The sequence below is a fragment of the Doryrhamphus excisus genome, chromosome 19 (assembly GCF_030265055.1).
Source record: "Doryrhamphus excisus isolate RoL2022-K1 chromosome 19, RoL_Dexc_1.0, whole genome shotgun sequence".
NCBI classification, from domain to species: Eukaryota; Metazoa; Chordata; class Actinopteri; order Syngnathiformes; family Syngnathidae; genus Doryrhamphus; species Doryrhamphus excisus.
This window is the reverse complement of record NC_080484.1, coordinates 16356890-16501068: the sequence shown is the minus strand read 5'-3', so window position 1 is coordinate 16501068 and position 144179 is coordinate 16356890. Positions and strand designations below refer to the sequence as shown.

Sequence of the window (144179 nt, the reverse complement as noted above, 5' to 3'; positions counted from 1 at the left end):
GTTCCTGACGCTGAGGAACGTTGATCACATGCAAAAGTGAAGCCGAGTCCTGGTATTCCTATCTGGGAAGCCGCGTGGAGGACACAGCAGTGCTTTGTGGCTGTGCTTTTATCCTCTTTTAAACTGTTTAAATGCTGACTCACTAGCCTGTGGGAACATCACACGCGTCACAGAGCCCTCTGTGCTTGTCAGGAAGCTCCGGGAGACGTCTTTGTCGGTGTCAGTGAACTCACCGTGCAGACAGTCGCCCGATCCTGTGAGGCTCTGAGGCTGGGCCACCTCCAAACCCAGAAGAGACGGAGAAGACGAGGGCGACGAGGACGACGAGCCGGGCGGAGACGAGGGCGGCAGGCACTGGGAGCTCTGGTTGGGCACGGCCGACTGGGAGCTCTGGGAGGGGATCTGGGCCGAACTGGAGCTGTTGTTGTTGTGCATGTTGCCCATTCCGTTTTCGGTCAGGAACTCCTCCAAGTCCATGTACTGCAGCTGGAAAAGGCCCCCGTCGGCCGCCACGGTGCGATCCCACAAGAGAGGCCCCAGGAACTGGTTGAAATTCCCGCTTCCGCTAGCACCGTTGCAGCCCCCGCTGCCGTTTATTCCGGCTGCGTTCCTCATGGGGCACACCCCCAAGGAATCCTCATCCAGGTCCATAGCTCGCTCCTTGTCTGATCAAAAGAAGGGGACACAACTCTTAGTAAAAATGACACGCGTTTCTCAACTCCTATTTCCACACATCTCCAAACATCTCAGCCAACGGTGCCTCTGCTGGTTGCAGCCAGTACTGCAGCATCCATCAGCCTCAGTATGGAATGGAATGGCCTTTATTAGCGGCCACGCAAAACCACACCCTTGTCAAACTTTCTACACCACCTGAAAAAGTATTCTGCTTTGCAAGGACCGCCCCTTCTTTGCTAGCTGGGTTTAGCTTCCAGCGCCTTTCTCCAAAGGAAAATGCCACTTGGCTTTCTTTCATCTGGTATTCCTGCCTACCAGCAAAGCTGTAGATGATTGTGGAAGAGCTAACCCCAAACGGACCCTGTTTTCTGGAAATTTATTGTCACACATTTTCTGGAAAATTGGCCATATTATCGGGAAATTTATTGTCACACTTTCTGGAAAATGGCCCAATTTTTGGGGAAATGTAATGCCCTTATTTTCTGGAAAATGGCCCCATTTTTTGGAAATTGAATGCCCCTTCTTTTCTGGAAAATTGCCCATATTTTTTGGGAAATGTAATGCCCTTATTTTCTGGAAAATTGCCCCATTTTTTGGAAATTGAATGCCCCTTATTTTCTGGAAAATTGCCCATATTTTCTGGAAAATTGCCCATATTTTCTGGAAATGTATTGTCCCTTATTTTCTGGAAAATGTCCCCTATTTTCTGGAAATGTAATGTCCCTTATTTTCTGGAAAATGCCCCCTATTTTCTGGAAATGTATTGTCCCTTATTTTCTGGAAAACGTCCCCTATTTTCTGGAAATGTAATGTCCCTTATTTTCTGGAAAATGTCCCCACGTTTTCTGGAAATTTAATGTCCCTTATTTTCTGGAAAATGCCCCCTATTTTCTGGAAATGTATTGTCCCTTATTTTCGGGAAAATGTCCCCTGTTTTCTGGAAATTGAATGTCCCTTATTTTCTGGAAAATGCCCCCTATTTTCTGGAAATGTATTGTCCCTTATTTTCGGGAAAATGTCCCCTGTTTTCTGGAAATTGAATGTCCCTTATTTTCTGGAAAATGCCCCCTATTTTCTGGAAATGTATTGTCCCTTATTTTCTGGAAAACGTCCCCTATTTTCTGGAAATGTAATGTCCCTTATTTTCTGGAAAATGTCCCCCGTTTTCTGGAAATTTAATGTCCCTTATTTTCTGGAAAATGCCCCCTATTTTCTGGAAATGTATTGTCCCTTATTTTCTGGAAAACGTCCCCTATTTTCTGGAAATGTAATGTCCCTTATTTTCTGGAAAATGTCCCCCGTTTTCTGGAAATTTAATGTCCCTTATTTTCTGGAAAATGTCCCCAATTTTCTGGAAATCTGATGTCCCTTATTTTCTGAAAAATGTCTCCTATTTTCTGGAAATTTAAAGTCCTTCACTTTCTGGAAAATGCCCTGTTTTCTGAAAATTTAATGTCCCTTACTTTCTGGAAAATTACCCCTATTTTCTAGAAATGGAATATCCCTTATTTTCTGGAAATGTAATGTCCTTCGCTTTCTGAGAAATGCCCCCTGTTTTCTGAATAATTAATGTCACTTATTTTCACGAAAACGTCCCTTATTTTCTAGAATTGTAAAGTCTGCTATTTTCTGGAAAATTCACCTAATATTTTATAAAATGCCCCCTATTTTTTGGAAACGTAACGTCCCTCATTTTCTGGAGAATGCCCCCTATTTTCTTGCAATTTAATGTCACTTATTTCGTGGAAAATATGCCTTATATTTTGAAAAATGTCCCGCATTTTCTGGAAAATTAATATATGCCTTGTTTTCCGGAAAATATGGCTTATATTCTGAAAAATGTCCCTTATTTTCTGGAAAATAGTATGTATATTATGGAAAATGGCATATTATTTTCTGGAAAATGTAATGTCCCTCATTTTCTGGAAAAAAAAAAGGCCCTTATTTTGAAATGCACAGGATGACAGGTGTGATCCTGAAGCGGATGGAAAGCTGGCGATGATAGCTTAGTCCCGAGTGTTTCCATGAGAAAGAGAAAAAAAAAAGACGTCTCTCGCTCACAGATGGAGCAGATGGCGAGTGAGTTGCAGAATTAGCAGAACCAGAACCCATGAATGTGTGCTAGCATCTGACATACATAACGTGCTAATAATAATAATAATAATACAATACAATGTGTTTGCATTGTCTGATTGCAGAGGGATTATAATCCAAGGTCGGGGTCACGGGGGGGTCACGGCTCATGATGTGTGATTGGTTGTGTGTCGCTGTGATTATCATTTCATGCACGCTCACATCGGCCCACCTTTGATATCACAGGGGCTCCTCAGCCTCTGGTCCCCCTTCATGGGGTGCTGCAGGAGGGACTTGAGCCCCGCCATGGAGCCGAGGTGCCCCCCTGTGAGAGTGCCGGCGGGCTGGGTGCAAGTTCCAAACTGGGGGCTGGCGCCGGCAGGCAAGTCCGGGGTGGGAAGCTGCTGGGTGAGCTGCCTGGACATCCTGGACCACACGGTGGGGGTGAGACACCTGTAGGGTGGGGGTGGGGGCGGTTTGGCCAATAAGAGTTCGGATGACTGTGCATGGGGGGGGGGGAGAAGGGGGGGGGGTGTTTATAGTGCTGCCAGTGTACATGTTATACAGTATTACAGCGTATAGAGTAAAAAAGTACACCATTACCTTTATGCGATGACAAGTAGGCGCCCTTTATTTCCTAGCTTCCAAGTATTCCATTGCACTCCTCCGTGGGAGGAAAAACTAAGCAAAAAAAAAAAGAGAGCGAGAAATAAAAATGCGCCAAAAAGGGCGAGGAAAAAGTAGAATGTTATCCACAGGAAATTGAGGCCAAATAAAAAGAGACGAATAAAAGAAAAGCTTCGGCGTTAGCTTCGGTGGTAGAAATGATAAGTTGATGTTTCTTCTCTGCTGTGCTCGAGCTGACTTGTCCGTGGCGGGGAAGGTGGGAGGAGGGACGGCGTGGAGTGGGCGGGGTCGTTTCTTCCTTCTTCTCTGGCTGGACTTTTTTTTTTTTTTTTTTTGCTCATTTGCATCCGCGTGTGTGCGCGTGAATGCGCGTGTGTCCAGCCGTGTCCTCTCCTCTAGGAAGCTCAGATGGAACGGACACGGGTGGCTCAAGCGACGTCACACGGGCACAGGAGCGGAGAGAAGAGAAACGGGGCGGGGTTAAGCCCAGCACTGCGTGGTATTATTTATGAGACACGCCCACTCTCGTGCCACACCTCGAGGGGGGGGAGAAGGCTGTCACTTGTCCTCTTGTTTGTTTACAGTGCAGCAATAACACGGGCTTTCTTTTAACCTTCACAAAGCCATTTTTCATGCCCACCTCCTTTTATAGTTGGCTGACACTGTAAAGGGAGTTCCCTGTTAAAGCAAAAGAAAACGTGAGTCCGGTGGATTTTTTTTCCCAGGGAACTTGAACGCACCAACACGTTGCCTCCCGGTGTACAATAGGCGCCCCAGCCTCACGTGTACCGAGCACGCAGCCAAGCCGAGCCGAGCCTCGTCTGCTCGGAGGCTCTCGCGCCCATTGGCCGGAGAGCAGCAGCGGCGAGCGCCCATTGGACAGAAGTAGGTCGGCGAGGCCCGCCCACTCGGATTTCCTCCGTGCATGCTAGTGCCGCGTGAGAGCAGAGCTGGAAACAGGAGGGAAAAAAAAAAAAAAAAAGCCGAGCACATGCAAAACAGCGCGCCCGCCACAGGAATCCAACTTCTCAGAGACGGATGTGCTCAAGTGGAGGAGTAAACACTTTGACAGGCTTGGAGCCACTTGGCGGGGAATCATTTACAGTATGCGCACGCACGTGACTTGCTACTTCCATGCAAGATAACTACATTTCATTATCGAACGACACTTTTAGATATATATCATGTTATTTGGCAGTATTTGCCTTTTGCCCGTTCTTCTGTTTTGACTTTCTCTAAACTGTGCAAACATTGTGTGTACTTATAGCAGTAATGGACATACACTGTACTACAGTATGTGAGGAGGTTATAAAACACAATATATAGCACATAGGCAGGATTTGTCTCTACATGAGAAGTGGGCTGTATACTCACCAAATATGAGAGGGAATGAAATAGCTGAAAGAGATGGTGTATGTGTATAACAATAATAAAAGAATAAAGGAAAAAACAAAAATGAGATTATTTCCGACAAAAGCAAATGTAATCACGGAAGGGCAAGTCACCTTGTCATCAATGTCTATTTGTAGTTTTACATCCATCCATGCATCTTCTAGCCGATATCACCATACCCCATATTACTATACCTGATATCAGCATACTCTATATCACTATACTTGATATCATCCTACCCAATATCACCCGACCCGATATCCCTATGCCCAATGTCACTATACCTGATATCACTATACCCAATATCACCATATCAGACATCACCATACTCAATATCCCCATACTTCCAATATCACTATACCCAATATCACCATATCAGACATCACCATACCCATACTTCCAATATCACTATACCCAATATCACCATACCCAATATCACCATGTCAGACATCACCATACCCAATATCAATATGCCCATACTTCCAATATTATACCCAATATCACTACACCCAACATCACCATACCCCATATCACCCTATACAATATCACTATACCAAATATCACTATATTACACTTCCAATATCACTATACCAAATATCACTATACTACACTTCCAATATCACTATACCAAATATCACTATACTACACTTCCAATATCACTATACCAAATATCATTATACCACACTTCCAATATCATTATACCTAATATCACGATACCAAATATCATTATACCTAATATAACTATACCTAATATCACCATACCCAATATCACTATACCAAACTATCATTACCACACTTCCAATATCACTACAGCCAACACCACCATACCCCATATCACCATGTACAATATCACTATACCAAATATCACTATACCACACTTCCAATATCATTATACCAATATCACTATACCTAATATCACTATACCCAATATCATTATACCATGCTTCCAATATCATTATACCCAATATCACTATACCTAATATCACAATACAAAATATCACTATACCTAATATCACTATACCAAACATCACTATACCTAATATCACGATACCAAATATCATTATACGTACCTAATATAACTATACCTAATATCACCATACCCAATATCACTATACCTAATATCACGATACCAAATATCATTATACCTAATATAACTATACCTAATATCACCATACCCAATATCACTACCCAAACTATCATTACCACACTTCCAATATCACTACAGCCAACATCACCATACCTGATATCACCATACCCCATATCACCATGTACAATATCACTATACCAAATATCATTATACCCAATATCATTATACCACGCTTCCAATATCATTATACCAATATCATTATACCACACTTCCAATATCATTATACCAATATCACTATACCTAATATCACTATACCACACTACCAATATGTGATACCAATATCACTATACCTAATATCACTATACCCAATATCATTTTCCATGCTTTCAATATCATTATACCCAATATCACGATACCAAATATCACGATACCAAATATCATTATACCCAATATCACTCTACCTACTATCACTAGCCCAAATATCACGATACCACGCTTCCAATATCCCCTATACCCAACATCACCATACTCAAAATTGTAATTTTATGAGACCGAAGTCCAAATATGAAGCAAAACGTTTGTCATAATAAACTAAGGTTATTAGGAGGAAAACTGTCACTATGGTGGCATAAAATTTAAATATTAAAGAAAAAAAATGAAAACATTTTTACTACTAGTACTAATACTGTATTATGGGATACAAAAATAAATCAAACTGTCATTTTTGGAAAATTGGGTTGATCATGGTAATAAAGTCCAAATATGATGGGAATAAAGTCGGAATATTATAACAAGAAGTTGAAATGTTTGGAAAATTAAAAAAAAAAAAAACATCAGAAATGGGAAAAGTACTTTTACAAGATCAAAAGTCAAAATAGTAAGCAACAACTTAATAGAATAAACTTGTAATATTATGAGGACAAATGCCATTTTAGTTGCAGTATTAAAGAATGACATTATTCATCCATAGTCCTAACACTGTATTAATGTCCAAATATACTATTATTTTCATAATATTATGTATGTCAAAGACTAAGTAGAAATATTCGGAGCATCATTCCACACATTTTATCCTGCCTAGAATATGAACCGTGGACATAAAAAGGGTAAAAAAAGGTATTTCTCTCAAAAGACAAACTCACCGCTCGGCGGCGCTGTTTTTAAAATGCCCACGGCAGCTTCTATTGGTGGCGATGAGGCTCACGTGATCACTGCTGCTCCTGCCTTCTCGGTCCCTTCCCGAGAGCGCTAACACAAACACCAGACCGGTCCTACTCCAGTCTGGCCCTCTGTGACCGGATCACGTGTGCTTTACTGCCACCTGGTGGAGCTGGAACAACACAGCATCACTCCATTCCTCTCATATAAACCCCAAGTGTTGGGGGAACCTGTGGTGTTCTTACGCATTTTAATGCATCCATCCGTTTGAGATAGGATGTGGGTGGCCGCAGCCAATGGCAAGCTGTCCCCGGCTCAGACGGCAACACTCCATTATTACTGCATAATACTTAGCTAGCCTACAGAGAGAGAGGAAAAAAAACACCATTTGCAAACAAATAATAGCTTTTTTCATTTGATTGGATAAAATGAGCGTGGTGCAAAACTGCAGCACCTGAAGTCACATTTAAAAAAAAAAAAATCCAAAAAACTCCAAGAAGGTTTTCTATCCATGCTGTGAGCATGTACTAACAGGTACATTGGTGATAACATGTCATACTTGTAGTATTCTGGGAACTTCCTGGGTGGCATCGAAGTCACGTACGGTAGAACGCCCCGAGTGGTCTTAGTGGCCGGACTTTTCTAAAGACGAGAAAGGATGTCGTCGTGTTCAAAACGCACCCCCCCGACATGATCAAGAAAGGAAAAACCAAAAGTATTACACTCAAGGTTTATTCATTTCAAATATAATCAACTACTGGCTTTCAGTAAATAAAGTGATAAAAATCTACTAAAAGTATATTTTTTTTCTTTAGAAGAAAAAAAAAAGCAAGGTGTGATATGTGAGGAAATGAAGGTGTTTCTTTAGAAGAAAAGAAAGGGTTATGATTGCAAGTCGGCACACACCAAGAAGGTTGGGGGGGGGGGGGGACGGGGGCTGAGAGGGTTAGGTAGATAAATACACGGAAGAGTCCAATAGGTCCTTGTCATCAAACACAACGTGGAGCACTGTAGAAATCATCACTGCTAAAAAAAGAGCATAGAAAGAAGATGAGCGAGAGCGTCGTGTTCTACAGTCGATCTCTTGGTACAAAAAGCTAAGAAAAAATGTGAACGAAAATGACGTGAACGTTAAAAGCAAGGCTTCGTTTTTGGCAGGAGAGACCCTTTCTACTAAATTTTACCATCCACGTTTGTATCTATTAAAAAGGTGATTATAATCACTAGGGAATATACTCTGAAATCAAGTAGACGCTACAAAAAGGTCTGGGATATACTCAAAGAAGCCGTCACATGTCAATCACCTCGGCAAAAAAAAAAAAAAATGGTGGAGCAGAGAACAAACATGCACCGACAACAAATGTCTTAGTCCCAAAGTCCCTACTCCTAAGAAAAGCACTTTACATACAGTATGAAAAGTCCTCGGGGGGGGGGGGGGGGGGGCGCTACATGAACAAGACAAAGTACACAGCAGAGACACACGTTATCATACAGCAAGAGACGCTATGGGCGGGGGCAAGGGGGTCGGGGGTCGGGGGTGCAGCTAACATTGTCATCTAAAACCAAGCGTAGTGTCAATGCACTTAAGGGTTAGTCATCCTATGGAAAACAGTCGCTCCGATCTTTCAAACACATTCCAAATCTGGAAGAATTGCAGGTGATTTTCACATGATGTTCTACAGTAGTCGTTACCACACTCGGCAGATTCCGTTTTTTTTTCTTCTCTTCGCCATCCTACGCCGGCGTCCTCAGTATCTATACGATCCCAGCAGGTGGTACGTGACGTCGCTGTGACCGTCTCGGGTCTGTCTCTCTCCCGGCCTCTTGAACGGCTTCACGCTCTTGGCGTCGCCCTGCCGCGCCGCCTTGGCCACGTGGCGGCAGGACCCCTTGTGCCTTTGGAGGAGCGCGGCGTTCCAGAAGCGGGCCGGGCAGCGGCGGCAGGAGAAGGTGCCTCTGGCGCGGTGAGTGGCCCGATGGACGAAAGCGGCCATGGGCCTGTGAGAGCGCTTCCCGCAGACGCTGCACTGGAGTCGCTCCAGCCTGGTGGTGGCCTTTTGCGGGTGTCTGACCGCCAAGTGGACTAGCAGTCCCGCTTTGCGGGAGAACACTGAATTGGGACATATGGGACAGCCAAAACGCTTGACGGGAACCTTTAGGCAAGACAGGATCTGAACCTTCACTCCCCCAGTGTTGACAAGCTTATACCCGCCGCCACTGGATCCTTCTCCCCGTCTAATTGTCAAGCGAAGAGAGCCTTGCTTTCTGTTCAAGTGCCCCCCTCTCACCGTACAACTGATCTTTCTCTTCTTGCGGCTGCCTAAGTCTTGGGACTCGTACTTATTTCCCCTCCAATCTCTCCTAGCAGACTTTTTTTTTTTCTTCTTGTGCCGTCTGATTTCGTGGTGTGTCAACTGGTTGCCGCAGTCAAGGTGCTGGTGGGGCTGGGCGCCTGGCTGATGATGAGGATGATGGTGGGGGTGATGAAGATGATGATGCAGATGGTGATGTTCGGTGGAGGGCAGTTCCGTGAGGGGCTGGAACGGGGCGGTGGTGTGAAGCGTACGGCTGCGGGATCCGGCCGGATATATGTGCTCTCCTTTCACCCCGGCTGGGGAGTGCGGGTGGTGAGGGGGCATGATGGTGGAGTTGGGGGGCAGGGGCTGCGAGTAAGAGGGGGCGCTGGACGATGAGGAATGGGCCGTCGTGGCGTCATAGAAGAGGGGGGAGTAGCCGGCCGGCGCCTGCGGGGGTGCTTGCGGGTGGCTATGAGTGACCACATTTAGACTCGGAGGGCCGTGGCCTTCGGTGGAGGGGGCCATCTGCAGGAGAGCGTTGGTGGCGGCCTCGCTCTCCGACGCCGACTGGTTAACGTCGCCGCCTCCCCGGTTGTCTCCGGCCCCGCTGCTGCCCTCTTGAGGGTTTGCCGGTTCCGTGCGGGTGATCCCGTGCTGGGAATGCCGGTGTCGGGTCAGGCTGTTTGCGTAAGCAAAGGCTTTCCCGCACACGTCGCAGCAGAAATGCTTTTCGCCGCCGCCTTCGTGAACCGTCTGGTGATGAGCGGTCAAGTGGAAGTGATGGCGGAAGGACTTCCAGCATATGGCGCAGGTGTACAGGCGAGGCGGCGGCTGAGAGTGTGGCGGAGGCTGGGTCTGCGGCGGGGGGTGGGCGTCTTGAGGCTTGACGTCTTGCGGGTAAGAGTAATAGGAGGAGGTGCTCGGTACTTGGTTCTGGCTCCCGTCTTGGGTGACGCTGCACTGAGGGTTTGGATTAAAGCTGTTGAGGTTCTCGGGAGCTGGTGTCGTGGGCACCTCTTCCATCTCCCCTTTCTGGTGGAGCTTGCTGTGCCTCCTGAGGCTCTGGGAGTAACCAAACTCCTTGCCACAGATGCTGCACTTGTAATTCTTTGCCCCGGAGTGGACCGTTTGATGCTTGCTAAGGTGGAAAGCCTCTCGGAAATATTTCCCGCAAACGGTGCAGTGGTGAGGCTTTTCGCCAGTGTGGATGCGATCGTGCCTGCGGAGGGTTTCGCGACGTGCGAAACCCTTGCCGCAGACGCTACAGAGGTGAGTGCGGGGGAGCCCGCTGGTTCCCATCCGGGGAGTGTACTGCCTACGTTTAGCGGGCTGCCCGTCGGCCGCTGGATCTTTCTTGGCTCGGGGTTTGCGGGGACGTTTGGGCTTAGCGGCGGGATTCTGTGGATTGCCGCTCAAAGGCTCCTGATTCCCGCCACCTCTGAAATTTTTATCCATGCCGGAGGTCGACGGCGAACCAAGAGGGCCGGGCCCCAGACCGAGACCACCGAGTAGACCTCCTATGATGTCTCCCCTATCATCTCTATTGCCACTGGCGGCCGTGATGGCAGAGATTGCGTTATTGACGGAGCTAGTGACATCGTCCTCCGAGTCATCCAGGAGAGAAGAGAGGGGCAGGTGGGGCTGTTGCTGAGGGTGGTGGTGCTGGCTGTGGCTCTGTGAATGCGGATGCAGTGTTGGGGCCAGGGGTGCCTTTCTCAGAGCCGGGCCGGCCATCCCGCTCCCGCAGGGGGAGGCGCCAGAGTAGCATGGAGATGGGTTACCTTGAGAACGGTGGTCTTCATGGTAGCCTGTGTAACGATTCCGAGAGTAGTCAGTGGGGTATTTACCATCTGTTCTGTCCCTGTCATTTGAATTCCCTCCCCTTCCAGACTGAAACAGACCATCACATCCTAAACCCGATTTTGGCTCTCCTTCCCCAACAATGATTACACCATCCTCTTCCTCAGTTTTCCCATAAATCACCCCCCTATTGCTCGGATAAGTTCCCCCTCCTCCGTTACCTCCTCCTCCTCCACTCCCTCCCCCAACTCTGTCCTCACCATCGCTTCCTGTCTTGCTGCCTCGTGGTTTAGGTCCCCTACCTGGCTTGCCGCAGGTGCCTGAGGCAGCGTGGTTGAGTAGAGAGGTGCTCTCGCGGAAGGCACGACCACAGGCAGGACATCGGAATGGCTTTTCCTCATGTATCTTCTCATGCCGTGTCAGTGACTCTCTACGATTAAAAGCCCGAGAGCAGGTGGAGCAGCCATAGGGGCGGGCTGAAGAATGTAAGACACCGTGTTGCAGGAGGTGTCCTTTTTTCTTAAAGCCTTTGCCACATTCGGGGCAATGGAATATTTTGTCTGGGCTAGGGCAACAAGTGGACGAGGGCTGAGGAGTATCTTGGGTCGAATGGGGGAGGGAGGGGTCTGACTGACTTTTAATGTGAACAGGATTGGGGCCAGTAGAGGCGGTTTTGCTAGTGCCAGCTGCCGTCGGCTCATGCATACGCATATGCCTGCGAAGGCTGGAAAGGTGAGGGAAGCTCTTGCCACACTCGCCGCAGCTATAAATTGGCTCGGAATCAGAATCGGCGGCGTTATGTTGCATCGAGCTGGGGTTATCGGATTTGGAAAGGTGAGAATCGTTAGCGACGAGTACTGAGGCAGCAGAGGAAGAGGGAGCGGCGGAGGAGGAGGAGGAGGAAGAAACTACTGATGAGGATGAAGATGAAGAGGCAAGAAGGGATGACGGGTCCCCCCCCATATTGGCTAAGCCGACCCCGGTTCCGATTAAAGCCGGGGGCTGGCCGTGACTAAGTGCTGCCGTGTTGCCGGCAGCGCTGGGATTACCGCTGTGGCCGTTACTCGTGCTATCGGATTTTCTTTGGGGCAAATAACCAGCCATCGCTTTCTTCCTCCTACTGCTACTACCACCACCACCACCACCAGATCCACCGCCTGCACCTTCCGCTTTCCCATCATCCTTTGACAAGGATAAATGAAGTGGCAAGGGGAGCGGCAAACCTGCTTCCTGCTGCATCAGAGTAGCTATTTGATTTGACGAGAGGACAGGGATACCCTGAAAGTCAAAACCGCCCAGCGAGGAGGGCTGGGAGCCGGGGTGGAGCGGGTGGTGAGGATGAGAATGAGAGTGAGGATGAGACAGGGTGTGAGGCGGAAGCTGTTGCTGCTGGGGCGGCGGTGGCGGCTGCTGCGGCGGCGGCGGCGCCTGCTGCGCCTGAGCGTGGCTATGCGAGTGAGAGGAATGCAGCGCGGGAGGCGGAGCGAGGCTAGCGCTGGGCTCCCCGCCCGACTGACCTAGACCGAGCCCCAAGTGGTTATGGCTACCCTGCTGAACGAGAAACTGCTCTAAGCTAGCATTAGCAGGCACCCCGGAAAGGAAATACTGGTTAGCAGCTAGCATGCAGCTAAACTGTTGGTGAAGGCTCCGTGCATCAGACTGGGCCCCAACTAGCTGGTGTCCCAATGAGCTGACTGCACTGCTACTAGGGGGGTTGTTAGAGGTGGCCACGGAGGTTGAAGGGGAAGGGGAAGACGAGGAGGGGCCAGATGATGCTTGGGGGACAGACAGGCCGGGATGCAGAGGAGGTGGGGGTGGAGGTGCTGATGTTACTAATCCTCCTAATCCCCCAGCACTCGCGCTACTGCTACTCCCCCCGGCAAAGTGCTCAAAGCGGCCTACACCTGGGTGTAACTGCTCCTGTGCTAGTGCTGCCTCAGACGGGTGGAAAGAGCGCAGGAACTGTGGGTAGCCTGAGGAATGGCTCGAGGAGCTGCTGCTGCTGCTCATCTTGCTGGACTTTGAACGAGAGCTCTGAGATGAGGAAGGCTGTTGTTGTAAAGGTGGGGGAGGAGGGGCACTCATCTTGGCAAAAATGGAGGCAGAATCAGAAAAGGCGTTACCTCTTGACCCCTGCAGGGGTCCCAAGCCAAGTCCAGACAGAAGGGCTCCAGACGACTCGGCTTGCTGCTGCTGCTGCTGCTGCAGTTGATGCTGGTGGAGTTGCACTTGCTGCTGATGCTGTAGTTGCCGGTCTAGACCGAGACCTTTGAACTGGTGGGCCTGGTGCCCACTTAACATCTCTATAATGTCCAAATTGTATTTTCCAAATTGGAACATTTCCCACTCAAATGCACATGGGGGGCGGGGGGTGCAGGGCCAAACCTCCAGTGCTCGAAGCAGCAAGAAGACTCCCGACACAGACTGGTCAAATGTCAACTCGAGAGGCTAAAAAAGAGGATTTTGTGCAAATGTTTTGATGTCACGGCAAGCTAAAAAAAAAAACAAAAAACAACGGAACTGGGATCGATGATACCCTCGTTCTCGATCTTCCACTGCTCACAATTTACTCCCAAAAGCAGTAGGGCAGCTGGGAAGCTCAAAAGTGTTGTTGTTTTTTTTTTTTTTTTAAAAAGTGTCTTTGGATATCTTCAGCTAAATTGAAAAATGGCTTACAATAACGTCTACAGCAAAACAGTTCAATTGACTTCCTCTTGTTTCCTTTGCCAGTTACCGCATTGACATTTCCCTTCATCTAAGTGAGATTCCTCGTCTGTGTTCAGCCAAGAAGACCCTGAAGCTGAAAGACAAGACAAAAGTTAAGAAAAATAAATGTCATAGAGGGAAGGCACATTGCTGACTGATTTGACGGCAGAACTTATTCATCTTTTGCTCACCTTGAACGGGCGTAAGCTCGCATATTCTCCACCCTATGCATCGCCGTGGGGCGTTTACTCAACCACAGAAAACCTCTACGAGGGGCGAGGCATCGACAGGGACTTATCAAATTGCGTCTTTTTTTTTTTTTTTTTTTTTTTAAACTGGACTCAAATATATAGTAATCCCTCGTTTATGGCGGTTAACTGGTTCCAGACCCTCCAAGTACCATTCCATGTGAAACTCATTGGACAATAATACCACGGTATCAAAATTCTTCTCATCACCTACAAAGCCCTCCACGATCTGACCCCCCCATATCTCACAGACCTCCTCCATCCACATAATCCCCCGCGTCCCCCTTCGCTCCTCAGACACAGTCTCAAGTTCTTGTTTTTTTTAAATGCATAAGATTAGACACATGCAATACAGTAAATAAGTAAATGTCACAAAAAAAAGTGGGCTAATAAATTGACACACAAAGACTGCGGATTTCAGAAAGTAACAGATGAAATCTCTACACTCTACAACAGGGGTGGGCAAACTACGGCCCGGGGGCCACATGCGGCCCACCAAGCGTTTGAATCCGGCCCGCCAGTTGCTTTCTAACTTTTAACATACGTACATGCTGGCAACATGACTTGCAAGTCGGATGTCTTATTCAGTAAAAAAAATATTAATAAAAATAAAAAAATAAAAATGTAAAATTAGTTTGTAGTTTGATGTGGTCTGATGTTTAAAATGCTCCAAAAAAGGATATATGGAACATATTTAAAACATATATCTAATAGTCTGACACTTTTACAGATAAAATTATACAAATAGGTAAATAAAGAAATATATAATATCATATATTAAATATAATATAATTGATATATATAATATAATTAATAATAATCATATAATTATAATATATATAGATTAAATATAATATAATAAATCAAATTTGACAAATAATTCAAGGTGGACTGTTAAAATTATAAGCATATAAATATATACAAATAGAATATGTACAAATAAATAAAATATATAAATAATGAATATATAAAAATATAAAGATAATAAATATATTATATAATATAATTAATATATATATTATATATGATAAATAAATACAATTAGACAAATAATTCAAGGTGGACTGTTAGAATTATAAGCGTAAAATAGTGTGTGTTATAAAAAAATATATTCTGCCCCCCCCCGCACAGTTTTGTTAACTCAATGCGGCCCACGAGTCCAAAAGTTTGCCCACCCCTGCTCTACAAGAAGCAATGAAGTCTGTAAAATTAAATAATTAAAAATAAAAAATCACAAAATTTTTAACTATAATGATGAAAATGGTAATATTAATGATGATTATAATGATGGTAATAATGATAAAGATTATAACAATAATGATAATAATAATAATAATATTACAATGAAAATAATAACAGGGGAAACAAGACAGTGGCATGAACATGATTATATCCTGCAAAAAGGGGTAGGCATTTATAAGCTTTTGCTTCAGCCTACTCCTTTTGGGCTAGTTGAATATTTATATATATAGTTGAATACAAATGTAAATAATGGAAAGTTATATTTTGATTGATGTAAGAAATGCACTGTAATGATTCACATATTTGCCCAAATAAAGGGAGAAAAAAAAAAAAAAAAAAAAAAAAAACCTCCTGGCACTCCCCTGTAAGACCAAGCTCCGAACCTGGGGAGACAGAGCCTTCTCCATCGCTGCCCCCACTCTCTGGAACTCTTGGCCCCACTCACTCCGTGCTTGCCCTGACCTTCCCACCTTCAAAAAACAACTCAAAACCCACCTCTTTAAATCTGGTTTTTAATGTCTAACCTTCTATATCTGACTGCTGTGCCCCGCCCCCGCTTTTTTTAACTGTGTACTAACCAATGAATGTTGTATTTTGGTGTGTCTTTTATTCTGTTTACTTGCTCTATTCAACTTCATTCTTTTGTAAAGTGTCTTTGAGTATCTTGAAAAGCGCTATACAAATAAAATGTATTATTATTATTATTGCAGCTCTAAAATGTGTTATAAATATTTGTTTTTTATATTTTTGGACTAATAATGTCCATATTCCACTACCAATCATTGATTTATTAAGATTGAGATTACTTGGTTGTTTTTCAGCAAGACTTTCTCTTAACGCGCTCAGTGACAGCTTTACAGATGCCACATTTGTTGCAGTAATAACCTCTACTGCGATGCTGAGGTACTTAAAGTCGGTAGATCTCTAGTGGCGCCAACTGACAATAAAGCGTCCAACTGGGGTGCCGTTATCGACCGGCGTATGGGAATCTCTCATCACGTGAGGAAACTAAACGTGATAAATGAGGCATAGAAGGTGATAAAATATCACAATATACTAGGTGGTCCTCGGGTTATGAAGTTCGATTCCTCCACTGAGATGTGAGTTTTCGTAGAAGTCGCTACTTGTAACTTTGCATATCAGGTTCTACATGAATGCGATCCAGACTTCCTTATATGGGCTGCAGTAAGTTAACGCGGACCTACGTATCCGGACGTTTTGGGAGTGTGACCAATCACAGTGGAGTGGGCATACTGTAATATGAGGTCGGAAGCAGGAAGTCCGTGGAAACGATGCAGAAAAAGGGGGCAGAATCCGGACGATCGAGAAAGCTTTCCGTGCGGGTTATTGTGTGTCGCTGCTCTACGAGTCCACAACTCAATACAAAGCGCCCAAAATGAGCATAAGAGGTCCCCAAGAAGGACCAAAAGATAGGCCACTCTTATCTGTGAGCTAAGCGATAAGTGTCCTTCCTCGGTGTGGCCGAGCGAGTACATCCTGTATTCTTCCATCCTGCACGAGGTGGTGTTCTGTTGCGCTAAAACCGCTCGTAGAAATGATGGAATCACCAGTCTGGGATCACGTTCAGGTAACAACATGACACAAAAGTAAAGTATTTTCTAATGGCAGCTCTGGCTTTAGGAAACAAAGACTTTTTTCGACTTTTTCTGTCTGATTCAGACCAAACAGAGAGATGGAATCTTTAAAAAAAAAAACAACAAAAGACCACTTCACCACACCGCTAGTACTTTGTTGCTTTCTGGCTTTTATAAAAGCTTGCCGTCTCGGAGGCATGGACTTAATGAGTGACAGACAGCACTCTTCATCAACCTTCTTAATGCAGGGGTGGGAGTGAAATAAGCTTTGCTTCTTCCTACTTCACTTTGGACATAGTACCAATATACGTATGATGTATTCCACAAATAAATTCATTAAATACTGTTTGTTTCCCTCCATAATTAATCCATACTTGATTCATTATAAAAACCACCAGGAATCTAGAAAAGTCCAGTCCAGGTATTCCAATTTGGGAAGGAAAATTAACAGGGTGATTCCATCGTCCGTCCGTCCGTCCCCGAATTTAGTGATTCTATTCTTTTCCCCTCTGATGTCTTATGTTACCGGGTGGGTTTTGACCCATGTATTAAATCAGCTATAAAATACACTAAAAACAATAAGTTACCATCAAATTTGCTTCTCATGTCTTGGTTACCCTTCTTAGGCTTCCTCATCCATGAAAATGTTGCTTTTAATACTTTCGATGTGGGCATGGAGGCCTTTTTTTGTCACTATACCCCTCCATTTCTATTTCCAAAAATGGTCAAATGAACCTCAAAAGAACCTTTTGTTACCTGGCTATTACTGAGGGATATAGAAACATATCTCTTAAATCAATTACTTTGATTTATTTTCTCATTTTAGTATTAATCACTAAAGAAACATCTAAGGTGTTGGGGTCAATTTTGACCCATATATATTAATTTCAAGAAAATGTAGAAAAAGTTATTGTTTTCAGCAACAGAACTTTAATATAAACTGAAATCAAAAAGCAGAACAGGTCCACATCTTGGTTCGCTCTACTTCTTGACATTCTTTCCATGATCCAAATTGTTGTTTCCATAATCCAAATTGATCTTTCCATGATCCAAATTGTAAATGTGAAATCGGCCAATCAAATGAGTGAATTCCCCTCACACGTCTGGACATTGTTTTTCTGCTGGTATATTGGAAAAACGGTCAAAATGAGAATCCCCTGAAGCTTCCGTGATGAGAAGAGGAGCTGGTTGTCATTGTGTTGGCTAATTGGACACTTATGATCTCAGTTGTGGCTCAAAATATTGCTTTATAGCAGGGGTGCTCATTAAGTCGATCGCGAGCTACCGGTCGATCGCGGCGTGACATTAAAAAAATATCATCCCAGCATCAATGCCGTCACTTGATTGACATACAGGGCAGCCATTCAGATGACAACTGAATGTTGCCCTTCGGGCGACCAATCAAATCAAACAACGTCTCTAAGTGCAGCAGAACTTACGATGTCAGCCTATCATCCATCCCCGTTACTTGATTGACATACAGGACAACCAGTCAGATGACAACTGAATTTTGACCTTTAGGTCACCGCTCATGCGTAAACAACGATGCAAAGTGCTAAGCTAGTCGGCGAATTGCGTCAGATTTTAAAGCCCTCGCTAAAGTTTATGGTCACTAAAATGAGTGAAGGAGCTGGACCAAGTAAAAAGGCAAAAACTGGACCAAGTAAAAAGGCAAAAAAACATATCACTTCCATACGGATATGGAATATTATACGGATATTATGATACGGATATTATCCATGACTGATAAACATTTGGAAGTGTGCTTGAGGCTGGCTATCAGCAGCTACTGTCCGGACTATGCATCCCTGGCTGGTTCAATTCAGTGCAAGTCATCAAAGTAAACTCAGGTAATTACAAAAAATGTTAATAGTTAATTATGTGTGTTTTGCAATATTGGCTCATTTGGTTATGTAAGGTACATCAACATACATTGTACGTACAAATAATCCTCAATACATTTGAAAATAAATAGATGTTTTGCATTTTTGTAGTGGGTAGATCATTTTGACTCGGTCATTTTAAAAGTAGCTCGCATGCTGAAAAAGTGTGAGCACCCCTGGTTTATAGTCATATTATTATAACCGGGTCCAAACCGACCCTAACAATACAGTGGTCATAATTTCAACCAGACCATTTTAAAATGTAGTAAAAATTATTTTTGGGGGTTTTATTTTTGTTTAAATAGAGTTTCCTGACAAAGTCAAAAATCCTTGATGCAATAAACAAATGTTATGTGATTCTTTTTATGCATTAAAATGTAAAACGGGTCATACCGACCCTAACACAAGAGGAAGGTTAAAATGTTAGTTTTGAGCCGTGTGTGTGGTCTGTTTATTTTTATTTTTTCCCACCAAATGAAACAACTAAATGTGCATCCTGCGAGACTGGTGATTCCATCATTTGTAGTTGTCCAGCGATTTTCGGGCTTACGGACCACAATTACATTTTTCAATGAGTTTATGGACCCACGTTCCACAAAACGGTGGAAAACAGAACGCCGTAAACCAACGACCACCTGTACTGTACATGGAACGTGGTGGTTGACCTTTGACAGCAGCGTGTGGGGTAAAAATAATACATATCCACGTTGATATACTACTACTTTGTTGGCCACCTCATTGGATTAGTACTCGTATTGAACATTTCATATTTTAAAACAACTTACCCAGAGGTGGTTCTGTTGGATTGAGGCACAAAGACAATGGATGCATGAATGCCTCACGTTCATTAGTAAGATCTGACATCAGTGTCGCCGCAACAAGGAAAGGGTACTCTACGCTCTGTATTTCTCAAAATGAACCAGCAACAACGCAGCTTCAATTCTCTTCATAGACAACCTTTCACTGCTTTTATAGTTTTAACACTGGATGGTGTTAGTGGGCAGAAATGACAAACGAGGATTCATTATTCCATTAGGAAGATTAGATGGGAGCAGCGTCGTCACGCTGCTCAGCTTTTACCTTTTACTGTTGGAGCGCTTCTTTACCGAAGCAACTAATAAACAGGTTAAATGGAAGCCCTGAAAACAATCACTCACTTAAATTTAAATGCCCAAAATATACAGTGGTGCCTCGGTTAACATCCGCCCCGGTTAGCATGTGTTTTGGTTAACAGTCATAATTTTTTTTTGTTGTTGTAAAAATCAGGCCTTGCTTCTTCGCTAAACTCGGTAAAAGTGATGTTAAATGACGAGTTGTCCAGTCATTGGTTTGGTAAGTATTATTACCGTCGACACAAAGTGTTTTGTGTTAACATTTTTGGGGGGTCTGTAACGGATTAATTAGATTAACACTCTTTGCGAAAATCCTCTGGAACAGATTAATGATGTTACACTAAGCACCACTGCACAGTGTATATATGTACAGTGGTACCTCGGTTAACATCCGCTCAGGTTAACTTGTTGTTTTGGTTAACATTCCAAACTTTTGCAAAATTTTTGTCTTGATTTGCGTTCGCCCGCTTGGTTGGCGTTCAAAATGGGTGTGGTTTATTTACCCCATTTTTAGAGCAACAGTATATATATGTACAGTGGTACCTTGGTTAACATCCGCTCAGGTTAACATCCCAAACTTTTGCTAAATTTTTGCCTTGATTTGCGTTCGCCCGCTTGGTTGGCGTTCAAAATGGGTGTGGTTTATTTACGCCATTTTTAGCGAAACAGTGTATATATGTACAGTGGTACCTCGGTTAACATCCGCTCAGGTTAACTTGTTGTTTTGGTTAACATCCCAAACATTTGCTAAATTTTTGCCTTGATTTGCGTTCGCCCGTTTGGTTGGCGTTAAAAATGGGTGTGGTTTATTTACGCCATTTTTAGAGCAACAGTGTATATATGTACAGTGGTACCTCGGTTAACATCCGCTCAGGCTAACATCCCAAACTTTTGCTAAATTTTTGCCTTGATTTGCGTTCGCCCGCTTGGTTGGCATTCAAAATAGGTGTGGGTTATTTACGCCATTTTTAGAGCAACAGCAGTGGTACCTCGGTTAACATCCGCTCAGGTTAACTTGTTGTTTTGGTTAACATCCTAAACTTTTGCTAAATGTTTGCCTTGATTTGCGTTCGCCCGCTTGGTTGGCGTTAAAAATGGGTGTGGTTTATTTACGCCATTTTTAGAGTAACAGTGTATATATGTACAGTGGTACCTCGGTTAACATCCGCTCAGGTTAACATCCCAAACTTTTGCTAAATTTTTGCCTTGATTTGCGTTCGCCCGCTTGGTTGGCGTTCAAAATGGGTGTGGTTTATTTACGCCATTTTTAGAGTAACAGTGTATATATGTACAGTGGTACCTCGGTTAACATCCGCTCAGGTTAACTCGTTGTTTTGGTTAACATCCCAAACTTTTGTGAAATTTTTGCCTTGATTTGCGTTCGCCCGCTTGGTTGGCGTTCAAAATGGGTGTGGCTTATTTACGCCATTTTTAGAGCAACAGTGTATATATCTACAGTGGTACCTCGGTTGACATCCGCTCAGGTTAACTCGTTGTTTTGGTTAACATCCTAAACTTTTGCTAAATGTTTGCCTTGATTTGCGTTCGCCCGCTTGGTTGGCGTTCAAAATGGGTGTGGTTTATTTACACCATTTTTAGAGTAACAGTGTATATATGTACAGTGGTACCTCGGTTAACATCCGCTCAGGTTAACATCCCAAACTTTTGCTAAATGTTTGCCTTGATTTGCGTTCGCCCGCTTGGTTGGCATTCAAAATAGGTGTGGGTTATTTACGCCATTTTTAGAGCAACAGCAGTGGTACCTCGGTTAACATCCGCTCAGGTTAACTTGTTGTTTTGGTTAACATCCCAAACTTTTTGCTAAATTTTCGCCTTGATTTGCGTTCACCCGCTTGGTTGGCGTTCAAAATGGGTGTGGCTTGTTTACGCCATTTTTAGAGCAACAGTGTATATATGTACAGTGGTACCTCGGTTAACATCCGCTCAGGTTAACTTGTTGTTTTGGTTAACATCCCAAACTTTTGTGAAATTTTTGCCTTGATTTGCGTTCGCCCGCTTGGTTGCCGTTCAAAATGGGTGTGTTTTTTTTACGCCATTTTTAGAGAAACAGTGTATATATGTACAGTGGTACCTCGGTTAACATCCGCTCAGGTTAACTCGTTGTTTTGGTTAACATCCCAAACTTTTGTGAAATTTTTGCCTTGATTTGCGTTCGCCCGCTTGGTTGGCGTTCAAAATGGGTGTGGTTTATTTACGCCATTTTTACGCCATGTGTTTACATTATTTTGTGCATGTGAAACTATAAAATGTGTTGAACGTGAACATGCTTGGGTGTCTGGAACAGATGAACTGGATTTTCATGATTTTCTATGGGAAAACTAGCTTGGTTTTGAGTCGGACCCCCTGGGACTTGATGACATGAATGATGTTTACCAAGGCATCAGTGTATGTGCAGCAGATAATGGAAATATCAGTTATACTATGGATGCTCCACACGGCGCAATCAGTAACAGGACGTTTGCTTGCATCAGTGCATATTTGCAAAGTGTTGCATAAATGCTGCATCCACACAATGCAAAGTCACTTTTAATGAGACCCTGCATATTCCACTTCTCAATACGAAAAGCCAATTTGGCTGCACTCCAATCACCCACTTTAGTAGTAGTTTTTTGTTTCTTTGTTTTGTTTTTTTTGCTCACCTCTTCCATTCTTACCATTTCCTCCAATCGATCCGTTTGAGCTTTTGCAGAATCCCCGACAGGCGACCGAGAAAGACACTTTATAGCACTGAGGACCGATTCTCATTGTCATGGAAAGCACCAATAAAATCTAGAATGAGAGGCAGAGAAAGACGGGCACATATTAGACGACTAGCATCGCCCTGGCTGTACAGTGTAAACATTAGCGGCGCCTTAAACACACGCAACTAAACAACGCAGGAGCTTCAATTCGGATAAAGCAACAATTAAAAGAAAATGAAGGGGGAAAAAGTAGTGGACGGGCGTATTTGTTACTGTACCATCCTCACAAAAAGCACCATCATTTAGACGCGCTCGATGGAGTGTGGCTAATTTCGCATCGTCTGACATGCTAGCATTAGCCATCAGCTCAAACCTCCACATAAAACACTTTGCATGCTATAGCTAGGATGCTACGCTAGCTTTGCACTCACAAGTCAATTATTTGTCAAAAAAAATAAGTTTACCTTAGCTCTGAGAGCGTCTGAGCACAGTCGCGGGCGGATGAGGCCTGTCACGCCTTCTTCTGGAGAGCTAGCTATTAGCCACAAGCTAAGTAGCTACCGCTCGCTTCCATTGCTGCGTGCTGTTTTCCAGTGGTTAGCCGGAGCCATTTTCACCGCCGCTCGTTGAGGCTCTTGGGCTAAAGCGCGTCCGCCGCTCCCCTCCGCACCGTCAAATAAACACCGTCGGATACCGCCGTCGTCCTCCCTCATACCAATTCAAGCACGACGGAGAAAGAAGATGATTTAGCAAAACAGTTACCCGGCGGAAAATGTTGGCAATGATGGTGGGCGCTAATAAATTTGGGGTAAAAAAAAAAAAAGTGAGTGACGTGTGCTCCCCAAACATCGGTTCTTTCCGGCCCTTGTAACGTTTCCGGGTAGCAGCAGCGATGCTAACGGTCACTTGACTGCTATTGTACCACAGCAGGGCTTTTTATTCTTGTATTATTCATGTACTTCACTTACTAAATCTATAAATTAAAAAAAAACTTACTACTATAATATTTTTGTGATGGGAAAAAAAAACAAACCTGTCCCCTTGGGATGTGGAATACTTTCACATTGTGTCAGGCAATCTACAAGGAATACTTGTATTATAATAATTGTAATATAGTAGACATAACAAAAGAAAATAAGACCAAAAAAATCTGTTTATCACCATCTAAATACACTTTTTCACACGATTAGAGCCCTCTAGACATGAAATAACACCCCTATAGTCACCTTTACATCTTTATTACCCAATATAGTAGACATAACAAAAGAAAATAAGACATAGAAAACCTGTTTACCACCTTCTAAATACAACTTTCCACATGATTAGAGCCCTCTAGCCATGAAATAACACCCCTATAGTCACGTTTACGTCCTTATTACCGAATATAATACATTGTGTCAGGCAATCTACAAGGAATACTAATAAAACTATAAGTATACTAGAAATGTGGGTTTCCTTTGGAGATGTTATATCAATGTAAGAAAAAATGAAAAATATAAATAATGTACATTTGGGACTGCTTTAAAGGCAACATGTTGGTGAAAATGTGGTTTGAATGTGATGTAGCGTCCGGTATTCACACTGTCGTCATCTCTTGATGGCAAAGGCAAAAAAGCTTTCTCTCTTTGAACAAGGTGGGATTGTTGTGCTGCATTAGTAAGGCCTCTGGTATTTCAGATTTCTCGTAAACATCCTGAAGCTCATGGAAGTAAAAAGTCAATTCAAAAAATGTCCCCATTAGCTGTCCCTCAAGACACGGGACCATCCTGGGCCCAAATGAAGGTTGGTACTGGTGCCGAGTGCAGTCCAGTACCCATCAGACATTATCTGCTAGAGAAGAAACATCTTCATCTTGTTTAGAGCCTTCTAGACATGAAATAACACCCCTATAGTCACCTTTACACTCCTATTACCCAATATAGTAGACATAACAAAAGAAAATAAGACAAAGAAAATCTGTTTACCACCATCAAAATCCACTTTTTCACATGATTAGAGCCCTCTCGACATGAAATAACACCCCTATAGTCACCTTTACATCTTTATTACCCAATATAGTAGACATAACAAAAGAAAATAAGACATAGAAAACCTGTCTACCACCTTCTAAATACACTTTTAACATGATTAGAGCCATCTAGACATGAAATAACACCCCTATAGTCACCTTTACGTTCTTATTACCCAATATAGTACATATAATAAAAGAAATAAGACATAGAAACACTGTTTACCACCTTCTAAATACACCTTTTCACATGTTTAGAGCCTTCTAGACATGAAATAACACCCCTATAGCCACCTTTACACTCCTATTACCCAATATAGTAGACATAACAAAAGAAAATAAGACAAAGAAAATCTGTTTACCACCATCAAAATCCACTTTTTCACATGATTAGAGCCCTCTAGACATGAAATAACACCCCTATAGTCACCTTTACATCCTTATTACCCAATATAGTAGACATAACAAAAGAAAATAAGACATAGAAAACCTGTCTACCACCTTCTAAATACACTTTTTAACATAGTTAGAGCCCTTTAGATATGAGATAACACCCCTATAGTCACCTTTACGTCCTTATTACCCAATATAGTAGATATAAGACATAGAAACAATGTTTACCACTTTCTAAATACACCTTTTCACGTGTTTAGAGCCTTCTAGACATGAAATAACACCCCTATAGTCACCTTTACACTCCTATTACCTAATATAGTAGACATAAAAAAAGAAAATAAGACAAAAAAAATCTGTTTATCACCATCTAAATACACTTTTTCACACGATTAGAGCCCTCTAGACATGAAATAACACCCCTATAGTCACTTTACATCTTTATTACCCAATATAGTAGACATAACAAAAGAAAATAAGACATAGAAAACCTGTTTACCACCTTCTAAATACACCTTTCCACATGATTAGAGCCCACTCACATGAAATAACACCCCTATAGTCACCTTTACATCCTTATTACTCAATATAGTAGACATAACAAAAGAAAATAATACATAGAAACACTGTTTACCACCTTCTAAATACACCTTTTCACATGTTTAGAGCCCTCTATACATGAAATAACACCCCTATAGTCACCTTTATGTCCTTATTACCCAATATAGTAGACATAACAAAAGAAAATAATACATAGAAACACTGTTTACCACCTTCTAAATACACCTTTTCACATGTTTAGAGCCCTCTAGACATGACATAACACCCCTATAGTCACCTTTACATCTTTATTACCCAATATAGTAAACATAACAAAAGAAAATAAGACATAGAAAACCTGTCTACCACCTTCTAAATACACTTTTTAGACAAACAACCATTCACACTCACATTCATACCTAAGGACAATTTGGAGCCGCTAATTAACCTAGCATGTTTTTGGAATGTGGGAGGAAACCGGAGTACCCGGAGAAAACCCACGCATGCACGGGGAGAACATGCAAACTCCACACAGAGATGGCGGGGAGGGTGGGATTGAACTCGGGTCTCCGAGCTGTGAGTTCTGCACGCTAACCACTCGCCCACCGCGCAGCCAGTACAATGGTTCTACAATGTAAATATTTACTCTGAGACATTGTGTTTGCGGTAGAATAACGGGTTTGATATTTATTCCCAACACAACCTGGTGAAAAGGGATGTGGAATGTTCAGTTGTCCAATCATTTGGGATGATTTTTGTATCATCTTCTGTATGTAAAAGTATCCTTCTTGTCTACAAAAAGTGTTTTGTGTTCATATTTTTATGTGACTATAATTGTTTCTCATCTCCCGGCCTGGATTTTTTATTCATTCAATCATTTTAATCACACAGATGTGAATCATTCCGGCTCCTATCGCTCTGAATTTTGAAGCGTATTCATCACTTGTGAGTTAGACGGAGAGTGATAATGATGAAGACACCATGGATCACACCAAGTGAAACTCTAATTTCATAATCATGAATGTAGATCATCAGCCAAATATCAGTGTGCATCTATTAACAACTGCTGCTCCCTTCTCAGCCGGAAAGAACACCTTCTCAATACACTTTAAAAAAAAAAAAAAATCATTTTTAGAGCTCTCTAGACATGAAATAACACCCCTATTGTCAAAATAAGACAGAAAATAAGACATAACATGTTATATACTATATAAAAATATACTTTATATTTAATATATTGATAGAAAATATGTATTTACTGTAATATAAAACACATACACGTAAAGAAGGTGGTAGCAGGTGGTAGACAGGTTTTCTATGTCTTATTTTCTTTTGTTATGTCTACTATATTGGGTAATAAGGATGTAAACGTGACTATAGGGGTGTTATTACATGTCTAGGGGCTCTAATCAAGTGAAAATGTGTATTTAGAAGGTGGTAAACAGTGTTTCTATGTCTTATTTTCTTTTATTATATCTATTATATTGGGTAATAAGGTTGTAAAGGTAACTATAGGGGTGTTATCTCATATCTAAAGGGCTCTAACTATGTTAAAAAGTGTGTTTAGAAGGTGGTAGACAGGTTTTCTATGTCTTATTTTCTTTTATTATACCTACTATATTGGGTAATAAGGACGTAAAGGTGACTATAGGGGTGTTATTTCATGTCCAGAAGGCTCTAAACACGTGAAAGGGTGTATTTAGAAGGTGGTAAACAGGTTTTCTATGTCTTATTTTCTTTTGTTCTGTCTACTATATTGGTAATAAGGATGTAAAGGTGACTATAGGGGTGTTATTTCATGTCTAGAGGGCTCTAAACATGTGAAAAGGTGTATTTAGAAGGTGGTAAACAGTGTTTCTATGTATTATTTTCTTTTGTTATGTCTACTATATTGGGTAATAAGGACATAAAGGTGACTATAGGGGTGTTATTTCATGTCTAGAGGGCTCTAATCATGTTAAAAGTGTATTTAGAAGGTGGTAGTCAGGTTTTCTATGTCTTATTTTCTTTTATTATACCTACTATATTGGGTAATAAGGACGTAAATGTGACTATAGGGGTGTTATTTCATGTCTAGAGGGCTCTAAACATGTGAAAAGGTGTATTTAGAAGGTGGTAAACAGTGTTTCTATGTATTATTTTCTTTTGTTATGTCTACTATATTGGGTAATAAGGATGTAAAGGTGACTATAGGGGTGTTATTTCATGTTTAGAGGGCTCTAATCATGTGGAAAGGTGTATTTGGAAGGTGGTAAACAGGTTTTGTATGTCTTATTTTCTTTTGTTATGTCTACTATATTGGGTAGTAAGGATGTAAAGGTGACTGTAGGGGTGTTATTTCATGTCTAGAGGGCTCTAATCATGTGGAAAGGTATATTTAGAAGGTGGTAAACAGGTTTATTCCTAAATAAGAAATCCTACTTTGCAGACATGTACTTACCACGGTGGGATGTGTTAGCAGTGAAAGGTGGTCAAGTCCACTACACTGCATCCAAATCCAAAGATGTGTTGCACCTGATAGGACAATGCAAAGTCGCCTACATGCCACTTCATTCGGGTCCCATCAATCTCTTGACAATAAGAGAAGAGAATGTTTGCTATTGTTTGATATGAGCCTTTGCGAGCGCACACGGTGTGATATAAGCTTGTGGAGTTCTTTCTCCTTTTCATTTCAGATGTGGAAAGTTCCCCCTCCCACAGGTGTTGCTGTATAACCTTGGCGTGTTGATGCTTATACAACGTCTCACAGACGCTGACCCACTTTCCATTCTGGATGCTAAACCTTTTATCCAAAAACATCCTTCTCTTTTGCTTTACCGTAGCCACGTGGTATTATGGCATTATGATTATGGCTGGATGTCCTATGTTCAGGATGTCCTACAAGTTGTTTCTCCTTTCCTCTGAGTAAGCCTTGTCAGTTCATGCTACCCGATCATGACCAGATAGAACAGCTAGCGTCCTATCTATCTCACGACCAGATAGAACAGCTAGCGTCCTATCTATATCACGACCAGATAGAACAGCTAGCATCCTATCTATCTCATGACCAGATAGAACAGCTAGCATCCTATCTATCTCATGACCAGATAGAACAGCTAGCATCCTATCTATCTCATGACCAGATAGAACAGCTAGCATCCTATCTATCTCATGACCAGGTAGAACAGCTAGCATGCTATCTATTTAACGACCAGATAGAACAGCTAGAATACTATCTATCTCATGACCGGATAGAACAGCTAGCATCCTATTGATCTCATGACCAGGTAGAACAGCTAGCATGCTATCTATTTAACGACCAGATAGAACAGCTAGAATACTATCTATCTCATGACCGGATAGAACAGCTAGCATCCTATTGATCTCATGACCAGATAGAACAGCTAGCATCCTATTGATCTCATGACCGGATAGAACAGCTAGCGTCCTATTTATCTCATGACCAGATGGAACAGCTAGCGTCCTATCTAGCTCATGACCAGGTAGAACAGCTAGCATCCTATTGATCTCATGACCAGATAGAACAGCTAGCATCCTATCTATCTCATGACCGGATAGAACAGCTAGCGTACTATCTATCTAACGACCAGGTAGAACAGCTAGCATGCTATCTATCTAATGACCGGATAGAACAGCTAGCATCCTATCGATCTCATGACCAGATAGAACAGCTAGCATCCTATTGATCTCATGACCGGATAGAACAGCTAGCATCCTATCGATCTCATGACCAGATAGAACAGCTAGCATACTACCTATCTCATGACCGGATAGAACAGCTAGCATCCTATTGATCTCATGACCAGGTAGAACAGCTAGCATACTATCTATCTCATGACCAGCTAGAACAGTTAGCATACTATCTATCTCATGACCAGATAGAACAGCTAGCATCCTATCTATCTAACGACCAGATAGAACAGCTAGCGTCCTATCCATCTCATGACCGGATAGAACAGCTAGCATACTATCTAACTCATGACCAGATAGAACAGCTAGCATCCTATTGATCTCATGACCGGATAGAACAGCTAGCATCCTATCTCTCTAACGACCAGATAGAACAGCTAGCATACTATCTAACTCATGACCGGATAGAACAGCTAGCGTCCTATCTATGTCATGACCGGATAGAACAGCTAGCGTCCTATCTAGCTCATGACCAGGTAGAACAGCTAGCATACTATCTATCTCATGACCAGATAGAACAGCTAGCATCCTATTGATCTCATGACCAGATAGAACAGCTAGCGTTCTATCTAGCTCATGACCAGGTAGAACAGCTAGCATGCTATTGATCTCATGACCGGATAGAACAGCTAGCATACTACCTATCTCATGACCGGATAGAACAGCTAGCATCCTATCCATCTCATGACCTGATAGAACAGCTAGCGTCCTATCTACCTCACGACCAGATAGAACAGCTAGCATCCTATCCATCTCATGACCTGATAGAACAGCTAGCGTCCTATCTACCTCACGACCAGATAGAACAGCTAGCGTCCTATCTATCTCATGACCTGATAGAACAGCTAGCGTACTATCTATCTCACGACCGGATAGAACAGCTAGCGTCCTATCTAGCTCATGACCAGGTAGAACAGCTAGCATACTATCAATCTCAATAGGTTGATTAGGTAGATTAGCTAGCGTCCTATCTGGTCATGAGCTAGATAGGATGCTAGCTGTTCTATCTAGCTCATGACCAGGTAGAACAGCTAGCATCCTATTGATCTCATGACCAGATAGAACAGCTAGCATCCTATTGATCTCATGACCAGATAGAACAGCTAGCATACTATCTAACTCATGACCGGATAGAACAGCTAGCATCCCATTGATCTCATGACCGGATAGAAAAGCTAGCATACTACCTATCTCATGACCGGATAGAACAGCTAGCATCCTATCCATCTCATGACCAGATAGAACAGCTAGCGTCCTATCTTTCTCATGACCAGATAGAACAGCTAGCGTCCTATGTCTCTCATGACCAGGTAGAACAGCTAGCGTCCTATCGATCTCATGACCAGGTAGAACAGCTAGCATGCTATCTATCTAATGACCGGATAGAACAGCTAGCGTCCTATCTAGCTCATGACCAGGTAGAACAGCTGGCATCCTATTGATCTCATGACCGGATAGAACAGCTAGCATACTATCAATCTCACTACCAGGTAGATTAGCTAGCGTCCTATCTGGTCATGAGATAGATAGGATGCTAGCTGTTCTATCTAGCTCATGACCAGATAGGACGCTAGCTAATCTACCTGGTAGTGAGATTGATAGTACGCTAGCTGTTCTATCTAGATAGAACAGCTAGCATCCTATCTATCTCATGACCAGATAGGACGCTAGCTGTTCTATCTGGTCGTGAGGTAGATAGGACGCTAGCTGTTCTATCTGGTCGTGAGGTAGATAGGACGCTAGCTGTTCTATCAGGTCATGAGATGGATAGGATGCTAGCTGTTCTATCCGGTCATGAGATAGGTAGTATGCTAGCTGTTCTATCCGGTCATGAGATCAATAGGATGCTAGCTGTTCTACCTGGTCATGATAGATAGGATGCTAGCTGTTCTATCTAGCTCATGACCAAATAGAACAGCTAGCATCCTATCTATCTCATGACCAGATAGAACAGCTAGCGTCCTATCTATCTCATGACCAGATAGGACAGCTAGCGTCCTTGCTCATATCATCATTGCTCAGGTGGGGTCGTCGTGTTGTTCCATGACAACCAAGCGATGAATAAAATAAAAGAAAAAAGCCATAAAACATTTTTCCCAGCATCTTTATTTTACAAATTGTGTGTCAGTGGTTGTCGTATCCAAGGGGATGATGGATGCTTTGAAGAATAATAACAATAAAAAGCTCATTTGGAAAGTTAGAATCATGAAAATAAATTCTTTTTAGGCGACTGGACACCATCACCGTCCTTCCCGTGTGACTTTTCTTTCACATTTCAAACTTCCACGGCAGCTTTCGTTTCTCGATGAAATATTCTTCCTCTTCCGATTCCCTTGCGGTCGTAGCGGTGGGAAAAAAAAGTGTGGGGATTTTGGCACTGTACATTTCATCTTCAACACAAGATATCACTGCAAATGTTTATTTTTTTTTGTTTGATTGTACTAGCTATACAAAATACATTACTCACACAAATCAAGCATTTATAAAAGTGTCATCACGACTTGGGATGGATATGGCTTGTGGGAGTTTACAGACTTTGCTACAGCAGACCTTTTGTGGCTAAAATAACCCGATATCACTCGCTGTAATAGATCCTTTTTTTTTTTTTTTTTACGTGACGTCACACGACTTCCTGTTCGGATGACGAAAGGCCAACGTTGCCGCTGCGAAAGTCACCTCGGTGTCCTTTCATTTATTTCTGTTGTGCGAGGTGGCCTGTTTATCATGAATAACCGGCACGAGGAGCAATCGCAATGATTATATGACTCGGCGATGCTACGCATGTGCAAACCTACGACGTTGTGGGTAGTAAACATGTATTTCTATGTCTTTTTGTTCTGCTGTTATCATGAATAACTGGCAGGAGGAGCAATCGCAATGATTATATGACTCGGTGATGCTACGCATGTGCAACCCTACGACTTTGTGGGTAGTAAACATGTATTTTTATGTCTTTTTGTCGTGCAAGTTGGATGTTATCATGAATAACTGGCAGGAGGAGCAATCGCAATGATTATATGACTCGGCGATGCTACGCATGTGCAAACCTACAACTTTGTGGGTAGTAAACATGTATTTCTATGTCTTTTTGTTCTGCTGTTATCATTAATAACTGGCAGGAGGAGCAATCGCAATGATTATATGACTCGGCGATGCTACGCATGCTCAAACCTACGACTTTGTGGGTAGTAAACATGTATTTTTATGTCTTTTTGTTGTGCAAGATGGATGTTATCATGAATAACTGGCAGGAGGAGCAATCGCAATGATTATATGACTCGGCGATGCCACGCATGTGCAAACCTTCGACTTTGTGGGTAGTAAACATGTATTTCTATGTCTTTTTGTTCTGCTGTTATCATGAATAACTGGCAGGAGGAGCAATCGCAATGATTATATGACTCGGCGATGCTACGCATGTGCAAACCTGCGACTTTGTGGGTAGTAAACACGTGTTTTTATGTCTTTTTGTTGTGCAAGGTGGATGTTATCATGAATAACTGGCAGGAGGAGCAATCGCAATGATTATATGACTCGGCGATGCTACGCATGTGCAAACCTACAACTTTGTGGGTAGTAAACATGTATTTCTATGTCTTTTTGTTCTGCTGTTATCATGAATAACTGGCAGGAGGAGCAATCGCAATGATTATATGACTCGGCGATGCTACGCATGTGCAAACCTACGACTTTGTGGGTAGTAAACATGTATTTTTATGTCTTTTTGTCGTGCAAGATGGATGTTATCATGAATAACTGGCAGGAGGAGCAATCGCAATGATTATATGACTCGGCGATGCCACGCATGTGCAAACCTACGACTTTGTGGGTAGTAAACATGTATTTCTATGTCTTTTTGTTCTGCTGTTATCATGAATAACTGGCAGGAGGAGCAATCGCAATGATTATATGACTCGGCGATGCCACGCATGTGCAAACCTACGACTTTGTGGGTAGTAAACATGTATTTTTATGTCTTTTTGTCGTGCAAGGTGGATGTTATCATGAATAACTGGCAGGAGGAGCAATCGCAATGATTATATGACTCGGCGATGCTATGCATGTGCAAACCTACGACTTTGTGGGTAGTAAACATGTATTTCTATGTCTTTTTGTTCTGCTGTTATCATGAATAACTGGCAGGAGGAGCAATCGCAATGATTATATGACTCGGCGATGCTACGCATGTGCAAACCTGCGACTTTGTGGGTAGTAAACATGTATTTTTATGTCTTTTTGTCGTGCAAGGTGGATGTTATCATGAATAACTGGCAGGAGGAGCAATCGCAATGATTATATGACTCGGCGATGCTACGCATGTGCAAACCTACGACTTTGTGGGTAGTAAACATATATTTCTATGTCTTTTTGTTCTGCTGTTATCATGAATAACTGGCAGGAGGAGCAATCGCAATGATTATATGACTCGGCGATGCTACGCATGTGCAAACCTGCGACTTTGTGGGTAGTAAACATGTATTTTTATGTCTTTTTGTTGTGCAAGTTGGCTGTTATCATGAATAACTGGCAGGAGGAGCAATCGCAATGATTATATGACTCGGCGATGCCACGCATGTGCAAACGTACGACTTTTTGGCTAATAAGCATATATTTCCATGTCTTTTTGTCGCGCTGTCATCATGAATAACTGGCAGGAGGAGCAATCGCAATGATTACATGACTCAGCGATGCTACGCATGTGCAAACCTACGACTTTGTGGGTAGTAAACATGTATTTTTATGTCTTTTTGTTGTGCAAGTTGGCTGTTATCATGAATAACTGGCAGGAGGAGCAATCGCAATGATTATATGACTCGGCGATGCCACGCATGTGCAAACCTACGACTTTGTGGGTAGTAAACATGTATTTTTATGTCTTTTTGTTGTGCAAGTTGGCTGTTATCATGAATAACTGGCAGGAGGAGCAATCGCAATGATTATATGACTCGGCGATGCCACGCATGTGCAAACCTACGACTTTTTGGCTAATAAGCATATATTTCTATGTCTTTTTGTCGCGCTGTTATCATGAATAACTGGCAGGAGGAGCAATCGCACGAGACTAAGCGCACATAGCAGTTCGGAAGTGGTGTGACATCACGGTAAAAAATGGCGGCGGGTGCAGCAGAGCATGTCAAATGTGCCCCGTAAACATGGTTGAATAAGACACGTCTGTTTAGTCATTCACGGGATTTGAACAATGGACTTTCCACCGGTTGAGAAAACTCACCCCCCCCCCCAAAAAAAAACCTCCTTGTATGGCACATACAGCTTTTTTTTTTTTTTTTTTTTTTTTTAAACTTTTTTTGTTTTTACTTCAGTGTAAACCCAAGCAAGACCCCATAAGGCCCATGTCTATATGGTCTATATGGTCTATATGGTCTATATAGGCACAGTACATACAGCTAGAAACAACACGGTACGTGTAGAGAAATGCTTCTTCGGTAGCTGCGATGGAGCCGCGCATGCATCAAATAGAAAACGAATCCATAAAAATAATGAGGATATCCAAAAAAAACAAAAAAAAAAAAAAAAACAATAAACACTAAAAACCCCACCAAGTAAAAAGAACATCACAGCATAAGATAATCATTGATAATAACCATAACAAGTAGAATAATCATCAATAATAAGACTCCATCATAGTGAGAACACGTACATTTAGCACTGCGTAGTACAGGAAGTGTACTTTTCTTCTCAAAATCGACAAATCAGAGGGGCTGTCGTTTTTGTAGCACGTGACAATATCAACACCAAATCAAGAGATATGCTAATCAATCATATGCTTATATGGAGCACGCATATCACATACTACATAGCCCTTAGTATTGACAAGCTTTGCTAGTGTTATTGATTATTATTATTATTATTATTTGTCTGTGGCTGAAGTGCGTTATGATACAGCAGGATGTTCGGGAAAGGGCTTCCTGTATAAAAGCCCGAAAAGGTGATTGTCAGACAAGCGTCGTCTTTGTATCGGGGTAAAAATGGCTTTGAAGGGGGGGGGGGATAAGGGATGGGGGGGGGGGGTCGGTGCAACCTTGTGCTATGTTTCCAAACAACATTTACACAACGTTGATACAACGTTGAATAAACATTCATGACGTTGCACTTTTTTTTTTCGTCCGACGTGGGGGGGCGTCCGAATGTCAAATACGGAAGATCATCAAACGCAGCGTTTGCGATTGCGCAACGTCACGACCTCATTCAAGCGCGTATCAACGTTGTTTCAATAAAAGCAAGCGCTTAAGTAGAATCATGGCTCTTGGTTTGTTTGCTCCCAAAACATGACTTCCTGGGAGACTTCCTGGTTCTCTTCCCGGCCGCTGGCTAAGGTCACATGGGGCGAACGAGGCAACGGGGGCATCAGACTGGTAGGCGCCGCCGCGTCCTTTTTTTTTTCCTGCCGCAAAGTCCGACAAAGTCCCGCAGTTCAGACGGATTCCGTCTTTGCCGCTCACCCACGAGCGCCGTCTGGGTAATGAAAGAAAATGTCCGTAGGCGAGGGCTGGCGGGCGACCGGTCGGTCTGTCGGTCTGCGAGACCGTATCCCACGTGGTCCTGTTCTCTGGGCTCCATCTCCATATCTCTTATCTAACAGGACTCCTGAGTGCTTCCTCTTTCTCCGCTGTACATGTCCTGCTTTCTTCCAGCCTACCACTCTGTGCAGGTAATGGCACTGCTGTGTATTGATATACTGTATACAGTACATCAGATACTGTATAGATATATATATATGTATATATATATATATGGCAAAAAGGGACGTATAAAATATGGCTGATGTATGCTATCACACACAAGTGGTGGTATTAGTTAGACGACACTAATTAGAACAGCCTAAACACGACTCTATCAAACGCTATTTCTAGTAGCTGTCAATCAAAACGCTCACACCGTTACCTCGTTTTTGCTCCCCGTCCTGATCCCCTGACTGCCGCCCCCGCCGCCGCCCCCGGACCCTCCGCCGCCGCCGCCCCCTCCCGGAATGAAGTGCAGCTGCTCGATGGTGTTCTGCCGCTTGGTCGCAAAAGCCATCCTCCTGGCGCTGTGGCCCCCCAGTGTGCCGGTGCCCATGACGACGCCCGCCCCGGGCCCCTCACCGCCGCCCCAGCCCACGCCCCCGCCCATGTGGCCGCCCGCACCCGTGTTTCTTTCCTGCTCCCTGCCGGACGTCGGGTGAGAGTTCATCTTGATCATGTGGTGGCGGTCCAGAGACGGGGTGGCGCACACATTCTGCTGGGACTGGGCCTTCTGCTGGCGGGGCAAAGTGGGGACGCCGCCTCCGCTCGTGTGGGCATATGGATCCACTACCCCCATACCGCCCATCCTCTCCTCCAAGTGGTCCGGGGACATGAGCAAGCGCTCCTGCCGGTCTTGCCTATCCTGCCTGTCTTGCCTGTCTTGCCTGTCTTGCCTGTCTTGCCGGTCCTGGGTCTTGCGGGTGAGGGTCTGAGTGTTAGAGTTCTTACCGGAGGCAGCCATGGCTTTGTAGTACTGGTGCTGCTGGTTCTTGGACATGCGGGACAGGGTGCCAGTGTTGCCGGGGACATCGCCCATGTTGAGGAGCTGGTCGGTGGACTTCACCTTGCGTGGTTTGGAGAGGGTATCGTAGTTGGGGTTGTACTGGTGCTCCGGGGGGTCCAGGGGGTACGGATTGGGGGTGGGCGAGGCCGGCATGCCGGAGGGCGGCGGCGGAATCCAAGGTCGGACCGCGTGCCTGGGCAGCGTGCCCCGACCGCCGAGGGTGTAGTCCCCGCCCCAGGGGAGGTGGTGCTGGGAGGACTGGAGGGCCGGCTGGGCCGTGTGGGGGCGGCGCTTGGTGGTGCAGTACCCGGACGAGTACTCGTCTAGACCTTTTTCTGAAAACACATTGGACTCAATATCCGCCGCCTCGTTTCCAAAAGCTTTAAAACTTTATTTGTCGTTACGACTTCGTAATCGTATTTCCTGTGTTTTCGCCGGCGCTTGTACTCACCGAGGCGCTTGAGGGACGAGTATCTGTTGAGTTCGGGCTTGGTGGCGCTCTCGTAGGAGGGGGGCAGCTGAGCCAAGTTGTGCAGGGAGTGGTGGAAGGCGGGCTGGGATTTGGTGTTGTTGTGTTTGCTGGACAGCAGGGTGCCCCCCGCCGCCAGCTGAGCGTTGTTCATGCGGGGGGTGCGTTCTGCGAGGGAGGACGAGTGTTAGATTTCATTTGCACCCCTTTGCTGTTATCGTAAAGTGTTACAGTTTCTTTTTTAACAAGTTACCCGCAAAGCATGCTGGGCACTCCAATAGTCAGACATACGTATTGCTTGTCGTGTTATAGGATGAATGTGTTTCCTTCTTGGCTAAGCCGGCAGGAAGTAGTGTCTGCTGGCAGGAAGTAAAAAGCTAGCAATGTAGACTGAGCGCTGTGTGATGGCCCGTTAGCCAATTAGACTGATGGATCGTTTTTTTTTTTCCATTCAGCGACTTTTAAACCTTGTTGTAAAAATACTATTAATGCTCATGCTAATCATTAGCATGAAGTAGTACTTCCACAGGCATGAAGTAGGACTCACCAATAGTCGCAGTGTGTTTAGGGCTGCTTCCTGACGAGTGGATGAAATTGTGCTGTAGATTGCCCACTGGAATGAAAACAAAAGAAAAGCTAAGCTAATGAGCTGACAATGTTTAGATGTCATCCAATCAACGAGTGCACTTTGTCAAGTACACTCAACTCCTTCTCATCGCCTTTTTTTTTTTTACCAACAGGCCGAGCAGGCATGGAGATGATGAATGGAATACTCACATCTGTTGTCCTTGCTGGGAAGTCCCGGAGCGTAGAGGTTTTTGGGAGGTCTCCCCAGCGTCCCCTGTCCGTCCCCCACCGCCAGAGCCACGCTGTTGTTCCTCTCGTCCTGCTGGACCGGACTGGACTGATGGCGCAGCATGTCCACCAGGGCTCTTTTGAAAGCCAATCCAAGAACAAGGGGGGGGGGGGCAATGATTAGCAAATAGAAAACAGAAGAAGAAGGTGAAGGAACGACTTTCATAACTCCATAACTACTTGATTCATGAGTTCCTCAGTAACTACTCCACTCATGAGTTCCTCAGTAACTACTCTATCCATGAGTTCCTCAGTAACTACTCTATATATGAGTTCCTCAGTAACTACTCTATCCATGAGTTCCTCAGTAACTACTCTATTAATGAGTTCCTCAGTAACTACTCTATCCATGAGTTCCTCAGTAACTACTCTATTAATGAGTTCCTCAGTAACTACTCCACTCATGAGTTCCTCAGTAACAACTCCGCTCATAAGTTCCTCAGTAACTACTCTAGTCATGAGTTCTTCAGTAACTACTCTAGTCAGGAGTTCCTCAGTAACTACTCTAGTAATGAGTTCTTCAGTAACTACTCTGGTCATAAGTTCTTCAGTAACTACTCAAGTCATGAGTTCCTCAGTAACTACTCTAGTCATGAGTTCCTCAGTAACTACTCTAGTAATGAGTTCTTCTGTAACTACTCCGGTCATAAGTTCTTCAGTAACTACTCAAGTCATGAGTTCCTCAGTAACTACTCTAGTCACGAGTTCCTCAGTAACTACTCTAGTCATGAGTTCCTCAGTAACTACTCTAGTCATGAGTTCCTCAGTAACTACTCTATAATGAGTTCTTCAGTAACTACTCTGGTCATAAGTTCTTTAGTAACTACTCTAGTAATGAGTTCCTCAGTAACTACTCTAGTCATGAGTTCCTCAGTAACTACTCTAGTCATGAGTTCCTCAGTAACTACCCTATCCATGAGTTCCTCAGTAACTACTCTATGAGTTCTTCAGTAACTACTCTATCCATGAGTTCCTCAGTAACTACTCTAGTCATGAGTTCCTCAGTAACTACTCTATCCATGAGTTCCTCAGTAACTACTCTATGAGTTCTTCAGTAACTACTCTATCCATGAGTTCCTCAGTAACTACTCTAGTAATGAGTTCTTCAGTAACTACTCCGGTCATAAGTTCTTTAGTAACTACTCTAGTAATGAGTTCCTCAGTAACTACTCTAGTCACGAGTCATGAGTTCCTCAGTAACTACTCTATCCATGAGTTCCTCAGTAACTACTCTAGTCATGAGTTCCTCAGTAACTACCCTATCCATGAGTTCCTCAGTAACTACTCTATGAGTTCTTCAGTAACTACTCTATCCATGAGTTCCTCAGTAACTACTCTAGTAATGAGTTCTTCAGTAACTACTCCGGTCATAAGTTCTTTAGTAACTACTCTAGTAATGAGTTCCTCAGTAACTACTCTAGTCACGAGTCATGAGTTCCTCAGTAACTACTCTATCCATGAGTTCCTCAGTAACTACTCTAGTCATGAGTTCCTCAGTAACTACCCTATCCATGAGTTCCTCAGTAACTACTCTAGTAATGAGTTCTTCAGTAACTACTCCGGTCATAAGTTCTTTAGTAACTACTCTAGTAATGAGTTCCTCAGTAACTACTCTAGTCACGAGTCATGAGTTCCTCAGTAACTACTCTATCCATGAGTTCCTCAGTAACTACTCTAGTCATGAGTTCCTCAGTAACTACCCTATCCATGAGTTCCTCAGTAACTACTCTATGAGTTCTTCAGTAACTACTCTATCCATGAGTTCCTCAGTAACTACTCTAGTAATGAGTTCTTCAGTAACTACTCCGGTCATAAGTTCTTTAGTAACTACTCTAGTAATGAGTTCCTCAGTAACTACTCTAGTCACGAGTCATGAGTTCCTCAGTAACTACTCTAGTCATGAGTTCCTCAGTAACTAGTGTATGTGTAGCTTCATGTTGAAGGGAATATGTAACCAGTGTTGACAGACATTTTCATGCGTGTACATTTGTTGGGATTGTTTAGAAATGTTAGCCTGGACATCACCGCCATCCAACCAGGACGAAAAGGCTTCGCTACACATCTTAAGACAATTCAATTATGCTGAATATGCAAAGCTAGCATGACGGAGTGTCATGCCGTAGCTGCCCTAGAAGATGACTAAGGGAATGACTGAGGGGAAGAAGAATGTGGGCCACCCTGGAGGCCTGAAAACCTCATTTCCTCACACGGGTCTTCGCAGGAAGTGACAAACACGACAAGGAAGGACGTTCCGTCAAAGCTCACCTGGGCATGTTGAGGTCACGTTGGTGGGCCTCCTGCTGCACCTTGTTGAAGACCACCTTGATGGCCACGGCCACGGCCACCATGAAGATCACCACGCCTCCGATCACGAAGCCTGTGTTGTGGCTCTGCTGCCTCAGGGGGTCCACGTCCGGGTCGGAGCCCAGGTCCTCTTCTATCACCAAAGCGTTGGACTCGGTCTTGGCCCACTCGGGGGAGTCGTAGTTCCTGCAGCTCTCCTGCTCCAGCTGGCGGCTGCGGTCGGGGCAGCAGAAGCGGTAATGACAGGTCCCGCAGCAGTAGATGAAGGTGTCCTTGGAGCAGTTGAAGGCGCTGTCGAACTGTCCCATCACGTCGTAGTAACCCAGACACACGTCCATCCACACGTCCATGAGACGTGGCGCCACCTGGGCGGCGCCCAGCGGGGGTGCCAGCGCTTCGGCGGAAGTCACGTTCTTAGGGAACATGACTTGCGCCGCCGGTTTGGGCGGCGCCTCCAGGACGCCCTCCGCGACTCTCTGCGGGGTTTTGGGCCTGCTCCTGAGGGAGGCCAGACGGGGGCTGCTCTGAGGGGTGGTGACCTGAGCGGTGGCGGCGGTGAGGAGGGAGAGGAGGGTGAGGATTCGGAGATTGGCGGCGGGCATCATTTTGACATGACTAAAAGGGCGGAGCCTTGTTGTTGTTGTGACGGGTCTTCACCTTCTTCTGTGCAACCAGGATTTGATCTTATGGCTTTCGAGGAGCGTAACGCACGTCTACATGATACACGGAAATGCTAGTTCTTTTTTTTTTTTTTTGTCCACCGGATGGCGCTGTGTTGTCCCACTCAAAGCATGCAGCAAAACCGTTTCTTTTGGCCGAGGTTGGACTCGAGTGGACGACTTTTACATTCTGAGGGCGGCACTTTGACGTGTGAGATGTTCCTCAAGGGGAAGACTCCAAGCAGGCACTGGTCCGCATGCCAACGAAAACATGGCGCGTGTTATTGTTCTGAAGTGACGTGATTAGCTGCGTGGCGGCCCGGCGGCGGGCTGGAAGTGCGACGGGCTGCCAAGCGGTGGTGGGGGGGTGATATAACGAGGGAGGCTTTTTAAGTGAAAATTAGGAGTAACGGCTCCCCCCCCGCACGTTGCGTGCTCCGTTTCCCAAAATGTGACATTTGAAGCAGGATCTGGAATGAATAGGACTTTTTCTTTGAGGACGTGTCGGACTGAGAAGATCTGTCGCTGCCTGGCAATGAAAAAAAAAAAAAAAAAAAATTATTATTAATAATTACAGATATCCAGAATGTATAAATGAGCTCGGAACTGTCCCGTGTTCTGTCTGACATGTAGAAGAAGAGTCGGCTGCAACGGAAAACAAAGACACCACCTGATTAGAAACCGTTAAGACAGTTTCGTTTTTGTGTTCAGATGACGTTTAACGTACACATAACGATAACGACATCATGGAAATGATGGAAATGATGAGATACGATACAAACGGTGCTGCTTTCTTCGCATATACCGACAGATAAATATGATACGATATGATGTGATATGATAGGCTAGAGCAGGGGTGGGCAAACTTTTTGACTCATGGGCCGCGTTGAGTTAACAAAATTGTGCGGGGGGCCAGAACATATATTTAACACACACACACACACTATTTTACACTCTAATTTTATTTTATATGATTAAGATATATGTCTTTATTCGTCCCTCAGTGGGGAAATTTGTAAAAGTGTCATACTATCAGCTATATGTTCTCATTTCCCTCAAACGACAAAATGTAATTTTATTTTTTATTTTTTTTACTGAATAAGACATCATGTTAAAAGTTGAAATACTCTGAAAGTAACTGGCGGGCCGAATTCAAACGCTTGGTGGGCCGCATGTGGCCCCCGGGCCGTAGTTTGCCCACCCCTGGGCTAGAGTCTTTGGGTGTAGGAGGGCAGTGATAGTCACCTGCCACTCAAACGGCTCTTCTGTCGGGGAGATGATGCTGTGAATTGACTCGCTTATGTCATAATTTTTCCACTTTTTATGGCAGAATTATGACTCACGATTCGGACTTACCATTGGCATGTTTTTTTTTTTCGCGGCAGAAATGAAAGAATTTGGGAAATTTTATGTTTATTTATATTTTTCTGTGTATTCTAAAGATATAAAAACAGATAAAACGGCAACACATGACACGCACCTATTTCCATTGTTGTTATTATTCTTACGAACATTGTTACGCCTAAGAACTACGTTACTGGCGTAGTGACACCTCGCCGCAGGCAAAATCATTACGAAATCAATGCACCCAGGAAGGAAGTTCCCAAAATACTACAAGCGTAACATATTACTACATGCTCACAGAATTTATTTTGTCAATCGTTAGGATTTCCGGCTCGGCCTTCCTTCAATGCAGCATCGTTGCTGTGCGACACACAGAAGTGGACCTGGTAGAAACGCCATGTTGATGTTGATTGGTGGTCAGTTGCTGGAAACGTCTTTATTAATAAGCATGTGAGGCATATTGAAAGCTGCATTGGGGGTGGGGGGGTGAGGGGGGGGTGGCAGTGGACAATGGCAATCGAAGAGAGAGTGGGAGGGTTCTGGAGCGGAACCTAATCTAATCATTGCAACACTCGCTTTTATTGCAAATGTTGATCCCAAATCGGAGGAGAACGTAAACATGAAGCTAGCAGGAAGGTTGGGGGTGCTGGAGCCTATCCCAGCTGTCTTGGGGAGAGAGGCGGGGTACACCCTGGACTGGTGGCCAGCCAATCACAGGGCACATATAGACAAACAACCATTCACACTCACATGTATGAATGTAGTAGTATGGTGTAGTATAGTATAATGCAGTATGGTGTAGTGCGGCGCATTATGATGCAGTATAGTGCAGTATGGTATGTGGTGCAGTATAGTATGGTGCAGTATGGTGTAGCATAGTGCAGTATGGTTTAGCATAGTGCAGTATGGTTTAGCATAGTGCAGTATGGTGAAGTATGGTGCAGCACAGTGCAGTATGGTGAAGTATAGTGTTGTATGGTGTAGTATCGTGTTGTATGGTGTAGTATAGTGTCATATAGTGCAGTATGGTGTAGTATAGTGTAGTAAAGTGCAGGACAGGATGGTGTAGTATGGTGAAGTATGGTGTAGCATAGTGCAGTATGGTGAAGTATGGTGTAGCATAGTGCAGTATGGTTTAGCATAGTGCAGTATGGTGTAGCATAGTGCAGTATGGTGAAGTATAGTGCAGCATAGTGAAGTATAGTGCAGCACAGTGCAGTATGGTGAAGTATAGTGCAGCATAGTGAAGTATAGTGTAGCACAGTGCAGTATGGTGAAGTATAGTGCAGTATGGTGAAGTATAGTGCAGCATAGTGAAGTATAGTGCAGCACAGTGCAGTATGGTGAAGTATAGTGCAGCATAGTGAAGTATAGCGTAGCACAGTGCAGTATGGTGAAGTATAGTGCAGTATGGTGAAGTATAGTGTAGCATAGTGAAGTATAGTGCAGTACAGCACAGTGCATTATGGTGAAGTATAGTGTAGCATAGTGAAGTATAGTGCAGTACAGCACAGTGCAGTATGGTGAAGTATAGTGCAGCATAGTGAAGTATAGTGCAGCACAGCACAGTGCAGTATGGTGAAGTATAGTGCAGTATGGTGAAGTATAGTGCAGCACAGTGCAGTATGGTGAAGTATAGTGTAGTATGGTGAAGTATAGTGCAGCATAGTGAAGTATAGCGCAGCATAGTGAAGTATAGTGCAGCACAGTGCAGTATGGTGAAGTATAGTGCAGCATAGTGAAGTATAGTGCAGTATGGTGAAGTATAGTGCAGCATAGTGAAGTATAGTGCAGCATAGTGAAGTATAGTGCAGCATAGTGAAGTATAGTGCAGTATGGTGAAGTATAGTGTAGCATAGTGAAGTATAGTGCAGCATAGTGAAGTATAGCGCAGCACAGTGCAGTATGGTGAAGTATAGTGCAGCATGGTGAAGTATAGTGCAGCATAGTGAAGTATAGTGCAGCATAGTGAAGTATAGCACAGCACAGTGCAGTATGGTGAAGTATAGCGTATTGAAGAAGCAGAGAGGAGCGTGAGTGGGAGGGTGGCGTGTGTGGGTGGTCCAAGTAGATTTCTCCCAGCACTTTAGCAATGCATGCACATCCAAGCCCGTTCCCCCACAGCCAGCATGCATAGCCCGTATTAGCCCCCATGGCCCCCATAGCCCCCATAGCCCCCATGCATGCTGGCCAAATAACGTAGAAGAAGGCAAAGTGGGGCCATTTTCTGTCCTGTGGTTCGAAGCCGTCCTCTTTCTTTTCTCCGTTGCTCGGCTGCGTGGGTTGAGGCGGCTAACTCTCAGAATAGAACTGCAGAGCTCGTCTATGCACAACGAGGACGGCAACTCGCCATTTGCCTCATATCAATGAGTGATCAACTAACCCCCCACCCCCACCCCCAGCCCCCCCGGGAGGTGCATGAATGGGGATGGGGTGACGGTGGCCCGCGTGCACGGTGAACGTCGGAGTGCTTTTTATGGTGCGCGTGCATGGCAACAGGTGGGAGTGTTGGCGGGTGCACGAGAAGCAGTTTGGCGTTTGATGCTGATGAGTATTTTTCCGAGCTCGTCCGGGGAAATGACTCGCATGATGCTGACAGTGCGTGGGTGGAACCTCGCCGGTGCGCGCGCGTCTGCTTCACATCATTAAAAAAAAAAAAAAAAAAGAAAACACCACCACCATCATCATCATCATCATCATCATCATCAACAACAACATGTAATCATAAAGTCCACGGAACAAAGATGGCAAAGTGACGCTGCAAACATGTTGGACCATTCAGGAGAAGAAGAAGAAGAAGAAATGCGGCGTGTCTTACCTGATGTGAGGTCGGATGCTGGACTCAACCTGTTGTTGATCCGGATCGGATCCAGATGGCGTTCAGGATGGAAAGCCTTTTATTAGGATTGACAAAAGTGTCGCCGGCTTCCATCGTCCTCGTGCTCGCGGCTCTTCATAATCCACCGACACGACCAGCAGAGAGAGAGAGAGAGAGAGAGAGAGAGAGAGAGAGAGAGAGAGAGATGTAGGGGAGGGGGCGTGAGGGGAGATGGCGGGGGGGTCGGCGGCACCAGACGAGATGTTCTGAGATGTTCTCACACCATTCAGGAACATTCCCAACGCAGGAGGAACCCCATTCAACTCCTCACACGTGCGCTGCTGATTGATGATGATGAGGATGATGATGATGAGGATGATGATGATTGTGATGAGATCCGTCTCCAGCCTTCCTCATCATCACTCCAGCTCCACAAGTGTGATTGGCGGGAAAGAAAGAAGCCTCGGGATGCGAGTGAGCGGGGGGAAAAAGGAGAGATGAAGAAGATGAGGAAGAGGAGGAGGGCTACATAGAGACATGGTTGCCATGGCAACAGTGTCATTATGTTGCTAGCAATTATGAAAGCCATGAAACCAGAAAGGGGGGGGGGGGTGGAGTGAAAAGAGGAATGTTTGTCACCATGAATGATGATGAATGCATGCAAGAGTGGGACATCCAAAGCGGAACACAAACCAAATCCTCACCTCTTATATAGACAATCTTTGGCTAGCATTTTAACACCGGGTCCTCTGCCAGATATACAGGATCTTTGACTACTCGGTATTGCAGTATAGCTGCAATATAGCTGCTTTTACAGTAGGCCCTTAGAAAACAGCAGTGTTCCTGTCATATAGAAGATCTTTGACGAGCAGTTTTACAGTAGCATCTAAAAACAATAGTGTTCCTGTCATATAGAAGATCTTTGACGAGCAGTTTTACAGTAGCATCTAAAAACAATAGTGTTCCTGTCATTTTGAGGATCTTTGACTAGCAGTTTTACAGTAGCATCTAAAAACAATAGTGTTCCTGTCATATAGAAGATCTTTGACGAGCAGTTTTACAGTAGCATCTAAAAACAATAGTGTTCCTGTCATATAGAAGATCTTTGACTAGCAGTTTTACAGTAGAATCTAAAAACAATAGTGTTCCTATACAGGAATATATAGTCAAAGATCTTCTATATATAGAAGATCTTTGACGAGCAGTTTTACAGTAGCATCTAAAAACAACAGTGTTCCTGTCATTTTGAGGATCTTTGACTAGCAGTTTTACAGTAGCATCTAAAAACAATAGTGTTCCTGTCATATAGAAGATCTTTGACTAGCAGTTTTACAGTAGCATCTAAAAACAATAGTGTTCCTGTCATATAGAAGATCTTTGACTAGCAGTTTTACAGTAGCATCTAAAAACAATAGTGTTCCTGTCATATAGAAGATCTTTGACTAGCAGTTTTACAGTAGCATCTAAAAATAATAGTGTTCCTGTCATATAGAAGATCTTTGACGAGCAGTTTTACAGTAGCATCTAAAAACAATAGTGTTCCTGTCATATAGAAGATCTTTGACTAGCAGTTTTACAGTAGCATCTAAAAACAATAGTGTTCCTGTCATTTTGAGGATCTTTGACTAGCAGTTTTACAGTAGCATCTAAAAACAATAGTGTTCCTGTCATATAGAAGATCTTTGACTAGCAGTTTTACAGTAGCATCTAAAAACAATAGTGTTCCTGTCATTTTGAGGATCTTTGACTAGCAGTTTTACAGTAGGTGCTTAAAAATAGCAAAGTGTTCCTGTCACGTAGAGAATCTTTGGCTAGCATTTGTATAGTAGAATATAAAAACAATAGTGTTCCTTTCATATAGAAGATCTTTGACTAGCAGTTTTACAGTAGCATCTAAAAACAATAGTGTTCCTGTCATATAGAAGATCTTTGACTAGCAGTTTTACAGTAGCATCTAAAAACAATAGTGTTCCTGTCATATAGAAGATCTTTGACTTGCAGTTTTACAGTAGGTGCTTTAAAATAGCAAAGTGTTCCTCTCACGTAAAGGATCTTTGACTAGCAGTTTTACAGTAGGTGATTAAAAATAGCAAAGTGTTCCTGTCACGTTGAGGATCTTTGACTAGCAGTTTTACAGTAGGTGCTTAAAAATAGCAAAGTGTTCCTGTCACGTTGAGGATCTTTGACTAGCAGTTTTACAGTAGGTGCTTAAAAATAGCAAAGTGTTCCTGTCACGTAGAGGATCTTTGACTAGCAGTTTTACAGGAGGTGTAGCTCCACCCACGTCTGACACTGATGTTCAGGAAGCTGACAAACATGGAGTACTTGTACAGCACCACTAGGTGGCTTTTTTTTGGGGTGGGGGGGGGGGGGGGGGGTTGAGTTGCTGTGTGAGCATGTGCAGCTCTATGGTTATCAGTACATTGTATGACACTGGTGGCACCAGGACACGCTAAAGGAAAGGAAAACAAAGTATGTGTTGGCCAGGGGCCCCTGATGTACGTATGGAAGGGTTCCCGGACCTCAGGGCCCACATAGTAGGTCTGGATGCGTGTCATCATCACGTGTATGAAAGCCTGGGTGGTTCGAGTCTGACGGTACTGGCTAGTACTGGCTAGTACTGGCTGGAGAAGAAGAGATGAGCTCAGTGGAAGCAAAAGCCATGCATCTTTGTTTTCAGGTGTGTTGTAATGATGGATGTGTATTCCCTGTGTATAGAACTGGATAATTACCTGCCATTCCCACACAGGTGGGCGAGGAGGCCGTCATTACGTGCTCTCCGGGGCGTACTTTTCATCACCGCTCTGCTGGGCTGGATGCAATTAGTGGCTCGGTCCATCCGAGGCAGAGCAGGAGATGCACCGCAAACAACACTGGACAGGATATCAAACACACCTGCACATTTCTCCTGAATCAATCACAAAAAATCAGCAAAACCAATGTGGTTATTATGAATAAGAGGCAGGAAGAGGGTTCACTCTGTGCATTGCTGCCAGCACCTTTCTTCCGTAGAACAACGGCATGAACAGAGTGAGCACTTTGTTACACGTACATAGATCTTCCTCATATCCTGACTGTGTGGCCAACATGCTAACCACTCGATTCATCAGCTATTTAAAGAAATTTGCCACACTTCCTCAAGTTTTACAGTAGCATCTAAAAACAATAGTGTTCCTGTCATATAGAAGATCTTTGACTAGCAGTTTTACAGTAGCATCTAAAAACAATAGTGTTCCTGTCATATAGAAGATCTTTGACTAGCAGTTTTACAGTAGCATCTAAAAACAATAGTGTTCCTGTCATATAGAAGATCTTTGAGGAGCAGTTTTACAGCAGCATCTAAAAACAATAGTGTTCCTGTCATATAGAAGATCTTTGACGAGCAGTTTTACAGTAGCATCTAAAAACAATAGTGTTCCTGTCATATAGAAGATCTTTGACTAGCAGTTTTACAGTAGCATCTAAAAACAATAGTGTTCCTGTCATATAGAAGATCTTTGACTAGCAGTTTTACAGTAGCATCTAAAAACAATAGTGTTCCTGTCATTTTGAGGATCTTTGACTAGCAGTTTTACAGTAGCATCTAAAAACAATAGTGTTCCTGTCATATAGAAGATCTTTGACTAGCAGTTTTACAGTAGCATCTAAAAACAATAGTGTTCCTGTCATATAGAAGATCTTTGAGGAGCAGTTTTACAGTAGCATCTAAAAACAATAGTGTTCCTGTCATATAGAAGATCTTTGACTAGTAGTTTTACAGTAGCATCTAAAAACAATAGTGTTCCTGTCATATAGAGGATCTTTGACTAGCAGTTTTACAGTAGCATCTAAAAACAATAGTGTTCCTGTCATATAGAAGATCTTTGACTAGCAGTTTTACAGTAGCATCTAAAAACAATAGTGTTCCTGTCATATAGAAGATCTTTGACTAGCAGTTTTACAGTAGCATCTAAAAACAATAGTGTTCCTGTCATATAGAAGATCTTTGACTAGCAGTTTTACAGTAGCATCTAAAAACAATAGTGTTCCTGTCATATAGAAGATCTTTGACGAGCAGTTTTACAGTAGCATCTAAAAACAATAGTGTTCCTGTCATATAGAAGATCTTTGACGAGCAGTTTTACAGTAGCATCTAAAAACAATAGTGTTCCTGTCATTTTGAGGATCTTTGACTAGCAGTTTTACAGTAGCATCTAAAAACAATAGTGTTCCTGTCCTATAGAAGATCTTTGACTAGCAGTTTTACAGTAGCATCTAAAAACAAGTGTTCCTGTCATATAGAAGATCTTTGACTAGCAGTTTTACAGTAGCATCTAAAAACAATAGTGTTCCTGTCATATAGAAGATCTTTGACTAGTAGTTTTACAGTAGCATCTAAAAACAATAGTGTTCCTGTCATATAGAGGATCTTTGACTAGCAGTTTTACAGTAGCATCTAAAAACAATAGTGTTCCTGTCATATAGAAGATCTTTGACGAGCAGTTTTACAGTAGCATCTAAAAACAATAGTGTTCCTGTCATTTTGAGGATCTTTGACGAGCAGTTTTATAGTAGCATCTAAAAACAATAGTGTTCCTGTCATATAGAAGATCTTTGACTAGCAGTTTTACAGTAGCATCTAAAAACAATAGTGTTCCTGTCATTTTGAGGATCTTTGACTAGCAGTTTTACAGTAGCATCTAAAAACAATAGTGTTCCTGTCCTATAGAAGATCTTTGACTTGCAGTTTTACAGTAGCATCTAAAAACAATAGTGTTCCTGTCCTATAGAAGATCTTTGACGAGCAGTTTTACAGTAGCATCTAAAAACAATAGTGTTCCTGTCATATAGAAGATCTTTGACTAGCAGTTTTACAGTAGCATCTAAAAACAATAGTGTTCCTGTCATTTTGAGGATCTTTGACTAGCAGTTTTACAGTAGCATCTAAAAACAATAGTGTTCCTGTCATATAGAAGATCTTTGACTAGCAGTTTTATAGTATAAGGACGTCCGCTCCTCTGTGACATCACAAAGATGTAGTTTGACCACGCCTTATGAAACGGAGCGTTTTGAGCCTTCCCAAACTTTTTCCAGGGCCCACTTCCAAATATGCAAATCTCATTATCTGAAACCTTGGCATCGTTTAAGAGGAGAATACGACAAAAAGGTCAGCTCATCATTTTTCTTTTTATTCTGACTTTACCTTGGACAAGTCAAACGCTACGGTACAAAGTGGACAGTCTGCTTGCTTGCTTGAAAAGAGGAAAAACAAAAAAGGAAATTTGATATCTGTATTTACACTCTTGCACACACACACACACACACACACACACACACACACACACACACACGCACGCGCACGCACAGGGAGAGAAAATGTTGCCGCGGCATTAAAGTCGCTTCAGTGCACGCTTTTTATCGGCTTTCTTTTTGGCTGCCACGTTACTGCTGGAGGAGCTGCTACTGACGGTGGCGCCGTTCCCCAGAGCGGCCGGCACGGTGGGCGTGGCAGCTCCCGCTCTCTTGGCCAGGTCGCCGGCGTGCTTCTTGGGCTGGGGGCCGTCTTGGTGGTCCTGGGCGGCCGCCGAGGAACCGCCGGGCCCCGCCGACATGGCGTGAATCTCTGTGAGCAGACGTGCGCGGGCCTCGTATTCGGCGTAGTCCTCCAGGAGCAGGCGCCCCGCCTCCTCGTTGAGCGCCGACTCCGGGTTGGGGTGGATGAGAAGACACTTGATGGTCTGCCAGGGGAACATTGCACCTCATTACCAATTACACTTTTTTTCTTTCATTTTATTTCTACAATGTGCTAAGCCACATGCAGGGAATGACCCCCGGGCCGCACCTTGGACACCCCTGCTAGACAACAACACTCTCCTACAGCAAAAAGTAAACAGCAGACCATTCTGCCAAAGCCAACAATGGTTTTATGCATCTACTCCAAAAACATGAGTCAAAGATCCTCTATGGGAGATGAACTCTGCTTTTTTTTTTAAGCATCTCTTCCAAAAACACTAGTCAAAGATCCTCTATGGGCCAGGAAGTCTGCTGTTTTTATGCATCTCTTCCAAAAACACTAGTCAAAGATCGTCTATGGGAGATGAACTCTGCTTTTTTTTTTAAGCATCTCTTCCAAAAACACTAGTCAAAGATCCTCTATGGGCCAGGAAGTCTGCAGTTTTTATGCATCTCTTCCAAAAACACTAGTCAAAGATCGTCTATGGGAGATGAACTCTGCTTTTTTTTTTAAGCATCTCTTCCAAAAACACTAGTCAAAGATCCTCTATGGGCCAGGAAGTCTGCAGTTTTTATGCATCTCTTCCAAAAACACTAGTCAAAGATCCTCTATGGGAGATGAACTCTGCTTTTTTTTAAAGCATCTCTTCCAAAAACACTAGTCAAAGATCCTCTATGAGCCAGGAAGTCTGCTGTTTTTATGCATCTCTTCCAAAACCACTAGTCAAAGATCCTCTATGGGAGAGCAACTCTGCTGTTTTTATGCATCTCTTCGAAAAACACTAGTCAAAGATCCTCTATGGGAGAGGAATTCTGCTTTTTTTAAGCATCTCTTCCAAAAACACTAGTCAAAGATCATCTATGAGCCAGGAAGTCTGCAGTTTTTATGCATCTCTTCCAAAAACACTAGTCATAGATCCTCTATGGGAGAGGAACTCTGCTTTTTTTAAGCATCTCTTCCAAAAACACTAGTCAAAGATCCTCTATGAGCCAGGAAGTCTGCTGTTTTTATGCATCTCTTCCAAAAACACTAATCAAAGATCCTCTATGGAGGAGGAACTCTGCTGTTTTTATGCATCTCTTCGAAAAACACTAGTCAAAGATCATCTATGGGCCAGGAAGTCTGCAGTTTTTATGCATCTCTTCCAAAAACACTAGTCAAAGATCATCTATGGGAGAGGAACTCTGCTGTTTTTATACATATCTTCCAGAAACACCAGTCAAAGATCATCTATGGACCAGGAAGTCTGCAGTTTTTATGCATCTCTTCCAAAAACACTAGTCAAAGATCCTCTATGGGAGAAGAACTCTGCTTTTTTTAAGCATCTCTTCCAGAAACACTAGTCAAAGATCGTCTATGTGCCAGGAAGTCTGCAGTTTTTATGTATCTCTTCCAAAAACACTAGTCAAAGATCCTCTATGGGAGATGAACTCTGCTTTTTTAAGCATCTCTTCCAAAAACACTAGTCAAAGATCCTCTAAGGGCCAGGAAGTCTGCTTGTTTTTAAGCATCTCTTCCAAAAACACTAGTCAAAGATCCTCTATGGGAGATGAACTCTGCTTTTTTTAAGCATCTCTTCCAAAAACACTAGTCAAAGATCATCTATGGGAGATGAACTCTGCTTTTTTTAAGCATCTCTTCCAAAAACACTAGTCAAAGATCATCTATGGGAGAGGAACTCTGCTTTTTTAAGCATCTCTTCCCAAAACACTAGTCAAAGATCATCTATGGGAGAGGAACTCTGCTTTTTTTTAAGCATCTCTTCCAAAAACACTAGTCAAAGATCCTCTATGGGAGATGAACTCTGCTTTTTTTAAGCATCTCTTCCAAAAACACTAGTCAAAGATCCTCTATGGGAGATGAACTCTGCTTTTTTTAAGCATCTCTTCCAAAAACACTAGTCAAAGATCATCTATGGGAGATGAACTCTGCTTTTTTAAGCATCTCTTCCCAAAACACTAGTCAAAGATCATCTATGGGCTGCCATTTGTCCAGGACGTACCACAATAATGCCAATCAAAGATGTTCTACGTGACAGGGGTGCTCTACTATTTTTCAAAACCTACCACAAAAATGCCTGTCAAAGATTGCGTATTTTGACAGGATCCTGTATTTGTGGTTTTGATGTATCTAAAGTCCTTGTCAAAGATCCTGTACAATGTAAGCGTGCGGAGTAGGATAAATGTGTACATGTTGGCAGGTCAGGTAGCAAAAGACGAAGGCTCACTCTTACCAACAAGACGTGTCTGAGGCCGAGCTCTGCCTTCCAGTCTTTCTTCAGGACGTTGACACAGATCTCGCCTTTGTGGCCGACGTTGGGGTGGAAAATCTTGGTCAGGAAGTAACCCTTTGGCGGAATGGCGGGGAAGTCCTTACCCAGGACCAGCCGCATTCGGAAAACGCCGCCGGCAAACGGAGTTCCCTCTGCCAAGCATCAACAATTCATCATATGAAGCATCCGCAATCCTTATGTCAGATAGCAACACACACATGCGACACGTTGTTATTATTATTGTTATGAACACCGTTACGCCCTAGATCTACGTTACTAGCATAGTGACACCTAGCCACAGGCTAGTGACTAGCTTCAGCACACACTGGCTCCCAATGCATCAGGATGCTAGCTAAAGGTAACGCTACACATGGTCTACATTTTTGTAGCGTTGCTTTCGACTGCACAACTGCACATTGCGAGTCAATGGCGGCGTTCTGTGATGAAAATGTGGCTATCGTGTCGGGGTACATGCTAACCTTCTCGCAGGAAGTGGTTAGAGAAGACGGTTGCCGTGTGCTCCTCAACTTTTAAGTTATAGGCTACTGTGCAGCAGCTAAGAAAAAAAAAAACAAAAGCTAAGCTAGTCCGCTTCTTAACACACCGCACAGGAACCTGCTCTGGGTGCGGCTACGTTCACGCGCCTCTTGCCCTTTAGTGTCAAAACTAGCAACTTTTTCTGGTCTTATTGGCTAAACTGACACGGAAGCACGTATTGCTTCTCTCAACCAGCAGCGGGTAAGGGCACGTTGGACTGGGGTTGTGGCTTACCCGGGCCCTCGATGGCTGTGTGCAGTTCCGTAATGTCGTCATCACTGGGGTAGATCTTGATGCCCTCTGGTGGGTCTGCCACTAAAGCTGAAACCTCTTTGTAGACCAAGCGAAGAACATGAGGGGGCAGATTCTCCACATTGGAGTTCTGACGTGGGGGACAAGTTCACAGACGGTTTGACTTTTAAGAGAGTGTTGCAATTTTACAAAAAAAAAAAAAAATTTTCAAATTAGCATGTTTCGGAGCATGTGCCCGAATACAGTGCACCTTGCAACACTTTGCTTCTTCTCACAGTAGTGATGTGCTAGTACAGGGGTCGGGAACCTTTTTGGCTAAGAGAGCCATGAAGGCCAGATATTTAAAATGTGTATCTATGCGAGCCATATACATTTTACATTTAAACATTGAATGCAATAAAATGTGTGCATTTTTATGTAAGACCAACAGTTTTAGATATAATGGGCTCTAATTACGTAGACAAGGCACACTACCCCACGCCAAGGGGGTGTGGCCAGCACACTTTCGTGAGAGCAGTGTCTAATAATAAATCAAATACTTGTTGCCATTAATGCAACTTCTGCTGCTGCATAGTTTTGCACCGTACTCCGTATATTTCATTCTTTTGGCCATCTTTGCCAGAAGGCTTGGTTCTGCAGCTTTAGCTATTTGACTAAAGGAGGAAATTTTATATTTACATCTTAATGACCGAGGTAGACTACCGCATTACCCAGTAATAATCGAGTTTTGGTGTTTGACCTGGAAAATATCATCAAGAAAGATAGATATGGTCGGCCGTATTGCAGTAGAAAATAAATGGACGGATTAAAATGCATAAGAAAGTTGTTGATTTTGAATATTATTTTTAACAGTCATTTCTGTGATGGTTTACTTTAAAATGTTAGCAAAAATGCATTTTTATTGTGGTAAGAAATGCTTGAGAGCCAGATACAGTCATCAAAAGAGCCCTACCTGGCTCCCGAGCCATAGGTTCCCTACCTCTGTGCTAGTAGTCATGTCATTAGGACAACCCAATACCTTCCGGGCCTTATTAGCTCCAGGTGTGCACAAACTACACTTCAATCGAAATTGTGCATCTCAAATTAAAATTTTAACTTTTTGCATGAAATAGGGTGATTTTTGTCATTTTTACATGACACAATTATGGCTCTCAAAATAAAGAATTAATGTAAAATTTCTATTGCTTTCTCTGTGAAACCACTCAATGGAAAGCAAATACAGGCAAATGGAGCAAAAGCGAATCATGACATTAAGTTTGTGTTAATACAAAAGTATTTGTAAGTACATCTTCAATGCAATGAAGTAAGTGATCGTTTTAGCAGCAACAGCGACGACGGTGGTAATAGTTATTTTTGAGTTGAATACTTCATCGCACACAAATGGCTGCAATGTTAGAAGCTCGCTTTTAAAATGCACAAAGATTGTTTGTTTTTACCCCCCAAAAAATACAAACTAAGTAAGAAAAGTCAAGTAAAGTAATAATAGATTGGGGTTTTAATTTGACGTCACTTAAGGTCGCGCTAGCTCTATTCAAATCAGTAGCCGAAGCTATTTTTTCTGATCAATATCAACACTTAACTAAATAACTACATTACAATTACATCATTTATGATCGTTAATTGACAACAATGAGGCAAAAAAACCCGACGCTTGGCGACGGCTAAACACAGAAACAAGCTAATCGCTTGACTAGCTAGCAACCGATGACATCCGCCTTACCATCTTCAGAACGTCTTCTTCTCGGGAACTGGGTTTTAGATTATGCGATGAAATTTGTCGTTTATGTGTGGTTAAAATATATGTGTAGGGATAAATATATCTTTGGAGGGAACTTCCTCAGCTCTTTTCTTCTCTTTTCCTTGACACAGGAACAAAAATATGTTGTTCGGTCAACCCACCATTAGGGTCCAATCCGCTCATTGTCAACGTAATGCGTCGTTTGAATTTAGCCAATCACGATAGAAGCTCACGTTACGTCATCAACTGGAGCCCAAACAGCCACTCGGCTCGGTTTATTTTGCCTGATGGGTACTAGCGCTTCTCGGCTATTGGTCAGTTTGAAAAAGTGGTGTCCACGAATAAGCCTGGACAAAAAAAATAAATAACATTAAAAAATAACTTGTATACGAAACACAAATCAAAGATCGTAAGGGAGAAAATATCGTGAATATACAATGCATTATACATTTATGCCAAAAAGTAAACAGTACAAGAAAGTTAATCAATGAAAAACTGCCTCAACTCGTTCCTATTTTTTTAAATTTAATTGACTTTACAGCTATTCAATTTCCCCATTAAAAATACTCGACTTCAAACCACTATCTCTTTTAAGCACTAGAGGACGCTCCAAGACAGCATCCAAATCTGTCGAAAGCGCAACTCACCAAAATGATAACGCGCGTAACCGTTCCTATAATATTATTAAAGTTACTAGTTGATTGCTTCGCGTTTTTCAAGAAAAATATACAATAAGGTAACATTTTTTTCAGTGTCCGTTGGAATTGTTTCCAAATAGGCAAACCAACAACAACAAAGGAGCACTTCCGGTTTCTGGATGTAGCTGTCAAGCTCATCACCCTTGTTTTGGACGACAATCGCTGCATCAGCAGCCCGTATGTTGCTCTCAAATAACAAATAAGGGCAACGCAAGCCATTAACCGCCCGCCGTTTCTCGAGAGTGATCGGTGAAGCGGTTCCAGACGTTGTTATTGCTAGCTAGCGGATCGTAGTCGCGTTTTGTTTTTGTTTTTTTTTTGCTCTAGCCAGCTAGCTCTAGCTAAGCTATGCGCTGATGTTTGTCTCGCAAACAGCGCAGTTGACGTCTGTGTGAGCTGCTGCTTTTGACGCAAACTTTAGGATGAGCGACGGAGAGGCGGTATTCCATGAGAAGCAACGCTTGGAGTTGTGCGCCATCCACACGCTCAACAACGTGCTGCAGGAGCGGGTGTTCACCAAGGAGACGGCGGATGACATCTGCAAACGGTAGGGGGCGACACACGCGTCATAGCAACACACCATACACAACACTTTGATGGTCGCCGGGTGTACAGTATGTACAATATTGGTTCTACATACACGAGCTCTGTAAGCACTTTGTTTGGCAGACCGACTCAATGCTATTTTCCAAATGGTTCCACAGTCCGGATTTGGCCCCCGGGCCTTACTTTGGCACCTTGGAGGATTTTTTTGGTGCATTGCTTTCAACACCTTTGTTCCATAGAACAACGGCATGAACGGAGTGAGCCCTTCTGTCAATCATACAGTCTCTCTATGTGGATGGGTGGAGGTGGCAAAGTGTATTTTTCACTGTGCTTTTCTTAAAAATAATGTTAGAATCCCATTGCGTCTCATTCTTGTAGACCCAATCTCGTGTATCGTCTTGTGACGCCCCTATTCGCGAGAACAGCACAAAGCGCCCCAAAGTATAATTACACTGGTGCCTTGGTTAAAGTCCGACTCAAACCAAAACAGACTCTTAACCAAAGCACATTTTATGTTTTACAGTAGCATCTAAAAACAATAGTGTTCCTGTCATTTTGAGGATCTTTGACGAGCAGTTTTACAGTAGCATCTAAAAACAATAGTGTTCCTGTCATATAGAAGATCTTTGACAAGCAGTTTTACAGTAGCATCTAAAAACAATAGTGTTCCTGTCATTTTGAGGATCTTTGACGAGCAGTTTTACAGTAGCATCTAAAAACAATAGTGTTCCTGTCATATAGAAGATCTTTGACTAGCAGTTTTACAGTAGCATCTAAAAACAATAGTGTTCCTGTCATATAGAAGATCTTTGACTAGCAGTTTTACAGTAGCATCTAAAAACAATAGTGTTCCTGTCATATAGAAGATCTTTGACTAGCAGTTTTACAGTAGCATCTAAAAACAATAGTGTTCCTGTCATATAGAAGATCTTTGACTAGCAGTTTTACAGTAGCATCTAAAAACAATAGTGTTCCTGTCATATAGAAGATCTTTGACTAGCAGTTTTACAGTAGCATCTAAAAACAATAGTGTTCCTGTCATTTTGAGGATCTTTGACTAGCAGTTTTACAGTAGCATCTAAAAACAATAGTGTTCCTGTCATATAGAAGATCTTTGACTAGCAGTTTTACAGTAGCATCTAAAAACAATAGTGTTCCTGTCATATAGAAGATCTTTGACTAGCAGTTTTACAGTAGCATCTAAAAACAATAGTGTTCCTGTCATTTTGAGGATCTTTGACTAGCAGTTTTACAGTAGCATCTAAAAACAATAGTGTTCCTGTCATTTTGAGGATCTTTGACGAGCAGTTTTACAGTAGCATCTAAAAACAATAGTGTTCCTGTCATATAGAAGATCTTTGACTAGCAGTTTTACAGTAGCATCTAAAAACAATAGTGTTCCTGTCTTATAGAAGATCTTTGAGGAGCAGTTTTACAGTAGCATCTAAAAACAATACAAAGCCATGCGTCACATGACCATGGACGAGATTGGCGCCATGACACGGAGGTGAGATTGTAACGTTGCTTTCAAGGGAAGTACAATGCAAAAATTCGCCAGCTCCGAATCCGGTTCTACAAGGACCACGAATTGGCAAATACTTCCTAAACATCCTCCTCTTGTCTTCCTCTCGTGTAGGCTGGCTCCTCAGTGTTTGGTGAACCCTCACAGGTCCATGCTGGGCACCGGGAACTATGACGTCAACGTCATCATGGCCGCCCTACACAGCAGGGAGCTGGCGGCCGTGTGGTGGGACAAACGCAGGTAGGAGGCCACCATAGTGGGACCTCCGGGCTAAATCATCATCTTTGACATTAAAAAAAGAGCACAACGCTCCTGTCACGTAGACAATCTTTGGCTAGTGTATTTATGCGGTGGATAGTTAAAAACGTCAGGATGCTCCTGTCACGTAGACAATCTTTGGCTAGTGTATTTATGCGGTGGATAGTTAAAAACGTCAGGATGCTCCTGTCACGTAGACAATCTTTGGCTAGTGTATATATGCGGTGGATAGTTAAAAACGTCAGGATGCTCCTGTCACGTGGACAATCTTTGGCTAGTGTATTTATGCGGTGGATAGTTAAAAACGTCAGGCTGCTCCTGTCACGTAGACAATCTTTGGCTAGTGTATATATGCGGTGGATAGTTAAAAACGTCAGGCTGCTCCTGTCACGTAGACAATCTTTGGCTAGTGTATTCATGAGGTGGATAGTTAAAAACGTCAGGGTGCTCCTGTCATGTAGACAATCTTTGGCTAGTGTATATATGCAGTGGATAGTTAAACGTCAGGATGCTCCTGTCATGTAGACAATCTTTGGCTAGTGTATTCATGCGGTGGATAGTTAAAAACGTCAGGATGCTCCTGTCACGTAGACAATCTTTGGCTAGTGTATTTATGCGGTGGATAGTTAAAAACGTCAGGATGCTCCTGTCACGTAGACAATCTTTGGCTAGTGTATTTATGCGGTGGATAGTTAAGAACGTCAGGATGCTCCTGTCACGTAGACAATCTTTGGCTAGTGTATTCATGCGGTGGATAGTTAAAAACGTCAGGCTGCTCCTGTCACGTAGACAATCTTTGGCTAGTGTATTCATGCGGTAGATAGTTAAAAACGTCAGGGTGCTCCTGTCATGTAGACAATCTTTGGCTAGTGTATATATGCAGTGGATAGTTAAACGTCAGGATGCTCCTGTCACGTAGACAATCTTTGGCTAGTGTATTTATGCGGTGGGTAGTTAAAAACGGCAGGATGCTCCTGTCACGTAGACAATCTTTGGCTAGTGTATTTATGCGGTGGATAGTTAAAAAGGTCAGGATGCTCCTGTCATGTAGACAATCTTTGGCTAGTGTATATATGCGGTGGATAGTTAAAAACGTCAGGATGCTCCTGTCACGTGGACAATCTTTGGCTAGTGTATTCATGCGGTGGATAGTTAAAAACGTCAGGATGCTCCTGTCACGTAGACAATCTTTGGCTAGTGTATATATGCGGTGGATAGTTAAAAACGTCAGGATGCTCCTGTCACATAGACAATCTTTGGCTAGTGTATTTATGCGGTGGATAGTTAAAAACGTCAGGATGCTCCTGTCACGTAGACAATCTTTGGCTAGTGTATTTATGCGGTGGGTAGTTAAAAACGGCAGGATGCTCCTGTCACGTAGACAATCTTTGGCTAGTGTATTTATGCGGTGGATAGTTAAAAAGGTCAGGATGCTCCTGTCATGTAGACAATCTTTGGCTAGTGTATATATGCGGTGGATAGTTAAAAACGTCAGGATGCTCCTGTCATGTAGACAATCTTTGGCTAGTGTATATATGCGGTGGATAGTTAAAAACGTCAGGATGCTCCTGTCACGTGGACAATCTTTGGCTAGTGTATTCATGCGGTGGATAGTTAAAAACGGCAGGATGCTCCTGTCACGTAGACAATCTTTGGCTAGTGTATTTATGCGGTGGATAGTTAAAAACGTCAGGATGCTCCTGTCACGTAGACAATCTTTGGCTAGTGTATTTATGTGGTGGATAGTTAAAAACGTCAGGATGCTCCTGTCACGTAGACAATCTTTGGCTAGTGTATTTATGTGGTGGATAGTTAAAAACGTCAGGATGCTCCTGTCACGTAGACAATCTTTGGCTAGTGTATTTATGCGGTGGCTAGTTAAAAACGTCAGGATGCTCCTGTCACGTAGACAATCTTTGGCTAGTGTATTTATGCGGTGGATAGTTAAAAACGTCAGGATGCTCCTGTCACGTAGACAATCTTTGGCTAGTGTATATATGCAGTGGATAGTTAAACGTCAGGATGCTCCTGTGTTGTAGACAATCTTTGGCTAGTGTATTCATGCGGTGGATAGTTAAAAACGTCAGGATGCTCCTGTCACGTAGACAATCTTTGGCTAGTGTATTTATGCGGTGGGTAGTTAAAAACGGCAGGATGCTCCTGTCACGTAGACAATCTTTGGCTAGTGTATTTATGCGGTGGATAGTTAAAAAGGTCAGGATGCTCCTGTCACGTAGACAATCTTTGGCTAGTGTATATATGCGGTGGATAGTTAAAAACGTCAGGATGCTCCTGTCACGTAGACAATCTTTGGCTAGTGTATTTATGCGGTGGATAGTTAAAAACGTCAGGATGCTCCTGTCACGTAGACAATCTTTGGCTAGTGTATTTATGCGGTGGATAGTTAAGAACGTCAGGATGCTCCTGTCACGTAGACAATCTTTGGCTAGTGTATATATGCGGTGGATAGTTAAAAACGTCAGGATGTTCCTGTCACGTGGACAATCTTTGGCTAGTGTATTTATGCGGTGGATAGTTAAAAACGGCAGGATGCTCCTGTCACGTAGACAATCTTTGGCTAGTGTATTTATGCGGTGGATAGTTAAAAACGTCAGGAGGCTCCTGTCACATAGAGGATCTTTGACTGGCGTATTTCTGACCTCCAGGGCGGTTGAGAGCATTTGCATCTCCAAGGTCCAGGGCTTCATCCTGAACGTTCCTTCTCGCGTCTCGCTGGGCATCGTGTCGCTGCCTCTGCGGCGGCGGCACTGGCTGGCCGTCCGCCAAGTCAACGGGCAGTACTACAACCTGGACTCCAAGCTGAAGAACCCCGTGTGCCTGGGTGGGGAAGCGGAACTACGGTAAGCTGGGGGGCCACGGGAATGTCACACGGGTCACATGACGCCAACTTCCTCCCGCCGTCTCCCTCAGCGCTTTCCTCAGCGAGCAGCTCTCTCAGGACGTGGCCGAGATGCTCCTGGTGGTGCGGCGGGACGTGGAAGAGGACGGCTCCTGGCTGAACCCCCCCACCCCCCCTCCCCCCACCAGTAACGGAGCAAACGGTACGGCGTGAGAGAAACGGCAAAAACTAAATCTAAAGTCTTCAGGGAGCACAAAGTGACATGAACACGTCACCGGAGTCCAAAGAGAAGAGAAGACGGGATGGTCGCCGCCTTGGGAGGGGTTAGGAGTCCTTTCCTGTTTCTACGCTACCTGCTAACCTTCTATGCACCACACTTGTATTTGCTAACACTGGCTGGACGCGTGTGCGATGGTTGGATTATCACAGTCTTTGCACGTTTAAACTGATTTCCTGGACGCGTTTCACCAGATTAGGGCCAACTGTGAGTCACGGACGGTTTTGTTTTCATCAAAAAAAGAGTGCAGTACTCGGCTGCAACCAACGGAGGCGCTGTCGGTGCTGGCTCAACCAGTTTGCAGCACTAGAAATGGAAACAGGAGTTCAGAACGTTTTTTTTTTTTAAGATAAAATTGAAGGAAAAATGGTTAGGACGGAATGTGAAAGATAAATAGTACATTTGAATATATAATATTATTGTTGTTAATTATTATTAATATTATGAATAATATAATAAAAATAAAATAATAACAATAGTGGATTGGTAGATGTTTGCACCAAAGAGAATCTAATCGACCCCATGTATAATCACTTAGAAATACTTCTAAATACTTGATAATACAGGTCAATACTCCACCATTACTACTTTTTTTTTTTAAAGATAAAATTTAAGGAAAAATGTTTAAGAAATGTAGACGTTCTATTTGTGGAACCTTGCCACGGAATGTGAAAGAATAAATAGTACATTTGAATATATAATATTATTGTTGTTAATAATTATTATTAATATTATGAATAATATAATAAAAATAAAATAATAATAATAGTGGATTGGTAGATGTTTGCACCAAAGATAATCTAATCGACCCCATGTATAATCACTTGTAAATACTTCTAAATACTTGATAATACAGGTCAATACTCCACCATTACTACTTTTTTTTTTTAAGATAAAATTTAAGGAAAAATGTTTAGGAAATGTAGACGTTCTATTTGTGGAACCTTGCCATGGAATGTGAAAGAATAAATAATACATTTGCAATATAATAATATTATTATTATTATTGTTAATAATAATTATTAATATGTATAATAATAATAATAATGGATTGGTGGATGTTTGCACCAAAGAGAATCTAATTGACCCCGAGTCTAATCACTTCTAAATACTAAATACAGGTCAATACTCCACCATTACTACTTTTATTGCAAATATTGATCCAAAATGAGAGGAAAAGGCCCACATCAAGCTAGTTTGGAGAGGGCTGTACTGTACTATGATATATATATATATATATATATATATATATATATATATATATATATATATATATATATATATATATATATATATATATATATATATATATATATATATATATATATATATATATATATATATATATATATATATATATATATATATATATATCAAGTTGGCTCAAGTTGGCTATTTTGGGAACCTACCAACATGATAAACGGGGGAACAGTTGCAGTGCATTCTGACCACAGCCGGCAGGGGGCGCCACCCAATGTGAGCACTTGTGGCTGAAACGCTAAGGAAACATGCAAAGACTGTGATTGGACGGTTGGGCGCGTACTGTTGTGTCTGCTAGGGATGGGCATTCATCACGGGCATTGGGGTGCACTACTCGCTACAGCCAGCTGAGGCGCTGTTGCACGTAGTTGACTGAGCTCCAGCCATGACAGTGTTTTACTTTGCTAAGTAAAACACTGTCATGGAAACAGGAGTTCAGAACATGAATGATCCGTGTATGAAATGAAGTCCCTATCCATCTATGCATATCCAAGAACTTGTGATTTATGTGAAAGATGTTTATATTAAACATTTTCTTCAGTTTGAGATGGAGTGACTGTCAAAGACGCTGAAGTTATGACTTATTTTTTTATTCATATTAGACTCTGGAGTGTAAAAGGATGCCATTGAAAAGGAGCATTGAGAGTACAAACTCAGTGAACAAGGTGAGCTGGGAAGGATGGGGAGGGATTCAATGAAATCCAACATATACACAAAAACATTGCAAAGCCAATGCTATACACGTACATTGGTTCTTTAGTCGTTATTGCTAGTTACGGTAAGGCCAGGGCCGCACCGTTAGCAAGTCGTATTGCTATGTACCTGCCTTCGCATGGGAGATATAGTCCTCCTTTTGGGTTCTCTATTGGATCAGTACCAGTGCTTTTGCATCCATAGTTGGCTTCCACGTGTTGGCACGCTAAAAACTGTCTTGGAGTCAAAGACTACCCGAGACAACCACAACTCAACACTCTTAGATTCAGGACTGGACTGTTTGGGTTGTCTTAGGTAGTCTTTTGACTGGAAGACTGTTGAGTTGTGGTTGTCTCGGGTAGTCTTGGACTCTCAGACTGTTGTCTGAGTAGTCTTGGTAGTAGTAGTCGGGTAGTCTTGGACTCTCAGACTGTTGAGTTGTCTTAGAGTCCAAGACCACAACTCAACTTAGTTGTCTAGGGTAGTCTTAGACTGTCGAGTTGTCTTAGGGTCCACAAGACTACCATAAAGACTACAGTCTTCAATCATAGACTGTTGAGTTGTCTTGGAGTCTAAGTCTACCCTAGACAACCACAACTCAACACTCTTAGATTCAGGACTGGACTGTTTGGGTTGTCTTAGGTAGTCTTTTGACTGGAAGACTGTTGAGTTGTGGTTGTCTCGGGTAGTCTTGGACTCTCAGACTGTTGAGTTGTCTTAGAGTCCAAGACCACAACTCAACTTAGTTGTCTAGGGTAGTCTTAGACCGTCGAGTTGTCTTAGGGTCCACAAGACTACCAAAAAGACAACCTACAACAGCCCAGTCTTCAATCATAGACTGTTGAGTTGTCTTAGAGTCTAAGTCTACCCTAGACAACCACAACTCAACACTCTTAGATTCAGGACTGGACTGTTTGGGTTGTCTTAGGTAGTCTTTTGACTGGAAGACTGTTGAGTTGTGGTTGTCTCGGGTAGTCTTGGACTCTCAGACTGTTTGAGTTGTCTTAGAGTCCAAGACCACAACTCAACTTAGTTGTCTAGGGTAGTCTTAGACCGTCGAGTTGTCTTAGGGTCCACAAGACTACCAAAAAGACAACCTACAACAGCCCAGTCTTCAATCATAGACTGTTGAGTTGTCTTAGAGTCTAAGTCTACCCTAGACAACCACATCTCAACACTCTTAGATTCAGGACTGGACTGTTTGGGTTGTCTTAGGTAGTCTTTTGACTGGAAGACTGTTGAGTTATGGTCGTCTGGGGTAGTCTTGGACTCTCAGACTGTTGAGTTGTCTTAGAGTCTAAGACTACCCTTGACAAATAAGACTGATGAGTTGACACAACTACCCTAGACAAATAAGACTGGTGAGTTGTGGTTGTCTAGGGCAGTCTTAGACTCTAAGACAATTCAACAGTCTAAGACTACTCTAGACAACCACAACTCAACAATCTTACGGTCTAAAGACTTCCTAAGACAACCCAGTCTTAGACTGTAGGACTGTTGAGTTGTGGTTCTCTCGGGTAGTCTTTTGACTGTCCTCAAGTCCAAGACAACCCTAGACTCTAAGACAAATCAACAGTCTTAGAGTCTAAGACGACATAATAAACCCAAACTGTCCAGTCTTAGAGTCTCAGACCACAGTCCGGTCTGAAAAGTATAAGACTACCCAAGCACAGTCCGGTTGCTATGGAGTCAATGCCCTGAGAACATATGACTTCCATGTCTTCTCTTATTGGTCGGCGGGGGGGGGGCAACACAGAGTAAACAGGAGGGATTCTGTCTATTTTAGCATTTTTGCTAAGTTAAAAAGCACCAAATGAAGACTAGCAGCTAAAACATGATGCTATTTAATCGTCAGCCATTGGGGCCCTCCGCATCCTTTTACTGCACAAACGTTTTTGTAATTTATTTTTATTTACGTTTTTACAGAAGGAACCTTGGTTAGCGTCATTAACTCTCACCGAAACGACTTGAAACATTCAAGTTTAGTTTGACCTGCTTTGAAGACAGGAGTGGAAACAGGAAGGAAGTGGTCGGTGATCCCGCTACCAATCACGTCCAAGTAAACTTAAATGTTGATGTATTCTTCCGTTCATCATTTCTATGCATTTCACATTGTTTATGCATGGAATGCTATCTTCATAATAACGTATGTTGGCGTTCATGGTTTAGAGTCAACCACCGAGGACATCAGACAGGCGACTCCTTAATAAATGCTAACACGGAAGGACATTTGGTGATGAAAATACACTGATAAATACATGTAGGATAATGATAATAAATGTAAAATAAAAAGACAACATTAAATTTCATTAAAAACCAAATAATAATACTTAAAAAATACACAAATGGTGTAGATAAAATACATGAAGAAATGAGTTGGACTCAATTTTCTACGTTAAACTAAAAACACGCCAACCAGATCGTACGCGAATCAGGGTGTATGCTAACCAGGGCGTACACTAACCAAGGTTCCACTGCATGTCATTTAGGCAACTTTTTTACAGCGTCGTGCATGAATGTTCCTTTTTCTAAGGTTGAATTGAACATAACGCATTTGTAAATAAAGTTGATGTGAGAATCAGCGCCATTGTTTAGAGAGATTTACTTCAACGCCATATTATTGTCGCCGCCTACATTTTACCTGCGGGCGGTACCATACATGAAATACTCTTGCGTCACACTCCCATTACCCAGCAAGCATTGCAACACTAGCACAACAATACACAGCTACACACGGTAACCCGCACAGAAAGCTTTCTAGATCTTCCAGATTCTGCACCTCTTTCCCAGTTTTCCATGGCGTCTGTTTAATTTATTCTTCCATGTACGCCCACCCCAGCTGTGATTGGTCACACTTCAAATGACTTCCGGGTACGTAGCCCCGCCTTTACTAATTGATTTCAATGCATGAAACGATATAATTTGTTGTGGCTGTTGTTTGCAGGGCGTGAAGACATAAAAATGCATAGGCTAAAAAGTATAAATAAAGAAAAACACTTTATATTCAATATAGTTCTACATTTTCATTAGGACAATACATCACTGTAAACGGTTAACAGTTTCAGGAGGTGATGTCTGTTTTTCTTTTGAAAACAAGGTCAGTCTTTCATGTGCACTTTTCACTGAAAAAATAAACTTTGAACTCGTTCCAAAATGGTGAACTATTTATATTTATACTTTGAAGTAGTCCCTGACAAATATTAACTCGAACAACACAGTTTAATACTCACATTTTGAGGCGGGGGATGAAACGTGTCGCTAAGCTTCGTCTCTTTGTTTTACTTCCGTCATTAATGTGCACATGCGTAGTAACACGGAAACGACAAGTGAAGGAGGTATAGTATAATGATATCATAATAGATTATAGATGTTGATGTACTTCTAAGTACGCGAATTAAGACAAAACTGCAATTTCTACTTTAAATTGAAGGGGGAAAAAAAAACAAGAATTCGTTTTTATGAGACCTTTGGCTAGAAAATGATCGTCCGACGCTAGGTGAAGATACTTCCCGTTTACGTTCCCGCGCCCACCACCGACCAATAAGAGAAGCAAACCGTGTCACGTGGCTCGTGAGTCATTCAGGTACGCCTGGAATGTTGTGTGAAAGCACAAGGATGGACAAACATACTACGGCTGTTAAAGCGCCGCTAAACACGCTCTGGTAGCACTCAGTTAGGATTTTCTTTTTCTTTTTTTTAAGAGAAATTATTATTATTCATATATAGACAGTGAGATATACATAATACCCTAAGGGAATACACACAAACCACCTATAAAAAGTAATCATAAAAAAATCATATATACCAAGTGGGGGAACTGCATAACAATTGACAGAAAAAAATGTGCTTTGTTGCTACGTGCCAGTGTGTTTTCTACAACAATTTCATATTTATAATATATATATTTATATGTATATATAAAAGTTTGAAATAAAAATTGTGATACATTGAAGAATATAAAACTACAATAGCATTCTCCACTTGCCTCAGCACTGTTCACAGTTTACACAAACAAGGGGAGGGTTTGCTTTCAAACATCCACAGTCCTTCTGGAACCCGCTTTTTTGACATATAAGTGCTTCTAATCGTCATTTTTAATAACAATAATACTCAAGTGACGCACACTAAAGCATTCTTTTTCCTCCTCCATCTCTTTCCTCGCTGGCTTTCAAAGTGTCCATTCATATGAAAACTAAACATATATTTTCTTCTATACATTTCCCTAAGAAAAAGAAAGAAAACCAATAGTTATCAACGTGAATAGAGGTTCCTGGAATGGGCGGGATTGGGGTGTGATTGGCTTCCCCCGTAACCAGTCAGCATGCTGGGAGAGTACTGCACGGGAAAGAAGAGAGAAGAAGACCAAAGGTCACCGTTTGATGATATCCTCTCATGCCAAGTCATCATCTGGAGCAGTCAGTGTACAGCTTGCGTGCTTTCACTAGCCAGTCGGGGTGGTAAATGGTCGTTGGCGTGCAGCGTCATGGTCTGCCCACGCATGAATGCTGCTGACAGCTGCGGTTCGTTGAGTGGAAACGCGAATCCCTCAACACCTGACGCCTTTTTAGCGTCAGGCTTTTAGGGTCACCTCATACCGGTCCACAAATATGCATATGTAAGCACATTTGACATGAATCAAAGTATTGTAGTATTGTACACTGGCCATCAGGTGTCAGTCATGTTACTGGGATGCACAAGCACCAGACTGGATGGACAGAACTGGCTTTGCTGCACAATCATCCTGACACGGGATATTATTTCTCTTATTATGTCTACTATATTGGGTAATAGGAGTGTAAAACTGACTATAGGGGTGTTATCTCATGTCTGGAGGGCTCTAATATAACATTTTGTGCATTTAGAAGGTGGTAAGCTGGTTTTTGGTGTCTTATTTTCTCTTATGTCTACTATATTGGGTAATAGGAGTGTAAAGGTGACTATAGGGGTGTTATTTTATGCCTAGATGTCTCTAATCTTGTTTAAAAGTGTACTGAGAAGGTGGTAAACAGGTTATCTATGTCTTATCTGTCTTATTTTTGTCTTATTATGTCTACTATATTGGGTAATAGGAGTGTAAAGGTGACTATAGGGGTGTTATTTTATGTCTAGATGTCTCTAATCTTGTTTAAAAGTGTACTGAGAAGGTGGTAAACAGGTTATCTAAGTCTTATCTGTCTTATTTTTGTCTTATTATGTCTACTATTTTGGGTAATAGGAGTGTAAAGGTGACTATAGGGGTGTTATTTTATGCCTAGATGGCTCTAATCATGTTTAAAAGTGTACTGAGAAGGTGGTAAACAGGTTATCTATGTCTTATCTGTCTTATTTTTGTCTTATTATGTCTACTATATTGGGTAATAGGAGTGTAAAGGTGACTATAGGGGTGTTATTGTATGTCTAGATGTCTCTAATCTTGTTTAAAAGTGTACTGAGAAGGTGGTAAACAGGTTATCTAAGTCTTATCTGTCTTATTTTTGTCTTATTATGTCTACTATTTTGGGTAATAGGAGTGTAAAGGTGACTATAGGGGTGTTATTTTATGCCTAGATGGCTCTAATCATGTTTAAAAGTGTATTGAGAAGGTGGTAAACAGGTTATCTATGTCTTATCTGTCTTATTTTTGTCTTATTATGTCTACTATTTTGGGTAATAGGAGTGTAAAGGTGACTATAGGGGTGTTATTTTATGCCTAGATGGCTCTAATCATGTTTAAAAGTGTATTGAGAAGGTGGTAAACAGGTTATCTATGTCTTATCTGTCTTATTTTTGTCTTATTATGTCTACTATATTGGGTAATAGGAGTTTAAAGGTGACTATAGGGATGTTATTTTATGTCTAGATGGCTCTAATCATGTTTAAAAGTGTACTGAGAAGGTGGTAAACAGGTTATCTGTGTCTTATCTGTCTTATTTTTGTCTTATTATGTCTACTATATTGGGTAATAGGAGTGTAAAGGTGACTATAGGGATGTTATTTTATGCCTAGATGGCTCTAATCATGTTTAAAAGTGTATTGAGAAGGTGGTAAACAGGTTATCTATGTCTTATCTGTCTTATTTTTGTCTTATTATGTCTACTATATTGGGTAATAGGAGTGTAAAGGTGACTATAGGGGTGTTATTTTATGTCTAGATGTCTCTAATCTTGTTTAAAAGTGTACTGAGAAGGTGGTAAACAGGTTATCTAAGTCTTATCTGTCTTATTTTTGTCTTATTATGTCTACTATTTTGGGTAATAGGAGTGTAAAGGTGACTATAGGGGTGTTATTTTATGCCTAGATGGCTCTAATCATGTTTAAAAGTGTATTGAGAAGGTGGTAAACAGGTTATCTATGTCTTATCTGTCTTATTTTTGTCTTATTATGTCTACTATATTGGGTAATAGGAGTGTAAAGGTGACTATAGGGATGTTATTTTATGCCTAGATGGCTCTAATCATGTTTAAAAGTGTATTGAGAAGGTGGTAAACAGGTTATGTATGTCTTATCTGTCTTATTTTTGTCTTATTATGTCTACTAAATTGGGTAATAGGAGTGTAAAGGTGACTATAGGGATGTTATTTTATGCCTAGATGGCTCTATTCATGTTTAAAAGTGTATTGAGAAGGTGGTAAACACGTTAACTATGTATTATCTGTCTTATTTTCTCTTATTGTGTCTACTATATTGGGCAATAGGAGTGTAAAGGTGACTATAGGGGTGTTATTCCATGACTAGAGGGCTCTAGGGCTCTCTCAGAAGGTGATGAACAGATTTTCCATGCCATGAGTGCACAATGCTGACTAGTGTAAACTTCCTTACCACAGTCGTGTGTGGAGCCAAAGAAGCGGTACAAATGAGAGCTTCATGTACTGCCATGCAAGCTACACACTGACTGCTTTAATGTGTATCTACGTACTGTCAGAAAATGGCAGCCGAAATGCTGCAAAACAAGTATAAGAAATGACTTGAAGTCAGCACATGAATGAGTTAAGTGTATTTGAACGTGTGATTCTTTCATTTTCTACCCATTAGGAGGAGTGCCCACTACTGGTTATGGAATGATAATATGGCTGTGATGGCGTCACAAGTACAAAGGAACTCACAGAGGGGGGTGGGGACTGCCTGTCAGTCAAGGGGAGGCTCTCATAGCCAGGGTTGCCATTGGAGGAAACGTTTGGAGTCCTGCGTAGAGATAGAGAGAGACAGAAGGAGGGGAAAGAGGAGGGATGGAGGATGAAGAAGGGTGAGACACATGGAGACATGGTGACGGTGGTGAAGGAGTCCAGGACAGGTAAAAAAGGGAAGGAGGAGAATAAGCGATTAGAGATAAAGCAGTCTCTCAGGGCCACTCCATACTGAAGGTGTACGCCGTCTGCATGCATTTAAGCATAACGGACCCCACTAAGCTTTGAAAGCACGCCCCACTTACGCCCACTTGTCTTAGGGCCACTCTATTAGGCACACCTGCACAAGCCAATGACATCCCATGCCAGAGATAAACACAGTACAAGTCAGAGACAAATTGTTCACCGCCTCTAAATGCAGTTTAACAGGATTGGAGCCCGCCGGACATGAAATAACACCCCTATAGTCACCTTTACACTCCTATTACTCAATATGGTAGACATAAGAGAAAATAAGTCATAAAAAACGGTTCACCACCTTCTAAATACAGCTTTTGACATAATTAGAGCCTTCTACACATGAAATAACACCCCTATAATCACATTTATACTCCTGTTACCCAATATAGTAGACATAAGAGAAAATAAGACAAAAACCTGCTTACCACCTTCTAAATGCTCTAAATGTTATCATATTAGAGCCCTCCAGACATGAGATAACACCCCTATAGTCAGTTTTACACTCCTATTACCCAATATAGTAGACATATTAAGAGAAAATAAGACAAAAAAACTGTTTGCCACCTTCTAAATAAACTACTTGACATCATTAGAGCCCACTAGATCCGAAATAACACCCCTATAGTCACCTTTACACTCATATTACCCAATATAGTAGACATAATAAGAGAAAATAAGACATAAAAAACCTTTTGCCACCTTCCAAATAAACTACTTGACATCATTAGAGCCCACTAGATCCAAAATAACACCCCTATAGTCACCTTTACACTCCTATTACCCAATATAGTAGACATAATAAGAGAAAATAAGACATAAAAAACCTGTTTGGCACCTTCTAAATCAACTACTTGACATAATTAGAGCTCACTAGATCTGAAATAACACCCCTATAGTCACCTTTACACTCCTATTACCCGATATAGTAGACATAATAAGAGAAAATAAGACATAAAAACTGTTTGCCACCTTCTAAATGAACTACTTGACATCATTAGAGCCCACTAGATCCGAAATAACACCCCTATAGTCACCTTTACACTCCTATTACCCAATATAGTAGACATAATAAGAGAAAATAAGACATAAAAAACCTGTTTGGCACCTTCTAAATCAACTACTTGACATAATTAGAGCTCACTAGATCTGAAATAACACCCCTATAGTCACCTTTACACTCCTATTACCCGATATAGTAGACATAATAAGAGAAAATAAGACATAAAAACTGTTTGCCACCTTCTAAATGAACTACTTGACGTCATTAGAGCCCACTAGATCCGAAATAACACCCCTATAGTCACCTTTACACTCCTATTACCCGATATAGTAGACGTAATAAGAGAAAATAAGACATAAAAAACTGTTTGCCACCTTCCAAATAAACTACTTGACATCATTAGAGCCCACTAGATCCGAAATAACACCCCTATAGTCAACTTTACACTCCTATTACCCAATATAGTAGACATAATAAGAGAAAATAAGACATAAAAAACTGTTTGCCACCTTCTAAATAAACTACTTGACATCATTAGAGCCCACTAGATCCGAAATAACACCCCTATAGTCACCTTTACACTCCTATTACCCGATATAGTAGACATAATAAGAGAAAATAAGACATAAAAAATGTTTGCCACCTTCTAAATAAACTACTTGACATAATTAGAGCCCACTAGATCCGAAATAACACCCCTATAGTCACCTTTACACTCCTATTACCCAATATAGTAGACATAATAAGAGAAAATAAGACATAAAAACTGTTTGCCACCTTCCAAATAAACTACTTGACATCATTAGAGCCCACTAGATCCGAAATAACACCCCTATAGTCACCTTTTTACTCCTATTACCCGATATAGTAGACATAATAAGAGAAAATAAGACATAAAACCTGTTTGCCACCTTCTAAATAAACCACTTGACATCATTAGAGCCCACTAGATCTGAAATAACACCCCTATAGTCACCTTTTTACTCCTATTACCCGATATAGTAGACATAATAAGAGAAAATAAGACATAAAACCTGTTTGCCACCTTCTAAATAAACTACTTGACATCATTAGAGCCCACTAGATATGAAATAACACCCCTATAGTCACCTTTACACTCCTATTACCCAATATAGTAGACATAATAAGAGAAAATAAGACATAAAAAACAGTTTGCCACCTTCCAAATAAACTACTTGACATCATTTGAGCCCACTAGATCCGAAATAACACCCCTATAGTCACCTTTACACTCCTATTACCCAATATAGTAGACATAATAAGAGAAAATAAGACATAAAAACTGTTTGCCACCTTCTAAATAAACTACTTGACATCATTAGAGCCCACTAGATCCGAAATAACACCCCTATAGTCACCTTGACACTCCTATTACCCAATATAGTAGACATAATAAGAGAAAATAAGACATAAAAAACTGTTTGCCACCTTCTCAATAAACTACTTGACATCATTTGAGCCCACTAGATCCGAAATAACACCCCTATAGTCACCTTTACACTCCTATTACCCAATATAGTAGACATAATAAGAGAAAATAAGACATAAAAAACTGTTTGCCACCTTCCAAATAAACTACTTGACATCATTTGAGCCCACTAGATCCGAAATAACACCCCTATAGTCACCTTGACACTCCTATTACCCAATATAGTAGACATAATAAGAGAAAATAAGACATAAAAAACCTGTTTGGCACCTTCTAAATCAACTACTTGACATAATTAGAGCTCACTAGATCTGAAATAACACCCCTATAGTCACCTTTACACTCCTATTACCCAATATAGTAGACATAATAAGAGAAAATAAGACATAAAAAACTGTTTGCCACCTTCCAAATAAACTACTTGACATCATTAGAGCCCACTAGATCCGAAATAACACCCCTATAGTCACCTTGACACTCCTATTACCCAATATAGTAGACATAATAAGAGAAAATAAGACATAAAAAACTGTTTGCCACCTTCCAAATAAACTACTTGACATCATTAGAGCCCACTAGATCCGAAATAACACCCCTATAGTCACCTTTTTACTCCTATTACCCGATATAGTAGACATAATAAGAGAAAATAAGACATAAAACCTGTTTGCCACCTTCTAAATAAACTACTTGACATCATTAGAGCCCACTAGATCTGAAATAACACCCCTATAGTCACCTTTTTACTCCTATTACCCGATATAGTAGACATAATAAGAGAAAATAAGACATAAAACCTGTTTGCCACCTTCTAAATAAACTACTTGACATCATTAGAGCCCACTAGATATGAAATAACACCCCTATAGTCACCTTTTTACTCCTATTACCCGATATAGTAGACATAATAAGAGAAAATAAGACATAAAACCTGTTTGCCACCTTCTAAATAAACTACTTGACATCATTAGAGCCCACTAGATATGAAATAACACCCCTATAGTCACCTTTACACTCCTATTACCCAATATAGTAGACATAATAAGAGAAAATAAGACATAAAAAACTAATTGCCACCTTCCAAATAAACTACTTGACATCATTTGAGCCCACTAGATCCGAAATAACACCCCTATAGTCAACTTTACGCTCCTATTACCCAATATAGTAGACATAATAAGAGAAAATAAGACATAAAAAACTGTTTGCCACCTTCCAAATAAACTACTTGACATCATTAGAGCCCACTAGATCCGAAATAACACCCCTATAGTCAACTTTACACTCCTATTACCCGATATAGTAATATAATAAGAGAAAATAAGACATAAAAAAACTATTTAGCACCTTCCAATTACATGTTTTGACATAATTAGAGCCCTCTAATTATTATAATTTGATATGAAAAGATAAAAAAATAAGACACATTACAAAATATGATTGTGGCTGTTCTCATTGGATGGCACAGCTGTACCTAATGTTGTGGCCTGTGGGTACGATGCTTCCTATCAGGCTTGGAAACGTCAGCGGAACCACAGCAAAGATGTCAGACGTGAGAAAAGAGGAAGAGAAGGTGATGGAAAAGTGATGCGAAGGAGACGGAGGAGGGAGGGAGGCAGGGAGGGAGGGAGGGAGGGAGGGAAGGAGGGAAATATTTGAACGAGAGCAGCCTGCCTCGTTAATCCACGCCACAATAAGCACGGCGGTGGTCTTACTACGTTCCCGGACAGGACATTTGTGTGCAAAAAAAGGGGCCTGCGTGGTCTGTCCTGGAACACTCAGACAGACGGGATGGACAGACAGACAGACAGACAGACAGACAGACAGACAGACAGGCCTCTGTACTTCCCTCTGTCTACACTGTCGTCCATGTCAACCTGTCTGTGTGTCTGTCTGGGGATATGTCAGCTAATATGCTAACGCTAGGCAACACTGACTAGGCTGTCCTTTGCTCATCACTAGCTCACCCTCCGTCGACATCATCACTACCTGTCCTCAACGTCATTACAGCGGGTACGCCTAGTACATCAGGGGTGTCCAACGTGCAGCCCCGAGGCCACTTTTGCCCGGTCGCTGCTTTTTTTTGGCCTGCAGCACATTCGGAAATAGCATTGAACAAAACAACAAAACAAAAAACGGAAAAAAAGCAAGCAGTGATTTTTTAAAAGTTATAATATGATGCAAAACAAAGTAAACAATGAATAAACTTGTTGTTTTTGCTAAATTAGGTTAATAAGTCAAAAATATAAAGTAAAGCCGTAATATTACCACAAAAACATTTACAAGAAGACAGTTTAAACAATATGAATTTTTTTTAAAAAACAGCAGAAATGGGGAAAAAACCTGTAGTTTCATGATAATAAAGTCAAATATTATGAGAAAATTCATATTCTAATGAGCAAAAAAAATCAACATTTTACTAGAATAAACTCCTAATATTACAAAGACAAATTATATTATAATAGTCGTAAAAAAAAAAGTGGGAAACAAAACAAAATAAATCATTTCTGGAAAATAATATTATGGGAATAAAGTCTAAATAATATAGGAATCAAGTGTAAATATCATGGGAATAAAGTCATGATATTATGGGAATAAAGTCAAACAATTATGGGAATAAAGTCATAATATGGGAATAAAGTTATGATATTATGGGAATAAAGTCATGATTGTATGAGAATAAACTCATAATATTATGGCAATAAAGTCATGATGATATGGGAATAAAGTCATGATGATATGGGAATAAAGTCTATTATTGGAATAAAGTCATAATATTATGGGAATAAAGTTATAATATTATGGCAATAAAGTCATGATAATATGGGAATAAATCTATGATTGGAATAAAGTCGTAATATTATGGAAATAAAGTAATGATATTATGGGAATAAAGTCATAAAATTATGGGAATAAACTCATAAAATTATGTGAATAAAGTCATGATAATATGGTAATAAAATCTAAATATTATGAGAATAAAGCCTAAATATTATGAGAATAAAGTCATAATATTATGGCAATAAAGTCATGATAATATGGGAATAAAGTCTAATATTGGAAAAAAGTCATGATATTATGGGAATAAAGTTATGATATTATAGGAATAAAGTCATGATAGTATGAGAATAAACTCATACAATTATGGGAATAAAGTCATGATATTGTGAGAATAAAGCCTAAAAATTATGGGAATAAAGTTATAATATTATGGCAATAAAGTCATGATAATATGGGAATAAATCTATGATTGGAATAAAGTCGTAATATTATGAAAATAAAGTAATGATATTATGGGAATAAAGTCATAAAATTATGTGAATAAACTCATAAAATTATGGGAATAAAGTCATGATAATATGGTAATAAAATCTAAATATTATGAGAATAAAGCCTAAATATTATGAGAATAAAGCCTAAATATTATGAGAATAAATTCATAATATTATGAGAATAAAGCCTAAATATTATGAGAATAAAGTCATAATATTATGGGAATAAAGTCATGATATTATGAGAATAAAGCCTAAAAATTATGGGAATAAAGTTATAATATTATGGCAATAAAGTCATGATAATATGGGAATAAATCTATGATTGGAATAAAGTCGTAATATTATGAAAATAAAGTAATGATATTATGGGAATAAAGTCATAAAATTATGTGAATAAACTCATAAAATTATGGGAATAAAGTCATGATAATATGGTAATAAAATCTAAATATTATGAGAATAAAGCCTAAATATTATGAGAATAAAGTCATAATATTATGGGAATAAAGTCATGATATTATGGGAATAAAGTCATAAAATTATGTGAATAAACTCAAAATTATGGGAATAAAGTCATGATAATATGGTAATAAAATCTAAATATTATGAGAATAAAGCCTAAATATTATGAGAATAAAGTCACAATATTATGGGAATAAAGTCATAATATTATGAGAATAAAGCCTAAATATTATGAGAATAAAGTCATAATATTATGGGAATAAAGTCATAATATTGTGCAAAGAAACATAAGTATTCCAAGAAGAAAGTATAAATATAGTGAGACGAGACGTACTGTATGTATATAGAGTACAGTAAGTCGTTAGCATATGTAGCACATATGTATCTTTCCAAAATATGAAAGCGTCGCTCTGCGGCCCCACTGATGACATCACGTTCGGACACCCCTGCCCCACAGCCAGAATGAATAAAGATATGAATATGCACGTAGGAATGTTTTGATGGTGAAATGCGGCATGATGTGTGTAACGTGCTGAGAAGTCGCTAATGTTGTGTTAGCATGACGTAGCCTAGCGCGGCCTGCGGTCTAGTACCCTGGACTCAGGGTCTCCACTCCTGCGACACCCCCGACAGTCCATCTGTCTGTCTGTCTGTCTGCGTGTCCGTGTGTCTGTGTTACTCACGGGAGGGGCGGCGCGCTAGAAAAGGGGGGTGTCCACCTGGCCCCCGGGTAATTATAGAAGGGGGCCACGGCCCCGCGCTGAGAAGACCCCGAGGCCGTCTGTCTACGTGCCTGATGGGAGGTGAAGGGGTCCTCACTCTCGCTGTCCGAGTCTTCGTACTCTTCCGAATCGCTGATGTGGCCCCCATGGAAGAGAGACAGAGATGTGTGTGAGGATGGGGGCGGGACAACATGTATGTACAAGTACATGCGTGTTCTGTACATGCAACATTAATACACGGGTCGCAACATGACGCGCAATTCATGAGCATGTCTGAAAAAAAAAACATTGAGTTGCCGTTGGCACGTGACCGCTCCAGGGTGTACGCCGCCTCTCACCCCAAAGTCAGCTGGGATAGGCTCCAGCATACCCCGACCACCATGTTTGTATTTATATGTTTGTATAAAAATGAAAATGGCCGATGAATGCGTGTGATGTGTGAAGCTGACCTGGGGAAGCTCCTCCAGGCGCCGGGCAAGGAGCAGAGGATGGCAGTGAAGGCCAGAGCGGAGAGGAAGGAGTAAAGGGAGAGGTAGAGCAGTCCCTCCATGCCGTCGTAGCAGAGGCCTTTCAGGGAGTCCATGTAGTCCTGCGGCAGGAAGACGTTGAGATGTCGAGAGGAGAAGAAAGGTGTGCGCCGAACGCCGCCTTACCTTGTTGAGACCTCGGCAGTTGAGAAGCGCCACCAGCTGATGGAAGTTGCCCTCCGTGCTGTTGAGTATCTGTTGGACGTCCCTGAGTGATTTCTGCGAGGAGAAGAAGAAGAAGAGCAGGAAGTCCGTATACCGATACCGTACAAACGCGTGTTGTCGAGGATGACCTCCACGCACCTCGGCTTTGGGGAACTGTGTGAGAGCGTTGCGTTCCAGACTGGACAGGTGAGTGTGGATGTTGGACAGCGCCCTCTGGGACTGGGTGAGAAGCTGAAGACAAAAAAGTCAGAAGGGATTCACTCGATGCTCCGCACGCCGCAACCGCTATTGCCATGACCGCGTATGGTATGCCGCTTGTCGCTAAGACTTCGAAATCATCATGGATGATTCACAATGCTGCCATCATGTGCTTCCTCTTGCCTTAGCCATATTAGGAAGGAATAGTCAAGACTATGCATGGCATGCTGCTTCTTGTTAATATTATGGGAATAAAGTCATGATATTATGGGAATAAAGTCATGATATTATGGGAATAAAGTCATAAAATTATGTGAATAAACTCATAAAATTATGGGAATAAAGTCATGATAATATGGTAATAAAATCTAAATATTATGAGAATAAAGCCTAAATATTATGAGAATAAAGTCATAATATTATGGGAATAAAGTCATGATATTATGGGAATAAAGTCATAAAATTATGTGAATAAACTCATAAAATTATGGGAATAAAGTCATGATAATATGGTAATAAAATCTAAATATTATGAGAATAAAGCCTAAATATTATGAGAATAAAGTCATAATATTATGGGAATAAAGTCATGATATTATGGGAATAAAGTCATAAAATTATGTGAATAAACTCATAAAATTATGGGAATAAAGTCATGATAATATGGTAATAAAATCTAAATATTATGAGAATAAAGCCTAAATATTATGAGAATAAAGTCATAATATTATGGGAATAAAGTCATGATATTATGGGAATAAAGTCATGATAATATGGGAATAAAGTCTATTATTGGAATAAAGTCATGATATTATGGGAATAAAGTTATGATATTATGTGAATAAAGTCATAATATTATGGGAATAAAGTTATGATATTATAGGAATAAAGTCATGATAGTATGAGAATAAACTCATACAATTATGGGAATAAAGTCATGATATTGTGAGAATAAAGCCTAAAAATTATGGCAATAAAGTCATGATAATATGGGAATAAAGTCGTGATATTATGGGAATAAAGTCATAAAATTATGTGAATAAACTCATAAAATTATGGGAATAAAGTCATGATAATATGGTAATAAAATCTAAATATTATGAGAATAAAGCCTAAATATTATGAGAATAAAGTCATAATATTATGGCAATAAAGTCATGATAATATGGGAATAAAGTCATAAAATTATGTGAATAAACTCATAAAATTATGGGAATAAAGTCATGATAATATGGTAATAAAATCTAAATATTATGAGAATAAAGCCTAAATATTATGAGAATAAAGTCATAATATTATGGGAATAAAGTCATGATATTATGGGAATAAAGTCATGATAATATGGGAATAAAGTCTATTATTGGAATAAAGTCATGATATTATGGGAATAAAGTCATAATATTATGGGAATAAAGTTATGATATTATGTGAATAAAGTCATAATATTATGGGAATAAAGTTATGATATTATAGGAATAAAGTCATGATAGTATGAGAATAAACTCATACAATTATGGGAATAAAGTCATGATATTGTGAGAATAAAGCCTAAAAATTATGGCAATAAAGTCATGATAATATGGGAATAAAGTCATGATATTATGGGAATAAAGTCATAAAATTATGTGAATAAACTCATAAAATTATGGGAATAAAGTCATGATAATATGGTAATAAAATCTAAATATTATGAGAATAAAGCCTAAATATTATGAGAATAAAGTCATAATATTATGGGAATAAAGTCATGATATTATGGGAATAAAGTCATAAAATTATGTGAATAAACTCATAAAATTATGGGAATAAAGTCATGATAATATGGTAATAAAATCTAAATATTATGAGAATAAAGCCTAAATATTATGAGAATAAAGTCATAATATTATGGGAATAAAGTCATGATATTATGGGAATAAAGTCATGATAATATGGGAATAAAGTCTATTATTGGAATAAAGTCATGATATTATGGGAATAAAGTTATGATATTATGTGAATAAAGTCATAATATTATGGGAATAAAGTTATGATATTATAGGAATAAAGTCATGATAGTATGAGAATAAACTCATACAATTATGGGAATAAAGTCATGATATTGTGAGAATAAAGCCTAAAAATTATGGGAATGAAGTTATAATACTATGGCAATAAAGTCATGATAATATGGGAATAAATCTATGATTGGAATAAAGTCGTAGTATTATGGAAATAAAGTCATGATATTATATGATTACATGATAGACTATATATTTTACACGTAACAGTCCACCTGGTATTATTGTATCTGTAAAATTGTCATGCAATCTGCTATTATTATTTATTATTTTATATTTATATTTAAATATTTTAAAAATAATAAAATATTATAATAATTACAATAAAATTAAAATAATAATTATTATATTATTATTATGTAAAATATGCAAATGTAACAATAATATTATATATAATTAATATAATAATTAGCATTAATATAATAATTATAATAATCATAATGTTATAATAATAATTATAATAATCTAATAATCTAATAATAATAATAATAATAATTATTATTATTATTATTATTATTAATAATAATAATAATAATAATAATAATAATAATAATAATAATAATAATAATAATAATAATAATAATAATAATAATAATAATAATAATAATAATAATAATAATAATAATAATAATAATAATAATAATTATTATTATTATTATTATTATTATTATTATTATTATTATTATTATTATTATTATAGGCGGCACGGTGGTCTAGGGGTTAGCGCGCTGACCTCACAGCTAGGAGACCAGGGTTCAATCCCACCCTCGGGCATCTCTGTGTGGAGTTTGCATGTTCTCCCCGTGCATGCGTGGGTTTTCTCCGGGTACTCCGGTTTCCTCCCACATTCCAAAAACATGCTAGGTTAATTGGCGACTCCAAATTTTCCATAGGTATGAATGTGAGTGTGAATGGTTGTTTGTCTATATGTGCCCTGTGATTGGCTGGCGACCAGTCCAGGGTGTACCCCGCCTTACGCCCGAAGACAGCTGGGATAGGCTCCAGCACCCCCGCGACCCTCGTGAGGAAAAAGCGGTAGAAAATGAATGAATGAATGAAATATGCTAGCATCACAAGTCAAAGACGACTGTGCCGGAATAGTAGCAACATGTGTGCATGGTATGCTGCTCTTTGGTTGCCCAAATACAAGCGTACGCCAGACGGAGAAGTCATGTGATGTGACGTTTACCTGCTGGAACGGACTATTCATGCGTAGGCTGCAGGTCAGGTAATAATCCAGCACATCTGTGTGAGCGGCAGACAAAGGAGGAAGTGATTGGGATGGTCCGGCGTGGCTACGCAGAGCTCAGCCGGCACAGCGACAATGCCAAGCGTACCTGAGCTGGTTCCGCTGTTGAAGTTAGTGGAGTTGAGCACAAACATGTTTGGATCAGAGCAGAAGTCGCTGAGAGCCTGGCCGAGCAGCCGACGAGAGGCGGAGGAAACAGCGAGACAACGAGAAAGAGAAAAGCACAGGAGGACGGCATGTGAGAAAGGTTAGTTCGTACAGTCGCATAGTCCACTCTACTGCTGTGGTGGGAGGGCTGCACGGTGGACGAGTGGTTAGCGCGCAGACCTCACAGCTAGGAGACCCGAGTTCAATCCCACCCTCGGCCTGTGTTTGCCACCTTCTAAATAAACTACTTGACATCATTAGAGCCCACTAGATCCGAAATAACACCCCTATAGTCACCTTTTTACTCCTATTACCCGATATAGTAGACATAATAAGAGAAAATAAGACATAAAAACTGTTTGCCACCTTCTAAATGAACTACTTGACATCATTAGAGCCCACTAGATCTGAAATAACACCCCTATAGTCACCTTTACACTCCTATTACCCGATATAGTAGACATAATAAGAGAAAATAAGACATAAAAAACCTGTTTGCCACCTTCTAAATAAACTACTTGACATCATTAGAGCCCACTAGATCCGAAATAACACCCCTATAGTCACCTTTTTACTCCTATTACCCGATATAGTAGACATAATAAGAGAAAATAAGACATAAAAACTGTTTGCCACCTTCTAAATGAACTACTTGACATCATTAGAGCCCACTAGATCTGAAATAACACCCCTATAGTCACCTTTACACTCCTATTACCCGATATAGTAGACATAATAAGAGAAAATAAGACATAAAAAACCTGTTTGCCACCTTCTAAATAAACTACTTGACATCTTTAGAGCCCACTAGATCCAAAATAACACCCCTATAGTCACCTTTACACTCCTATTACCCGATATAGTAGACATAATAAGAGAAAATAAGACATAAAAAACTGTTTGCCACCTTCTAAATAAACTACTTGACATCATTAGAGCCCACTAGATCTGAAATAACACCCCTATAGTCACCTTTACACTCCTATTACCCAATATAGTAGACATAATAAGAGAAAATAAGACATAAAAAACCTGTTTGGCACCTTCTAAATCAACTACTTGACATCATTAGAGCCCACTAGATCCAAAATAACACCCCTATAGTCACCTTTACACTCCTATTACCCGATATAGTAGACATAATAAGAGAAAATAAGACATAAAAAACTGTTTGCCACCTTCTAAATAAACTACTTGACATCATTAGAGCCCACTAGATCTGAAATAACACCCCTATAGTCAACTTTACACTCCTATTACCCAATATAGTAGACATAATAAGAGAAAATAAGACATAAAAAACTGTTTGCCACCTTCCAAATAAACTCTCTGTGTGGAGTTTGCATGTTCTCCCCGTGCATGCGTGGGTTTTTTTTAGTAGCTAGTGGGTTTTTTTTTAGTTTGCCCTATCATATACAATTTGTCAGAGATTTTTTTTGTAATTTTTTTTTAAAAAAAATCAATGAAAAAAAATCAATAAAAAATATCAAATTATTTAGGGGGGGCTTAAGAACATTTTAAAATAGGCCTAATGACGCCACTGGCTCTTAGAAGTAAAAAAAAATCATGCTAGTAGTAGGCTAGTATTAGCTTGGCTTGCTTATTAGCCTGCTTTTGCCCTATTATGAAAAAATTGTCAGAATTTTTTTGTTAAAAAAAATCAATAATTTTTTTTTTAAAAATCAATAAAAAATATCAAATTATTTAGAGGGACTTAAGAACATTTTAAAAATAGTAGTATTAGCGCGCTTATTGGCTTGCTTATTAGCCTGCTTTTGCCCTATTATAAAAAAAAATTCAGATTTTTTTGTTAAAAAAATCTATAATTTTTTTTTTAAATCAATAAAAAATATCAAATTATTTAGAGGGGCTTAAGAACATTTTAAAATAGGCCTAATGACGCCACTGGCCCTTAGAAGTAAAAAAAATCATGCTAGTAGTAGGCTAGTATTAGCCTGCTTATTGGCTTGCTTATTAGCCTGCTTTTGCTCTATTATAAAATATAATTTTGTTAAAAAAATTAATTAATATATATTTTTTTAAAAATCAATAAAAAAATATCAAATTATTTAGAGGGACTTAAGGACATTTTAAAATAGGCCTAATGACGCCACTGGCTCTTAGAAGTAAAAAAAAATCATGCTAGTAGTAGGCTAGTATTAGCTTGGCTTGCTTATTAGCCTGCTTTTGCCCTATTATGAAAAAATTGTCAGAATTTTTTTGTTAAAAAAAATCAATAATTTTTTTTTTTAAAAATCAATAAAAAATATCAAATTATTTAGAGGGACTTAAGAACATTTTAAAAATAGTAGTATTAGCGCGCTTATTGGCTTGCTTATTAGCCTGCTTTTGCCCTATTATAAAAAAAAAATCAGATTTTTTTGTTAAAAAAATCTATAATTTTTTTTTTAAATCAATAAAAAATATCAAATTATTTAGAGGGGCTTAAGAACATTTTAAAATAGGCCTAATGACGCCACTGGCCCTTAGAAGTAAAAAAAATCATGCTAGTAGTAGGCTAGTATTAGCCTGCTTATTGGCTTGCTTATTAGCCTGCTTTTGCTCTATTATAAAATATAATTTTGTTAAAAAAATTAATTAATATATATTTTTTTAAAAATCAATAAAAAAATATCAAATTATTTAGAGGGACTTAAGGACATTTTAAAATAGGCCTAATGACGCCACTGGCTCTTAGAAGTAAAAAAAAATCATGCTAGTAGTAGGCTAGTATTAGCTTGGCTTGCTTATTAGCCTGCTTTTGCCCTATTATGAAAAAATTGTCAGAATTTTTTTGTTAAAAAAAATCAATAATTTTTTTTTTTAAATCAATAAAAAATATCAAATTATTTAGAGGGACGTAAGAACATTTTAAAAATAGTAGTATTAGCGCGCTTATTGGCTTGCTTATTAGCCTGCTTTTGCCCTATTATAAAAAAAAATTCAGATTTTTTTGTTAAAAAAATCTATAATTTTTTTTTAAATCAATAAAAAATATCAAATTATTTAGAGGGGCTTAAGAACATTTTAAAATAGGCCTAATGACGCCACTGGCTCTTAGAAGTAAAAAAAAATCATGCTAGTAGTAGGCTAGTATTAGCCTGCTTATTGGCTTGCTTATTAGCCTGCTTTTGCTCTATTATAAAAAATTTGTCAGATTTTTTTTGTTAAAAAAAATTTACATTTTTTTTTTTTAAATCAATAAAAAAATATCAAATTATTTAGGGGGAACTTAAGAACATTTTAAAATAGGCCTAATGACGCCACTGGTCCTTAGAAGTAAAAAAAAAAAAAAAACATGCTAGGTTAATTAGCGACTCCAAATTGTCCATAGGGATCAATGTGAGTGTGAATGGTTGTTTGTCTATATGTGCCCTGTGATTGGCTGGCCACCAGTCCAGGGTGTACAGCGCCTCTTGCCCCAAGACAGCTGGGATAGGCTCCAGCACCCCCCGCGACCCCAAATGAATGAATGAATGCTGTGGGGGGGGGGGGGTTTCATCCATTCGTTTTCTATGCCGCTTATCCTTACAGTGTATATTGTTAGTGGATGCACCCACCAGAAGAGGGAGCCCCACTCTGATGGGGAAGAGTGGCCAGCGAGGACAGAAAGAAGGGGGGTAGGCACAGCTAGCCCTTTGTTTCCTCGTCACTAACCAGGGACAGAGCGTCTCTGTGTGGACTAAGTGGCCTTTTTGGGACGTCTCCCACCAGCTCGGCGTGACACACAATGGGCAGCAGAGCAGAAAAACAGCGACTATTTAGCCTCTTTAGACATTCTTCATGCGGGGAAGGCTCCCTTGGTTGCTAATAAGTGTCAAAGGACTTGTGGGTTCCTACAGATTTGTGAGTTCCACTCTCCGCTCCAAGAACATGCTGATGCTTCGCAGCCGCTCCTCCTCCTCCTTTCCGCCATCTTTGTATCCTCCCCCCACACATATCCATCCTCGCTCCTGCACTTCATCTTCCATCTTCTCGTCTCCAAGCCAAACGCCCCCACACACATTGCAAACACGCTCATGCACACGCTCATTGAATTTTTAATCTCTGCCCCATTTTCCTGCCTTTTTGGGCGTCTGCCACGGCTGCAGCGTTCCCTAGGAGCTTGCACGGTACGGAGCAGCTCCCGAGTCTGGGCTAAAGGCCGCTGTGCTGAGTCCACTCACCACGACGGTGCCGGTCTCCAGGCCCAGCGAGCCCCAGCTCAGGAAGAGAGCCAGCCAGGCCAGCACTGTCATCCTGCGTGGAACGGCATAAAGACATCAGGGGGGCTAGCGTGGTCGGGGCATGAAGACGCCGTGCGTGTGTTTACGTACAGGATAAGCAGCCATCGCGCTTGCTTGGCCAGTCCGAGCAGGATGAAGAGACACACGATGAGGTCAAGCAGCAGCAGCAAGACGTATGACAGCCACCTGAAAGCATCGCAAGGACAAATATGGGCGGTATTGGGATGTCCTATGGTTCTATACGAGTGTTTGGGCGGTATTGGGATGTCCTATGGTTCTATACGAGTGTTTGGGCGGTATTGGGATGTCCTATGGTTCTATACGAGTGTTTGGGCGGTATTGGGATGTCCTATGGTTCTATACGAGTGTTTGGGCGGTATTGGGTTGTCCTATGGTTCTATACGAGTGTTTGGGCGGTATTGGGATGTCCTATGGTTCTATACGAGTGTTTGGGCGGTATTGGGATGTCCTATGGTTCTATACGAGTGTTTGGGCGGTATTGGGATGTCCTATGGTTCTATACGAGTGTTTGGGCGGTATTGGGATGTCCTATGGTTCTATACGAGTGTTTGGGCGGTATTGGGATGTCCTATGGTTCTATACGAGTGTTTGGGCGGTATTGGGATGTCCTATGGTTCTATACGAGTGTTTGGGCGGTATTGGGATGTCCTATGGTTCTATACGAGTGTTTGGGCGGTATTGGCATGTCCTATGGTTCTATACGAGTGTTTGGGCGGTATTGGGATGTCCTATGGTTCTATACGAGTGTTTGGGCGGTATTGGGATGTCCTATGGTTCTATACGAGTGTTTGGGCGGTATTGGGATGTCCTATGGTTCTATACGAGTGTTTGGGCGGTATTGGGATGTCCTATGGTTCTATACGAGTGTTTGGGCGGTATTGGGATGTCCTATGGTTCTATACGAGTGTTTGGGCGGTATTGGGTTGTCCTATGGTTCTATACGAGTGTTTGGGCGGTATTGGGATGTCCTATGGTTCTATACGAGTGTTTGGGCGGTATTGGGATGTCCTATGGTTCTATACGAGTGTTTGGGCGGTATTGGGATGTCCTATGGTTCTATACGAGTGTTTGGGCGGTATTGGGATGTCCTATGGTTCTATACGAGTGTTTGGGCGGTATTGGGATGTCCTATGGTTCTATACGAGTGTTTGGGCGGTATTGGGATGTCCTATGGTTCTATACGAGTGTTTGGGCGGTATTGGGATGTCCTATGGTTCTATACGAGTGTTTGGGCGGTATTGGCATGTCCTATGGTTCTATACGAGTGTTTGGGCGGTATTGGGTTGTCCTATGGTTCTATACAAGTGTTTGGGCGGTATTGGGATGTCCTATGGTTCTATACGAGTGTTTGGGCGGTATTGGGATGTCCTATGGTTCTATACGAGTGTTTGGGCGGTATTGGGATGTCCTATGGTTCTATACGAGTGTTTGGGCGGTTTTGGGATGTCCTATGGTTCTATACAAGTGTTTGGGCGATATTGGGATGTCCTATGGTTCTATACGAGTGTTTGGGCGGTATTGGGATGTCCTATGGTTCCATACGAGTGTTTGGGCGGTATTGGGATGTCCTATGGTTCTATACGAGTGTTTGGGCGGTATTGGGATGTCCTATGGTTCTATACGAGTGTTTGGGCGGTATTGGGATGTCCTATGGTTCTATATAAGTGTTTGGGCGGTATTGGGATGTCCTATGGTTCTATATAAGTGTTTGGGCGGTATTGGGATGTCCTATGGTTCTATACGAGTGTTTGGGCGGTATTGGGATGTCCTATGGTTCTATACGAGTGTTTGGGCGGTATTGGGATGTCCTATGGTTCTATACGAGTGTTTGGGCGGTATTGGGTTGTCCTATGGTTCTATACGAGTGTTTGGGCGGTATTGGGTTGTCCTATGGTTCTATACGAGTGTTTGGGCGGTATTGGGATGTCCTATGGTTCTATACAAGTGTTTGGGCGGTATTGGGATGTCCTATGGTTCTATACGAGTGTTTGGGCGGTATTGGGATGTTGTATGGTTCTATACGAGTGTTTGGGCGGTATTGGGTTGTCCTATGGTTCTATACGAGTGTTTGGGCGGTATTGGGATGTCCTATGGTTCTATACGAGTGTTTGGGCGGTATTGGGATGTCCTATGGTTCTATACGAGTGTTTGGGCGGTATTGGGATGTCCTATGGTTCTATACGAGTGTTTGGGCGGTATTGGGATGTCCTATGGTTCTATACGAGTGTTTGGGCGGTATTGGGATGTCCTATGGTTCTATACGAGTGTTTGGGCGGTATTGGGATGTCCTATGGTTCTATACGAGTGTTTGGGCGATATTGGGATGTCCTATGGTTCTATACGAGTGTTTGGGCGGTATTGGGATGTCCTATGGTTCTATACAAGTGTTTGGGCGGTATTGGGATGTCCTATGGTTCTATACAAGTGTTTGGGCGGTATTGGGTTGTCCTATGGTTCTATACGAGTGTTTGGGCGGTATTGGCATGTCCTATGGTTCTATACGAGTGTTTGGGCGGTATTGGGACGTCCTATGGTTCTATACGAGTGTTTGGGCGGTATTGGGACGTCCTATGGTTCTATACGAGTGTTTGGGCGGTATTGGGATGTCCTATGGTTCTATACGAGTGTTTGGGCGGTATTGGGATGTCCTATGGTTCTATACGAGTGTTTGGGCGGTATTGGGATGTCCTATGGTTCTATACGAGTGTTTGGGCGGTATTGGGATGTCCTATGGTTCTATACGAGTGTTTGGGCGGTATTGGGATGTCCTATGGTTCTATACGAGTGTTTGGGCGGTATTGGGATGTCCTATGGTTCTATACGAGTGTTTGGGCGGTATTGGGATGTCCTATGGTTCTATACGAGTGTTTGGGCGGTATTGGGATGTCCTATGGTTCTATACGAGTGTTTGGGCGGTATTGGGACGTCCTATGGTTCTATACGAGTGTTTGGGCGGTATTGGGATGTCCTATGGTTCTATACGAGTGTTTGGGCGATATTGGGATGTCCTATGGTTCTATACGAGTGTTTGGGCGGTATTGGGATGTCCTATGGTTCTATACAAGTGTTTGGGCGGTATTGGGATGTCCTATGGTTCTATACAAGTGTTTGGGCGGTATTGGGTTGTCCTATGGTTCTATACGAGTGTTTGGGCGGTATTGGCATGTCCTATGGTTCTATACGAGTGTTTGGGCGGTATTGGGACGTCCTATGGTTCTATACGAGTGTTTGGGCGGTATTGGGATGTCCTATGGTTCTATACGAGTGTTTGGGCGGTATTGGGATGTCCTATGGTTCTATACGAGTGTTTGGGCGGTATTGGGATGTCCTATGGTTCTATACGAGTGTTTGGGCGGTATTGGGATGTCCTATGGTTCTATACGAGTGTTTGGGCGGTATTGGCATGTCCTATGGTTCTATACGAGTGTTTGGGCGGTATTGGGATGTCCTATGGTTCTATACGAGTGTTTGGGCGGTATTGGGATGTCCTATGGTTCTATACGAGTGTTTGGGCGGTATTGGGATGTCCTATGGTTCTATACAAGTGTTTGGGCGGTATTGGGATGTCCTATGGTTCTATACGAGTGTTTGGGCGGTATTGGGATGTCGTATGGTTCTATTCCTGAAAGCATCGCAAGGACAAATATTTGCCTTGAAGCCTCACGGGACTCATGCGGATGCACAACTAGCACAACTAGCCTTCCTGCCGTGCGCTTAGAAAACGATTGTGATGCAATCCACGCGTATGAAATGAAAATCTATTCAGTAGAATGATATCAATATGTTCGGCTCACCTGTAGTCCTCGTTCACCATCAGCGTATTGGCCGCCCAGCCGGGAGAGAAGGGCCCGGGCAGCAATCCGCCCGAGGGCGTCACGGTGGGGGCCACGGAGGGCGGCACGGGGGTGAGCGGGATGATGGAGGCCCCGCTGATGCCGCTGTCGTTGGCCGGCCCCGCGTCCAAGCCCGTCCGAGCCAGGGAGACGGAGGAGAGGAGGCTGATCACGTTGTCCGATAACCTGCGGCAGTTGCGTGTGGAAACCAGGAAGGGTTTGCTGCCCGTGAACATCTCCTCCATCGTGCTCAGGGGGCCCGAGATGGAAAGCTGCAGGCCGTTGATTGTGTCGGAGATCTGGAGAGGGAAAAAGGACGCGGGCTTTGCTACACATCTTAAAATAAAGCATGCTGTAGCTAGCATGGCTATGCTACCCGGTAAAACCTTCCTTCCCAATAGACTCATATGACTTAGATCACACACCGTAGCCATGAGTAGCATGACGTGGGAGCTTTCATGCATTTCCTCCACCTCATGCACACGCATGCTTGAAGTGGTGATCACTCCTCATGAAACATTCAGCGTTCTTTCTCTTTGCTCACTCGCACGCAATCACCTTTTATACTGTACGTACTGTACGCTAGGCTTCAGCGCAGTCTAGTATAAAAACCTTAAGCCATATAAGCCGTTTGTAATGGGAGGTCAGCTTAAACCTTCACCAAAGTCCAATGCCTGAAGATGTAGTCACCCATGCCATTCCAGCTGCATACGCTACATGCAGTAAATAGTTTTATTTTGGTGACACAGACATGGGGCTAACAGCGCTCTTATATTGAAGGCTGGAAGTGCGTCCTGTATGTGGACCACACTAGCATGCTAAACGACCACACTAGCGTGCTAAACGACCACACTGGCGTGCTAAACGACCACACTAGTACGCTAAACGACCACACCACCATGCTAAATGACCACACTCGCGTGCTAAACGACCACACTAGCGTGCTAAACAACCACACTAGCGTGCCAAACAATCACACTAGCATGCTAAACAACCACACTAGTACGCTAAACAACCACACTACCATGCTAAAATGACCACACTGCCATGCTAAACGACCACACTAGCGTGCTAAACGCACACTGCCATGCTAAATGACCACACTAGCGTGCTAAACAACCACACTAGCGTGCTAAACAACCACACTAGTACGCTAAACAACCACACTACCATGCTAAAATGACCACACTGCCATGCTAAATGACCACACTCGCGTGCTAAACGACCACACTAGCGTGCTAAACAACCACACTAGCGTGCCAAACAATCACACTAGCGTGCTAAACAACCACACTAGTACGCTAAACAACCACACTACCATGCTAAAATGACCACACTGCCATGCTAAACGACCACACTAGCGTGCTAAACGCACACTGCCATGCTAAATGACCACACTAGCGTGCTAAACAACCACACTAGCGTGCTAAACAACCACACTAGTACGCTAAACAACCACACTACCATGCTAAAATGACCACACAGCCATGCTAAATGACCACACTCGCGTGCTAAACGACCACACTAGCATGCTAAACAACCACACTAGCGTGTTAAACGACCACACTAGCGTGCTAAACAACCACACTAGTACGCTAAACAACCACACTACCATGCTAAAATGACCACACAGCCATGCTAAATGACCACACTCGCGTGCTAAACGACCACACTAGCATGCTAAACAACCACACTAGCGTGTTAAACGACCACACTAGCGTGCTAAACAACCACACTAGTACGCTAAACAACCACACTACCATGCTAAAATGACCACACTGCCATGCTAAATGACCACACTCGCGTGCTAAACGACCACACTAGCATGCTAAACAACCACACTAGCGTGTTAAACGACCACACTAGCGTGCTAAACAACCACACTAGTACGCTAAACAACCACACTACCATGCTAAAATGACCACACAGCCATGCTAAATGACCACACTCGCGTGCTAAACGACCACACTAACATGCTAAATGACCACACTCGCATGCTAAACGACCACACTAGCATGCTAAACAACCACACTAGTACGCTAAACAACCACACTACCATGCTAAAATGACCACACTGCCATGCTAAATGACCACACTCGCGTGCTAAACGACCACACTAGCATGCAAAATGAACACATGAACATATTAAATGAACACATGAACATGCTAAATGAACACATGAACATGCTAAATGAACACATGAACATGCTAAATGAACACATCAGCATGCGAAGCAACCACACCGGTGTGCTACACCACCACACTAGCATGCTAAAACACCGCAGTAGCATAAACGACCACAGTAGCGTGCTAAACAACCACACTACCATGCTAAAATGACCGCTAATAATGACCACTCGCATGCTAAATGAACACACTAGTGTACTAAACAACCACACTAGCATGCGAAGCAACCACACCGGTGTGCTAAACTATGGTTCTATACAAGTGTTTGGGCGGTATTGGGATGTCCTATGGTTCTATACGAGTGTTTGGGCGGTATTGGGATGTCCTATGGTTCTATACAAGTGTTTGGGCGGTATTGGGATGTCCTATGGTTTCTATACGAGTGTTTGGGCGGTATTGGGATGTCCTATGGTTCTATACGAGTGTTTGGGCGGTATTGGGATGTCCTATGGTTCTATACAAGTGTTTGGGCGGTATTGGGATGTCCTATGGTTCTATACGAGTGTTTGGGCGGTATTGGGATGTCCTATGGTTCTATACGAGTGTTTGGGCGGTATTGGGATGTCCTATGGTTCTATACGAGTGTTTGGGCGGTATTGGGATGTCCTATGGTTCTATACGAGTGTTTGGGCGGTATTGGGATGTCCTATGGTTCTATACGAGTGTTTGGGCGGTATTGGGATGTCCTATGGTTCTATACGAGTGTTTGGGCGGTATTGGGATGTCCTATGGTTCTATACGAGTGTTTGGGCGGTATTGGGATGTCCTATGGTTCTATACAAGTGTTTGGGCGGTATTGGGATGTCCTATGGTTCTATACGAGTGTTTGGGCGGTATTGGGATGTCCTATGGTTCTATACAAGTGTTTGGGCGGTATTGGGATGTCCTATGGTTCTATACGAGTGTTCGGGCGGTATTGGGATGTCCTATGGTTCTATACGAGTGTTCGGGCGGTATTGGGATGTCCTATGGTTCTATACGAGTCTTTGGGCGGTATTGGGATGTCCTATGGTTCTATACGAGTCTTTGGGCGGTATTGGGATGTCCTATGGTTCTATACGAGTGTTTGGGCGGTATTGGGATGTCCTATGGTTCTATACGAGTGTTTGGGCGGTATTGGGTTGTCCTATGGTTCTATACGAGTGTTTGGGCGGTATTGGGTTGTCCTATGGTTCTATACAAGTGTTTGGGCGGTATTGGGTTGTCCTATGGTTCTATACGAGTGTTTGGGCGGTATTGGGATGTCCTATGGTTCTATACGAGTGTTTGGGCGGTATTGGGATGTCCTATGGTTCTATACAAGTGTTTGGGCGGTATTGGGATGTCCTATGGTTCTATACGAGTGTTTGGGCGGTATTGGGTTGTCCTATGGTTCTATATAAGTGTTTGGGCGGTATTGGGTTGTCCTATGGTTCTATACGAGTGTTTGGGCGGTATTGGGTTGTCCTATGGTTCTATACAAGTGTTTGGGCGGTATTGGGATGTCCTATGGTTCTATACGAGTGTTTGGGCGGTATTGGGATGTCCTATGGTTCTATACAAGTGTTTGGGCGGTATTGGGATGTCCTATGGTTCTATACGAGTGTTTGGGCGGTATTGGGATGTCCTATGGTTCTATACAAGTGTTTGGGCGGTATTGGGATGTCCTATGGTTCTATACGAGTGTTTGGGCGGTATTGGGATGTCCTATGGTTCTATACAAGTGTTTGGGCGGTATTGGGATGTCCTATGGTTCTATACAAGTGTTTGGGCGGTATTGGGATGTCGTATGGTTCTATACAAGTGTTTGAGCTCTTATGCTAACAGCGTGCTTTGGAAGGAGGACAATTAGCGGCGTGACACACTAACCGCTGTCTGACCGTGTGGGGGGTGGGGGGGGGGAATCAATCAGGGAGACATTTGTATGCAATTTGTCTTTCTCACACACACACACACACACACACACACACACACACAAACACACACACACAAACACACACACTGTGTGACAAAGAGTGTCCAGCTGGGCGGAGCTTGTGCATGACATTTGGCTAGCGGAGGGAGAGCAGCACTCACCAGCAGATCGATGGAAGCTAGCGTATAATTGGCGGTGAGAAGAGACGAGGTCAACTGATACATCCCATCATTAGCCTCGCTGTTGCCATAGAAACCGATGCCTATGGCAACGCTGCAAAAGAGGAGAGAAAAAGGGGCATGAGTGGCGGCGTTGCGATGAGTGAGGCGTGTCAGTGCGTGCTGAAGAAAGGAGAAGTATAAGAAGGGTTTTCCATCGATACGCGGGGTGCTAATGTTAGCCGTTAGCATCAACTAGCGTACCATTCCACATTCCCCTTCAAGCCGGGACCAGATGTTCAGCAAATCCCCTCCAAGCAGGCAGCAATGGTACGACCCAATCTCCTATACAACTATCTGACCCACATTACGAAGCGAGGGCGGGGACGGGGGCGGGGGGTGGGGGCAGGGGGGTTGGGGGCATGTGCTTTTTGCTTTGCAAGCTGCCAAATGTGAACACGCTGATTCAAATCAGGTTTTTTTTTATCATATTTTCTGACATCCTCATCTCGATATATATATTACTTCACTCCATAGATGACCTTGTACGTCCTTGTACTTTTTCCTTTTGGTTTTCCGGATGGTTTTCCCTCCATATGGATAAATCCCACACCCCTGTAAGTCTTTTGGGGAATTTGGCGATGTCAAAGTAGCTCAGAGGGGGTGTGGATGGTGTACTCTAGCTAGCTAGCTAGCTAGTAAAACATAACGTCCGTGTCATTGAATGTAAACATAGCCCATATGTTTACTCTGGCGCCAACCACTTCCTGCTTTTTTAGAAATAGCAAAAATGACACGGCGACTATCACATGCCGATTATCATCCTGTCTGCTCATTGGTCCATCAATTCAATTCAACTCCCGCTGATCCCCATGTCGCCCCCCCCCCCCCGCCCCCCGAGTGGCACCCGTTCTTTTGTTCGGTGTCGCCCCTGCAAATGTCTCCTCCACACGATCTGATATAATTTATCCTGAATTTCATTTATCTGTCAAATAAGTCATCTTCATCGATATTCAATATTTCACCCCCGTTTGATTTATTGAATAATATATTTATTATTTTATTTATTGGCTGATTTTTTTTCCCATCCAATATATTATTATTATTATTATTATTATTGCCATATCCCATTGCTTTAATGTTGTTGTTTGATGCTTTTGTATTACATATTTACTGTATTGATATTTGTAATTTTATATAACGTTGTTCTTATTTTCAGCACTCCCCTCTCCCATCAAAGTTATTTTGCTCTTTGTTCAGGCTGCATTTGGAAATAAGAATTTGTTCTTAAATTGCTTGCCTGGGTAAATAAAGGTAAAATATAAAATAAAATATAGAATAAATTACATACAAATTTAAACTATAATACTTTTTTACTGTATATATGATATAAATAAATATATACTTATTTTAAAGTAAAAATTTACATACAATAAAATTAATATATATATTAAAAAAATTTGAATTAGACTGTAAATATATATTTTTAAAAGTTAAAAAGTCTAAAATAAAATTAATATATTAAATTATTTTAAATTTTGGGGAAAAATGTGTAATATTTGTATTTGCATAAGATGAGGCAATACGTGAGATTGAGTGCAACAACTCTTAACAACTTTTCTGCACCTTGTGTGTATGCTAGCGGCCCCGCCTCCACCCACCCAGACAAAAAGACTGAGAAAAGGGCTTATTATGTCCATGCCGTTGTTCTATGGAAGAAAGGTGCGAATGAGTGAACCCGCTTCCTGCCTATTGGGAGACCACTTCGTTTCCATTCATATTATTATATCATATTATTACTTCTCATCGTCGAAGGAAATCTTATCACGTTTTAATAATAATCCCCAATATAAAAGTTAAAAATCAGGATAAAAAACGGAAGAAACAAAATAGGAATACAGCCTCATGTAAAGAGAATAACAAGTGTGTAAAATGCTCCACAAGGGGGAGACAAGGAGCACGTGGCGTGTACAGATGATGACATCATCCCAGCGCCAGTACATCATGTACTGTCATGTCTGGCATCAACTCACACCTTCGTATGTCAGGGGAATGTACTGTATACTGTATACTGTATACTGTATATACTGTATATGGGCCAAGCCTCTAATATACAGTATTGTCATTGTATTGTATATACTTTAGTATAATAGTATTGCATTCAAGACGTTTGGACGCCTCTGCATTAAGAAAAAGGACCAGTAAAAAAAAAAAAGGCGCAGATGACTTTGGTGCTAGCATTTTTGACGGGGGGGGGGGGGGGGGGGGGTTATGTAGTATTTTACACGTAACAGTCCATTTTTACACCTATATTTTTACACATATTTTACATGTAAAAGTGTCATGCAATCTGCTATATGTGCACTTTGAAATCATTTATTTGATGTAAAGTGTGTTTCTCAATGTATTATTATTATTATTATTGTTATTTTTATTAGAATTATTATTATTATTAGTTATAGTAGTGTTATTATATTATTATTATTTTATTTTGTTATAATAATAATATTACTACCATTATTATATTAATATTATTAACAACAATATTAATATAATAGTAGTATTATTATCATTATTTGTATTACTATTATTGTGCTTGTGCTCCTTTTTCCAGGAGTATTTTGTAATATTACTACCATTATTATATTAATAGTATTAACAACAATATTAATATAATAGTAGTATTATTATCATGATTGACAACATTATTTTGTTATTATTATTATTATTATTATTATTATTATTATTATTATTATTATTATTATTATTATTATTATTATTAGTTATATTAATGTTATTATATTATTATTATTTTGTTATAATAATAATATTACTACCATTATTATATTAATATTATTAACAACAATATTAATATAATAGTAGTATTATTATCATTATTTGTATTACTATTATTGTGCTTGTGCTCCTTTTTCCAGGAGTATTTTGTAATATTACTACCATTATTATATTAATATTATTAACAACAATATTAATATAATAGTAGTATTATTATCATGATTGACAACATTATTTTGTTGTTATTATTATTATTATTAGTTATATTAATGTTATTATATTATTATTATTATTTTGTTATAATAATAATATTACTACCATTATTATATTAATATTATTAACAACAATATTAATATAATAGTAGTATTATTATCATTATTTGTATTACTATTATTGTGCTTGTGCTCCTTTTTCCAGGAGTATTTTGTAATATTACTACCATTATTATATTAATATTATTAACAACAATATTAATATAATAGTAGTATTATCATTATTGACAACATTATTATTATTATTATTATTATTATTATTATTATTATTATTATTATTATTATTATTATTATTATTATTATTATTATTATTATTATTATTATTATTATTATTATTATTATGTGTCCGTTATGTCCATGTATCCTTTCATTTTTAATATTATGCAGCGCTCGCGCCTCTGGATTGACTTTTATTTCCAAAGTGCCCACAAGGCATGCTGGGTACCCCATGGCTATAATATTGTGAGTTAATAATACTACGTTATTTCTAATCACTGCATGCTTCCATGGAGCTCAGGACATATGAGAAATGTATTTTTAATTCCTAGACGGTGCACATGCGTCAATAACTTCTCTGGTCTTTAGCGCTAACTAGCTAAATGTTATCATAGGAATATGGATGGAGCTATTTTTTGGGGGGGTTTGTATGCATCGGAACGCCGCTCCAAATTCCAGTGCGGCACGCATTATTTTCCTTTTACATTTGCTCATCAACAAGTGGTCAGGATAGACTTGCAGTTGGAGCGCGCCTCCACAAGTCCCCTGTCTGTGCACCGCTGTGGAGGCCTGCAGCCCAACTCGCTCATTTGTTGGCTTTGGGTTTGCCAATTATGAGCGCCTGTGTTGCCATGGTAACGGTGTTGAAAAAAGGACCTCACCAGCAAAGCGTGACGGCCGCCACGGCCACCCACGTGACGCAGCAGATCCCTCGCCCCTTCTTCCCGCCGTAGCCGTGACCCGTGCTGCCGTCTTCGTCCTCCTCCTCCTCCTCGGCTCCCTCGCCGCGGTCGCCACGGTGACAGCAGCAGTAGTGGATAAGGAAGGACAGAACCACCAGGAGGGAGATCACCAGGGCCATGGCCGACACGCTGGACAGGACCAGCAGCGTCTGGGGTGCCAAACAACACGCGTTCATTTCGTCTCCGTCAGTTGTACCGCTTGTATTACCCATTCCACTATAGGGGTGTTATTTCATGTCTAGAGGGCTCTAATTATGTCAAAAATATATTTAGAAGGTGGTAAACGGGTTTTACATGTCTTATTTTCTCTTAATATGTCTACTATATTGGGTAATAGTAGCGTAAACGTGACTATAGGGGTGTTATTTCATTTCTATAGGGCTCTAGGTCTGTTAAAATATATTTAGAAGGTGGTAAACAGGTTTTCTATATCTTATTTTCTCTTATTATGTCTTCTATATTGGGTAATAGTAGCGTAAATGTAACTATAGGGGTGTTATTTCATGTCTAGAGGGCTCTAATTATGTTAAACATATATTTAGAAGGTGGTAAACAGGTTTTCTATGTCTTATTTTCTCAATATGTCTACTACACTGGGTAATATGTGTGTTAATGTGACTATAGGGGTGTTATTTCATGTCTAGAGGGCTCTAATTATGTCAAAAATATATTTAGAAGGTGGTAAACAGGTTTTACATGTCTTATTTTCTCCTAATATGTCTACTATATTGGGTAATAGTAGCGTAAACGTGACTATAGGGGTGTTATTTCATGTCTAGAGGGCTCTAATCATGTTAAAAATATATTTAGAAGGTGGTAAACTTTCTATGTCTTATTTTCTCAATATGTCTACTATACTGGGTAATATGTGTGTCAATGTGACTATAGGGGTGTTATTTCATGTCTGGAGGGCTCTAATGTTTAAAAGTGTATTTAGAAGGTGGTAAACAGGTTTTACATGTCTTATTTTCTCTTAATATGTCTACTATATTGGGTAATAGTAGCGTACACGTGACTATAGGGGTGTTATTTCATGTCTATAGGGCTCTAATCATGTTAAAAATATATTTAGAAGGTGGTAAACAGGTTTTACATGTCTTATTTTCTCTTAATATGTCTACTATATTAGGTAATAGTAGCGTAAACGTGACTATAGGGGTGTTATTTCATGTCTAGAGGGCTCTAATTATGTTAAAAATATATTTAGTATATATTTATATGTGTGTCAATGTGACTATAGGGGTGTTATTTCATGTCTAGGGGGCTCTAATGTTTAAAAGTGTATTTAGAAGGTGGTAAACAGGTTTTATATGTCTTATTTTCTCTTATTATGTCTACTATATTGGGTAATAGTAGCGTAAACGTGACTATAGGGGTGTTATTTCATGTCTAGAGGGCTCTAATTATGTTAAAAATACATTTAGAAGGTGGTAAACAGGTTTTCTGTGTCTTATTTTCTCAATATGTCTACTATACTGGGTAATATGTGTGTCATTGTGACTGTAGGGGTGTTATTTCATGTCTAGAGGGCTCTAATTATGTTAGGTAAAGGTGGTAAGGTGGTAAACAGGTTTTCTATATCTTATGTTCTCTTATTATGTCTACTATATTGGGTAATAGTGTAAAGGTCACTGTAGGGGTGTTATTTCATGTCTAGAGGGCTCTAATCATACATAAAATTTATTACTTTAGTAGAATTACTGATGTATTGGAAACCTATGACAAATTATTGATATAAATACTATTTTTATAGCGATAAAACTATACTATAAAAACAAAATGAGTCCTATAATGAATCAGGTTATTGATATATTGCAAAACGATGAGTGGGGATTCATGACATGAAAGCCGTGTCCGAGAATGCAAAGGTCAGTCAGATTTTCTTTTACCGAGTCTTACTTGTGATACCATTAAGCCGTATCAGCAGATATCGTGAAGCCATATCAGGCATTTGATGAGGCCGTGTGTCATAAAGTCAGCGTTACTGAAATGCATTTTTCCGCTGCACATTATCCCTCATCATCCATCTGGCCGTCTGTCATTTCTTTCTATCTATCCACAGCGCCCGATCTCTATGAATAAACGTGTGACCTACTTAAATACATTCACTGCCGCTGGCTGGCTGGCTGGCTTGGCTGCATGACTGGATGGATGACTGTGAGCCCCCCCCCCCCCCACCCCCAACCCCGGACCGCTCCTCAGCAACCTCCTGGCATGACTCAATCCCTCTCTGCCTTGTCTTTTGTGTCTCTGTGCCGGATCACTTCCTTTCTATTTGTAATTTTGTGCACAAAGTAGGAACAGGCTGCAAGAACAGGTGCAACTGCCGTAAGTCACATACTAGAGGAGCACTGAAAAAAAATCTTCTGAAGTTACCTGCTGGTACTCCCAGCTGTCGGGGGCAAAGACGTTGTCCCTCATCTGCATGGTGAGGTCCAACCGGGGGAGGGCGTGACACATTCTCACCCACAGCGAAGGCGTATAGCTGGGCACCGTCGCCATGGCAGCCATTTTCTACTGCCCCTGCTCCCCTCCTCCACCCTGGGGAGAGAGAGACAGAGAAAGCATAAGTGAGGTAGAACGCCACAGATGAAGGTCCTCCTGAGGGCCGTGGTGACAACAAGGTCAGCGACTCCACATGACTGAAGTGAGAAAATGTCAAGGTCGAAATGTCGTCGTTTGAGAAAAGTAACTCCACAAGGGGGCCCAAGTGTGGCCCCAGGCCCCAACACATTCGAAAATTCATTTGACTGGAATAAAGTCAAAACTGGGAAAATAATATTTTCCTATATAATTATATATTTATTAATTATATAATTAAATATATATAATATTTTCTATATAAAAATATATTTAGAAGGTGGTTAACAGGTTTTCTATATCTTATTTTCTCAATATGTCCACTATACTGGGTAATATGTGTGTGTCATTGTGACTATAGGGTTGTTATTTCATGTCTAGAGGGCTCTAATTCTGTTAAAAATATATTTAGAAGGTGGTAAACAGGTTTTCTATATCTTATTTTCTCTTATTATGTCTACTATATTGGGTAATAGTAGCGTAAACATGACTATAGGGGTGTTATTTCATTTCTATAGGGCTCTAGGTCTGTTAAAATATATTTAGAAGATGGTAAACAGGTTTTCTATATCTTATTTTCTCTTATTATGTCTTCTATATTGGGTAATAGTAGCGTAAATGTAACTATAGGGGTGTTATCCCATGTCTAGAGGGCTCTAATCATGTTAAAAATATATTTAGAAGGTGGTAAACTTAAAAAATAAACTAAATTAAAAAAATAAATAAACTCTAACTAATATCAAAGGAAAAAAAATGCAAAAGTCATAATTTTATGAGAATTTTTTTTATTTTACAAGAATAAAGTTGAAATATGAAAAAAAAGAAAAAACTCATTTTATGAGAAACAGAAAATATATTTTTGGAAAATGACGATGAATTTGAGAATGAGAATTTGAATTGGGAAAAGGTTATATGATTGAAAATATGACAATGAAGTCATAATATTAAAATAAAAATGTCTAAAATAGAAAAAAACAGCAAAAATAAAAACACATGCAAAGACGTCTACTGTAACAAGGAAGATCTTAATATTTTACACCTTCGCTTTATCATTCAAAATGATGCTCAAGCTGTTTTGTGGTTGAATCCAACCTATTAGTCCCAAATATGCATACTATATTAATGCTAACTGATACATATTTTCTCAAATGGAAGCATTTAGAACTTCTAAATGAAGCCAAAGAGGCGTACAGAAGAAGCATTGAAAGAGGCTGCGTCGTCCTAAAAAATGGCCACTAGGTGTCGGTGTCACTAATTTACTACTGTGATGTTGTGCTGAGACACACAAGCACCAGACTCGACGGATGGAACAACAGGCTTTCACTGCAGCGTCGGAGGATCTCACGACAGACACAATCATCTCTCGAGCTAAAAACTCAACTCTCAACCACTGACATCACTTCCTGTCACTTACAACTGTGAAGGCAGAGCATAAAGGTAACTATAGGGGTGTTGTTTCCTGACTAGAGGGCTCTAATCATGTTAAAAATATATTTAGAAGGTGGTAAACAGGTTTTACATGTCTTATTTTCTCTTAATATGTCTACTATAATTAGGTAATAGTAGCGTAAACGTGACTATAGGGGTGTTATTTCATGTCTAGAGGGCTCTAATTATGTTAAAAATATATTTAGTATATATTCATATGTGTGTCAATGTGACTATAGGGGTGTTATTTCATGTCTAGGGGGCTCTAATGTTTAAAAGTGTATTTAGAAGGTGGTAAACAGGTTTTATATGTCTTATTTTCTCTTATTATGTCTACTATATTGAGTAATAGTAGCGTAAACGTGACTATAGGGGTGTTATTTCATGTCTAGAGGGCTCTAATTATGTTAAAAATACATTTAGAAAGTGGTAAACAGGTTTTCTATGTCTTATTTTCTCAATATGTCTACTACACTGGGTAATATGTGTGTCAATGTGACTATAGGGGTGTTATTTCATGTCTAGAGGGCTCTAATTATGTCAAAAATATATTTAGAAGGTGGTAAACAGGTTTTACATGTCTTATTTTCTCTTAATATGTCTACTATATTGGGTAATAGTAGCGTAAACGTGACTAGTGTGTATTTAGAAGGTGAGAATTGGTTTTATATGTCTTACTTTTTTTTTTATTATGTCGACAATATCGGGTTATAGGAGTGTAGAGGTGAATATAGGGGTGTTATTTCATGTCTAAAGAGCTCTACAGTAAAATATTCAATTTCTAAATAAGGACTCCTACTTCTCGAAATGGACCTATGAGGGTCGTGTGTGGAACCAATTAAGTGTGATAAAGGAGGGATTGGTGTATATCATTTCTTAGTGTTGGTTTGAAAAATGGCGTATATCAAATCGGCCTCTGTATGCTTTGACTTTTCAGCAGAATGGAAAAATGTCTCCACCCTGATCGATGGTGAAAAATGTTATGAACTCCCGCTTCCGTGTCTTACTGTGCAGAAGAATGTAATCACATATTTGCATTGCAATAAGCCCCTCTACCTTACTTACATTATTATTATTTATTTTAATTATTTTAATTATTTGGGCAATTTACTGTTCACGCTGCACGCTACATTATGTTGTTCATATTTGGTGTCTATTTATTCTCCACATTATTATTATTATTTATTATTACTTATCTTCTTTTGTGTCTGTTATTATATGGGAGCCAGGCAACGACATTTCGTTGGCAATTTCACTACTGTGTTTTTGTGCAATGACAATAAAGGGAGTCTATCTATCTATCTATTCCAGTTAAGACTGACTCAGCAGCGCCCCTGCTGTTTGCATCCAAGCGGTGCGCTCCATTTTGCCCATCAATCAATATTGAGTTTGACAGCATAAAGTGAACGGTTGCCATGGGCATCCGTAGACATGACGGATGCTCCAATACGGTATGTGTCCCTACGGCCCCCGCCGTCACCATCTCGCTTGTCTGCTGCACCCCCCCAAAAGGCAGACTTATTGGTTGGAAAAAAATTGGGGGGAAATCCAAATGTAGGACACTCGGTACGGGTGATGATGAAGGTAATGTTAAGCTGCAGGAGAGTAAGAATGGAGTGTCTGGATGCTATGTGGAGCAGCAGGCTCTTTGAAAGGGTCGAAAGAGCCTACCAATAAGGACAAGAAGACTATTTCATGCAACAAAAGCATGCTAGCAAGCCCAAAGATGTTGTTGTGACGGTGTACTGTTTCGGAGGGGAGAAAGTAGGGTAAATACAAAAGGCAAATCCGGTTAGCCAAAGAATCCAATGAGTGAGTTGCAGGGGGATAAGAGGGGGGGGGGGGGTGGTTATAAACACAGCCTGGTCGGCGTCTGATACGAGCGTCACCGTGTATAAAGACGCACATTTCAGCACAGCGAGCTTTTATTTGTGTTTTAGCACAAGCGTTATTTATTCAACACCACAGTCGACGAGCAGCGCTCGGCCGTGCCGTTCACCGCCCCGCAGTCTTCCATTGTGTTGAAAAAGCAACGGCAGACACTTTCCTCATTCACGCTCAATGATGGGCCCCGAGATGATTTTTTAAAAGCTCCGCTCGCAGTGCCGGACCGGACGAGGTCGCCTCTAAGCACATTTCAATAAGCTTCTCCGCTTAATGGTTCCGCCACTCCCAACTGTCACAAATCAAATTGCTGCCAACGCTCCATTTCGCTTATTAAAATGCATCCCGGCACGTGTTGTCGCGCTCAACTTTCAGCAGACAACAGCAGGCTTGTCCTTATCGTGTTTATCATGGAACGCTTCCAGCGCATGGGATTTGATGCGTTTTTGAAGGAAGAAAAGAAAATGACATAAAATGCTACTATGCTAATATTAGCATACTAGCACATGCTAATGCTAGGTGTTTATATAGGTTTGTATTCATGAAAACAGCTAAAAATTTTACTATGCTAATGTTAAGATGTTAGCAATGCTAACATTAGCATGGTAAACTTAGCATGACTGATGAAAATGGGTAAAATGCTAATGTTAGCATGCTAACATTAGCATGCTAGCACTAATATACCAACATCTCCCATGATAGCATGCTAACATTAGCATGCTAGCACTAATATACCAACATCTCCCATGATAGCACTAAGTGTTTATATAGCTTTCTATTCATGAAAAGCGCTATAATGTTACTATGCTAATGTTGGGATGTTAGAAATGTTAATGTTAAGGTGTCTGTCAATATTAACACTAACGAGAATAGATGTTAGCATGTTTACACTTAGCATCATAGCATCAAGTTTTTCCACAGGCTTCTACTTGTAAGTACAGCTAAAAAGTTAATGTGCTCACATCATCATGCTAACATCCTAACATTAGCATGCAACAATTGTAAGTATCTGCATATGTTAATATGCAGATGTTACGTTAAAAATGGCAGAATATAGTACTATACTAATGTTAACAATGCTAGCAATGCTAACATTAGCATGGTAAACTTAGCATGACTGATAAAAATGGGTAAAAATGCTATAATGCTAATGTTAGCATGCTAACACTAATATACCAACATCTCCCATGATAGCACTAAGTGTTTATATAGCTTTCTATTCATGAAAAGCGCTATAATGTTACTATGCTAATGTTGGGATGTTAGAAATGTTAATGTTAAGGTGTCTGTCAATATTAACACTAACGAGAATAGATGTTAGCATGTTTACACTTAGCATCATAGCATCAAGTTTTTCCACAGGCTTCTACTTGTAAGTACAGCTAAAAAGTTAATGTGCTCACATCATCATGCTAACATCCTAACATTAGCATGCAACAATTGTAAGTATCTGCATATGTTAATATGCAGATAATACGTTAAAAGTGGCAGAATATAGTACTATACTAATGTTAGCAATGCTAGCAATGCTAACATTAGCATGGTAAACTTAGCATGACTGATAAAAATGGGTAAAAATGCTATAATGCTAATGTTAGCATGCTAAGATTAGCATGCCCGCACTAATATACCAACATCTCCCATGATAGCACTAAGTATTTATATAGCTTTCTATTCATGAAAAGCGCTATAATGTCACTATGCTAATGTTGGGATGTTAGAAATGTTAATGTTAAGGTGTCTGTCAATATTAACACTAACGAGAATAGATGTTAGCATGTTAACATTTAGCATCATAGCATCAAGTTTTTCCACAGGCTTCTACTTGTAAGAACAGCTAAAAAGTTAATATGCATACATCATCATGCTAACATCCTAACATTAGCATGCAACAATTGTAAGTATCTGCATATGTCAATATGCAGATAATACGTTAAAAATGGCAGAATATAGTACTATACTAATGTTAGCAATGCTAGCAATGCTAACATTAGCATGGTAAACTTAGCATGACTGATGAAAATGGGTAAAAATGCTATAATGCTAATGTTAGCGTGCTAACATTAGCATGCTAGCACTAATATACCAACATCTCCCATGATAGCACTAAGTGTTTATATAGCTTTCTATTCATGAAAAGCGCTATAATGTTACTATGCTAATGTTGGGATGTTAGAAATGTTAATGTTAAGGTGTCTGTCAGTATTAACACTAACGAGAATAGATGTTAGCATGTTAACATTTAGCATCATAGCATCAAGTTTTTCCACAGGCTTCTACTTGTAAGTACAGCTAAAAAGTTAATGTGCTCACATCATCATGCTAACATCCTAACATTAGCATGCAACAATTGTAAGTATCTGCATATGTTAATATGCAGATAATACGTTAAAAGTGGCAGAATATAGTACTATACTAATGTTAGCAATGCTAGCAATGCTAACATTAGCATGGTAAACTTAGCATGACTGATAAAAATGGGTAAAAATGCTATAATGCTAATGTTAGCATGCTAAGATTAGCATGCCCGCACTAATATACCAACATCTCCCATGATAGCACTAAGTATTTATATAGCTTTCTATTCATGAAAAGCGCTATAATGTCACTATGCTAATGTTGGGATGTTAGAAATGTTAATGTTAAGGTGTCTGTCAATATTAACACTAACGAGAATAGATGTTAGCATGTTAACATTTAGCATCATAGCATCAAGTTTTTCCACAGGCTTCTACTTGTAAGAACAGCTAAAAAGTTAATATGCATACATCATCATGCTAACATCCTAACATTAGCATGCAACAATTGTAAGTATCTGCATATGTCAATATGCAGATAATACGTTAAAAATGGCAGAATATAGTACTATACTAATGTTAGCAATGCTAGCAATGCTAACATTAGCATGGTAAACTTAGCATGACTGATGAAAATGGGTAAAAATGCTATAATGCTAATGTTAGCGTGCTAACATTAGCATGCTAGCACTAATATACCAACATCTCCCATGATAGCACTAAGTGTTTATATAGCTTTCTATTCATGAAAAGCGCTATAATGTTACTATGCTAATGTTGGGATGTTAGAAATGTTAATGTAAACATGGCAAACCAAAGTGTTTACAATATACAATATAATATACAATATACAATATTAACACTAACAAGAATAGATGTTAGCATGTTAACTCTTAGCATCATAGCATTAGGTTTTTCCACAGGCTTCTACTTGTAAGAACAGCTAAAAAGTTAATATGCTTACATCATCATGCTAACAATCTAACATTAGCATGCAACAATTGTAAGTATCTGCATATGTCAATACGCAGATAATACGTTAAAAATGGCAGAACATAGTACTATGCTAATGTTAGCAATGCTAGCATTAGCATGTAAAACCTAGCATGATAGTGTCTGCCAATGTTAACATGAATGAAAATGGTTAAAAATGCTAATTACTTGGCTACTTTCAGGAAATTTCGATTAGCAACAGCCATCGTTTACCATATCCCAAACCCATTCATGTTACTCCCATGAAGATATTATTGCAATTACTTGAGTATCAAGGTACCAACTTGAGTATCAGGATGCATATGCAATCGTCTACCAGAGATAGCCGCGCTTCTGTCAGACTAGCCCAGGGCAGCTGTGACTACAGATGTAGCTTACCACCACCAGTGGTAATAATAGTGGTGATAATGGATGTTGACGTTGAAATTGTATGCATACGCGGGAAGGAGCAGCATATCAGGCGGTGGACTGGAGCCTATCCCAGCTGTCTTGGGGCGAGAGGCGGGGTACATCCTGGACTGGTGGCCAGCACCAGCCAATCACAGGGCACATATAGACAAACAACCATTCACACTCACATTCATACCTATGGACAATTTGGAGTGGCTAATTAACCTAGCATGTTTTTTTTTTTTTTACTTCTAAGAGCCAGTGGTGTCATTAGGCCTATTTTAAAATATTCTTAAGCCCCCCCTAAATAATTTGATATTTTTTATTGATTTTTTTTTCATTGATTTTTTTTTATTTTTACAAAAAAAATGTCTGACAAATTGTACATAATAGGGCAAAAGCAGGCTAATACTAGCCTACTACTACTAGTAGTATACTAATAATCATTCATTCATTTTCTACCGCTTTTCCTCACAAGGGTCGCAGGGGTGCTGGAGCCTATCCCAGCTGTCTTGGGGCGAGAGGCGGGGTACACCCTGGACTGGTGGCCAGCACCGGCCAATCACAGGGCACATATAGACAAACAACCATTCACACTCACATTCATACCTATGGACAATTTGGAGTGGCTAATTAACCTAGCATGTTTTTGGAATGTTGGAGGAAACCGGAGTACCCGTAGAAAACCCACGCATGCACGGCCGAGGTTGGAATTGAATCCTGGTCTCCTAGCTGTGAGGTCTGCGCGCTAACCACTCGAGCGCCGTGCAGCCCCCCTATATAGAAGTCATTATGCAAAAAAAAAAAAAAAAAAAAAAACAGGAAGGGGATCACCTGTTTGCGGCGTTCAAGGATGGTAGAAGTTATTGGGACAACGTAACGAGGCTGTGACGGACGGGAGGTTGCATAAGTGGGTTGAAGTAAACGTGATTCGGAGTGTGGACGGAGAATTAGTGGCATGAGAGACTCCATGATGTCTGCATGTACAGAGGGTGGGATGGGAGGAAAGCCATTTTGTGAGGCGGCTAATGAGGACGTCGGTACGCAACATGGAAATCTGTCTCAACCTTTTTACATATTTCTATATGTGCAGCAACGCGGCCTCGGTATTTGCAGATATTTCCTAACCGTAATCACCCTGGCAGAATGAATGCACGTCGCCTATGTGGCATCCCAGTTCCTGCATTCATCTGCGTGACGAGCGTCCACTTGTGACAGCCTTGCTCCAAAGTGAGTGCAGCTGAGCGAAGGTAAGTGAGTGCAGTCGCCAAGTGTGCAAATCACTGCGAGTTGACCCGCGCAGTATAAAAAAAAAAATTAAAAAAAACACCAGTGCGGCATTGAACACCCACATTAGCCACAATGGATGAAAATGCTAGACGTGTGCGTGCGTCTTACCTCTGATGCTCTGATGCCTTGGACGGCTTCTCGTCGCCTTCCGCCTCTGCTGGTGAAGTATTTACCCGCTCAAAGACGTATACCGCCGGCAATCAGTGCCCGGTGCTCTTGCAAAAACATCCTGCTGAGAAAGAAAAGCTCAGGAACGTGCCCGGAATAAGTCAATGAGGGGGGGGCGGGGGGCGGGATGGAAAAAGAAAAGAAGTAAATAACTGTATGCTGCTCTGGTGATGGTGATGGTGTGTTGATGGATGGGAGAGGAGCTCTCACTGAGGGTGAGTGAGAAAGAGAGCAATAGAGAGAGAGAGAGAGAGAGCGGGGGGGGGGGTGGGGGGGTGGATTAAGATTGAAGAGAGAACACCCCTCGGGGACTCTTTATCGTTTCATTGTCGCTATTCCGTATCTTGATGTTGCCCAATGATAATTCATCTGTTGTGACCCCCCCGCCACCGAATTTCTCATTCCACCCCCACCCCCACCCACAGAAAACTCCAAGCACATTACACACGCTTTAAAAATACACTCACATTGGAAGCTACTGGCACAAAAAAAAAAGGTTGGGGGGTAATAAAGGATGTTGGGAACAAAATTCCCAAGGATGCTGAAAGATGGAGTGAACAATGAAGGGTGGGGGGGGGTGCAAGGCTATGTCGGGGAAAGCAGTTAGGAGTGGAGGCTACACAAGAGGAACAAGTGATGAGGTGTTGTGCATCGTCGGAGAAAAGGGGGGCAGAAGCGAACAAGCAAAAAAAAAAAAAAAAAAAAAAAAAGGGGAGGGGGCGCTCTGGTTTTCTGTGTCACTAAGAGAGTGGGGGAAGGGCGGCAGCGAGATAATGCGAGCGAGGGAGCAAACAGAAGCAAACCCACTGACTCACACACAGCCTCTTATGTATGATACACCATGCCAAGCCGTGCCATGCCGTAGCACGCCATGCTACATGTCAGAGCACGCCATGCCATGCTACACCATGTCAGAGGACGCCACGCCATGCCATAGAATGCCAAGCTATGGCATGCCTTGCCATAGCTTGGCATCCTATGGTATGTCACCCCATGCCGTAAACATACCACGCCACACCATAGCGTGCCATGCCAGGCCACGCCATGTCACCCCATGCCGTAAACATACCACGCCACACCATAGCATGTCATGCCAGGCCACGCCATGTCACCCCATGCCATAGAACGGCATGCCGTAAGCACACCACGCCATGCCATAGCATGCCGTGCCACGCCATGTTACCCCATGCCACAAGCACACCACGCCACACCATAGCGTGCCATGCCATGGAATGCCATGTCACCCCATGCCAGGCCATGTCACGCCATGTCACCCCATGCCGTGCCATGCCACACCATGTCACCCCATGCCGTGCCATGCCGTGCCACACCATGTCACCCCATGCCGTGCCACACCATGTCACCCCATGCCACAAGCACACCATGCCACACCATAGAATGCCATGCCATGGAATGCCATGTCATCCCATGCCATGCCACGCCATGCCACCCCATGCCGTGCCATGTCACCCCATGCCACAAGCTCACCACGCCACACCATAGAGTGCCATGCCATGCCATGTCACCCCATGCCATGCCATGCCACGCCATGTCACCCCATGCCGTGCCATGCCGTGCCACACCATGTCACCCCATGCCACAAGCACACCACGCCACACCATAGAATGCCATGCCATGAATGCCATGTCACCCCATGCCATCCCATGCCATGCCACGCCATGTCACCCCATGCCGTGCCATGCCACGCCATGTCACCCCATGCCACAAGCACACCACGCCACACCATAGCGTGCCATGCCATGGCATGCCATGTCACCCCATGCTGTGCCAGCCCATGCCATGGCACGCCATGTCACCCCATGCCGTAAGCACGCCACACCATAGCACGCCATGCCAAACCATACCATAGCACACTATGCCACGCCATGCCGTAAGCACACCACACCACACCATAGCACGCCATGCCATGGCACGCCATGCCACACCATAGCACGCCATGCCATGGCACGCCATGCCGCACCATACCATAGCGCACTATGCCACCCCATGCCGTTCCACGCCGCACGACACAACGGCATAGCACGCCAAGCCATAGCACGCCATGCCCCAGATTCGGCATCCAACACATATGCCTGTATGTTAAAAGCGGACATTTTAAAAAGACAACTCGCCGTTTATTATCAACTCCTATTCAGTTGATCAACTTCTATAAAGTTAGCGGCACAAACCGCAACTCTTCCTATGCACTCTGTAGCCTGACCAACCACAGCGGAGTGGGCGTGTCTGGAGGCGGTCCGTGGGTTGACTACATTAAATCATTGTTTTGGCTTTGTCTTTGTTTTAATATCATGCTTTTTACGGCAACGACAAAATCCAAATAAATACAGCTGAATAGGTGCAGATTCTGGAAGAACTAGAATGCGTTCTGTGCTGGTTATTGTGTGTCGCTGCTCTATAGGAGTCTACAACTCAATACAAAGGGACGGAAAATTAGCATAATAAGTGAATGTCTCTTGTTTACACACACATACACACACACACACATAACACAAACATACTTGGAAACAGGCACCAAAAACAATGTATTTCATCTTCTCACATGGTTAACATGAGAACTTTATTCATCCCACACAATTGTGATAATTCACATCAGCCATACAGCGCAAAAATAGTGCCTTTAACTAAAAGTCAATTAAATCTTCCCATGAATCAAGACACAGGAAACACAAATGTATTCTTATATAAAATTAAAATATGCGAATCATATAGGAGTCTCGTTTAGGAGTATTGTTACTTCACAAGAGTGCTTCCTAAATATTTGGATAGGCAAGAAGTTTTCCTTTTAATGCAGACCTACCGACATTAATTTGGTAGGGGAATTAATAGTACTGGCAGCCAAGTGGTTAGCACGCAGGAGACCTGAGTTCAATTCCACACTCGGCCATCTCTGTGTGGAGTTTGCATTTCTCCCCGTGCATCACTCCCTTCATCTGTTTTTTCCCGCGGTCCGACCGGTGTCACGACAAAAACTGTACCCGCTCGGATAAATCATGGGGTACAGTTTCTGTCATTCATTTTCTACCGCTTTTTCCTCACAAGGGTCGCGGGGGGTGCTGGAGCCTATCCCAGCTGTCTTCGGGCGTAAGGCGGGGTACACCCTGGACTGGTCGCCAGCCAATCACAGGGCACATATAGACAAACAACCATTCACACTCACATTCATACCTATGGACAATTTGGAGTGGCCAATTAACCTAGCATGTTTTTGGAATGTGGGAGAAAACCCAAACATGCAAACTCCACACAGAGATGCCCGAGGGTGGAATTGAACCCTGGTCTCCTAGCTGTGAGGTCTGTGCGCTAACCCCTAGACCACCGTGCCGCCCATCTAATAATAATAATGATTATTATTATTATTATTATGTGCTTGTGTCCCTTTTTTCAGGAGCATTTTGTAAACAACAGACCATGTCAAAAAACGAAATTGATACAACCATCAAAAGGTTGGCTCAGGCCATGATGCCAGGTTGTATGTTGACTTTAAATTAAATACTTTGGAAAAGATTGGGCGGGCCGTATTCAAACACTTGGCGGGCTGGATGTGGCCCCCGGGCCGTAGTTTGCCCACCCCTGGCCTAGAAGGTTTATGTAATGGCATAGAAGAGCTATCAGAGGGTGCGGTGTTGATATGATTATGAAATGTAAATACGATTAGACAACTGTCATGATGCAGTGCAGCTGTCAATAATAATAATCATAATAACGATTGTCTTTGTCAAGGTATGGCATTGAGTGTAAGGTACAGAAATAGTATCGAGTATTATCTAAGAGTTACCGTGCACACCGTCTCATAAAAGCCATCCACCCCTGGCCCCCCCATGACACAAAGGTGCAAGGTGTTTACAGGCAAGCGACCAAAATTGAAACCTTTCCCCACCTTCATGTCTCCCACATCACTGAAGATCCTTTCTCCGTCCTTGTCCTTGACCTTGGCCAGGGTGAGATGGTAGCGGGGGTTGTAGGAGTCTCTGTGGAGCCATCCTCTCCTCCTGTAGGCTTCCTGCAGGCCGCTGTTGAGCTGCTGGAGACGAAGCTGAGGCTGCGGGCTCAGGTACATCACCCTGCCGTTGAAATGCTTCAGCTTCACCGGAAACGCCACCGCCACCGGCGGGTTGCGATCCAGGCGCACAAACTCGCGGAGAATCTCCTCGGCAGCCGCCACCTCGGCTGGGCCGGCCAGCACCAGGAGGCAGAGGGTGACGTGCAGGCTGGACGAGGTCTGCCAGTGAGGCGCGGAGGACGGGAGAAGAGCGGTGATCTCCTCCTGGAGCTGCTGGAAACAGCTGAGGATGGCAGGCGTGTTGGCCCTGAAGGTGATGAAGTGCGTGGGTTTCTTCTTTGGGGGGCGACCGCCATGGTTCTCTGATCCTTGACCGAGAGGTACTGATGGAGTCTGTGTCGTAAAAAATGAAAAACGATCAAATATAAACTGTACTCAACAGTAAACCTTGGGGGCGTCTGTACACTCAAAGGCAGAGAGTACCAAACATCTCTCATGGATGTTAAGCCACGAATTGGCTGCATGGCAAGCGATGCGTGGATCAATAATGAAATATCCATACTTCCAATAGCAGCTCTTCATGCTCTAAAGTCAATATTCAAATCTTGCCAACGGTGTTCAAGAATGAGTGACAAAGTTGAAGCCGCGCCCGGGCTGGAGACTTCCAACAAGACAAAATGAGCCTAAACACTGCTCCAATTCTACGAAGGCATTCATGCAGAGGAACAAGTACAACGCTCTGGAATGGCCATCTCAGTCCCCGGACCTAAATATTATTGGCTGTCCATGCTGGGAAAGCATCAAACTGACTGAACTGGAGATGTTTAGGAAAGAACAATGGTCCAAAATACATTCAACCACAATCCAGACCCTCATTGGAAGCATTTATTTCTGCAAAAGGACGATTTACTTAAACATCAATGTCACTTTTTTGTGGTACCGTAATGGGAATAACGGCGTTGAAATAAACGGCGTTACGATCGCCGTTACTTTAGTAAGTAACGCCGTTACGTTACTTAACTAATTACTCTTACTGTCAGCATAACACCGTTACCATTTTTGACATCCCGTTACTGAAGCCGACTAAAAATATATCACCGACTTCATAACTAATCTGCAACGCAGTGATGGATGGATGGATGATAGATGGATGGATGGATGATAGATGGATGGATGGATGATAGTTGGATGGATGATAGATGGATGGATGGATGGATGATAGATGGATGGATGGATGGATGATAGATGGATGATAGATGGATGGATGATAGATGGATGGATGATAGATGGATGGATGATAGATGGATGGATGGATGATAGATGGATGGATGGATGATAGATGGATGGATGGTGATAGATGGATGATAGATGGATGGATGATAGATGGATGGATGGATGATAGATGGATGATAGATGGATGGATGGTAGATGGATGATAGATGGATGGATGATAGATGGATGGATGATAGATGGATGGATGGATGGATGATAGATGGATGGATGATAGATGGATAGATGGATAGATGGATGGATGATAGATGGATGGATGGATGATAGATGGATGATAAATGGATGGATGGATGATGATAGATGGATGGATGATAAATGGATGGATGGATGGATGGATGATAGATGGATGGATGAATGGATAGATGATAGATGGATGGATGGATGGATGATAGATGGATGGATGAATGGATAGATGATAGATGGATGGATGGATGGATGATAGATGGATGGATGGATGATAGATGGATGGATGGATGAATGGATGGATGGATGGATGATAGATGGATGGATGGATGGATGGATGGATGATAGATGGATGGATGATAGATGGATGGATGGATGATAGATGGATGGATGGATGAATGGATGATAGATGGATGGATAGATAGATTTCCTTTATTGTCATTAACATTAACCCAATAACACAGCAGTGAACTTGCCAACGAAATGTCGTTGCCTGGCTCCCGTATAATAAGAAATAATAATAAATAATAATAATGTGGTGAATAAATAGATGACATCAAATATGAACAACAAAGTACAGCGTAAACACTAGGAGAGTGTGAGAGTGTTGCAGAGTGACAAGGGAGGGGGTGAGATAAGCACATAAGCAATGGGGATTGGCTAATGTTTAGTAAGAGTGCGTCTTCGGCCAATCAGAGACCTTGGGTGGGCGGGTGTTTAGATCGCATCCAAAGTGTTGGGTAGTTGATACAGCGTAGCGAGAGATGGCTATGGTGAAAATGTACAGGGGCAAGTAATTAGTTACTTTTACTGGTAATTAGTTACTTTTGTAGTGGAGTAACTCAGTTAGTAACTTTGGAGAAGTAACTAGTAACTATGACTACTTACCGAATCATAGTAAAAGAGTCAGACGGCTGTGTTTATCACACCAGAGGCCAGGATGAACACGAATTATTAGTAAACAATAGAAGGGGAGTGGTTCTGTTCTTACCGAAGTGTCCTGGCTTTCAAAACCTTCTTCCCCTTCAGCGGTTCTCTCTTCCTGTACGAGTCGTTCTTCTTTAACTGCCGAGGCTGTCAGACTAAAATGAGGAAAAAGAAAAGAAGATGGAGGCGCTCATGATACAACACCATCCTTGACCTCTTGACCCCTGGCAGCAGACGCCGTTCTTACATGTCCGCACAAACATTTGCTCCTCAAGCTAATCCTTTTCACGGAGTGACATGAAGTTGGCAGCCCAAGCAGGGAATGTGGGATGCGGGTAGATAGATTCTGATCTATTTCCAGGAAAACAAACCTATTTGCTGCCTCCTCCGCAACACATGGCCGTCCCAGGGATGCTTGTGCTGAGTCAGAGGTGTGAGTGTTGTCCTCCAGATGTGCGCTGTCAGTGGTGGTACGATCCATTCCCTGCCCATTGACAGCAGGAGGCTCCTCTCTTGTTGCTTGCCCTCGTTCCTCTCGGCCCTCGGCCGGTGTTTCTTTTCCTAACAAGGATTCCAAATGGGTCAGCGTGCACTGGGTTGAAATAAAGGCTCCTGGCTCACCTTCTACTTCCTCCTCGCCTCCAAAGGGGGGAGCCAGAGACTGCCCGGTGGAGCCAAACACCCTGTCGGTCCTGCTGTGCCGGTCCCAGATGCGATGCCCTTTGTAGGTGAAGTACTGGATCCTGTGTCTGGGAAGGGCCAGCTCAGTGGTGTAGTCGCAGTCACACGGGTCGGCGTCCCAGTTGAATTCAGAGAAGGGGCGTTCCAGTACGCCCAGGAAACGATCCACATAGCCCACTAGAAATTGGGAGGCATCCACCGACGGATCCCAGACGATACGGGAGATGATGTCATCAGCTGTCCGCATGCGAGGCTTTTTGCTGATGTCGTCTTTTGCCTCCTTTTCTTTTGACTTTGCCGCTTTGTTCCGATTTCCTTTCTTCTTCTTTTGTTTTTCTTCCTCTGGTTCTGCCGCCCGGTCCTCCACAAGAACAGCACGTGAGGTAGCTACTGATGGCTCACTGAACAGAAGATGGAGAACTGTGTCTAGTATTTTGGTTTCCAGTGTATTAGCAGCCACTCTCAATGCAATGTGGCGCATCAACACAAAAACGCTTACACTGAGCTGCTGGTTTCTTCATGAATCAGCTGGGAACCCCGGTGAGACATACGGCATCTGGGACCAAAATGGCACTTTCCCATCAGGAAGAACGGGCACACATTGGGTGCTTCTTCATCTGTCAGGACCACTAGAGCAAAGAGAGAGCACAAAGGTCAACAAATCACTGAGTCACCTTCATTTTCTCCTAAAGCTAGTGTGGGTGGATTGCACAAACATCACTTAAAGGATGTCATATGACATTGGCTGTTGCTCCCCTGCAGCAGAAATGGGAATCTCGGAAACTTGACCCGCACTGCCCCGATCTCCAACTATTTATTTCACAGTCTCGCTGTATGAATTAATGGCTAAAAAGTTACTGAATCCATTTAAATTTACTGAATCGTATCATTCTAAATGAATTTTTTTTTTTTTTTTTTGGAGATTTCAATAACAAAGTCTGTTCTCCAGTCATATTTTCCTTAACATCTCGTCTGGTTTGATGGACCCAGTGTGGTGCATAGTGGTCTGATGAGTTGGGCGTCTCATGATACCCCAGCGAATGACACTTTACACAACGGTGTGTAATGTGCTCCCCGGTGCTGGGAATTCTACTTCCAGAGAAGATAAGTCCTCAAGATAGATAAGTTCTCAATTGAATGAATAATAATAAGGTGAAAGGTTCATGGAACGTTAGCAATGTCTACGCTTAAGACATCATAGTGCATCATGGTTTCCCTTCAAGCAAGGACATGCGGTCACTTTTGGGCTTCCCGTGAACCGCCGTGAGTCATTTCCTCAAAGTTTTATCAACGTTCACAGGTGCTGCTCTTCTAAAATACCTTTGATATTATGCTCCAAACAACACAAGCCATATCAGGGCATTGAATCCATTGCAACTGGACTGTTCAGTGGTCTCACCTCGAAATCGCATTACTTTCAGTGCCTACTGTATGAGACTAGAGCTGTCCTATCTGGTCTATCTGGTGAATGTCCCATCTAGTCTTTCAGCATGAACTGATGAGGCCTCCTCGGATGAGAGGCCAGACATCCTCCCCGACAACCTGAACAGTCCAGTTGCGATGGATTCAATGCCGTGACCATACAATGACCTTGATGAATGACAATATTCGCAATAGAAGTGACTTTCTGTGAAAGGATATGCTGTATCATATCATCACTTGTACTCATACAAAAAAAAAAACACACACACACACACAATGTATTAAACCATCTTCAATTTACCTGTTTTGGTAGTGCCAAGATCAACTGGACCTTCCGCAGTGGTGATGGACGCCATGCTAAGTGTGTTGTTTAAAAGACAAGAGTTAGTAACAAAAATGTCGAGTCACAGTGTATAACTTGTTTTGTTAGACACAATCTATGACGCGGTGACTCTGACACGCCCAATGCTAAAGGTAACGCTGCGGAAGTAGCGTCGCATAAACTCGGAGTGATAATAAAAATGTGACACATGACGTAACTAGCTCTTAAATCGTGTATTACGGTATAATAACAAAATTAAAAGCCGAATTAGTTATGTTTTATGAGCATTGCTGAACAAGTAGCAGTTTCAGCTTGACTCACCCTTGACCCCTAGGTCTGTTGTGTCGTCGTGGATTGTGGGTAATGTAGTGTACGGATGTATTGTCCTGAAAGTCTTTTGTAAAACAATTAAAACGAGCAACTAACGACGTTATTATTTTATATTTAATAAATGACTTATTTATTTGTCAGAGTTCCTACAAAATCGGGAAACATTTGCGAGTTAACAGCATCAATGGCTGGCTAACAGTGTGAGTCATCCGAGGTGGAGCGCGTGACTGTTATCACGTGACGCGGTGACGTCATGCAAGCGACGCTAGCAGCCAGGAGGTAAACAACACAGTAAAAGCTAGCCCCGGTTAAGCTAAATTGAACAATTTCTTCGTTTTAATATGCATCAACATGCTACTGTTTAATCCTTTGGGTGACACAGCGGCTATTGGATTGGTGAACACTGAATGAACACTGAAGGTGAGGCGTGATGTGGTGATAAGTGCTGATTAAAACCGTCTTGAAGTAGTTATAATGAGAAAACAAAGGTGTCTGTTATTCAATTCACAGTCCATCTCACCCGTTTAGATGAATGCTCTGGTGGCTCTCTGTCATTTCTGTGAGCTCCACGGCCCACGGACGCTGTTCTGTACGGAAGCATTGCACCCTCCGTCCCCGTCGCCTTCCTCCTCCCAGGCAGGCGCTGCAATACCCGGCGACAGAGATGCTGACCGGGACGGTGAAGGACTCACGATGAGGGCCAACAGCTCAGCCACACAGAGAGGAGAAATGTGCGAGGTGAGCTTGGGACACCGGGCACATTCACTGTCACACTCATTATTGAGTTACAAAGACCTTAGCCCGGCAGAAGAAAAAGTAATTCCCAAAAATTCTGTGCAAAAATTTTGACGATATTTGCAATATTTTAGTTATTTTCCACCTCTAATGACTGAAGTATCCATAGTTAACCATAGAAAATTGATCCTAGAGCTTAAAAATGTGGTATTTTCAGGAGGGATCAACACATCAGTAATCGGTGGGGGTCAAATATGTCTTCCCCCACTCAGATACAGATGAGTTTATTTCAGTGGAAGCCATTATAGTCAGTCCTGTTCATGTCAACAGCCCATGGTGGCCCAGTGCGTTGTTCTGATGACTACTACTGCTACTAAAACATACACACACAGGGGTGTCGCTCCCTCCCTGCGCACCACCCGGGATTCATGAGCATCGACGACGAGACGGGTATTCGCTTCCTGAGCCACCAGCATCCACGGCAGCCGCAGCTCTTCAGCGTAGTGCGCCAGGCCTGCGTACGCAGCCTCAGCTGTGAGGTAACTGGTGACGTATGTTCGACATGTATGTGTGTGTGAGTCACACATCTCATGCACACCACACCCTCATGCCTACTCCAATGTCGCCATTCACCGTCCCCCGCCGTCTTTGTTTTGCAAGGTGTGTCCCGGGCGCGAAGGGCCAATTTTCTTTGGTGATGAGCAACACGGTTTTGTGTTCTCTCACACCTTCTTCATCAAAGATAGTCTGGCCAGAGGCTTCCAGCGCTGGTACAGCATCGTCATGGTGGCCATGGATAGGATTTACCTCATTAACTCTTGGCCTTTCCTCTTGCGCCACCTTCGACTCACCATACAGAGCCTGCAAAGCACCGCCCTGAAGGTCTGCCCGCTTTTCGCCCGCAGATCATTCCAAAGACAACCAAACCGCTAACTATTTCCCCCACTTCCTCCGTCAGGTGTTTGACAGCGAGCAAGGTGTTTGTCCACAGAGAGCAGTGAGAATGAACAGTGTCTTCTCACCCGCAGTCTTCCCACACCAAAGGAGCGGGAACGCAGCCCGTTCCCTGACGTCCCTCACACAGCATCCCAACCTGTGGGCCAGCCTGCACTCCTCCTTCAGTTGGTGAGTCCCTCACGTTGTTTGGCATCGCCAGAACCAGCCGTTTCTCGCACATTTACTTGCCACTTTGGCCACAGGCACACAGAGAATGCATGTCTCATCTGGTGACGTGGTTGCTCTCCATTTATTCCAGGGCTCGACAATAACGTTGTACCGATGGCCCGGGGCAAGTTAAAACAAAATTCGGGCAAATAAATCCAATCATTAATATTCCCGTCGGGCAAGTGCACTTTAGCATGCCGTACTGCCAAGAGTTTTTTTTAAAGCGGTTCTTGTTGGGTGTTGGTAAAACACGGACTGCGTAATTTCGCTGGTAATTTGCAAACCAATCCTTGCAAATCTTGAAATGGACCAATCAGAATCGTTTTTTTAGACCGCGGTCGGTAATCCACAATCCGCGTTTTACCCACACCCGTTCTTGTTCGCGATCAACCAATCAGCGATGGTTTTACTAGGAAAACATCTATCATGGCGTCCCTGCCAACACGGTCTAATTCTTCAACAACTTGTGAAGGAAACAGCAAAAAGTGATGAAGCAGTGCCTCCTAAACAAGTATTTTATTAGCGGTTAGCAAATCAAATGATGGCAAAGGTGAGTGAATCACATTGCTGTGACAATTTGAAGTGGTCACAATGAAACACCACCCATTAGATCCAATACCAAGTGCTGATTTTGCACAAGCTGCAAAATCTAGCGGTTTCATTTCTCTGTGTATTTTTCTCACCTTTGCTTCACAAATTATTGTTTGACCATTGAGCATTTTTTTCTGGATTAAAAACACTTTACTAGTACACAAATGTGTCAAATGTTTCATTGTGGTGCACAACTTCTAAATATCACTGCTTACTACGACTACCATGTGTAAGGTAGCATGGCTTGCCATGTTAACATACATCTCCACAAATTTTCAGACATTCCTCCAAATACAATGCATCAGTACTATTATCTGATGAATTATCAGCATATATTGATATATGATATCATTATGGCAGTCTTTTCATTTTACATGGGGCAAGTTCGGGCAAGTAGTTCTCACCTTAAGGATTCCCCATGGGCAAGTCATTTTTGTTTTTAACGTAGAGCCCTGTATGTGTACGGGGATTCGAGCAGCCTTGTTTCTTCACATTATCCAACCATTTGAATGGCCGCTACAACAAAAGGTACACGTTTGGACAGATATCATAACGATAACAAAAACAGCTCAGAAGAGTTTCATTTAAGCAACTTCCATGCTTTTCTTGACCGCTTATAGTTCTTACATGAAAACTAATAAAACTCTTTATTTAAAGCTAGAAACTGGAGAAACAAGGCTACTCTCATCATTTTTTTTTTACACGACTATATTTCTATTTTATTTGGTTCTAAGAAGTAGGGCTGTCACAAGACACTCGACTCAACAAATGTAGGGGCGCACGCCAAAATGGATGTGCAAAGTAAATATTCCTGTCATTTTTACAGCATTACTGGTTAATGGCCCAGCAGTAAATGACGACCGTTTTCTCGATGCAGATGTTTGTGTCTACTATGGTTTCCAGAAAGGTCACTGGTGCCATCGGATACATTACAACTCCAATACCACCGGCTTTTCTTTCTCGTCTCATTTGCTCCCTAATTAACTACAACTACAGGGCTCAAGTGTGCAGCGCAAGTTTGTCAACAACTCCAAATATTCAGTAAGAATCAAATAAAAGGAACAAATGAACTGATAAGGTTGCAGACTTGCGTACAAATAAATAAGGCATAAGACCAAATAACCCCATTCTTGGTGGATGACACTTTAAAAATGTAAGTTGTCATGTATACCATGAAAACAAAATGTCCCTGTGGTAAACAAATAAACATAAAAGAGTCCATGGACCAGAGACTAGGCAGGTAACTATAGCTAGCTTGTGGAGCCAGGCAAAATGTGTAAAAGTTCAAAGTGGCATGGATAGGCTTAAACTTTACTCGCAGTGGCTTATGTTTTAGTCCACCACGGCATGTGTGGGTGGAGGCGGGGCCGCTAGCATGCACACGGCGTGAAGAAGAGTGTAACCTAGTAGAATATATATTTGTGGATTGCAATCTCGTGTATCGTCTCCTCTCGTGTGTCCTGTGACGACCCGAATTACAAATATCATTTCAAGAGACAAAAGGTCTCCTTCTGTTCATGCCGTTGTTCTATGGAGCTATCATGCCAAGGTGCTGAAAGCAATGCACAGTGAGTGAAGCCTCTTCTTGCCAGACACGCACGAACGTGGCAATGCATTGATGATCCATGATTCCACTTTTCCTGATATCGTTTTTTTCACAGCGGCAATGTCTCGCTGGAATCCTACTCATCGCTTACTTCGCCACAGTTCCACGGAAAGAAATCTAGATGGCAATGCATATTGCAGCCAAGGGCTTTTATGGGACGTTAGGAGGTTCGCCACCAGCTGCTGATAATTATCTTTACTTTTCTGCGACCGTTCATGCAATTTCTCCACTTCGGAGAGAGAGTTTGCTGCAAATGAAAGCCAAACATTTTTCTGTAATGCATTTCCAATAAAAATTCATTGCATATATCGGATTTTGCGGCACGGTGGTCTAGGGGTTAGCGCACAGACCTCACAGCTAGGAGACCAGGGTTCAATTCCACCCTCGGGCATCTCTGTATGGAGTTTGCATGTTCTCCCCCGTGCATGCGTGGGTTTTCTCCGGGTACTCCGGTTTCCTCCCACATTCCAAAAAACATGCTAGGTTAATTAGCGACTCCAAATTGTCCATAGGTATGAATGTGAGTGTGAATGGTTGTTTGTCTATGTGTGCCCTGTGATTGGCTGGCGACCAGTCCAGGGTGTACCCCGCCTTACGCCCGAAGACAGCTGGGATAGGCTCCAGCACCCCCCCGCGACCCTCGTGAGGAAAAGCGGTAGAAAATGAATGAATATCGGATTTTTTATAACAGATTTCGCCTATTTCGGACGAAATCTCCAGTCCCGTTCCGATGCATTTCCATGAAATTTCCCTGGCATATATCGGATGGCCGCATCGTGGCGCTCCGATTCGCCGAATCGTGACAGGCCGCTATACGACGTCATTTGCAGCGTTGCCTGCGCGTCCAGGTACATTGGAAACATAGTCAAGGAAGTGCCTTTTTATAACGGATAAAATCCCATTTACGCATATACCGGATATAAATCCGATATATGCGTAAAACGGACATTTTCCGCTATACGCATATAACGGATTTTATCGCTTACATCGGACAAAACCAGTGGGAACAATTGAATCCGATATATCCGAGGTTTACTGTATAATGTTTACAAAATGATGTACACAGGCAAAAGTTGATGACATGGAGTTGACGTGTTGTTGACGCCATCAAGAAGAAATCCGTTCCTGACGTTTCTTTAGTGTTTGAACACGTCGCTATGAATCACAGACTTGGAAAATCTCAGCTTCGGTTTCCTTGGCAGGCTGCTGAAGGCCTGCGGTAGTCGTCTGACAGAGAAGCTTCTAGAAGGAGCCCCCACTGAAGACACGCTGGTGCTCATAGAGCGACAGACAGGTAGACATATTTATTATCATATTTTAACACGTTAGTACACTCTGACATGCATGGAGCATGGGATTGACAAATTTCAAACGAAGCCAAAGACGCCACGTGGCAGCCAGATCGACACAGACGCCATGAGTTCAGTAATATTCAGAACTCCGCTGCCCGCCTCCTCACCTCCACCCGCTCCCGTGAACACATTACCCCTGTCCTCCAAAACCTCCACTGGCTTCCCGTCCCCCAACGCATTCACTTCAAAATTCTTCTCATCACCTACAAAGCCCTCCACGATCTGACCCCCCCCATATCTCACAGACCTCCTCCATCCACATAATCCCCCGCGTCCCCTTCGCTCCTCAGACTCCAACCTCCTGGCGCTCCCCTGTAAGACCAAGCTCCGAACCTGGGGAGACAGAGCCTTCTCCATCGCTGCCCCCACTCTCTGGAACTCTTGGCCCCACTCACTCCGTGCTTGCCCTGACCTTCCCACCTTCAAAAAACAACTAAAAACCCACCTCTTTAAATCTGTTTTTAATGTCTTTAATGGCTTTTTTAACTGTGTACTAACCAATGAATGTTGTATTTTGGTGTGTCTTTTATTCTGTTTACTTGCTCTATTCAACTTCATTCTTTTGTAAAGTGTCTTTGAGTATCTTGAAAAGCGCTATACAAATAAAATTATTATTATTATTATTATTAATAGTTCAGTAATAGTTGTCTCTGATCCCGCTATGTTCGAAAAAAAATAATAATTTCTTGGCTTAACCGGGCCCCAGTGCTTAATATTGTATGTGGTCATGTGCATGCATTTATATGTGCATGCATGTATTAGCAAGCTAACAGGCTGCTGCTAGCAAGGAGGTTTTGACTTGCGCAGTGTATTAATAACATTGACAGAACAGGAGCCATATCATTAAGCTAACCGGAAAATGCGCACACACACCCCGGGACGTTCATCAAAAACGATATGCGGTCGACCCCGCAGCCGTCCCCAAATACAAAACTCAGAAAGATTTGGATTAGGATGCGGTGGTGCTACTTTTTTCAGTCAGGGGCTGGAAAAAAAATGGCGACGACGACGCACAATATCATGCAATCTCATTTCTCGACAACAAAAAACACGGCCGTTTTACTCCAGGACTCGCAGTTTGTCGAAAGCAGGCAATGATGATGGTGTGTGTGCATGTCAGAAGGTCATCCCAGAGAACCGTGATCTCGATTCCGAGCAAGAAAACCATGATTGACATTTTCTCCCAGAATGATGCAACCCTGCTGTGAAGATGAGGAAATAGACGAGTGCACTGGTGCAGCTAACGTTAACGCTAACTGTGGAGTACCATTGGCTTTAAAGCTGAACACTTATCTAGAACCTTTTTTTTTGAGTCACTGCTTTATCACGCTTGCTTCCAAATAGACCAAGAGGAGGAAATGAGCTGCTGGGAAGGAGCCGAAGGAGGAATTTCCAAGCCACTGACGCACCAATCAGACTTGGAGCCGGGCCACCACGACGAGGAGCCCGGGCCGAGGTTTAGGTCGCTGAGGCATCTGAGACAGGTTTGAAAAAGAAAGTTAGCGCGCCCTGGTTCTTAGGCACCCCCGGCTTACAATCTGGCCTGTTTTGCAGGTGCTCGGCGCTGCCGACTTCCGGCAGGTGGCGTGGCACGTGCTCATGGGGAACCAACTCATATGGAGGAGCGCCGACCCCGGGCTCATCCAGTCTGCTTTTACAGTACTCAAGGTACTTGAACATATCCTGTTAAACCTTATATGTGGTGTCCAAAACCGGGAAAATTGGAGCAAGGAAAACAAATAATATATTACGGGATGTCGCCATCCAATCTTTGGGATCTGGTGCCAATCTACTGTATTTTTGAAGATCGGATACTATCACCGCTAACGGTCTGATCAAAGAGCCACACACCAACATGCTAGGTGCGGTAATGCGTCTCAAAGACAACACCACGTCGCACTGCGGTGGATATGTGGCTCCCTAGCTACAGCGCTAGTTCCCCCTCACTGTGCCCGGAGTGCTGTGCCGCTCTAAGCGTTGGTTAATAGTACGGACCGTCAGAAATGAGCTAAGAGTGGGGATATTGATTGGTAAGTTTAGCTTGTTTAGCTAAGTTATTGGTGTCGCTGGCAAGAAACGAGAAGGTATTTTGCAGGTATTTTTTTAAATGATCATTTATACAGCGGTGCCGTGGAATTACCGGCGTCCCAACAGAGTGATTTATATTTGCTTTGAATAGCCAGCTGCATAGCAGTGTGTTAGCATCACGCTAACTGGTCACCGGGAAAGATGTTCAATACACATGTAACATATGTACATTATTTATGATGTATTATGCAAAAGGAACAACATAAATGAAAAGTACTAGCCACCGTGTGCCAATCCGAGCCTGCAGGACTTGTTTTTTTTTTTTTTTTTTTTTTTTCAGAGAGGTGACCCGACAAATATCCACATTAGCACTCGGTTAGCTCATCCAATCTTAGCTTGATGCATTCCCACATGGTATCAGCATCTGGGAGCAAACTGGAGGTGGATGAAAAGCTAAAAATACAGTATAGTAGTCTCTGTGGAGTGTGGGAGAAGATGCATTGAAACCTTAATTGTTGCCTTCAAGGACCGTGCATTAAATGTGAGAATTGTTGGATTTTACTAATGATATAATGATTAAAAAAATATATAAATTTATCCCTTCACAAAAAATTATTATTTAAAATTTTTGTGTAAAATTGATTTTTTTTTTATTTTAATGAAATTAAATTTTGGCGGCACGGAGATCTAGTGGTTAGCGCACAGACCTCACAGCTAGGAGGACCAGGGTTCAATTCCACGCTCCCCTGTGATTGGCTGGCGACCAGTCCAGGGTGTACCCCGCCTCTCGCCCGAAGACAGCTGGGATAGGCTCCAGCACCCCCGCGACCCTCGTGAGGATAAGCGGTAGAAAATGAATGAATGAATGAAATAAAATTTAATATGAGTCAACAAAACCAAGATCATAAATTCACCTTTCAGTTTGTAAGTGCACTCGAAGGGGGCGTTACATCCCGACGTTCGTGCTGGCTTGATTAAAGCAGGGGTGCGCAAACTACGGCCCGGGGGCCACATCCGGCCCGCCAAGTGTTTGAATACGGCCCGCCCAATCTTTCCAAAGTATTTCATTTAAAGTCAACATACAACCTGGCATCATGGCCTGAGCCAACCTTTTGATGGTTGTATCAATTTCGTTGTTTGACATGGTCTGTTGTTTACAAAGTGCTCCTGAAAAAAGAGACACAAGCACATAATAATAATAAAAATTAAAATAATAATAATTATATTATTATTATAACTATTATGATATTATATTTATTATATTAATGCTTATTATTATATTAATTATATATAATAATATTGTTATATTTGCATATTTTACATAATAATAATATAATAATTATTATTTTAATTTTATTTTAATTCTTATAATATTTTATTATTTTTAAAATATTTAAATATAAAATAATAAATAATAAAAAAAAATCCCCCCCGGAAATTTTGTTATAGCAATGCGGCCCGCGAGTCAAAAAGTTTGCCCACCCCTGGATTAAAGGTTAGCAGCAACTAGGATATAAGAAGACATTTTTCCGAGTCTTGTAAGGATGTGGACGATAATGATTGAGTTCCCGTGCCCCCACCCTCATGCGTTCTTTGCCTCCACTTGTATGGCTGCCGACCTCCTTCTGCCAAAACGCACCAACAAGCCCGAGCGTGCAGGCGTTATCAGCTCGCTTGCTCTAAACGTCTTTCAAATGGGCAGGACTGCTTTTGTACTGGTATGCAGCGTATTGTGAAAATACAAATAAACAAGATTAACACCAACTACAGCAAAAAGACGATACTAATAGGAGTACACTCGGTCACCTATTTGGAATGTCAAAAAAAAAAAAAAACATATTCACAAGTCTGTGCCTTCCTAAACCTTTGTCTTGACTCATATCCGTGGAGCTCTTCCCACTTTTCCCAGTATCTCTCAGGGGTATTAATCAGCCCCTGCGGGCTTATCTTATGACTTGTAATGTTTTTTCCAAGATAGAAGCGAGTATCATATTACACTATTGATGGGAGTTGCATCAGAAAACATTAACGCTTTTTGCTTGACCTGGCTGCAGTATTGCTATTATTTACTATTACTATTTATTTTAATACTAGTCCTTTATTACTAGTACTTTATTCCTAGAAATGGAACACCGAAATAACCCATCTTAAATTTGAATGGATGAAATATTCCTCAGAAATACTTTTGTTCTATGGTTGTTTGGCTGGCCACCAGTCCAGGGTGGACCCCGCCTCTCGCCCCAAAGACAGCTGGGATAGGCTCCAGCACCCCCGCGACCCTCGTGAGGAAAAGCGGTAGAAAATGAATGAATGATTATTAGTACTACTACTAGTAGTAGTAGGCTAGTATTAGCCTGCTTTTGCCCTATTATGTACAATTTGTCAGACATTTTTTTTGTAAAAAAAATATAAAATAAAAAAAATCTATGGAAAAAAAATCTATAAAAAATATCAAATTATTTAGGGGGGGCTTAAGAATATTTTAAAATAGGCCTAATGACGCTACTGGCACTTAGAAGTAAAAAAAAAAACAAAAACACATGCTAGGTTAATTAGCGACTCCAAATTGTCCATAGGTATGAATGTGAGTGTGAATGGTTGTTTGTCTATATGTGCCCTGTCATTGGCTGGCCACCAGTCCAGGGTGTACCCCGCCTCTCGCCCCAAAGACAGCTGGGATAGGCTCCAGCACCCCGCGACCCTCGTGAGGAAAAGTGGTAGAAAATGAATGAATGATTATTAGTACTACTACTAGTAGTAGTAGGCTAGTATTAGCCTGCTTTTGCCCTATTATGTACAATTTGTCAGACATTTTTTTTGTAAAAAAAATATAAAATAAAAAAAATCTATGGAAAAAAAATATCAAATTATTTAGGGGGGGCTTAAGAATATTTTAAAATAGGCCTAATGATGCCACTGGCTCTTAGAAGTAAAAAAAAAAACAAAAACACATGCTAGGTTAATTAGCGACTCCAAATTGTCCATAGGTATGAATGTGAGTGTGAATGGTTGTTTGTCTATATGTGCCCTGTGATTGGCTGGCCACCAGTCCAGGGTGTACCCTGCCTCTCGCCCCAAAGACAGCTGGGATAGGCTCCAGCACCCCCGCGACCCTCGTGAGGAAAAGTGGTAGAAAATGAATGAATGAATGAATGAAATACTTTGTTCTTTACATCGTTGAATGTGCTGATGACAAAATCTCACAACAATAATGACTGGAGGTCAAGTCTATGAGAATTTTGCTCAAAACGAAAGTGGAAAAAAGACACCGCAGTCTGGTCCAGCTGTGATGGAATGTGGCCTCCACCTTTCACTTCACACGATCCAATCCACTTTATTTACAGAGCACATTTTATAAACAGAGTTTCCAAAGTGCTGCACGGACTAGTAAAATAAAAAGTACAAATAAAATACAATAAATAAAGGTACAAATTGAATTTAATCCTAAACTAAAAGATCAAATAAGAAATAATATAGTAAAATAGATATTAAAATATTAAAAAAACAAGAAGCAAAGCAATAAAAGTATAAAAAATAAAACCAATTAAAATAAAAAAAGAAAGAACTAAAAGACACAGGACCATACGACTCACTCCGAGTTAAAAGCCAGAGAATAAAAGTGGCTTTTAAGACGAGACTTAAAGCTTTCAATGTTGGGGGGTCTTTTTTTTTTTACTTGGGAGGAGAGAGAGTTCCATAGCTTGGGGGCCAACCACAGAAAAGGCTCGGTCTCCCGTGGTCTTAAGTCTCGTTTTGGGCACCACAAGTTGGAGCTGGCCCTCGGACCTTAAGTGACCGAGTTAATTTGGATGAGGTCCGAGATTTATTTGGGGGCCAGGCAGGCATAGCCCGGAACAGTGTGTTAGCATCACGCTAACTGGTCACCGGGAAAGATGTTCAATACACACGTAACATATGTACATTATTTATGATGTATTATGCAAAAGGAACAACATAAATGAAAAGTACTAGCCACCGTGTGCCAGTCCCAGCCTGCAGGACTTGGTTTTTTTTTTTTTTTCAGAGAGGTGACCCGACAAATATCCACATTAGCACTCGGTTAGCTCATCCAATCTTAGCTTGATGCATTCCCACATGGTATCAGCATCTGGGAGCAAACTGGAGGTGGGTGAAAAGCTAAAAATACAGTATAGTAGTCTCTGTGGAGTGTGGGAGAAGATGCATTGAAACCTTAATTGTTGCCTTCAAGGACCGTGCATTAAACGTGAGAATTGTTGGATTTTACTAATGATATAATGTTTAAAAAAAATATCTAAATTTATCCCTTTACAAAAAAATATTATTTAAAATTTTTGTGCGTTTAAAAAAGTTAAATTTATTTTTTTATTTTAATAAAATTAAATTTAATATGAGTCAACAAGACCAAGATCATAAATTCACCTTTCAGTTTGTAAGTGCACTCTAAGGGGGCGTTACATCCCGACGTACGTGCTGGCTTGATTAAAGGTTAGCAGCAACTAGGATATAAGAAGACATTTTTCCGAGTAAATTTGGATGAGGTCCGAGATTTATTTGGGGGCCAGCCCAGTCAACGTCTTAAAAACAAACAATAAAATCTTAAAATCAATCCTAAAGCGAACGGGCAACCAATGCAGGGAGGCCAGAACACAAGTGGGATGACTTGGGCTTCCATTGTGTTCTTTAGATGGAGGTGTCATTTAGGCACACCTGGAGGGTAACCAGGACTGGAAGGAATGAGGACGTGACCAAGTTGATGACTGTCATGACATGACTACTAGCACATCACTACTATCAGGAGAACCAGACATTTTTTTTTGTAAAAAAAAAATAAAATAAAAAAAATCAATGAAAAAAAAATCAATAAAAAATATCAAATTATTTAGGGGGGGCTTAAGAATATTTTAAAATAGGCCTAATGACACCACTGGCACTTAGAAGTAAAAAAAAAAAAAAAACACAACACGTGACCAAGTTGATGACTGTCATGACATGACTACTAGCACGTCACTACTATCAGGAGAACCAGACATTTTTTTTTGTAAAAAAAAAATAAAATAAAAAAAATCAATGAAAAAAAAATCAATAAAAAATATCAAATTATTTAGGGGGGGCTTAAGAATATTTTAAAATAGGCCTAATGACACCACTGGCACTTAGAAGTAAAAAAAAAACACAACACGTGACCAAGTTGATGACTGTCATGACATGAGTACTAGCACATCACTACTATCAGGAGAACCAGAGTATATAGGGGAGGGAGGCATCTGCTGTAGCCCAGGAAGGTGCACTGTATTCGGGCACACGCTCAGAGCAGCCCGTGTGATGCCACGGAGGTCTCCGGGAAACCTCTTGTATTTTTTGTAGTGCGGGTGGCTGATAAGATTTTTTATGTGTGTGTGTATATATATGTGTGTGAATATGTATATATGTGTATATATATATATATGTGTGTGTGTATATATATGTGTGTGAATATGTATATATATATATATATATATAAATTTGTATATATGTGTATATATATATATATATATGTGTGTGTGTGTGTTCTCTTGTCAGTCGCTGCTGCCAGTGGGCTGCGTGCGTTCCGTCCCGTACAGCGCTCAGTACGAAGAGGCCTACAAGTGCAACTTCCTGGGTGTGAGCCCAGACGTGGCCGTTCCACCCCATGTCAGCTCCTCGGGTAAGACGCCAGCACGGAGGTCCGCACTCGCATCCATCTCATCTTGCTTTCGTGCCGCAGAGTTTTCGGTGCTGGCGGACGTCAGCTCGGAGCCGAGCGGTCAAAGTTCGTCCTCGGAAGACAACATCTGCTCGCTTTATCAGTTCAGCATCAGCAGTGCCAACACACAACCCACAGACAGAGGTAAGCACAATTAGATATTCATAAAAATGTGCAATATATAAGATACAAATGTGAGGAATGTACATTTGGCACTGTTGGATCTTAAGGATAAGGATCCCAAAACAAGAAATGGGAGTGAAACAAAACAAGGAATTCCTACTTCCCTTCAAGTGTTCTTTGTTTACTGTAAATGTCACATGATCATCTGGCCTTGCTCCTCCAGGTCCCACGTTACTCAACAAGCTGGAGGTGGCCCTGTCCAATGAGAACTTATCTGTGGATGTGGTGTCCCATTGTCTTCTGTGTTTGAAGGAGGAGTGGATGAAGTGAGCCATTTTTTTTTTTTTTTTTTAGCAAAGGTGCCAAAGTGTGTCGTAGCTTTTACCTTATTGACGTTACATGTATGCACCAGTCCAACATACTACATATATGACATATGGAGGAATGGGACAGGAGGACAGACTCACATTTGAACAGTAACATCATGCTAGCTTAGCATATTTGCTGAATTCAAGACCTTTATTTTAAGATGTGTAGCAAAGCCTTTGTATGTGTGTAGCCCGCACTTATCCTCACGAGGGTCACGGGGGGTGCTGGAGCCTGGCGGGGTACACCCTGGACTGGTGGCCAGCCAATCACAGGGCACATATAGACAAACAACCATTCACACTCACATTCATACCTATGGACAATTTGGAGTTGCTAATTAACCTAGCATGTTTTTTTTTTAACTTCTAAGAGCCAGTGGCGTCATTAGGCCTATTTTAAAATATTCTTAAGCCCCCCCTAAATAATTTGATATTTTTTATTGATTTTTTTTTTTCATTGATTTTTTTTATTTTATTTTTTTTTACAAAAAAAATGTCTGACAAATTGTACATAATAGGGCAAAAGCAGGCTAATACTAGCCTACTACTACAACTAGTAGTAGTACTAATAATCATTCATTTTCTACCGCTTATCCTCACGAGGGTCGCAGGGGTGCTGGAGCCTATCCCAGCTGTCTTCGGGCACAAGAGGCGGGGTACACCCTGGACTGGTGGCCAGCCAATCACAGGGCACATATAGACAAACAACCATTCACACTCACATTCATACCTATGGACAATTTGGAGTTGCTAATTAACCTAGCATGTTTTTTTTTTAACTTCTAAGAGCCAGTGGCGTCATTAGGCCTATTTTAAAATATTCTTAAGCCCCCCCTAAATAATTTGATATTTTTTATTGATTTTTTTTTTCATTGATTTTTTTTATTTTATTTTTTTTTTACAAAAAAAATGTCTGACAAATTGTACATAATAGGGCAAAAGCAGGCTAATACTAGCCTACTACTACTAGTAGTAGTACTAATAATCATTCATTCATTTTCTACCGCTTTTCTTCACGAGGGTCGCGGGGGTGCTGGAGCCTATCCCAGCTGTCTTCGGGCACAAGAGGCGGGGTACACCCTGGACTGGTGGCCAGCCAATCACAGGGCACATATAGACAAACAACCATTCACACTCACATTCATACCTATGGACAATTTGGAGTCGCTAATTAACCTAGCATGTTTTTTTTTTTTACTTCTAAGAGCCAGTGGCGTCATTAGGCCTATTTTAAAATATTCTTAAGCCCCCCCTAAATAATTTGATATTTTTTATTGATTTTTTTTTTCATTGATTTTTTTTATTTTATTTTTTTTTACAAAAAAAATGTCTGACAAATTGTACATAATAGGGCAAAAGCAGGCTAATACTAGCCTACTACTACAACTAGTAGTAGTACTAATAATCATTCATTTTCTACCGCTTATCCTCACGAGGGTCGCAGGGGTGCTGGAGCCTATCCCAGCTGTCTTCGGGCACAAGAGGCGGGGTACACCCTGGACTGGTGGCCAGCCAATCACAGGACACATATAGACAAACAACCATTCACACTCACATTCATACGTATGGACAATTTGGAGTGGCTAATTAACCTAGCATGTTTTTTTGGAATGTGGGAGGAAACCGGAGTACCCGGAGAAAACTCCAAGAGAACATGCAAACTCCACACAGGGCGGGATTGAACTCGGGTCTCCCAGCTGCGCGAACCACTCGTCCACCGTGCAGTACAGGGAACTATGTTTATTATTATTTATGATTACAAAGGATGTTTACAGATCTCAAAACAAATTCAATGTCGGCCATTTTGTTTTACACCGGCCATTTTGGAACCAAATCAGGGGTGGTCTAGGGACTTTGAAGACAAATGAAAGCGACGGATACCGGACGAGTTGGGAAGCGTTAGCATTGTGATGTGGGCGGGGCTTGGCCAGCGGGTGGGTTCACCCTGAAGCTCTGCGCGGTTCCTCACAGCGCCATCCAGTGGGAGCTGAAGAAAAAGTTGATGGACTTCATTTAGTTTTATTTTTGTAGAAATGTGTCGACGTTTCAGAGGCGGTCTCGTGGAGATAACGTTTCCAGAACTAAGAACATGACTCTTGCGTCATACTCCATACGTGTCTCTCCACCATCTCACACCACCTTCTCTCCCTCTTGCAGTAAAGTCAAAGTGCTGTTCAAGTTCTCCAAAGTGGACGGGCGGGGCAGGGAGGACACGCAGAAGGTCCTGGCGCTGCTCGGCGCCACGGGGCCCGGCGAGGAGGACAACGTGCGGCTGCTCAAGTTCTGGATGACGGGACTCAGCAAAACCTACAAGAGCCATCTGATGAGTGCCCTGCGGGGGGGGGAGAGGAGTCCCAGCCAGTGACAAAGACCGAAAGAGAAAGTGAAAGCAGGAAAGCATGGGACTTTCTATCCAATTGAACAAAAGGATGACGTGAGGTGAAAGGACTTGAACACACGTCTTAAGATACGCAACCCGCAACAGGGCTCCGTTTCCATCATGTCAGCTTGCACGTGAAGCACATTGTTATTATTATTCTTATGAACACTGTTACGCCCAAGAACTACGTTACCGGGGTAGTGACACCTCGCTACAGGCTAGCCCAGGGGTGGGCAAACTACGGCCCGGGGGCCACATGCGGCCCGCTAAGCGGTTTAATCCGGCCCGCCATTTCCACATGTCCAAAAGGAGTAGGAAGAAGCAAAGCTTATTAAATCCTACCCCTCCATCTGGTGCTTTTACAATCAGTCACTGTTACATTTGTTCACTTCCTGCTTTCCATAATACAATTTAAGGTTTTTTTTGTTTGTTTTTTTTTAATAATGTACCTCGTACAGAAGTGATGTGACTCTACAATGACATAATAATTTGATCACTTCCTGCTTTCCTAATATGGTGTAAGGTTTTTTTTTGTCACGTACCGAAGTACGAGGTGATATGACCATACAGTGACATAATGGGTACCATAGTAACTGATTTATTGTATTTATTAATGATTAGTTAGCAAACATCGACTGCTTCTAATTATTTCAAATTTTAACATACAACAGCTGGCAACATCAGTCAAGTCGGATGTATATGATGATAGAAAAAAAAAACAAAACTGTAAAATTCTATTTCGTAATTTGCTGTGGTCTGATGTTTAAAGCTCCTGGAACATACAACTGATAGTACGACACTTTTACAGATAAAATTAGACTAATAATTCAATGCGGACTGTCAGAATTAGAAGCGTAAAATAGTGTGTATTAAATATATATTCTGCCCCCCGGGACAATTTTGCGGCCCGCGAGTCAAAAAGTTCGCCCACCCCTGGGCTAGCCACTAGCTGTCAAAACTAACGCACCCAGGAAGGAATTTTTTAGTTAATTAATAAAGTATTCCTATGTTATTTTGTGAGTTTTTTTTTTTATCACTAAAAATATCTCTTGCCAGAGTCCGGAAGAGTCATCAGGGATGTCCTGCCATTGTTAAGAAGGCAGGCGTTTCACAGGTCACTTGATCATCTTACCAAAAAAAAAACAACAACAATTAGCCGCCGTCAATGGCGCAGGCGAATGCAACAAACGTGAAATGGACACCGTTAATATCGTACTCAGCACACTTCTAGAATAATAATTTTGATACGATATACTCTATCTCTGCGGCAATCACTGCCAGCAAAACATTCCTCTTTACCCATCCATCCATCCATCTTCTACTTAATATCATCTCCAACCCGGACTACATCCAACAGTAGAGTTCCAAAAATATTTTTCTTCTAAATTAATCATTAATTTCATTAATAAATGAATTAAATGTTATGTATTTTTGACACTACGTTATGAAAGAAATTTACCACAAGACACATTAGGTGAATTTGCAGAAATTATTCGCTTGAGTTGTATTGAGTATACATGACTAGTTCCGGGTATGACGTCACAGCCAAGATGGCGACTGTTAGGACTGTTAGAAGTCGAAATCACTTCATTTACTATTACTATTTCATAGTAGTTTATGTTTCTATGACATCAGGGTTTTATTAAAGTTAAATTTTATTAAAGTATATTCTAAACTTGATGAATATTCACATGAGTTAATGTATATTTTCTGTTGGAATTGAGGTATATATTATTTTTTATTCCACAAACTAGTGCCCTCTTGTGGCGAGGAGGGGGGAGAGGAAGAATGCACTCCCACTCATTTTTTTTTAAAGCGTGATCAGGCCGAGATGAGAACAGAAAAACTTTTTGGAAACTTACTTGGAAACATGTTTACTATTTCCTACACAATAACCCCCAGCAGCATGCGTGGGGTAGGGGGTGGTGTTGTCACATTAACGAGGCTTTTTTATGCTGACGTTTGCGCATTCCGTCAATAAAAAATAAGTCAAAACATACGAGAGTAGAAAATAGAAGAGAATGTGTTTCTACTTAAGAGGAGGAAGTGCTGCGTGTTTGCACGCATGCTTTGAACGCAGCCAAGGTACAAAGGTCTCAATTCATCATTCCTCAGGGGAACTTTGCTTTGTGTTTTCATGTTCGGTAAATACACAGCCAGGATTGCGCAGACCCAATACTTGAACGTTTGGTTCATTGACGTGATAAATTCATTCCAACGACATATTCATCAATGCTAATAAACTGAATGTTTTTGTCGTTACAGCAGACAAGTTTCTTAATACGCCTTTTAACATGACATTAGACATGAAACAACACGCCAGTAGTCACTATTACACTCCTATTACCCTTTGTTTACATCACACTGTTCAGGCTACGGGATCACTGAAGGGACAAAATAAATACTAGTCGCTAGCATAGCGAGCTAACGAGCTAACTTATTAAAAATGTACTTCTTGTAAAAAATAAAGTGTTTGAAATGGAGCGGGGAAGAATACGACACACTTACCACACAACAGTGCCTTTATTGTGAACGTATAAAAAAAGCAGAAACAAAAATTGGGACGTTTTTATCACTCACTAACAACTCCTTTAACTTGCTGCGTTTACGTATGCTCGGAAATCCCGCAAAGTACGTCTACACTCAAAACAAGTCAACTTAAAGAATGACGAGGTGACTATGAATGCAACCCTTCATGGCTCATAACAATGCAAATACTATACGTGTTCAGACATGTGTGCTATTGATTTCTACTTCCTGTTTATTTGGAGCTATTCTTATATTCAAATACTGTCCAGTCATTTATCATTTTGTTCATAAAATACAGTAAAAATTGACATATTTCACGCATAATTGTGATTAGTCATGATTAATTCATTTGAAAGTTGATTAATTTGATTCAAACGTGTAAGCATTTGACAACCTTAATATTTTTTTTCCAAATTAAAGCACATCAATTTTGTACATTTATGTCTTTATGCTTCGCTGATGATGCATTTTTAGTCAAGTGTTGAGTTTCCCCACTTTGTTGGGCAAACTCCACACAGAGATGGCCGAGGGGGGAATTGAACCCTGGTCTCCTAGCTGTGTGGCCTGCGTGCTAACCACTAGGCTGCCATTTACAGCATAAATATTTGTTCTACATTTATTTTATCTACAGTACATATTTAGATTGCTATTGTTAGCATGCTAACACCTGGCATAGAAGTGATAAGTCTAGCCATACAAACTGATAAAAATGCTACAATGCTAAAGTTAACACTCTAGCAATGCTAACATGCTAATATTAGCATACCAACACCTTGCATGATAGAGCTAAATCTTTATATGTGCTTTATATGTGTACCTATGAAAATGGCTAAAATACAACTATGCTAATGTCAACATGCTAGCAATGCTAACATGCTCTCATTGGCATAACACCTAGCATGATACTGTTTTTATATATGTGTCTCCCCATTAAAACACCTAAAAATGCTAGTAATGCTATCATGCTAATATTAACATACCAACACTTAGCATGACAATGATGAATCTTTATATGTCCACGTATGAAAATGGCTAAAAATGCAACTATGCTAATGTTAACATGCTAACAATGCTAACATTGGCATACTAACGCCTAGCATGACAGTGCTAAGTGTTTATATGTGTGTCTCACCATGAAAAATGATAGTAATGCTAGCATGCTAATATTAGCATACTAACACGTAGCATGATAGTGCTAAATCTTTATATGTCTACCTATGAAAATGACTAAAAATGCAACTATGCTAATGTTAGCAAAGAAACACCTAGCATGATAGTGTTAAATCTTTATATGTCTACTTATGAAAAGTATGATAAAAAATATAATAATAAAAATTCAACTATGCTAATGTTAACATGCTAACAATGCTAACATCGGCATACTATCACCTAGCATGATAGTGTTTATATATGTCTCCCCCCATGAAAAATGCTAGTCATGCTAAGATGCTAATGTTAGCATGCTAACACCTAGGCTAAATGTCCGAAATGAGTTGAGAATTTGACCTTTATTTGCTGCGTTTGTGTTTGTATTTGGAGAGCAAAGCTCTCGCTAACTATGCTAATGTTAGCATACCAACACCTAGAATGATAGTGTTAAATCTTTATATGTCTACTTATGAAAAGTATGATAAAAAATATGATAAATAATAAAAATGCAACTATGCTAATGTTAACATGCTAACAATGCTAACATCGGCATACTATCACCTAGCATGATAGTGTTCATATATGATAGTGTTCATATATGTCTCCCCCCATGAAAAATGCTAGTCATGCTAACATGCTAATGTTAGCATGCTAACACTTAGGCTAAATGTCCGAAATGAGTTGAGAATTTGACCTTTATTTGTTGCATTTGTGTTTGTATTTGGAGAGCAAAGCTCTCGCTAACTATGCTAATGTTAGCATACCAACACCTAATATGATAGTGTTAAATCTTTATATGTCTACTTATGAAAAGTATGATAAAATATATGATAAATAATTAACCTAGCATGTTTTTGGAATGTGGGAGGAAACCGGAGTACCCGGAAAAAAATCCACGCATGCACGGGGAGAACATGGAAACTCCACACAGAGATAGCCGAGGGTGGAATTGAACCCTGGTGTCCTAGCTGTGAGGTCTGCGCGCTAACCACTAGGCTGCCATTTACAGCATAAATATTTGTTCTACATTTATTTTATCTACAGTACACATTTAGATTGTACTATTGTTAGCATGCTAACACCTAGCGTAGAAACGATAAGTCTAGCCATACAAACGGCTAAAAACACAACTATGCTAATGTCAACATGCTAGCAATGCTAACATGCTCTCATTGATCCTGTTTTTATATGTGTCTTCCCATGAAAACACCTAAAAATGCAAGTAACGCTATCATGCTAATATTAGCATACACACAATGATGAATCTTTATATGTCTACGTATGAAAATGGCTAAAAATGCAACTATGCTATTGTTAACATGCTAACAATGCTAACATTGGCATACTAACACCTAGCATGACAGTGCTAAGCGTTTACATGTGTGTCTCACCAAATCTTTATATGTGTTCTGTAATAACGACAATAATAATTTCCCTTATAATATTAGCAATTGATTGGGGATGCAAGGTTTTTTTTGGGGGGGAAGGGGTGGGGGTCACGTGACTTCCTGAAGTGTGTGTGTGTGTGTGTGTGTGTGAGAGGAGTGCGTGTTTTTGGATAAATATCCAGGCTGAGATCAGCGGATCATGTGAGGATGATGAAGCAGGAAGACAGGCCTGGAAATGGTTGGAATGGTGTGTGGGGTGGGGGTGTGGTGTGGGAGGGGGGGTCCAAATGAAAACCATACGCTCCAACAGTATGACTAAGCGGGAGGGAGGGGGCCGGGGTAGGGGGGAGGGGGACCGGGTCAGTCAATAGCGAGGTAAAGCGTGCGGCGGCGGCGGCGGCGGCGGCGGCAAGCAAGGGTGGGAGGGGCGGCCACTTAAAGGGAGCAGACAGCCAGCCCATCGAAGCACTTTCACTTTTCGCCTTGTGTGAGGGAGGATGGCGCGAGGAGGCCTCGCTGTCATCCATTAAAAAAAAAAAAAAAAAAAAAAAAAAAAAAAGGACACGCGCTCAAAAAGGACACGCGCTCACGTTGGAAGCTTCTAGGTCAGCCCCTTCAAAACAAAAGCTTGTCTTGGAAGGTTTTTAGTGGTGGTTGGTGGCGGTGAGTCCAAGCCAAGCCAAAGCAAAGCAAATCAGGATGGCGTGAGAGAGGATCCACGCTGGAAAGTACCGCCACCAGGAACAGGCTTCCACTTTCCACTGGGAGGACGCCAGCAGCGCTCCGTGTGGTGTGTCAAAGACCCCGGGAACTTTGCCTCTCCCAGACTGACACAGACTGAAAGGCCTGTTGTCTGCGTGGACGCGGGATCGCTGGCCAGCACAGAAATGGAGACGTGTCCTTTTTTAGAAAGATAAAAGGATGTCACTACCAGGTGAGGACATTTACGTCTTCTTCTTTCGCTAACTTGCACAGTTAATAATCTAATCGTAGTCAAACGTTTCTAAACTTTCCACACATCAATGCGTGTTCTCAATACGTGCGTGGGTTTTCTCCAGGTACTCCGGTTTCCTCCCACATTCCAAAAGCATGCACGTTAGCTTCAATGCTTCAAACCCTAAATCACCCATAGCTGTGAATGTGTTTGTCCATACCTGCTCTGTGATTGGCTGGCTGGCCACCAGGACAGGGTGGGCCCCGCCTCTCATCCAAGTCAGCTGGGATAGGCTCCAGCACCCCCACCCCCCCCCCCCCCCATAGTGAAAATAAGCCGCATAGAACCTACTGTTTCTTACTGTCAACAAGTGAAGTATTATTGTAGTATTATTGTAGTATTATGAGGAGAAACACCCCCCCCAAAAAAAAAAAATATGAAGCAACGTCTGTGAACATATTCCATATTCATTCATGGTCGTGTTCATCATCTTTGGTCATCATATCAGGTGTTTACAGGAACAGCCACCTTCAGGTCCTTCCGTCTTAACAATCCCCCCCCCCCCCCCAAAAAAATAGGCAAAAAATACTCAGATAAATCATCCTGAAAATGAATACATCGATAAATAAATAAATCCTACCACTACTAAACTAAATAAAAAAAATACCCCCCCCAAATTCTACCTCTTCTAAAAAATCTTAAACTTTCTAAATAAAAAAACAATCAAATAAAAAATAAAAATGTCCTAATCCTCTCAATAAAATAAAATAAAAATAAAAATCTGACCATCTCTAAATAGAAATACATTAAAAAAATAAATACAAATACAAACAATAAAATAAACAAAAATAAATCCTATTTCCTTTAAATAAAAAATAAATACATTTAAAAACTCCTACCCCTTCTAAATAAAAAATACAAGCAATAAAATAAATACTACTTCTAAATAAAAACAAATAAAAATAATACATGTATTTAAAAACTCCTACCTCTTCTAAATAAAAAAAATACAAACAGTAAAATAAACAAAAATAAATCCTGCCACCTCAAAATAAAAAACAACTAATACATTTTTTAAAAATCCTACCCCTTCTAAATATAAAAATACAAGCAATAAAATAAATAAAACGTCTAACTTCTAAATAAAAACAAATAAAAAATAAATGTAAAAACTCCTACCCATTCTAAATAAAAAATATTAATAATAACAAATAAAATAAACTGTATCTTCTTAAAAAAATCCTACCCCTTCTAAATGAGAAATACAAGCCATAAAATAAATAAATAAAAACAAATAAAAAATACATGTAAAAACTCCTACCCCTTCTAAATAAAAAATACAAGCAATAAAATAAATACTACTTCTAAATAAAAACAAATAAAAATAATAAATGTATTTAAAAACTCCTACCTCTTCTAAATAAAAAAATACAAACAGTAAAATAAACAAAAATAAATCCTGCCACCTCAAAATAAAAAACCCTATATCTTCTTTAAAAAAATCCTACCCCTTCTAAATGAGAAATACAAGCCATAAAATAAATAAATAAAAACAAATAAAAAATAAATGTAAAAACTCCTACCCATTCTAAAAAATATATATATAAATAATAACAAATAAAAATAAACCCTATATCTTCTAAAAAAAAATCCTACCCCTTCTAAATGAAAAATACAAGCCATAAAATAAATAAATAAAAACAAATAAAAAATAAATGTAAAAACTCCTACCCATTCTAAATAAAAAAATATAAATAATAACAAATAAAAATAAACCCTATATCTTCTAAAAAAAAAAATCCTACCCCTTCTAAATGAGAAATACAAGCCATAAAATAAATAAATAAAAACAAATAAAAAATACATGTAAAAACTCCTACCCATTCTAAAAAAATATATATATAAATAATAACAAATAAAAATAAACCCTATATCTTCTAAAAAAAAATCCTACCCCTTCTAAATGAAAAATACAAGCCATAAAATAAATAAATAAAAACAAATGCATCAAAAAATGACTAAAAAACGTTCATAAAAAAGAAGAAAATAAGAAAAAAAAGTAGATCCTCCGCTTGTGCTTACCTGAGAATGAATGACAGTCGGTGGGTTTGTCATAAATGGCGACCTCATTGAATGATGGAGGCAAAAAGAGGTTGGAAATGAACGTATGAAGTGCAAACAAGCAAAGCCAGACAAACAAACCAAATGACCAAAATGTGTTTTGCCAGCGGGTCAAAGCCCAGAACAATGACTTTTTCTCTCCTTTGGCCAGTTTTGCTTTTGCTATCACTCTTGACTGTCCAATGCGGTGGATGTGACTTCGACTGGGAGGTGGTGAAGAACGTGAAAACGACCATTGACGCAAACCCGACCGGATTTGTGAGTTTGTTTTGTGTGCGCCATGGGAGGAACGTGTCATCGATCGGCCGTGATGTAACCCACATGCAACCCGCATGTTTGTGTCTCTCTTTCCTCTCTGCAGCGGACAGTGTTTCCCAAAAATTACTATGTGTCCCACCGCTACACAAAGAGCATGCTCTGTGACACGGACCCGGTGAGTGGAACGCGTCGCGTGCTACGTAGGATGGAATAGAAGATGTACGTAGACTGTACGCGGGGCGTCATTTGTCTCCTTCCTCCTTCCCCCCCCCCCCCCGCAGTGTTGTGTGTTCCCTGCTGCAATCATCCTCCTGGAGTCCTGGAATGTTCTTCTAAGCAACCTCTGGGACCAACACCTCAACCGCTCCTTGGTCTTTGACCTCAAGCACACACTGGAGAGAATCATCAGAAAGAATAAAAACACAGAGGCAAGACTCCATCTTCTTCTTCTACGAGTGGGCAAGCTTTGCAAACACAAATGCAGCAAATAAAGGTCAAATTCTCAACTCATTTCGGACATTTAGCCTAGGTGTTAGCATGCTAACGTTAGCATGTTAGCATGACTAGCATTTTTCATGGGGGGGAGACATATATAACCACTATCGTGCTAGGTGTTAGCATGCTAATGTTAGCATGACTAGCATTTTTCATGGGGGGAGACATATATAAACACTATCGTGCTAGGTGATAGTATGCCGATGTTAGCATTGTTAGCATGTTAACATTAGCATAGTTGCATTTTTATTATTTATCATATTTTTATCATACT

At 41.5% G+C, this 144179-nt stretch overlaps 9 protein-coding genes and 1 long non-coding RNA gene across 18 annotated transcripts in view; 4 read left to right on the top strand and 6 right to left on the bottom strand.

Moving 5' to 3' along the window:
- Window positions 1-3135, top strand: part of LOC131107592 (uncharacterized) — a 10836-nt gene extending 7701 nt beyond the window's left edge. The window contains exon 3 of the long non-coding RNA XR_009120277.1: window positions 193-3135. This is a non-coding gene — a long non-coding RNA (uncharacterized LOC131107592). The remainder of the gene's footprint in view (window positions 1-192) is intronic.
- The window catches only part of dbpb (D site albumin promoter binding protein b), a 9851-nt gene extending 5844 nt beyond the window's left edge, over window positions 1-4007 (bottom strand). The window contains exons 1-3 of the mRNA XM_058057773.1: window positions 3352-4007; window positions 2981-3248; window positions 234-665 (exon numbers count right to left, since the gene is read on the bottom strand). Coding sequence (XP_057913756.1) covers window positions 234-665; window positions 2981-3173 — 625 coding nt within the window. The 5' untranslated portion in view covers window positions 3174-3248; window positions 3352-4007. The remainder of the gene's footprint in view (window positions 1-233; window positions 666-2980; window positions 3249-3351) is intronic.
- Window positions 3352-23490, bottom strand: si:dkeyp-69b9.6 (uncharacterized). Of its 2 annotated transcripts, XR_009120276.1 has the most exons (5): window positions 23062-23490; window positions 22571-22685; window positions 7572-13909; window positions 6997-7371; window positions 3352-3429 (listed from the first exon to the last, which is right to left on the bottom strand). XR_009120276.1 is itself a non-coding variant. In XM_058057766.1 (3 exons), the coding sequence occupies exon 3, from the start codon at window positions 13447-13449 to the stop codon at window positions 8761-8763; it is 4689 nt and encodes a 1562-aa protein (XP_057913749.1). In that variant the 5' UTR covers window positions 13450-13909; window positions 22571-22685; window positions 23062-23490; the 3' UTR covers window positions 7378-8760. The 2 variants fall into 2 exon arrangements, 1 of the variants encoding a protein (XP_057913749.1); XM_058057766.1 differs by lacking the exons at window positions 3352-3429; window positions 6997-7371 and having other exon boundaries at window positions 7378-13909.
- A 7826-nt stretch (window positions 23491-31316) lies between these two features.
- On the bottom strand, window positions 31317-46189 carry LOC131107588 (protein shisa-7). 2 transcript variants are annotated; one of them, XM_058057768.1, is made up of 7 exons: window positions 45488-46189; window positions 45205-45337; window positions 40345-41571; window positions 38002-38156; window positions 37772-37837; window positions 37207-37392; window positions 31317-37090 (listed from the first exon to the last, which is right to left on the bottom strand). In XM_058057768.1, exons 3-7 carry the CDS (start codon window positions 40986-40988, stop codon window positions 36120-36122), a joined length of 2022 nt encoding a protein of 673 aa, XP_057913751.1. In that variant the 5' UTR covers window positions 40989-41571; window positions 45205-45337; window positions 45488-46189; the 3' UTR covers window positions 31317-36119. The 2 variants fall into 2 exon arrangements, with proteins under 2 accessions (XP_057913751.1, XP_057913750.1); XM_058057767.1 differs by having other exon boundaries at window positions 45205-45773; window positions 45909-46189.
- A 3968-nt stretch (window positions 46190-50157) lies between these two features.
- ube2s (ubiquitin-conjugating enzyme E2S) lies at window positions 50158-57427 on the bottom strand. The gene is made up of 4 exons (XM_058056289.1): window positions 55699-57427; window positions 53961-54108; window positions 53151-53341; window positions 50158-50921 (listed from the first exon to the last, which is right to left on the bottom strand). The coding sequence occupies exons 1-4, from the start codon at window positions 55699-55701 to the stop codon at window positions 50574-50576; spliced, it is 690 nt and encodes a 229-aa protein (XP_057912272.1). The 5' UTR covers window positions 55702-57427; the 3' UTR covers window positions 50158-50573.
- Window positions 56342-63129, top strand: josd2 (Josephin domain containing 2). 2 transcript variants are annotated; one of them, XM_058056283.1, is made up of 4 exons: window positions 56342-56961; window positions 58597-58722; window positions 61407-61601; window positions 61672-63129. In XM_058056283.1, exons 1-4 carry the CDS (start codon window positions 56837-56839, stop codon window positions 61811-61813), a joined length of 588 nt encoding a protein of 195 aa, XP_057912266.1. In that variant the 5' UTR covers window positions 56342-56836; the 3' UTR covers window positions 61814-63129. The 2 variants fall into 2 exon arrangements, with proteins under 2 accessions (XP_057912266.1, XP_057912265.1); XM_058056282.1 differs by lacking the exons at window positions 56342-56961; window positions 58597-58722 and having other exon boundaries at window positions 60767-61601.
- A 582-nt stretch (window positions 63130-63711) lies between these two features.
- Window positions 63712-109951, bottom strand: ttyh1 (tweety family member 1). Of its 4 annotated transcripts, none has more exons than XM_058056272.1 (15): window positions 109745-109951; window positions 101151-101315; window positions 98694-98923; window positions 94751-94862; window positions 90470-90807; window positions 86745-86840; window positions 86595-86667; window positions 82370-82445; window positions 82222-82277; window positions 78913-79005; window positions 78736-78828; window positions 78532-78671; window positions 78044-78214; window positions 70913-70991; window positions 63712-68165 (listed from the first exon to the last, which is right to left on the bottom strand). In XM_058056272.1, the coding sequence occupies exons 2-15, from the start codon at window positions 101283-101285 to the stop codon at window positions 68082-68084; spliced, it is 1776 nt and encodes a 591-aa protein (XP_057912255.1). In that variant the 5' UTR covers window positions 101286-101315; window positions 109745-109951; the 3' UTR covers window positions 63712-68081. The 4 variants fall into 4 exon arrangements, with proteins under 4 accessions (XP_057912255.1, XP_057912259.1, XP_057912256.1 ...); XM_058056276.1 differs by having other exon boundaries at window positions 78154-78214; XM_058056273.1 differs by lacking the exon at window positions 70913-70991.
- A 1532-nt stretch (window positions 109952-111483) lies between these two features.
- On the bottom strand, window positions 111484-119660 carry leng9 (leukocyte receptor cluster (LRC) member 9). Of its 2 annotated transcripts, none has more exons than XM_058056279.1 (7): window positions 119501-119660; window positions 118630-118685; window positions 117406-117535; window positions 116847-117307; window positions 116597-116786; window positions 116290-116380; window positions 111484-114218 (listed from the first exon to the last, which is right to left on the bottom strand). In XM_058056279.1, the coding sequence occupies exons 1-7, from the start codon at window positions 119533-119535 to the stop codon at window positions 113586-113588; spliced, it is 1596 nt and encodes a 531-aa protein (XP_057912262.1). In that variant the 5' UTR covers window positions 119536-119660; the 3' UTR covers window positions 111484-113585. The 2 variants fall into 2 exon arrangements, with proteins under 2 accessions (XP_057912262.1, XP_057912263.1); XM_058056280.1 differs by lacking the exon at window positions 119501-119660 and adding an exon at window positions 118972-119202 and having other exon boundaries at window positions 111485-114218.
- flcn (folliculin) lies at window positions 119230-137280 on the top strand. Of its 2 annotated transcripts, none has more exons than XM_058056277.1 (12): window positions 119230-119400; window positions 119509-119718; window positions 120108-120266; window positions 120376-120597; window positions 120674-120840; window positions 124279-124370; window positions 125773-125912; window positions 125983-126096; window positions 131998-132121; window positions 132182-132304; window positions 132507-132609; window positions 134809-137280. In XM_058056277.1, exons 2-12 carry the CDS (start codon window positions 119509-119511, stop codon window positions 135014-135016), a joined length of 1662 nt encoding a protein of 553 aa, XP_057912260.1. In that variant the 5' UTR covers window positions 119230-119400; the 3' UTR covers window positions 135017-137280. The 2 variants fall into 2 exon arrangements, with proteins under 2 accessions (XP_057912260.1, XP_057912261.1); XM_058056278.1 differs by having other exon boundaries at window positions 120108-120254; window positions 134809-137279.
- Window positions 137281-140550: 3270 nt separating this feature from the next.
- Window positions 140551-144179, top strand: part of zgc:174888 (uncharacterized protein LOC558116 homolog) — an 8000-nt gene continuing 4371 nt past the window's right edge. Inside the window, exons 1-4 of the mRNA XM_058056287.1 lie at window positions 140551-141031; window positions 143304-143410; window positions 143514-143585; window positions 143692-143838. Of these exons, the coding sequence (XP_057912270.1) occupies window positions 141019-141031; window positions 143304-143410; window positions 143514-143585; window positions 143692-143838 (339 nt within the window). The 5' untranslated portion in view covers window positions 140551-141018. The remainder of the gene's footprint in view (window positions 141032-143303; window positions 143411-143513; window positions 143586-143691; window positions 143839-144179) is intronic.

Coding starts and splice junctions, on each gene's coding strand:
- si:dkeyp-69b9.6 (XM_058057766.1), bottom strand. CDS start 13,449: ATGTTCCAATTTGGAAAATACAATTTGGACATTATAGAGATGTTAAGT.
- LOC131107588 (XM_058057768.1), bottom strand. CDS start 40,988: ATGATGCCCGCCGCCAATCTCCGAATCCTCACCCTCCTCTCCCTCCTC. Junction 37,393..37,771: donor TAAACACACTGCGACTATTG/GTGAGTCCTACT, acceptor CCTCCCTCGCAG/AACGCACCCCCCGCATGAAC. Junction 37,091..37,206: donor CTCGTCCCTCAAGCGCCTCG/GTGAGTACAAGC, acceptor ATGTGTTTTCAG/AAAAAGGTCTAGACGAGTAC.
- ube2s (XM_058056289.1), bottom strand. Junction 53,342..53,960: donor CACAGCCATCGAGGGCCCGG/GTAAGCCACAAC, acceptor GATGCTTGGCAG/AGGGAACTCCGTTTGCCGGC. Junction 50,922..53,150: donor GCCTCAGACACGTCTTGTTG/GTAAGAGTGAGC, acceptor TTCCCCTGGCAG/ACCATCAAGTGTCTTCTCAT.
- josd2 (XM_058056282.1), top strand. CDS start 60,802: ATGCGGTGGATAGTTAAAAACGTCAGGATGCTCCTGTCACGTAGACAA. Junction 61,602..61,671: donor GGTGGGGAAGCGGAACTACG/GTAAGCTGGGGG, acceptor CGTCTCCCTCAG/CGCTTTCCTCAGCGAGCAGC.
- ttyh1 (XM_058056272.1), bottom strand. CDS start 101,285: ATGGCTGCCATGGCGACGGTGCCCAGCTATACGCCTTCGCTGTGGGTG. Junction 90,808..94,750: donor TAGCTTCCATCGATCTGCTG/GTGAGTGCTGCT, acceptor TTCCCTCTCCAG/ATCTCCGACACAATCAACGG. Junction 82,278..82,369: donor CAACAGCGGAACCAGCTCAG/GTACGCTTGGCA, acceptor CCGCTCACACAG/ATGTGCTGGATTATTACCTG.
- flcn (XM_058056277.1), top strand. CDS start 119,509: ATGAATGCTCTGGTGGCTCTCTGTCATTTCTGTGAGCTCCACGGCCCA. Junction 120,267..120,375: donor GCTGTGAGGTAACTGGTGAC/GTATGTTCGACA, acceptor TTGTTTTGCAAG/GTGTGTCCCGGGCGCGAAGG. Junction 126,097..131,997: donor CTGCTTTTACAGTACTCAAG/GTACTTGAACAT, acceptor TTCTCTTGTCAG/TCGCTGCTGCCAGTGGGCTG.
- leng9 (XM_058056279.1), bottom strand. CDS start 119,535: ATGACAGAGAGCCACCAGAGCATTCATCTAAACGG. Junction 117,308..117,405: donor GAAGAAACCAGCAGCTCAGT/GTAAGCGTTTTT, acceptor TCTTCTGTTCAG/TGAGCCATCAGTAGCTACCT. Junction 116,381..116,596: donor GCGGAGGAGGCAGCAAATAG/GTTTGTTTTCCT, acceptor TCCTCATTTTAG/TCTGACAGCCTCGGCAGTTA.